The 137,124-nt window shown below is 35.7% G+C and overlaps 18 protein-coding genes across 22 annotated transcripts; 11 read left to right on the top strand and 7 right to left on the bottom strand.

Moving 5' to 3' along the window:
* Nucleotides 1-3,260: 3,260 nt before the first annotated feature.
* Nucleotides 3,261-11,353, bottom strand: LOC132170514 (uncharacterized). The gene is made up of 13 exons (XM_059581518.2): nucleotides 10,688-11,353; nucleotides 10,431-10,568; nucleotides 10,229-10,310; nucleotides 9,424-9,500; nucleotides 8,421-8,527; nucleotides 7,505-7,622; nucleotides 6,043-6,159; nucleotides 5,848-5,939; nucleotides 5,524-5,590; nucleotides 5,295-5,373; nucleotides 5,105-5,196; nucleotides 3,895-4,038; nucleotides 3,261-3,466 (listed from the first exon to the last, which is right to left on the bottom strand). Exons 1-13 carry the CDS (start codon nucleotides 10,877-10,879, stop codon nucleotides 3,326-3,328), a joined length of 1,446 nt encoding a protein of 481 aa, XP_059437501.2. The 5' UTR covers nucleotides 10,880-11,353; the 3' UTR covers nucleotides 3,261-3,325.
* A 968-nt stretch (nucleotides 11,354-12,321) lies between these two features.
* LOC132173051 (uncharacterized) lies at nucleotides 12,322-16,718 on the bottom strand. Of its 3 annotated transcripts, none has more exons than XM_059584611.2 (9): nucleotides 16,511-16,718; nucleotides 16,025-16,155; nucleotides 15,555-15,640; nucleotides 15,316-15,410; nucleotides 14,488-14,584; nucleotides 13,523-13,637; nucleotides 12,947-13,101; nucleotides 12,740-12,865; nucleotides 12,322-12,643 (listed from the first exon to the last, which is right to left on the bottom strand). In XM_059584611.2, exons 1-9 carry the CDS (start codon nucleotides 16,690-16,692, stop codon nucleotides 12,422-12,424), a joined length of 1,209 nt encoding a protein of 402 aa, XP_059440594.2. In that variant the 5' UTR covers nucleotides 16,693-16,718; the 3' UTR covers nucleotides 12,322-12,421. The 3 variants fall into 3 exon arrangements, with proteins under 3 accessions (XP_059440594.2, XP_059440596.2, XP_059440597.2); XM_059584613.2 differs by having other exon boundaries at nucleotides 16,025-16,320; nucleotides 16,511-16,599; XM_059584614.2 differs by having other exon boundaries at nucleotides 16,025-16,145; nucleotides 16,511-16,598.
* Nucleotides 16,719-21,449: 4,731 nt separating this feature from the next.
* Nucleotides 21,450-25,250, top strand: LOC132170352 (importin subunit alpha). Its single transcript, XM_059581304.2, has 10 exons — nucleotides 21,450-21,812; nucleotides 21,909-22,005; nucleotides 22,089-22,180; nucleotides 22,276-22,407; nucleotides 22,508-22,693; nucleotides 22,791-22,954; nucleotides 23,062-23,140; nucleotides 23,994-24,122; nucleotides 24,311-24,438; nucleotides 24,536-25,250. The coding sequence occupies exons 1-10, from the start codon at nucleotides 21,591-21,593 to the stop codon at nucleotides 24,906-24,908; spliced, it is 1,602 nt and encodes a 533-aa protein (XP_059437287.1). The 5' UTR covers nucleotides 21,450-21,590; the 3' UTR covers nucleotides 24,909-25,250.
* Nucleotides 25,251-26,507: 1,257 nt separating this feature from the next.
* On the top strand, nucleotides 26,508-29,413 carry LOC132171300 (uncharacterized). The gene is made up of 3 exons (XM_059582584.2): nucleotides 26,508-27,174; nucleotides 27,245-27,622; nucleotides 28,814-29,413. Exons 1-3 carry the CDS (start codon nucleotides 26,769-26,771, stop codon nucleotides 29,176-29,178), a joined length of 1,149 nt encoding a protein of 382 aa, XP_059438567.1. The 5' UTR covers nucleotides 26,508-26,768; the 3' UTR covers nucleotides 29,179-29,413.
* A 1,157-nt stretch (nucleotides 29,414-30,570) lies between these two features.
* LOC132171665 (uncharacterized) lies at nucleotides 30,571-31,995 on the top strand. The gene is made up of 2 exons (XM_059583038.2): nucleotides 30,571-31,035; nucleotides 31,268-31,995. The coding sequence occupies exons 1-2, from the start codon at nucleotides 30,862-30,864 to the stop codon at nucleotides 31,838-31,840; spliced, it is 747 nt and encodes a 248-aa protein (XP_059439021.2). The 5' UTR covers nucleotides 30,571-30,861; the 3' UTR covers nucleotides 31,841-31,995.
* Nucleotides 31,996-34,049: 2,054 nt separating this feature from the next.
* On the top strand, nucleotides 34,050-34,903 carry LOC132169154 (uncharacterized). The gene has a single exon (XM_059580234.2). It carries the CDS (start codon nucleotides 34,189-34,191, stop codon nucleotides 34,678-34,680), a length of 492 nt encoding a protein of 163 aa, XP_059436217.2. The 5' UTR covers nucleotides 34,050-34,188; the 3' UTR covers nucleotides 34,681-34,903.
* Nucleotides 34,904-37,345: 2,442 nt separating this feature from the next.
* On the top strand, nucleotides 37,346-37,784 carry LOC132169152 (histone H1-like). Its single transcript, XM_088513537.1, has 2 exons — nucleotides 37,346-37,411; nucleotides 37,497-37,784. The coding sequence occupies exons 1-2, from the start codon at nucleotides 37,346-37,348 to the stop codon at nucleotides 37,782-37,784; spliced, it is 354 nt and encodes a 117-aa protein (XP_088369663.1).
* A 4,692-nt stretch (nucleotides 37,785-42,476) lies between these two features.
* Nucleotides 42,477-43,208, top strand: LOC132171520 (uncharacterized). The gene has a single exon (XM_059582854.2). It carries the CDS (start codon nucleotides 42,621-42,623, stop codon nucleotides 43,020-43,022), a length of 402 nt encoding a protein of 133 aa, XP_059438837.1. The 5' UTR covers nucleotides 42,477-42,620; the 3' UTR covers nucleotides 43,023-43,208.
* A 26,607-nt stretch (nucleotides 43,209-69,815) lies between these two features.
* LOC132171719 (putative galacturonosyltransferase-like 7) lies at nucleotides 69,816-73,226 on the top strand. The gene is made up of 2 exons (XM_059583103.2): nucleotides 69,816-71,416; nucleotides 72,935-73,226. Exon 1 carries the CDS (start codon nucleotides 70,302-70,304, stop codon nucleotides 71,394-71,396), a length of 1,095 nt encoding a protein of 364 aa, XP_059439086.2. The 5' UTR covers nucleotides 69,816-70,301; the 3' UTR covers nucleotides 71,397-71,416; nucleotides 72,935-73,226.
* Nucleotides 73,227-76,072: 2,846 nt separating this feature from the next.
* On the bottom strand, nucleotides 76,073-80,552 carry CSLD5 (cellulose synthase-like D5). The gene is made up of 3 exons (XM_059583102.2): nucleotides 79,353-80,552; nucleotides 78,275-79,079; nucleotides 76,073-78,196 (listed from the first exon to the last, which is right to left on the bottom strand). Exons 1-3 carry the CDS (start codon nucleotides 80,309-80,311, stop codon nucleotides 76,418-76,420), a joined length of 3,543 nt encoding a protein of 1,180 aa, XP_059439085.2. The 5' UTR covers nucleotides 80,312-80,552; the 3' UTR covers nucleotides 76,073-76,417.
* A 3,027-nt stretch (nucleotides 80,553-83,579) lies between these two features.
* LOC132171550 (pentatricopeptide (PPR) repeat protein) lies at nucleotides 83,580-85,794 on the top strand. Its single transcript, XM_059582898.2, has one exon. It carries the CDS (start codon nucleotides 83,656-83,658, stop codon nucleotides 85,684-85,686), a length of 2,031 nt encoding a protein of 676 aa, XP_059438881.2. The 5' UTR covers nucleotides 83,580-83,655; the 3' UTR covers nucleotides 85,687-85,794.
* A 605-nt stretch (nucleotides 85,795-86,399) lies between these two features.
* Nucleotides 86,400-90,088, bottom strand: LOC132169151 (two-component response regulator ARR14-like). The gene is made up of 5 exons (XM_059580233.2): nucleotides 89,938-90,088; nucleotides 89,013-89,168; nucleotides 88,474-88,890; nucleotides 87,615-87,700; nucleotides 86,400-87,520 (listed from the first exon to the last, which is right to left on the bottom strand). The coding sequence occupies exons 1-5, from the start codon at nucleotides 90,086-90,088 to the stop codon at nucleotides 86,882-86,884; spliced, it is 1,449 nt and encodes a 482-aa protein (XP_059436216.2). The 3' UTR covers nucleotides 86,400-86,881.
* A 3,110-nt stretch (nucleotides 90,089-93,198) lies between these two features.
* On the bottom strand, nucleotides 93,199-97,376 carry LOC132170842 (tlg2p-like protein a). Its single transcript, XM_059581963.2, has 8 exons — nucleotides 97,026-97,376; nucleotides 95,539-95,815; nucleotides 94,699-94,788; nucleotides 94,306-94,383; nucleotides 94,095-94,172; nucleotides 93,952-94,017; nucleotides 93,793-93,873; nucleotides 93,199-93,624 (listed from the first exon to the last, which is right to left on the bottom strand). Exons 1-8 carry the CDS (start codon nucleotides 97,205-97,207, stop codon nucleotides 93,514-93,516), a joined length of 963 nt encoding a protein of 320 aa, XP_059437946.1. The 5' UTR covers nucleotides 97,208-97,376; the 3' UTR covers nucleotides 93,199-93,513.
* Nucleotides 97,377-97,697: 321 nt separating this feature from the next.
* On the top strand, nucleotides 97,698-102,457 carry LOC132172962 (protein DEHYDRATION-INDUCED 19 homolog 3-like). Its single transcript, XM_059584530.2, has 5 exons — nucleotides 97,698-97,943; nucleotides 98,053-98,195; nucleotides 99,668-99,746; nucleotides 99,963-100,221; nucleotides 102,069-102,457. The coding sequence occupies exons 1-5, from the start codon at nucleotides 97,865-97,867 to the stop codon at nucleotides 102,175-102,177; spliced, it is 669 nt and encodes a 222-aa protein (XP_059440513.1). The 5' UTR covers nucleotides 97,698-97,864; the 3' UTR covers nucleotides 102,178-102,457.
* Nucleotides 102,429-106,201, bottom strand: LOC132172959 (Myb/SANT-like DNA-binding domain protein). Of its 2 annotated transcripts, none has more exons than XM_059584526.2 (5): nucleotides 106,027-106,201; nucleotides 104,262-104,601; nucleotides 104,089-104,182; nucleotides 103,503-103,975; nucleotides 102,429-103,128 (listed from the first exon to the last, which is right to left on the bottom strand). In XM_059584526.2, the coding sequence occupies exons 2-5, from the start codon at nucleotides 104,595-104,597 to the stop codon at nucleotides 102,565-102,567; spliced, it is 1,467 nt and encodes a 488-aa protein (XP_059440509.2). In that variant the 5' UTR covers nucleotides 104,598-104,601; nucleotides 106,027-106,201; the 3' UTR covers nucleotides 102,429-102,564. The 2 variants fall into 2 exon arrangements, with proteins under 2 accessions (XP_059440509.2, XP_059440510.2); XM_059584527.2 differs by having other exon boundaries at nucleotides 104,262-104,598.
* Nucleotides 106,202-107,639: 1,438 nt separating this feature from the next.
* LOC132172960 (uncharacterized) lies at nucleotides 107,640-112,755 on the bottom strand. Of its 2 annotated transcripts, XM_059584529.2 has the most exons (7): nucleotides 112,161-112,755; nucleotides 111,249-111,448; nucleotides 109,206-109,491; nucleotides 109,004-109,089; nucleotides 108,797-108,888; nucleotides 108,509-108,708; nucleotides 107,640-107,912 (listed from the first exon to the last, which is right to left on the bottom strand). In XM_059584529.2, the coding sequence occupies exons 1-7, from the start codon at nucleotides 112,464-112,466 to the stop codon at nucleotides 107,868-107,870; spliced, it is 1,215 nt and encodes a 404-aa protein (XP_059440512.2). In that variant the 5' UTR covers nucleotides 112,467-112,755; the 3' UTR covers nucleotides 107,640-107,867. The 2 variants fall into 2 exon arrangements, with proteins under 2 accessions (XP_059440512.2, XP_059440511.2); XM_059584528.2 differs by lacking the exon at nucleotides 107,640-107,912 and having other exon boundaries at nucleotides 107,933-108,708.
* An 18-nt stretch (nucleotides 112,756-112,773) lies between these two features.
* LOC148587965 (uncharacterized) lies at nucleotides 112,774-114,542 on the top strand. Its single transcript, XM_088513527.1, has 2 exons — nucleotides 112,774-112,860; nucleotides 113,760-114,542. The coding sequence occupies exons 1-2, from the start codon at nucleotides 112,774-112,776 to the stop codon at nucleotides 114,540-114,542; spliced, it is 870 nt and encodes a 289-aa protein (XP_088369653.1).
* Nucleotides 114,543-123,665: 9,123 nt separating this feature from the next.
* On the top strand, nucleotides 123,666-128,390 carry LOC132171997 (nicotinamide adenine dinucleotide transporter 1, chloroplastic). Its single transcript, XM_059583415.2, has 9 exons — nucleotides 123,666-124,125; nucleotides 124,298-124,393; nucleotides 124,643-124,749; nucleotides 125,525-125,573; nucleotides 125,741-125,850; nucleotides 126,697-126,791; nucleotides 126,882-126,970; nucleotides 127,111-127,205; nucleotides 127,884-128,390. The coding sequence occupies exons 1-9, from the start codon at nucleotides 124,056-124,058 to the stop codon at nucleotides 128,118-128,120; spliced, it is 948 nt and encodes a 315-aa protein (XP_059439398.2). The 5' UTR covers nucleotides 123,666-124,055; the 3' UTR covers nucleotides 128,121-128,390.
* Nucleotides 128,391-137,124: the final 8,734 nt, after the last annotated feature.

Here is a 137,124-nt window from a genome sequence, read left to right as displayed (position 1 = left end):
CAGAAGTACAATTTCACAATGTTGCAGAATATAGTACATTCAATTCAGTACTGCAAATAGAAAAGAGCATATTTCTAGTTTTTTGTACTGTCCTGATCAGGCAATGAAACTTTGCTTAGCCTACTTGGTAATGCTTTAACATCATTGGCTCTAACCTTTCTGCTGCCAGTGCTGCGGCTGCTGCTTGAACCATAAAGTGCTCTGAATGCAAGAGCTTTTCCAAAGTGGGGTGTTGATGATCGTTTGCTGTTTGGTGACTGTTCAGAGGAATTCTCCTGGATGCTGCTGCTCTTGCTGTGTGAAACCTCAGCATTTGTGTTCTCAGTAGCCATTCTTTTTTTTCTTTCTTTTTCTTTTTCTTTTTATTTCCACCTAATGATTGGGAAGGTAGGAGGGAGAGAGAAGGCTTTTATATGGTTTTGAAAAGAAAAAAATCAGATGGGTATAAATCTTTTATGAGTTTACCTCTCAGGAAATGGAGGTTAAATCTCAGTAGACCAAGGGAACCTTGAGTTAAAGTTGTTGATGGAGGAAAGAGACTGCTCAAAGCCTCAAAGCTCTTTCACCAACAAAGAAGTTATATACATGTCTTTGATGGGAAGACATCAAAAATATGCCAAAGCAGCAAATCCTATGATTTTTATCTGGACACTGTTATTTGTTTTAGCCGATTTTTACAGTTTTCCTTTTTCCAAAGAGAGGAATAATAACCCTTTTGTATAACAAGGGGTTAAACACGAAGAAATGATATATTCTCTCATCATTGAATGAATTTATCATGTTTTTCAGAAACAGACTGGATTTCGAATCAACTTTTATGCAGAAGTTATCTGTCATTTCATCATGGAAAACTGTAGTCAAAGCTTCATGCTTACGAACAACACAAGATGATTATCATTTTCCATTCATTTTCATTGCTTTGATCATGTTTTTGCAGTTTAAAGGCTCAAGAAAGGATATGATTTTATATCAAGTATGTAACTTAAGTCTATACGGACTATACCCAAAAAAAAAAAAAAAAAAAAAAAAAAAGTATATAATTTAAGTCTGCAGTCCTATGTAGAATAATAGCCATTACTAATTCATAGAATTCTTATGTTTTAACTTTTATATATTTCTTTTCTTTTCTTTTCTTTTCTTTTCTTTTCTTTTCTTTTCTTTTTTCTTTTCTTTCTTCATTGGGCAAAGTTTTCCTCCTAATGCATCCAACTTAGTTTATTAACAGACGATTGTTCATTTTCACATGTATAAGTAATATTAATTAGCAAATTGTTATACAATTGTCGTAACAGTGAAAATTAGCCAATAGTTTTTTGTTTTTTTACTATGGCTAATTTTCATTGTCACATCATCAACTTGTATGAGTCTATGACATTTGTATAACAATCTACTAGGAGTGCAGTTGGCACTGCAATTTTGCGATCAAAAGTTCAATTTTAAACCAAATTACTGAAAATATATCATTTGAAAGTGTGTTTTTAAAAAATGTTCGATTTGAAAACATATAAAAATATGTGTTTTCAAATTGCAAGCAAGGAAATGCGTTTTTAAAAACTCCTGATTTTTAAAGCTAAACTACGATTTTATCAAACGTTTAACTACATTTTTTAAAATCGTGTTTTCAAATCACAAACCCAAACAGACCCTAAATAACATTACTCTTTTCAAAAATGAACATACGTACTACGTAAGAATCACATGTTCTACTAAAAATGTATGTGTGCAATAATTAAAAATACCTAACAACAAAAATCAATTTAATAGACAGCAGAAGACTGTCCTTTTCCATCTGAGGTGATCAAAAGAATTCCTGAACCAAAGTATTTTTTATAAAGTTTGTTAACAGTAAACATGATAGAACTTGTTCATGAGAAATTGAGCTTGAGCCATGTGAACGGTCTCCAGCTTTTGTACTATAATTAAATTTTCTGTTGTCCACAATGAATACCGAAAGCTGCTGCTTAAAGCTCTGTTTGCTCTTTTCCTCTCTTTTCCTCTAGAAGGGAATGACGTAATACTTGCTAGGAACATCTATAGTGGCCTAACATTTAAACAATCTTCAGTGTCATCTCTATCCCCTAAACTCTTTTACCCACAAAGTGGATTCCCGCAAGCAGGGCAAGAATGCACCTTTTTCTCTTTTTAGTGGAAAATACTACCACCAAAGACTTCTTCGTTGCAATCCTCAGCTTTAGTGACAATGTTTGTCTCTGATGCCTGATGGCCTGCACGTGTCGTGATACTATTGGATATGACATAGCGTTCCGTCAAAAAATTTAATGGAATAACAGATTAAATCACCTTTGGGATTGAGCACTAAAACATAAGCATCATTACATTCATCTTAAAATATATACAACTACTAGTGTTTAGAAATATTTAATAAATTCATTACATATCAAATGTGACAGTCTCTGCCATCTACTGCTGGCCTCCCTTGTCAGTAATCTCTGTAAAATAAAAAACTTGCAAACCAGCAACTGATTCAAGGATTTTCCAAAGGAAACAATAAGGATCCAGCTCTTTCTCTTTGTTTTGCAGCCACAAATTTTCTGCAATCGTGTTGGAATCCTGGATTAGGGCATCAATTCCCTCTCCCTACCCCATGAAGATTGGTTGAGAATATACTTTTCAAGTATCACTCCTACAACTTAATCTCTGCTCCTTGGAACATTATCTATGTTTAGGTATCTGGTCCTTTGTGGTGCCGTCAAAATGGAGTGGTTTTTTACACACATCTACAGGGAAACTAATAGAGTTACCGACAGTCCAGCTAGAACGGGTTGCAATTCGTGGATAGACTGTAATAATGCCTTCCTGCGGATGTTATAACTTTGGTTCTTTTGGATAACTCAGTGTACTTCATCTGGAACTGTCAGTTTTCCTTTTGCAGGTCCCTCCTTGCCAATAAAAAGGAAGAATGCTTAATCTTGAAACAATATTCTGTCATGCCTCCATCCCCAACACCTTTAGAGACATGCACCAATGTCTGAACAGCCATAGACCTAGTTACAACAAAATGGGGCTTGGCCATTGTCGTCTAGCAAAACCAATGGATTACGATGGAGAGAATTCATTTCATGGTCTAGATTAAGTTGGTAGGCTGATTCAGACTTGTAATTTAGAAGACTTCTATTGCAGGTCATGATTGTTAGAAACGTTTGGCTTTTGTCTAGTTGGACAACAAAGGAAGAGAAGTAGAGATGTTCTAATCCTATGCGAAAACGCACATAAGACGGTGTTCAGGAAAGTTTAAAGGCTTATGCACAATGGAAAATTTTGTCATTCACAGGGGAGATACAGAGCATATACATGTCATTATGATTTACAGTTTGATATATATGCCTTTCATGTGGAGGAAACCAGCAACGAGACCCCAAAACAAAATTTCAAGCAATACAAACACTAGGGTACCCCACTTTCTCGAATGAAGCATAGCCTGAAATAACATTTCTGTGCCATCAACCTGCATGCCAGGTTTGGTCCAAAAATAGTCAATCACCTAGATAATGTGCCAAATCAACCAATACATTAATTATGTTTTAGCGGTCCCCATAAATCAAAGATATATACTACATAAAAATATTCTGCTGCTTATGAAGAAAACTCACAGTTATATTGTTTGTTGACATTTTACACATCGAGCATTTCAATTAATCCACTTTCACAAGTGAGAAAATGAACAGAAATATTTAATGTAGTGTAACTTTAACTAGTAACTTCTTCACACAACAAGGTGAACTAAAAAGATGATTCTATGATTTTTTTTCTTTTGTGTGTGAGTGTACCTATTTTTTTTTTGGGAGGGGGGGTGGGGGGCAAACATTTTCCCTTTCAATATATACTTCAGCCTTCTCTAAACTTACTTTTAAATGATTATTGTAAAAGAGTTACCAGGTTGTTTTCAGGTGAACGCCAATAGAAACCTTGCAGAGCTGCAGGTAAAAGGTCACAAGCAGCCACAGCGTATATGATGAGAGCATTCATCCCCATCCATTCTAGTAATCTTGTTGGCTTTCTAAAACATTTGACATCAACCTGCAATCAAAGAGGGTGTAATTCTTAAAGGGAAAAAATGGTTTAAATTCACATGCAAATGTTCTGTAATTTTTGTCTCTTTTTCCCATTAAATATTATGTATCACTTTGCAGAGAGATGTCACGCAAGGATAATGCTATGCATATAGGTCCTTGTCATATAACCAATGAGTAAGATTAACTGCTGTGTTATGATTATATCATAGTCACCATCTGTGCTTGTGGTTTCAGGAAGAATGGCCAAGAGCAAGCGCTAAAAGGGTGAAAGAGATATGCCGGACCTCTCTATTTTGAAGGATAGAAATATATGTCAAAGAATGGTCTCCCATCATTAGATGTTCTGCCCTCAAAGAATCAGGCATTGCAATTCATAGTTAAAAAACAATGTCAATTCTAAAACCCATTCCCTGCCCTTTGCATCTACCCATGGAGTCAATATTTTCACTTGTGACATAAAGAGTCTAAAATTTACATTCTGAGCTTAAAGCACAGAAGGACAGACAAAATCTAGGTGCCTTTCAAGATTGCCTTCTTCAATCATATAGTTGTTTCCTTGGTTTCTCGTAAAAAGAAATATCACCAACAGTGGGAGATGACCTTCAGAACGCTTCCTCTGAGACTGATCGGATGAAAACTGAATTTAAAGTCACATTTGCAGTTCTCTCAGACATGTCCATAATCCTCCAATCAATACAAAAAATATATACCATTTATTTCATCACAATTCCATGATAATTGTACGGCTTTGCGTCAAATACCAAATTCTGTAATTCTAGAGTAGAGAAATTGGTAATAACCAGAAATTACAAGCGATATTTGCCTTTGACCTAATCATGAGAGAAAAGCAAGGAGAAGCACCCCACCCCCCCAACAAAATATATATAAAATCACAACTCTTAGAATTTTTCCCTGATTCAACGAATTAAGGATTGATAGGGGTCGGAGGGTTTGATCCCACCCGATGAACCAGATGGAATGAGTCATAGAAAGCTAAATTTGGGTCAATTTCATATCATATGCATATTGGGCAATTAATCAGGAAATACTATCTAGAAGAGTAAACTTACTACGAAATAGATAATGGTTAGGAACAGGCCTGATGCTCCTGCCGTGATGCACATATAGCTCAATGTATATAGAGGTTTACAGACAGGAATGCCTGATATACATTACAGAAATTACTTGGAGGGGGAAAAATGAAATTCCTGAAGGAAGAGCTGAAAGATGATAAACAATTATTATTACAAGACAATATACCTAGCAACTCAAAAACATATCCAGCGATTAGTAGAGGGAACAATAACATGGACCACAAAAATACCCTCTGCATCTGGCCCTGCAGCAAAATGATAAAGTTTATATCATCAAATAAAAAGCTATCAAAGTGCCACATCAAGACAACAAAATGTGAATCAATAATACATACCTAAAACAATAATTATCTTAGATATGCATAAATGTTATGAAGCAAGAAGAAACATTGTACCTTAAAATGCACAAGTATGTGCCCAAAATGCAATCCCACAAAACATGTGATAGCAGCCATCAATGAACTGGAAATTTTGTAAAACAAAACAAATTAGCAACTAACTACCAGTACCCATCATTGAGGATGATAATCAATTACCCTTTTACATCTTCAGTGCATTTGTGTATTCAGAAAATTGGAATATAGAAAGTTGTTGAGTGCATTTAGATAGAAACTATGTTTTGGAGTGCTACCTCTTTTGCATAAAAACTAGAACAATTCACCAGTTAATAATAATACTGAAAAGAGGAAGGAAACAGAAAGAAGGAATGCAGTTCAAACCTTAAGATGCCCTCTGGATCAAATGGTGCAAGGCACCACCCAGGTGCATTTGGTGGCAGAGGTCCATAGTCAGGAGAATTAACACTGCATTCCTAAGAGCACAATAAGGATTAAGATCCCTTTGATGATCAAACAGGAGAACATATTCATAGGAGTTCAAGAAAGCAGTTATGACAAATGGACTAGTCAAATAACCTTTGTTCTTCTGTACACAGGACGTTGATAAAGATGATGCTCACCAAGAATAATTCGATCAATCAAGCCAACTGCATTACAAGGAGGCTCAAGACTTCCCCTCACTTCACAGTGAACCTATTGAACAATATGCTGTTTAAATTACTTTCACTAAGTAGCCAAAACAGAAAAGTTCCACTCAATGAAAAGGGAAAGAAGAAACAAGTAAAAGACTTAAGCATGGAGTTAGTAACTATTACCTTGTCTGCAAGCTTGTTGGGACGCATAAGAGAGAAACTTTTCTCCTTAACATAGTATTTCTTTTTCCTTGAACTATTCTATTAAAAATTGGCTTCTATACATTATGTCATCATCATGTTAGATCCACATTACCAGTTCTCACAGTGTAGATCTGATTTTAATGAGAGAAAATTGTTTATGATCTAACACTTGACGAAATAAGGCCCCTCTTTGAGTTACAACTCTACCACAAGGTTATTGCAATTTGAATAACAAACTTTCCAACAAAAATAAAAATTGGAACATCAGACTTTGTGAGAATATAATGATTTCATCTGATAGCAATAACGGTGAGAGGATGGGGGTCGTCCCGGGTGGAGCTAAAGGCCTTCTTTTTCTATACCTTTTTTCAATGGATAGCTGCTTATGATTATTTTCATATTTCCAGTTTTCATGACTTTTTTTTTTCTCTTCTTTTTCTGGCTAGGTATTTCTCTTATATACTTCTTGTTTACTTGGGTGCGCCCTTTGATTTTTAATGGATTTCATTTACTTGCAAAAAATAAACAAAGAATTAGCTGAGTAGCTCCAATTCAATGGATTCATTGCAATATTTTAGGAATGAGAAGCAAAAGGCAACACATGAATAACAGCTGAACCCCCACCCCCCCCCCCCCCCCACCCCCCCCGCGGTGGCAACAACAATAATTAAAAAAAAAAAAAAAAAAAAAAAAAGAAGAATCCAAATATTATGTCCAATAGGTATACCATTAAAAAAGGTGGGTCAAATGAACAGCTTAAATTCACAGCCTACCAAATAAAATTAGTGAATCATGTTCATCAAAAATAACAAACTCAGTTGTGGAAAAGAGGATCAACATGTAGTCTAAAGTGTAAGGCAGATACACAGAAGGGTAGGAGCTTATATAGAAAGAAAAAAAATACATCCATAGAAAAAGGCATCCAGTAATTAATACTGACAACTAATAATTATCATGGCATGTTGTTCAAAATCTTCAATGAAAAACATGAGATAACAATGAGAACATCTAGGCTATGTCCATCCGCAGATTGACAGAATGAAAGAATTTCTTTTATATAAAATATCATTCAAAGTGTAAGGTGTCTCAAGATACACAGGAAATATATAAGAGAAGCCACCTAGCTAGCAGGGAAAAAAAGAATGATACATTGAAAGAATGTTGCCAATGAAAACATTAAGAAATTATACGGTTCAACTCACAATTTGAGATTCAGATGCACCAGGAAAATTCATGCTTAAAGCTTCATAATCCCAGTTTGGAACATAAAGCCCATAGAGCAAGCACATGTAGGCAGAGCACAGTAAGATAGCAAACATCCTGCACAGTTAAGCAAAAGTTAGAAAATGAAAATATCAAACGCAGGAAGAGAAACTTATTACCCATGAAAAGTACATCTAAGAAGCCTAAAAAATCTAAAACATATATTAGAAGATCTTTCTGACCAAAAAAGTATTCAGGTCATCTCATGTCAGATTTTTTGTCAAGTGATATCATTGAATTTCTGCAACTGAGTTCGGCAATAATCTGACTCCATAACTTTAAGGCTTTAATGATTGAAAAATGAGAACATTTGAGGCTGATGTTCCTAAGGCTTATACCCTGATCACTTAATGATGAAGTATATACAAAATACTTCTTAATTCAGCCACTTCATCCCAAAATCATGGTTAAAGATAATACTAACTTCCAAAAACAGAGTGGTTGAAAGTTTGGCATCCCCAAGGCTGCTAAGGTGGTACAGGACATTAAATCCATTTCCAGATCTTAGAGGAAAACTTTGTGTGTCAAGACAAATCTACTCCTAATAGGCATTTCCTAAATACTAATACATTGAATTTCCTTTTTCCCAAAAAATATTATAAGACCTTTGAAGAATAGTTTATTTCATCCATGTTTAAATTTCTAATTGCTTTTCCAATTCAACACACCTTTCCCCTAGATTTTTGTGTCATATAAAATCATCTCAGCATTTCCATAGCTCTTCCCTAATCACAATTTCAAAACTGGGCATTGCTTAACATATCTGCATTCCAAAAATATCTCTGCATTGCGCTTTCATGTTACAAACACGACAAGTGGAATTATATATTCTAAGTTCTAACTAACAGAACTAACCACTGAATGTAGTATTTCCTCACAAAAGTTGCTGGTGAGTCAACCATGTTGTTGTTAACTAGCCAGATCTCCGACATTGCTGCCAACAGATATCCAATTGATATCCTCTGTAAATTACATAAGCACATTTTCAACATGCATATTTAAAAAAAAAAAAAAAAAAAAAAAATTAATCTAGATATCTACTTATAAGAATAGACCAGCAAAGAGCAGTACTTTAATCAGTTCTGAATTTATCAACGCTAAAAGAACAGTTGATTCATTTTTTTTGGTAAGTAATTCATTTTGGTTTAATCATTCATAGATGGCATACATCAAATGCAGTGCACATGAGGTAATGGACAGGCACATCAAACTTTTGATCTTTGGAATAGACAAAACATCGAAATCCTCAAAATTCCTGGATAACTATGCAAATATATCATCAATTGCATTGATTCCATACCAGTTTAATTACCCGAGTCAGGACATGGTTGTATTATTGACTACTTAATTAATTCCATACCCTAGGAGATGCACAGCTTATAAGGTGTTGATACACCATGTTACCAATTGTTGATTAGACATGCACCAAAGAATTTCCTGGCATGCAGTTGCACCAATTCAATGGTGATCTTTGTCACAACCCAACATTATCAAGCTTACATTCCAAGGAGTCTAGTCCATATTGAATCAGCTAAATCATACTTTCAAGCTTGTTCTCACATATGTCTTGCAAACACACCAGAATAACCACTCCCAGATTTATGTTGGCGCTATGGAGGAATTCAGAAGACAGCAAGTGCCACTAATCTGTCAGGCGCAGAAGAGACTTCACAAAGTTTCACCCTTACTAGTTAGTATTATGTGGCGTATTCTCACTACATCACAACAATAGGACCAAAGCACATCAGCCACTGGGAAACAATCACACTACTACTTCTGGAGATAATTTGAACCCCATTTAATGAATTAACAATGCAGAGAACAGCTAAACTAATATAACTGATAACCGAAATGCTACCTGTAATACACCTAGCCAACGTATCTTGCCCACATCAACTCCATATGTTAAATGGTTACGCCCATGAAAATACCCACCTAGGACAGTATGTCCAGAAAGAAATAAAGAACAGATCTTTATTCATTACAGTGTGGATAAGCATAAGTTCATAATATTTCCTCAGAACTACTGAAATGTCATATCACATGTTAGAGTATACACACGGTCAAAACAGTAAATAATTGTGACACTATTAAGCTTTTAGATTAGGAAAATGCTTGTGCTACTACAGCTTTTACTACAACCCATCACAAAACTCACTTGACAATGGAAATGAGTGCCATGTAGACTGCCACATTATAGTGTACATTTCAGTAGCTAATGTGATGTGCACCACGTGAATTGCCGCAACAATTTAGATGGTAAGCGCCATGTAGATTGTCACATGGTAGTCCACATAAATGTGATAAGTTCCGCATAGACTAGTTTGTAAAGGGCTTGTAATAATAACACCTCACAACACTATTAATCTCTTATTCAACATGTTATATACAATTCCTTACAAACTCACTTGACAATCTACATTTCATCTTCCTAGCACACACATGATAAGTGCCACGTAACCTGCTACATCCTTGACAATCTACATCAGTTTGTAAACGTTGTGTGAACCGACAGTCCACGTGTTAGTGTCTGACTTGGGTAAATCCCACGTGGAGACTTGTAGTAAAATCTGTAGTATTTAGCAGCATTATTAATATTTTATTGAACATATTATATCAATACCTCACTCAGAGTTGCTCCAAAAGGTAGGAAAGCAACATACCTTGCAAAAACAAGCCCAAGAGGAAAAGCTTAAGGGTCCTTAGTATGACTTTCTTTGTAGCCATTCGTTTGCTAGACATTTTCTGCAGGTTATCATAATGTGTTTTCAGCTACATCTTTTGCAGGTGCAGTTAAAAAATTTATTACGGCAACAAAGTAACCACCGCAAAACTTGACGTGAAAGGTTATAAATAGTTACATACCTTGAATGCTAGACTGACGGAGACGCCCACACCAAAGAGGAAAAACGGCATCACGAAATCCGCAAGTGTCACACCGAACCACGGTGAGTGATTTATGGACGGGAATGCCCCTCCCGCATCATCAACTAGAATCATTAACTGTATCAAACAAAATATATATAAGAAGATTCGGGGGAAATTGTGAAAGTTGAGAAAGGGCGCGCAATAGGCGAAGTGGAAGGGAGGTGAGGATACGAGGAGTTGGGGCGCGTGCTTACCGCGACGGTGAGGCCACGGAAGACGTCGAGTGAGGAAAGCCGTTGACTCGGATCGGTGGTGGGACTGGGACTGGGACTGAGAGTGGACGCATCCGGGCCGTTGGATGACAAGCAGGAAACGATGTCGTCGTCGTCGTCGTCGTTGAGAAGAGGCGTGAGTTGCTCTTCCACCAAGTCGATGTGGGTTGACATTTTTGGTCACTGTCTGAGCCACCCATCCAGGGAGCAACAAATAACAAACCAATGCATTGGAAAGGGCTGTTTTGGTCATTTCGCATATCTTTTACTTTCGAAATCTCACCTACCCCCTAAACGCTTATTTTTTTACTGTTTCTGAACTTTTAATAAAAAGGAAAAATTGAAAAATTAGTCCTTGTAGTTTACCTGATTTACGATTAAATCTTTGTGGTATCAAAATGAACTCAAAAGTTTTCGAAGTATGCCAAAATAACAATTTAGTCCTTACAATTAAATTATATCCACTAATTTAACAGATTCTGTTAATGTGATACTGACTTAAATATGATAAGTATCACAATTTTATTGGTTCTAACGTTTCATGTTATCATAATATGTTAAGCCAATGAACGGAATTTGACCATAGGGACTAAATTCTTTTTTTGGCATACCTTAAGGACCTTTGAGTTCATTTTGATACTACAATGAGTTAATTGCAAATTAAGTAAATCACAAGGACTGGTTTTACATTTTTCCCTAATAAAAAATTAAAATTTTTAAAAAATTGCAATGTAAAGTTTTTTTTTTAAAAAAAAACAAACCAACTTCCATTAAAGCAGAAAAATATTACAAAATAGACACATAAAGCTAAAGACTAACTTAGACAGATTAACCCAATCCAAACGGTCCAGAAACTCCTCGAAACAGGTGAAAGTGGAAGAACACATCTGTGAATGCAGCCCAAGAAAACTTCTGTCGCGGCGCAATCTGATGAAAACAACCATCGAGAATACGAATACTCCTTTCAAACATCTAAATACACTTCCTAAGAAACCATATGGATTTAGATGAAATGTAACAGTGAATAAAAAGTTTCCAAAAAGAAAAGGAAAAAAAAAAAAAAAAAAAAAACCCCACTTCACATACGAAGAGTTCGTAGCCTAGCCAGATCGGGTTAAGAACTAGACAACAAAGCCACAGAAAGAACAACAGAACATAAAGAAAATACATGACAGAAAGCATGAAAAAAAATCTAAGACCGAAAAACAACAGCATCCGGAGCGGCAGCAACGAAGAGGATGAGTTCCGAGGCACGCGCCAACGAAGCTGGCCAGGGGGATGTCGGGCAATGTAAAGTTTTGATTTATCATTTTTATTATTATTATTATTATTATTATTTTGACCTTCTTCATTTTAAAAAAAAGTAAGGGCATAGTTATACTTTTATATGGGGGTAAAAAAATGTATACTAGCCATTTAAGTTAACAAAAAAATCAAACATTAAGGAGTAATTGAAAAGGACAGATAAATCAAGACCCCACATTGCAATTTTATTTTATTTTATAGGAGACATTGAAAAAAGCATGATAATTTCTTTACCTTCTCTTTTTTTTATCCCTTAAATCTGTTTTTTGTGTTGTAAAGAGAAAATCATATATACATTCCCCACCAAAAAAATATCTAATGCTTTTTGCTGAATACCAATTGATTAATACAAAAAATTGGAGTCACATTTATATAGCCTCAATTAAAACCCACCAAATATCAGGCATCCTTTCAATCAAAAGAATGAAACTTGAGACACCCTGAAGCCTCCGAAAGCTCACCAAGTTTCTGTGCAGCAGCAGCTAAAGTGGCATCACTCTTACAGAAAGCAAACCTGATGTATCTATTCTGATAGCTACAATCTTCCTGAGAAAAATTCTTCTTATGAAAAAATCCACGGCCTGGAACAGCCACCACCCCTGCCTGCTTTATCAATTCTGTGACGTATTCTACCTGCAAAGTATAAATAAAGCAAAGTAAGGATCACTTAAGAGTTAAGACTACTATCAATGGAAATCTAAACAGTAAACAATGTAGAAAAGCACATACATCAGATAGGGGGCAACTTTCAGGAATCTCTGCAAATAAAAAGAATGAACCCTGTGGCTTAAACTGAATCTTGAAACCAACCCCAGCAAGGAACTTGACAATGTAATCTCTTTTCAATTCATAATCCTGAGCACAACAGAGATGTCAGGGTAAAAGACTAAGGTAAGGCTAGTTAAAAGATAAAAGATCAAAATTGCTTTCTCCTACTCTTCTCAATGATTCAAAGTATTCTGGAGGGCTTCTCAAAGCAGTCAAGGCAGCTTCCTGGAAAGGTGCTGGAGCAGAATCTGTAATTTTAACATGAATGTTTTTGATTGCCGAGGCAATGACAGCCGGAGCAATTGCCCATCCAACCCTCCAACCTGAGAGCAACATACAAACAGTGTGTGAGAGCAACATACAAACAATGTGAAAAAAGCGATTCTGAACAGCAACAAGCAAGTGCAGTAACTCAGCACCAGTTGTTGAAAGCATGAGGAGTGCTACAAATACTTCTAAGTGTTTACTCCCAAGTACTCATTCCCTGACATGGCAGTGAAAGTTACTATTAAATGAAAATACATGTAGCATCCAATGGTGATTTTTACTATCACGTTAAGGAGTGAGCACTTGAAAGTATATGTAGCATTTCTCAAGCAAAAATAGAAGATATTGTAACTATGAGGAAGCAAGAACAAGGAGTAAAAAATGAGATACTAATTCCAAAACATATGAGGAAAGAATGGCAGTTCCAGCATGAGCAAGTCTATATTAAACCCTTTTAGGTAGGATGTTAGCTTTAACCTGTAACACAAAAAGTTTTTGATAAGGACGATGTAATTATAGTCCGCTCTTGCATTCCTGTGAATGAGGCGAGGGATATGTGTTTCTCATTGTCAAATGTTATATGTTCATATACCTACAAAAACATAGAGAAAGTAAAAAACAAATTTCTTTAGACATTAGAGAAATAGGACAGCATCTCTCTTGTTTGTTGGCAGTTTCAGCCAAAAAAGAATGCAAGCACAAATTGAAAGTAAAGAGTGAATGGAGATTTCACTTTGCTGAAAAAAAAAAAAAAAAAAATCTAGCCAAAATATAAAATAAAATAAAATCTCAGTAAAGCTATTACGGTTGTAAGTTTGGTCATGGCATAGACAAACAACAATGACATGCCATCATGAGAACCGAGAATATGAGAGGAGCTCCTAATTTTCTACAATTTATCTAAATATAAGTGATATGTAAGTGATATTCTTAACCCATTTTAAATTCTCATTTAATGACAACTCTCCTTTTGCTTCCTCTCTCTACCATTTTTCCTGGATTTTAAAACAATCTTGCTATTAATTAAAAAAGTACAATCGCATACTCTAGCATCCAGGTATTAATAATAATCCAAAACTATATTCAGCTGAAGTACCTCATTATAGTTTCAGCCACAATCAGATCACATCACACCAATCCAATTGTAATAGTGACTCAAAATCAAAAGTTATGTTGGCATCCAGTTGTACAGAAAAGACTCTGTGCTCTTAGAATATTTTGTGCATTCCATCTTGCTAGTGTGATTAACGACAGTACTACACATGCTTCAAAACCAACCCCCCCCCCCCCCCCCCCCCTCCCTCCCTCTTTTTTTTCCCAACAAAAAATGAAGTATTGTACTTTATACATCATAAGACTATGAGGCTACATATGACATCATGCAATAATCATCTAATTCATCCAATCATTGTTAAGTTTGATAAGCAAAAGGATCATCATACTTCATCTGTAATAGCTAAGCAGTCCCTTCTGCAGCATACTTCAGCAATAGTTTCAAGTTCATCTTTAGTGAAAACTTTTCCTGTTGGATTCTGTGGACTGTGCAACTTGCATTAGTACATATCTAAGTTTGATGCAATAAATACAAGTTCTTTGGATATACTTCGATAAAATTCATATATTATTCTTGATTACGAGGGATAAATCCCCCAAGAGATTAGTAATTAGGGAAGAACTTGCTCAATTCCTTTTTTTTTTTTTTCTTTTAGTTTCCCCATAATTTTTAGACCATTTCCTGTGTATTCGACAATATTTCAGGATCATTGTCCTTTAGAAGAATAAAGTCATGCCTCCACTCTACAGATTTCATTTCTTCGTCAACTGAGAGAATATAGAAATTTGCTTGTGATATAAGACCTTTGTGACCAAGATGATCACAAACTTTAGAGATAGACAAAAAGATTAACAAATAACATTTCTAGATCTTGGGATGGAAGGATATCAGCCTGAGAGAATTTAGTCAAATGGACATCGTATTTTTTCCACTCAAACACTTCATGTAAATGGTCCTACAGCAATCCTCTGTGGAAAGATGTTGTGGGTGTCCAACAGATCACCTATGAAAATATTATGGCCAAGAACCTAAACTAAGTTCAAAAATTGTCATTATAGATTTCTATCAGAATCCCTATTTCAATTGATTATAAATATACTCTGACTTTATTCATCAAAAAATAAACATACTCTGACTTTTGGAAGAACACTTTTCAGAGGGAGTACAAGTTCTAACCAAAACTCCATTTCGTATTCCCTTCATGGAATTTACTAACCTGTTCAGCACAATAGCTTTCGTTCTCCCAGTAATAGATTGCATGAGTTTGTTTGGATCTAAGGTCCAATGAGGAGGGTCAAGTGCCACAAACACCTGTCATTTCCATTTTTTTTTTTTTCCACACTAGTAAATGATTATCAATTTAAAACTCGTAATTCTTGGCATTGGCGTTTAGTAGAAATAACTTAATACACAATCAAATTCTATGCCCTCAGTTATTGACAATAAGAAGCTTACCGGGATTCCCCTGGCCATGGTAATACATCCTTCATATGTCTCATACGATGGGTCAAAAAGTATAACTTCATCACCTTGATCGATTACTGTCAGTACATAACAGTTGTTAAATTACCCGTTATTCCAAAAGCTTAAGCTGATAGGAAGAGGTAAATTTAATTACTTAATCAATACTTTAACACTCCCCTTCACGTGTGGACTCGAACTCCCTTTTAATAGGTGAGACCCAACACGTGGAATATTTAATTTAATGGGAGGTGATTTGACGGAATCAAGGTTCGATCCCAGGACCTTTGACTCTGATACCATGTTAAATTACCAGTTATCCCAAAAGCTATCCCAAAAGCTTAAGCCGATAGAAATACGTCAATTTAATTACTTAATCAATATTTTAACAGCAGTAAACAGCATTACACAGAAAAATTTAACTCAATTAATAATACGAACTGATGAGAGAAGAAAGAGCATACTTGCAAACACTGCTGCTGCAAATGCCTCAGTTTGGCCACAGCAAATAGCTATATCAGTAAGAGGGTCGACGTCTAACCCATGCATTTTCTTCGCCATAATTGCTAAGTGGTCACATATTCCCTGCACATGCCTTACATTGCAATAGTTCAACTAATTTTAAAATAAAATGAAATTCCAACTTGAAATGATGTTAAGTGGCACCTTCCCTCTCTCTCTCTCTCTCTCTCTCTCTCTTGCAATTCAGTAATGTGGGCATAATTCAACTCTATTTTCTTCCTTATGGTCTGGTACAATTCTAGTAAATGAACAAAAAGAAAAATTAAAAAAAAAAAAATTGTGTACAAGTTTTAAATTCAGGAAGAACAAAAACATAGTTCTATGAAAATCGAATCAAACCCATAACAGGAATTCAAGAAAAGTAGCTAAATTTATTGAAGAAACCAATAGTAGTTGAGTTTGAAGAAGTCTCAGTGTTGGATACCAACCTGTACTGGTTAAAGTCGGAATTAATAGCGGAAACGGCTGCGTTTTTTATATGAGGAGGTGCAGGGAAGTCCGGGAAGCCTTCGGCGAGGTTGATGGCGTTGCATCGTTGAGCAAGATGTGAAAGTTCTTGAATGGGTGATGGAGTAAAGGCCTTCGCCACAGATGACAGTTTCTTCTCCATTGCTCTGTTACTTCACTTCTTTAATGCCTTATCTCCTTTGATGCTCCGTTACAATTAAGAGCTTTATCATTTATGCACGTGGTTTAGCACGTGGCTTACCTAAACCATGTGAATAGAATAATGTTTTTTTTTTTTTCTTTTTCTTTTTGGCGAATAATAGAATAATGTTAAGAAGAAAATTCTGTTTATGTCATTCATAAACAGTCTAATTATTATTTGATGAAAATTTAATAATAATTTATTATTAATTCATAATAATTAGTAATAAATCATTAATCCAATAAGAAGAACATAGGAATATCATTTAGCATAACTCTTGTGAAGCAAGAGGGGAATTCTTTTGGTCTACAACTTTTACTCCAATTCCTTTCAAATTATGGATAATAACTTTTCTAGTACATGTGATAACGCAAGCAAATAACTACTTAATTTCAGAAGCTGGATGGTACTCCATGTGAAAAGAGAAGCAAAACAAGCGGCCACGGCCTTGCTAAAGATGGTCTCGCTTAGGCTCACGCAAGAACTTGGATCGATCAAGTGCCAGAATGTATAACTGATGTGGTATCCTCAGAGCTCTTAGCTCTTGTACCTTAGAACCTTGTGGGTTCTTTATGTTCTCTTGTTTGAGGAAAGTAATGAAATCAGTCTGATTGTTCCCAAAAAAAAAAAACTACCTAATTTCGAAAAGTATGGTAGGTAGTACTTGTATGCATTAATAAATAGAGATTATATTTTCGTCCATAAAATTAATGGCGATTCATGTCAATTCCTTTTCAGAATATAACATCTATCCCAAATAGATTATTAACATTATTTAAAAATAAAATAAAATTAAAAAGACATTAAAAATAAATGACATAAATTTTATCTAAACCAATAAGCCAATCTGAATGAAATATTTTTCAACCCATTTAAAATAGTACAAGTGTATATAAACATTTAAAAGACACATTAAATTTAGTCTAAGTTAGTAAACTGTTATTAATGACTTACACTAAATTTAATGGGCATTTTAAATGTTTATATACACTTATACTATTTTAAAGGAAAATGATCCTCTCCATTTCATTTGAAATAGAGAGTATCCATTTAGTGCATTTAGGAGGGCAATGTTGTCCTTTTTTTATGGGCAAAATTTATTTTAAATGGGTTGTAGAATATTTCCTTCAGGCTGGTTTAGAGAAAATTTTTGTTCAAAAATAAATTATTAAAAAAAAATGTGGCTCTATGGCCGACCACAAGTAACCGAGCCAACCCCCAAACGACCAAATAGGAATTGTCGAAACCATCCCCAAGGGCCTTGGGTGTGGGTGGCTAGCTACCCCCATTTGGCTAGGGATTAGTTTTTACTCCCAAATTGGGGCAAATAACGGTGATTTTAGTCACTCTCTATGGCTAGTATTGGGTTATTGGGAATGGTTCGGCCACCACCATTTAACCAACCTAATGTGTGTGTGTATATATATATATATATATATATATATATATATATATATATATATATATATATATATATATGGGAAAAATATAAAAAAATTCTTCAAACTACCAGCCATTTTCAATTTAGCCCCCTAATATTTCAAAAGCGATAAAGTAGCCTCCAAAACTACTAAACTATTGTATTTTTGCTACTCGATTAGTCAAAACCATCAGTTTGGACGGAAACTGCAAAACGACGTCGTTTTATTGGGGGCTACTTTATCACTTTCTGAACATTAGAGAGCTAAAATGAAAACGGTTGGTGGTTTGGGGGGCTTTTTTATATTTTTTTCAAAAAAAAATTTTTCATAAAGGGCATTGTAGTAACTTACCCATAACAAAACAACGTCATTTTGCAGTTTCCGTCCAAACTGACGGTTTTGACTAACGGAGTAGCCAAAATGCAATAGTTTGGTAGTTTTGGGGGCTACTTTATCACTTTTGAAACATTAGGAGTCTAAATCAAAAACGACTGGAAGTTTGGGAAGCTTTTTTATATTTTTCCCTATATATATATATATATAAAGAAGCCTTTTGGAGGTGAAGGAAGTACTCATAAATCATTGGGAATGGTTCGGCCATCACCATTTAACCAACCTAAGGCTTTTATATATATATATAAAAGCCTTTGGAAGGTGAAGAAAGTACTCATAAATCTTAATGGTCATAGCGGTGGCTGAAACCATTTCTTGCTAAATGTGAGCCACCCCCAAATGACCTTGGGGTGGTTTCATCTGTCCCAAATATCAATAGTCAAAAAGTGAAAGGCTTTTATTTATTTATTTTTAAAAAAGACATATTATTTCATTTTGGAAGCCAATTAGTTTCCCTAAAAAGTGAACAACATGTGAAGAGGGTAAAAAATAATAATATATAACTAAAATAGAGAAAGATGTAAATAATTTGATGTTTGGTTCATTTAAAATGTAGGTTTCCATCAAATTTAAAAAAACTATGAAGAGCTTATTAGGAATGCTATTTTTTATTTTATTTTTTAGTGAAAATGTTATGATTTCATTAAACTCTTTGAACTAAAATACTCTGAGATTATAGTATCATAAATAAAATTGGGAGATTCTTCCATTTATATTTGCTCCGACAATTGTTTGAAAGTCGCCTTCACCAAGCAATGAGCTACCGTTTTAGCTTATCTTTTGACATGTTGCACATGCCATGAGTTGAGACTATTTAGTACGGTATTCAAATCGTCAATCACATTACCATACTGAGTCTATTGTTCTTCATTTCAAAGTGCATGCACATTTTTCAAAGCATAACCTTTTAATATAATATTTTGGAATCCTAGATATTTTTCAAATTTTACCGTCTTTCATGCTGCAAAAGACTCCACGAGAATAGGATCCTTTCCAGTTTAAAATAGACTGGAGAATATCCAGTTCATAGCTATGATTTCTTTTCAGAAATCCTAAAGCCACAAATAAGACACCGGTCCACTAATCAAAAATAATAATAAAATATTATTTTAGATTTAAATAAAAATAAAAAACAAAATTATAAAATATTAAGGGTTGGTTGGCCACCCCATTGGGGGTGGCCGGACCACCCCAGCCCCCAACTGGGGTGGTCCGGCCAGCCACCCCCAAGGGTCAAACAGATTTTTTTTTTTTTTTTAGATTTGGCCCTTGGGGGTGGCTTTCATATTATATATATATATATATATATATATATATATTATTTCAATCTACAATAATATTTTTTTATTATTTTTAGTTAGTGGACAAGTGTCCTATTTGTGGCTTTAGAATTTCATCTTATAAATCATAACCATAAACTAATATTTTTCAATCCAAAATGGATTGGAGAGGATCCTATACCCTATAATAGGGTCAATATGTTAGGTTTGGAAGAGCACATAATAGGCCTAACCTATATAACAATTATGACCACACCCATATTATTTGTTACTTTATCAATCACCACATCTTAGATCATTTGATCACACCACAACCTTTTTTTTTAAAAAAAAAAAAAAAAAAAATTTAATTTCTGATGAGCTTTTATTTTTATTTTTTTAATTGCCACTTGTCAGCTTGTCATTGGGTTGACGTGGATTTTTGTTAAGTTTTTGAACAACATATTGATGGAGGTATTATCCCATTTTTAGCCATTATCGATGTACTATCTATAATATAAAATGAAACTGAATGGACAAAAAATAAAGTTGTTAAACCAAATTGAAGAAAAATATATTTAACCATTTTTTTTAAGAGAAATGCTATTTAGTAGACTCTCATACTAGTAACTAGGGGTGTACAAGCGGTTGCAGTTAGCGGTTATTGGCTAAACCGCAACCGCTTAAGTGGTTATTGGATTTTAATAATTGCAATTGCTTCGCTTAGGTGGTTATTCAAATCAATAACCAGCAGTTTTATAATTTTTTTATTATTATTATTTTTTTATATGGGCTTTTGGGTTTTTTTGAGGTGTTTTGGGCTTGCCTATTTTTTGGGTCAAAAGGTTCCAAAAAATAATGAATATGATGAAACCTTATCCCTAACCAATAACCGGCAATTTTATAACCTTTTTTTTTAAAAAAAAAAAAAAAAAAAAAAAAAAATTATGGGCCTTTGGGCTTTTTGAGGTATTTTGGGCTTATTTTAAATAGTTGTGGGTCGAAAGGTTCCAAAAAATAATGAATATGATGAAACCCTATCCCTAACCAAAACGATGTCGTTTTAATGTTATATATATATATATATATATATATATATATATATATATATAAGGGGAGGCGGTTAGCGGTTTTTTGGGCGGAGCGGTTAGCCCTTTTTTTTTATAACCGCCTACCAAAGCGGCTATGCGGTTATAAGTGGTTAGCAGTCGCGGGGCGATTATACCCGTTTGTATATCCCAAGGGGTAGCTCAATCAGCTGTGGACTACCCTTATAAAACGGATATCACTAGTTTGAATCCTCTCTCTCCCTCTTGTGTGAACATGTCAAAAAAAAAAAAAAAAAAAGTAGTATATTGATGTGACAATAAAAAACAACCATTGATTTTTTCTTGTTATAAGTTCTCATTAATCCAATGGTTGATTTTCAACGCCATCTCAGCATAGTTAAAAGTCTATTAAATATCATTTTAAAAAAAAGAAAAAAAAAAAAAAAGAAAATACCTTTTTCTCAATTTGCTCGAGAAAAGAAAGAAAAAGAAAGTCACGCCGAATTCACGAGCGCCAAGCGCCGCATATTTCAAATTCAAAAACAGAGTGGCGGTTCCGTTAATAACGTGCAAATTCAGGTCAAGTTTGGCACAGGCTCACATCCCTCCTCTGGATCCCATTTGAATTAAAACCCTTTCAGTACTCTTCGACTTCGTCAGTTCGTCTCTCATTCTACTTGGGCTTTTTCTCAGCCAACCTTGAACTGATCGATCGGATCATCGTACAGCGAAGAGCAATGTCTCTGAGGCCGAGCGCGAGGACCGAGGTCCGCCGGAACCGGTACAAGGTGGCCGTGGACGCCGAGGAAGGTCGTCGCCGAAGGGAGGACAACATGGTCGAGATCCGAAAGAGCCGCAGAGAAGAGAGCTTGCAGAAGAAGCGTCGTGAAGGCCTCGTACCTCACCAAATCCCCTCCTCTCTCGCCGCCAACCGCACTTCCGAAAGGGCCGAAACGAAGGTATTCATATCACAACCGTACGCCGCCGTTTTCAACGTTATCTAGCATAACCGTAAGCATGTCAATGTGTTGTTGCGTTTGTTAATGTAAATGCAGTTAGAAAGTCTGCCGGAAATGATCGGTGGGGTTTGGTCGGAGGACAAGAGCTTGCAGCTTGAGGCAACAACTCATTTCCGAAAGCTGCTTTCGATCGGTAAAATTTTTATGATTGAATTCGGTTTCTGATTGTGTTTTTAGTGGGTTGTTTTTTTGTTCTTACCATAATCGATTCTCCAGAGCGCAGTCCTCCGATTAATGAAGTTGTGCAATCCGGGGTTGTTCCCCGCTTTGTCGATTTCCTTGGGAGGGATGAGTTCCCACAACTTCAGGTTTGATTTCTAGCGCGTTTATGTTATTCATTTTGTTGCTGAATTCATTTTTATGTTTTTGATTGTGTTGTTCTATGGTATTGGGTGTTCTTTAGTTTGAGGCCGCTTGGGCCCTCACAAACATTGCTTCCGGGACATCAGAAAACACCCGGGTTGTGATTGATCATGGAGCCATCCCAATATTTGTCAAACTTCTAGACTCTACGAGTGATGATGTTCGTGAACAGGTGTATATCTTTAATGGGCATTGAGTTTTTATATGCTTTTATTTCGTGTTTGATTTGTATATGATCATATGTTTGATGATAATCCTTGGTTGAGCTGTAGGCTGTTTGGGCATTAGGAAATGTTGCCGGTGACTCGCCTAAATGTCGTGATCTTGTTCTTAGTCATGGGGCTTTAATGCCATTGCTGGCACAGTTTAATGATCATGCAAAACTTTCTATGTTGAGAAATGCGACATGGACATTGTCCAATTTCTGTAGGGGCAAGCCACCGCCTTTGTTTGAGCAGGTTGGAAATTTAAGCTGAGTGATTAGGGGCCTAATGCATCTTTTTCTCGTTTTCAAAATATTGTCTTCTTGATGTGCTTTTGAATCTTAATGCACAGACAAAACCGGCTCTCCCAGCTCTTGAGCGTCTTATACATTCAAATGATGAGGAAGTCCTCACTGATGCGTGCTGGGCACTATCATATCTTTCAGATGGCGCCAATGAAAAAATCCAGGCTGTAATTGACGCAGGTCCCTGCCCCCGACTTGTTGAATTTCTAATGTGAGTGTTGGATTTTTATTAGATTATTTGAATTAGTTTTTGATTGCTTGATGTTAGAATTCTTCAAAAAAAAAAAACCTTAATGCTTGAAAATTCTGTTTGGCTAGCCATCCCTCTACGACGGTGCTCATTCCTGCCCTTCGCACAGTTGGAAATATTGTCACTGGAGATCATATGCAAACTCAGGTGTGCAATGATAATATATTCACTGTTTTCTTTTTAATCTTGTTTCTTTAAAGTTGCTTTTGATTGTTCTGTTATCATGATTTATAATTGGATGGGACACAATATTAGTTCATGAGGTGACTAGTTATATTAATTAGTATTAAAATCAAACTGCATAGTGTTACTTACAGTCTGATATATCTATAAAACGCTCTGGTGGCAGTGGTTTTCTGTTTTACTGAATTTTATAGTGAAAATGAAAATATTTTTTACTTATCCATATAATTCAACACAATTAAATCTATAGCGGGTATCAGATGCTTTTAGGATGCACTAAGCATGCCGTTTCGCATTTGAATTGGAAGGATACATAAATCATTGGGCTTGGCCTCCTATTCTATGTTTTTTTGGGGCTTATTGTCAGTGATAATGAATATTTTGGTACTATTAGATTCTTTGTGATGAAGGCTAGCGCAAAGTTGTTATTGCCAGTGTGCCCAATACAACCTTCTTCATTTCTATTGGCTTGGGACTGGCGTTCCAAAGTTGGGACTCCAATAATAGGAGTAATTTTTGCAATTAGATTGATAATTGCAACCTTTGCATACAAATAATAGAGTAGTAAAAAATGAGTTACGAAACGTTCTCGTTTGCATTGGGAATACCTTGTATTACTTTTGATTCATCTCTCTCTCTCTCTCTTTAGCTATCTATCTATCTATATTTTTTTAAAGAACCATGTATGTGTGTGTTTCTTAAAATTATTTTTGGAATATTGGTCTCTATATGAAATATGGGACCTTTTTGAGTTTTGAAATGTCATCTGTTTCTTTTCTGAATTGGAATTTAATGCTTCATACTCTTGCTTCTTCAGTGTATAATAAATCATCAAGCTCTTCCTTGCCTTCTGAACCTGTTGACAAATAATTATAAGAAAAGCATCAAGAAGGAAGCTTGCTGGACCATCTCAAATATCACAGCTGGAAATGTAAATCAGATACAGGTGAGCAGATAAATTCATCCGCAAAAAATGCATGCACTAATTAGAATGTTGTCATGATAATCTTTGAGACATGTTTCAGTATGGCAGTAAGGAACCTACGGAAGAAACGTGATTATTATGGGTGTGATCTCATTTCTTGTTAATCTGTTGTGAAGGGTGATATTAAGACATTTTTTGAAAACTGGCAGGCTGTAATTGAGGCTGGCATCATTCCCCCCCTTCTCCAACTACTTCAAAGTGAAGAATTTGAGATCAAGAAAGAGGCTGCTTGGGCAATTTCAAATGCTACATCTGGTGGCACCCACGATCAAATCAAGTATTATTTCTTTCCCTGCAATCATCTCTTGTTCCTGTTAAATACGCTTGCCAAATAATTGTCTTACATTTAAGTGTTTGATCTATTTGTCTGGTAGGTACTTTGTGAGCCAGGGGTGTATTAAGCCGTTGTGCGATCTCCTCATTTGTCCAGACCCAAGAATTGTCACAGTTTGCTTGGAAGGGCTCGAGAACATTCTAAAGGTTGGGGAAGCTGAGAAGAATATTGGTAAAACAGGAGATGTAAACTTGTATGCCCAATTGATTGATGATGCTGATGGTTTAGATAAGATTGAAAACCTTCAGAGTCATGACAACAATGAGATATATGAGAAGGCAGTGAAGATTCTTGAGACATATTGGACTGACGAGGATGATGAGCCGTTGCCCCCAGGTGAAGCTCCCCAATCTAGCTTTGGTTTTGGAGGGAATGAAGTTTCTGTTCCTTCTGGTGGATTTAACTTCAGTTGAAGGTATGCATGCTTACCACCTCAACTATTAGTATGAGTGCATATTCAGTAAAGACAGTTGAGATAGCCTAAATTGCACTTGAGTGCAATTGTAAGAGTCCAAGCAATCGCAGGAGGAAGCCGCCTAATACATGAGCAACACCCCTTCCCCTATCTAGCTTTAGGAAAAAGAAAAGAAATGTTACTTTTAAGTTATTTCTTGTTCTCCTTGATGATAATTAGGGATTTTGTCATCCGAGTAAGAAAGATTTCTTCTTGGATGTTTCTTTTTGTTTTGGGGGATCAGTGAAATTTTGTTGGTTGTATTACTGTCAAAAAGTTATGGATTACCTAGTTTATGTTTGGTTATATTTTTCTTTCCTAAACATGTGTTACCTTCTTATGATTTTCTTGTTTGGTGCCATCCATGTGTTTTCGTTTTCATTCTATTTGCTATTGAGGCATGTGTCCTCCATATGTTAGGCAAAAGAGTAATATATTTGGATGGTGTAATCCCAATCCAAAGTGCGAGTGCTTTCATTAGTCTTTGGGCCTAAAGAAAACATAAACGTGAATATATATTCTTCCTGTTCCTTGTAGCCTTGTAGGTGTAGAAGATTCAATAAGAAGCCCATCTGCCAAAATTAACTTAAAATTGTAACGAATGAATTTGTAAGAGCAATTCAATCAATTCAGGCAACTCCTTTTTGTACAAAATTTGGGCAGCCAAATTATAAGAGATGTTTATGGTGAATTTAACCGAAGTCGAAGGTATGCACTAGTATCACTATGTACGAGACACACCTAAATTAATTTTGGATTGTCTAACCACTTACTCGAGCATGAGAGTTCCATGTAGTGCCTAAATTGCTGAAAATCCTTATTCATCGACGTCTTAACTTAAACTTTTTGGAGGGTTAATGGCATCTGCAGCTTTGCACCAACTTGTGCAAAGAAAAAGAATTTGAGACCATGAACCCCAATGAGTTAATGGTTGTCTTTTTGTCTTTTTAATGCACACAAGTTGTTCATCTCCACTTTTGGAGTTCAATTGGTAAATGATTTCATTTCGGTTTCAGTTTGATATTGTAATAAAAATTGATTGATGTAAAAAAAAATAAGAATATTTTTTTTTAAAAAAAAGTAAGAATATTTGGTATGGAAAAATGAAAATTTTTTGTTTTGTAGTAATTTTTTTATTTAAATAATTAAAAAAAAATTAATGTGATGTAAAAAATAAAAGAATGTTCAAAAAATAAAAATAAATGAAATGAATAGTATCTTGCCAAAATCAGGTCAAAATCATCTATCAAAGGAACCTTACCAGGGGTTTGGGGTTTTCCCAGATCTTTCATCTCCTGCAGAAAGACCACTTCAAGTATCAAAGTAGATACTATAGAATAATCTGAAGTAACCCACTCCAGCTTCCAAATGCACAGTGGAACCAATTAAAGAGCCGTCGTCAGTCCCAGTGGCTTTTTTTTTTTTAAAAAAAAAAACTTTTTTAAAAAGTTCTTGGTGGACGTTTCTGTGATCTGATTTGGCTACAATACCCATCTCTCCATCTCTCCACGTACTTGTTTTGTATTTAGGAACTTCCCCACATGGGTATTTCCCGTAAATTCCATTGGATTCCAGATTCTTGTGCTTCTACACGAAAGCGCAAGGAACCATCTCCTCCAATACCCTGCTGTCCAACCCGTGGGCAAGATTGTACTCTACTGTCGGATCTCGACAAACCCAAGTTGGACTTTTTTGTCTCCATGTTACCTCTAAAAAGTTCCCACGCAACAGTGGAGCCCAACTGTTCACACAGAGTTCTTGAATCAATCAATAATTTATCACCATTTTTGCCTGCAATTCTAGAACTTGGAAGACACAGATGAAAAGCCAACAATCTTCCACTGAGGAAGATGAGTATGAGTTATCAAGATCGGTTCATTGCTGGTGGCGCTCGGCTGCCAAGTTTGATGAATGCGTGAAGCTCAAGTATGACCTCCCAAATGTTTCAAGCCTAACCCCAAGGCTTAAAGTGCTGAAGGAGATGGAAAGGTTGGCTTTGATTGCGCCGGAAGGGCTTAACGAGCTCCGGCACAAGCTGCAGATGTATCGTTCCGGCGATTTTTGGGTGCCTGTAGGAGGAATCAGCAAGGAAGAGATGGACATTCCACCAACCATTACGATTCTCTTGGTGGGTTTCACTGGTTCTGGCAAAAGCTCTCTTGTTAACCTCATGTACAGTGTTCTTGGGCGCTCTGGAATCATACCTTTTGCTCAAACCTCACTAGGTAAGCCAAAGCCAAAGCCAAAGCTATGCTGTGCATTTTTGTGCCAACAATTTATGTTTGATATTTGCAGGGAGTTCTTCAAATTACACTACTATGTTGATGGAAGAGCACAATGTGTCGAGGAATATGAAAAGTGGGTTCTGTGTGTATGATTCAAGGGGCTTTATGTATGATCAAATGGGTGAGAATCTTGCAGAACTGTCCAGTTGGATGACTGATGGGGTTCATCATAATCAGCTGTGCTTAAGGCCGGGAGATAATGCATTGACCAAACTTGAAATGGAAAATCTTACCTTGAAACCAACTTCAAAGTTCGTGAGGAGGAGAGTGAATTTTGTAATGGTGGTAGCCAACATAGCAGAGATCTACAATGCATCAAAAGCAGGCGATTTCAAGCCATTGGAGGCCATTAGGGAGCTCTTCTGCTCTACTGTATTGAGAAAATCAAGTAAGCCTTCTATTGCTTAAAATTCGTTTCTTTTTAGTACTTTTTTTGAGTAGGTAATCAAGCAATATTGTTGAACACCTACATTGGTGCATGCACTTTTGATAAAGCCTCATAATAAATTCAAAGCGATCGAGACTTTTCCTTTGTATTACAGGCACATAGCTATCACCTCACAGCTGCATTTAGTACAATAATTTTTTTTTTTTAATAAGTCCTTTCTCAATCATGGCTAAATCGTAGACATCATAGTGTAGTGTCCTACACGAAGAGGATTGTGACCCTTTACCTAATGAATTTTACCTACCAAAGAAATCTATACACTTGACCTAAACTTTATATGGTTTTTTTTTTTTTTTTTTTTTAAAAAAAACATTTGATCCCTACTCTTGTAATTCTTAAAGAATTGCACGAGGCCCACAATTCATAAAATCGTGATCGCTCATTTTACAATCATGATTTTGTCAAGTCATTTATTTCAAAGAAAGAAAAAAAATTAGGTTCTTCTAGCCTACAACTTCAAAGAGGGTGGTCAAACCACCTGATTTTGTCAAGTCATTTATTTTGAAGAAAAAAAATTTGGTTCTTCTAGCCTACAACTTCAAAGAGGGTGGTTAAAAAGGGTGGTCAAAGTACCGCTCAAAATTCTTGGAAGTGCTCTGACTACCCCTTTAAGGATTAATGAGATAGTCGTCTCCTCTTCCTCAAAATTGGCTACCACCCTTCAAAAGCCTTAAGGGTGGCCGGTCACCGATAAATCTTGAGAAGTGTTTGACCAACCCTAAGCCAATTATGGGGTGGTTGACCCCTCTTTTGAGGTGGTACGGCCACCATACCCTCTTTGACTGAATAGTCAAATAACCTATTTTTTGAATTGGTTTTTTATTTTGGCTCAAAATAGATGATGGGACAAAATCAAGAGGGTTCATTTCAAATGAATAGTCACAATCTTAAGAATTGCAGAAATGATTATGCATGATCTTCATTGGGGTCATAGTTTTTCTCTAGCATATCAATTTCTTGTATAGACCACTTCCTATGAGCCCAGTAGATGGTCAAATTTCAATATAGATGTGCTAATTAAAGGCCTGGTAATATATTGCTTCAGAGCCTCAGCTTAGTATCTGCTAAATGCTTAATTACTCTTAATATTAATAATACAAATGTGGTATATATAACTTGTGGCTGCTGCAGATGAGAACCCTCTCTTGATCTTGACCCACGGCGACATGTTATCAACCGAGGAGAGGATCGACGGCCGCCTGAAAATATGCGAATGGCTAGATGTATCGGAAACCACGGGGGTATATGACATAGTGTGCCTCACAGAATACGGATATCTTGCGGAAGAATCAGACCCAGTGACAGCCTACGCCTTAACTGAAGCAGTTTATAGAGCGTTGGTGATATCAGATAGAGGACATTTTCCGAAGAAGAATATGTGGGACTGGGGAGTTGTGATATTGTCGTGGGTGATGTGCTTCTTTGCTGCATTCTTCGGTTGCCTTGCTGATATATGTTCCAAACTTGGGCAGAAGGAGAAACTACTCAAGTTGTGAAGAAGAAATAATATTAATTAATTTGTTGGTGTTTAATTAACTATGTATTAGTGTAGAGTGACGATGATTATGTGTGTTTTAGGTGAGATTTGACATTGGCTAACTCGACCATCTTGATGTGTAAATACAATATTTGAGACATATTAGGTAGTCTAGTCTCATTTATTTAGCTTCTGTTTGACCAAGATTGTATTCCTATTATTGCTTCTAATAATTAAAACCAACCTTAATCTTCTGTCTCTGTGTTTTAATGGGTGTTTGATTTCGTCTTTTTGTTTTGTTTTTCCATCGTCTCTCTCTCTCTCTCTTCGTGTATTTATGTTCTTGCATCGTCTCATCTCATGTACCATATATTATAAAAAAATAGTTTAAGACATTAAAAAAAGATAGAATGTTGAAAAGTATCTAATTAAATCATTAAAAATAAAACAAAGTACATTTTGACAACTTTGACATTAAAAAGGTTACTAAAAAATATTATATGTCTTTTTTTACTTTTAAAGTACTTTTCTTTTTTCTGATTAATAAAGGGAAAAAAAATTATAAGAAGATATATTTGAGTCTTGATTCGACTGGAGAGAGGAGAGATTATTTGAGAATACTTTCATACGCAAGGTGAAAAGCAACTTAGCTTGTGTAATATTTTCAAAATACTTCAAACATATATGTAGTTATCAAGCATCTAAACATGACAAAAATTAGTTAAAAACTAGTTTTGAAAGTGACATGCATGTAGCTAATTCCTAAAAATGGGTCTTATAAAGTGACGTGCTCTAAAAGCATGTGAGGAGCACATACTTAAACATGTAAAATTCTTAATTCACATGTTTAAATATAGGAAAAACTTTAGTGAAGACCTTCGAACTTTTACCCGCTTTGAAATGCTCCCCTTAAACTTCAACATCTCTCAATTTAGTCCCATGAACTTTCAATTGCTCTCAATTTGGACCCTTCCGTTAATTTTAGCCGTTAAAAATTAAAAGAAAAAAGATCAAAACATCCCTGATTTTTGTTAAATAAAAAAATATTTTGGATGTTGAAATTTTATACAAAAGTCAGGGGTATAAACGTCATGTGACGTTTAAAATCTGACGGTGAGATCTAAATTGAAAGCAATTGAAAGTTTAGGGAATTAAATTGAGAGATTTTGAAATTTATAGGAGGTTTATCAAATCGAATGGAAGTTCAGGAATTTTCAGTGAAGTTTCCCTTTAAATATATGATTATCATATGTTAAGAGACATTTAACAATTTATTAAAGTAGTTTGTAGCTAATTTCCAATTCATTTTATTCTTAATTCATAGATACTTTTAAACACATAATAATTTAATGGGATTGAATCACCAAAAAAAAAAAAAAAAAATCTTCCAATTAATCACCGAGATTGTTCTAGTTAGGTACAAAGAAGGAACTTCTCCATGCTTCTAGTTTTTACTGTTACAAGAATCTCCATGCTTCTGGATGCCTCTTCCCCATGAAGCAGAAGCACAAGGTGACACATACGCAAAGCACACCACACCAATGCACTATAAAGTGCTCACACGTGAACACAGCTAGCTACACACGTGTCTTCTCCTTCCCCCACAAAGTCTTGTTGTTTCTTTTCTGTCTCTGTTCCAAGTAGACGACGATCAAAGACACCCACGAGTTGGTTGAGCAAATATTAGAATAGAAAAGCCAAAATGCAATCGAGGGTAGCAGCCACCGCAAGAAGGTCGCCTTTGGTTCTCTCTCTTGCCCACAACCAAGCTCTCCGCCGAGGACTTGCCTCCTCCTCCGCCGGTCGCACCGCTGACCCTGGCATTCATTCGGGAGAGGTCGAAGCTAGCCCTGATGTGTATAACAGGAAAAACGATGTGAGATTCTCTCTCTTCTAGCTCAAGTTTTATCACTTTTTTTTAAAAAAAAAAAATTACGTAGAGTAAATTTTGTTCGGAGAAACTTCAGAAAGGATTTAAAGAGGTAGAGGTCTAAAGTGGAATTTCCCAATTTTTTTTTTTTTTTTTTAACAATTTGGAGAGATGACAATAAAAATCAGCTGAGGAAAAAAACAATTACCGTTTTAGCACTCATTTGTGGAATTTGCAGGGTCAAGGAACCGCGGTGGGTGCTGATGACACGGTAAAGCAAGAAACAGAACACAAACCAAGTACAGAAACCGGACCGTTGAAGCCTCCAAGAACACCTTATGCTTCCTCTCCGAGGCTGGAGAGCACCGGCGGCCTGAACCCACCACCGGACCCCATCATGCAGCAAAAGCGTAGCCACGGAACAACAACAATTAGCCTGGAAGAAGTCAGTTGTGCAGGGCTTGACGGCGGACCATGGCCAAAGGACAAGGAGGAAGAGCAGAGAGACGAAAGAGAGGGACAAGTTGAGGATTACAGAGATTACTACAAGCATCACAAGGCCTCACCATTGTCGGAGATGAAGATGGTCGATACGAGGAAGCCCATTACTAGGGCCACTGATGGGACGGCAGACGCCGACGAGGATTACGGTCTTGGTAGCGATGTGATTGTGTGGAGACCGGAGCAACTTGACACGGCGGAGGAGGCGCTTATGAGGGCCGTTGAGATATTCAGGCAGAATGCTATGCGTGGTGACCCTGATCTTCCGCACTCGAGGGTTCTTAGAGAGCTTCGAGGTGAATGGTTTTGAGGAGGAGATTTTTTTTTTAAAAAAAAAAATTATTTTCTTTTTACTTGTATGAGTAATGAGTGCGTTAGTGTGCTTTCTTTGTTTCCTTTCCCTTTCCCCCTTTGATTAAAAAAAAATAAAAATGAGCCACTAATCAGAAACCAGTTAATCTAGTTAATCGCTTTTAAAAGTTGTTGGAAATATTGGTAACTGGGTTTGGTTATCGATTTTTAATTTTTTATACATCCAGTTATGTTAAAAGGGTTTTTTTTTTTTTTTTTTTTAACAACCACAACAAAACCCTAATTTATTGAAAAAAAACAAAAATTATAATTGTTTTTTATTTAAAAGAGAAAAAAAAGGCCAAAAAGGTTAAATTAAGTCTAAAATATCAAATTTTTTAAAGACTCGGATAATTGGCTATCAATCGGTATATATAATCGGTAGTCGGTTATTAGTTATAATCGGATATTAATCATGGTTTTGGTTTTTAAAATTGACCAATCTATTATTTAGCAATTTTAGAACTGGTTTACACTACTAGGTTTTGTAGTTATTTCAGAAAAAAAATTGAATAATTAAAGTACTAAAGAAGTAAATATTAAAATGAGTACAAAACACCAAATAATAATAATAACGAGTACAAAATGAGATTTTAATTAATTTTCAGAGAATTTACATCATCCTATGATATGGTAAATGGTGATAGTGATTGGGAAACAATATAAGATCGAACAATCGAACATAAATATTTACTGAACAACTGAGCATGAAGATTACTTTTACGTACCCATTGGATTTAAGGTAAGATTTTGCTAGGGAGAAACCAAAAGATAGGTTGGAATTTCACTTTCGAGATGGTTCAAAAAGATAATGTAACCAAAAAAAAAAAACAATGAAAACAGAATGCATGTTTTGTTGGTACTCTCATGTTGGGCGAAGCACATGAAACATTTGTCATGTTGTTGGTCCACGGTGTTCGATCAATCGTTCTCGTCTTAAGACTTTTTAACATTCAAAATTTATTGAAATGGTATCAAGGCCGGTGATGTAGGACAACTCCGGTGGAGCGGTAGTGGTCAAGCAGAATTGAGTGCTCGATCACCGTTTGAGCGTTGGTCTACAAGATGAGTTATAGAATCAGGCAGAATTGAGTGTTCGATCACCATTTAGGCATTGGTCTACAAGATGAGTTGTAGAATCATTTGCTCGCTCGATCCCTAGCTCGAGCATATCAGCCAGCTGCATAACAATTTTGAGAAGTTTTTTAAATTGAATAAGGTGAAATTCTTTAAATTCAGTTTATTAAAAGTGATATGTATCCTTAGAGTCACACATTTAGTCACAGAGTAATGATACAATGCACGCCTTGCGTGCATCAACAGTGATGCACGCCAGGCACAAAATTTTATTTTATTATTATTTTTTTAAAAAAAAAAAAAAAAAAAATTTTTGCACTGGCGTGCGTGGGCGTGCCACGCACGCCGCGTGCATTGTATCATTACTCTTAGTCACATACACTGAAATGAAAGAATTTTCTTAAATTCAATTTATGTGTAGAAAAAATCTTTTTTGCTTGAGTCTCAAGTTTTATTTCTCGGTAAAGTTTTTCTTTAAATTGAATTGAAGGAAAATTGTTAAATTTAGTCTATTAAACGGGCATGTATCCTTAGAGTCAAAACCTTTTTTTTTTTGAAGAAATTTCTTAGAGTCAAACATTTTTAATACATCATGTTAGTCTCAAACACTATGGAATGAATTTTCTCCTATTCAGTTTTTTTTTTTTTTTAATAAAAAAACTGTCTGTTTTTATTTTACTATTACTGTTTTGTTTTGTTTTTGTTTTTAATTATTTCCTAGATGTCACAATCATATATGCTTGATTAGCATGAAACTGTTGATTTACACGTTAACTTTTTGAGAAAAAGGAGGGTTTGTGGGCACTGCATTCATTTTTCAGGGAGGCAGGCAATTGTATGGTCCAAGAACTTGATCGATCAACCACTATTCAATTCGAACTCTTGTTCTGTAGCAGTGAAAAATCATACAAAAATGTGGATGAAATTAGAGCATATATGCAAGCAATGTTATTATTATTATTCCTTTTATTTCTACGAACTAATAATTATTTTGCTCATTTTGTTTCTTCCTGGGATGGTGGGTACCACAGAACTGACAGAAGATAAAACACCGACAAATGGTGCGGTCACCAATACACATGCATCCATAGATCCCTATCTCCTCCTCCTCCCTTTCCCTCTCTCAACGTACCCCATATCACCATTGTCTTCATTTATATCTCTTCCCTCCTCCTTACTCTTTCTCCCTCGATCTGCTCTCTCAAATTTGACTCCAAACCCCCCTCCAAAATGTTGCTTTCATTAATCTCCACTCTCCTTCTCCTCTTAATCTCCTCAGCAGCCACATCAACTACAAATACAACAACAACAGTCATGTCCAAAGACCAAATATCATGCACAATGTGCAGTGAGTGTGAAAACCCATGTCCTGTGCCGGCATCGCCTCCGCCGGTGGTGGTTCTTCCCCCTCCCCCACCACCACCAGTGGTTTTGCCCCCACCGCCGCCGTCGTTGCCAGAATGCCCACCGCCACCCAAGCCCCCATGTGCTAACGATTGCTACTCCGACTCGCCGCCATCATCAGGGTCGCCTTCGCCGCCCAATTCAGGAACACAACCGTTCCCGCTGGCGCCGCCAAACCAGATTGTTCCTTATTTTCCTTACTATTATTACGCTCCACCGGGCACCGCCACTCATTCTAACTCTGTCCATTTGAAAATGCAGCAGCCATTTGTTTCCTCCATTGTACTCTTCATTATTACTTTTCTCTGCTTCTTCTAGATTAATTTGTATGCATTGCATTAAGTAGTGGCTCTTTCTCTCTGTGTCAGTTGCTTGCTATCTCTAGAATTAGAAAACTGTTGTGGACAGAACTGTACGTGTAGTAATTGGTGGAGAAAAGGAAGAAGAAATAAAGGTTGTTGGTCGAAGAATTATCGATCTCTCACATGTTTTGTGTGTGTAGTAGTGTCTTGTACTCTTATTATGTTGTTAAGGTTGAAAAAAAAATAAAGCAATTTGTAATTCTTATTATTATTATATGCTCGATCGTTAATCATTTCTTATTTTCCATTTTCAAGTTTATTAATTTTCCTTCTTGGAATAAGATTTCTTTTCAAAATCATCCCGCAAGTTGCAAACTTAACAAATAAAAGGTGGCACTATCACTCTAAAGACAGCTGGAAACTAACCTTATTATAACGCAATTAACATATTTGAAAGTTAATTGTTTTCTTCATTTCATAATATAGGGACGAATATGGGGAGATTAATATAATTTCTTTATATAAGAGGAAAAATGGAAGGTTGTCTAACAGAAAAGCAAGGTGGCGCAGAGATTCTACGCACCTGGAGTCCACTAAGGATCATGGCCATCACTTTTTTTGGTTGGTTGAAGATAGGGTTTCAAGGTTTAGAATCTAGATGCTGCTGCACATGTCAGTGGAATATATATATAATGTGTACTGGAAGTTATAATGAAGAAGATAAAATGATGATATAACGTATGGAGATGAATGGAGAAGGAGACAGAAAGAAGAGAATGGGGCTCGTGGTGGTGGGGTTGTAAATTGGAGGTGGCGGGCCACCACCAAAGGTCAAAAGTTAGTGGATTTGGCTCTTCTGTAATTATTATTATTATTATTATTGGTCCTTCAGTTTCAATTTGACTGCCAACTGCAGGAGGACAACATTCACTTTCGTGACTTTTGTCTAATCACTAAACTACTTCACGAGGGACACTCTCTTGATACTTGATACTCAACTCTTTTTTTTTTTTTTTTTTTAGTACTGTTTTATAATCATCTCTCATTTCACTCAATTCTATTCTAACGTTGCAATGTTCATGATTTTTTAATTCGATATTTATTAAAAAAATAAAAAGTTGATGAGCATATATAGTCACATTAGTCCTGTGTTATAAAAATGTGATGAAAGTTGAATATTTAGAATTGAGAAATACTACATATCTCAAATTTTATTTTCAAATGACGTGTTACCATCTCATGAGTTGGTGACACACTTTTTAAAATAATAAATCTCATGAGATGACGATACATCATTTGAAAAATAATTGTTAAGAGAAAAATTTGGGATGTGTAACACTCCTCTTTTAAAATTTAGAATTACTTTTAATATTGGTTGATTCAATGACTAAGAGAAACTGTCACATTAATCCAATAAGGTAAAAGTGAGATATGGTGTTATTTTCATATTTATTATACGTCAAACATTTTCCTTAAAATGTATTCTCCCTCGTAGTTAAAATGCATGAGATTTAAATAGTTAAATATGGAAAAAGAAATTTTAATAAAACAACGGGTGCAAGGTTGTTATATATACTTAAGGGATAAATGCAAAATTGGTTTATGTGGTTGGCCTAAATTACAAATTACTTATTGTGGTATAACAAATAATTTATATGTTTATGTAGTTAATCTAAATTATAAATTACTCCATGTGGTATAAAAAATAATTTATAAGTCCTCACGGTATACCAAAATAACAGTTTACTCCCTAGAATCAATTTTTGTTAAGTAACTTAACAGAATCGATTATTTTGTCACGTCGTACTACTATAATAAATTAACATAGTCTCTTTTATCCCCAAAATTTGTCTATGTGCATGGCATAAGCCTCCCTCATTTTCATCTTCTTCGTCACAATTTGAGAACATTTTGCAAGAATTTGACAGTCGCATTTTGTGAAGCGGCTGATGAAGATAAAGACGAGGGGGGGTTACGCACGTAGTAAAATTTTTGGAATATAAGAGATTGGGTTAGTTTACTGTAGCCGTATGACGTGGAGTGATGGCTGATGTGTAATCTTAGCTAGCGTTGTAAAATGATATGAAGAATCCTAATTGTCAATTTTGGAAGTCAGAAATTAATAATAACACGTGTTATGTTTTTATTGGGTATAACGTGGTAAATTGACAGATTTTATTAAAGTTACTTAACGAAAATTGATTTTAGAGAGTAATTTATACCACAATGAATAATTTATAATTTAGGCCAACTACAAAAACTTATAAATTATTTTTTATACCATATGAAGTAATTTGTAATTTAGGTCAACCACAATAACCAATTTTAAAAAGCCTTACTTTCAAGTTTTATTCACGCTTTTTCTTTTCTTTTTTTTTTTTTTTTAAAAAGAAGCTTCTATGTGAAAACTGTCGAATTTTCATACGTCACAGACTCCCAGGCGTTTCAATAATAAACCGTTGTTTGTCTTATCCATCTCCAAATGTAAGACTCGGGGACTCAAAACGACCCACGTCCACCGCATTAAACGCAGCAATCAATTAACCGCCGAAATTCAATTACCTCATATAATTAAGTAAGGATTAACCATCAAAATCCCTCTCTTAATTAATTAACACATCACAGTACTCATTCTCCCTCTCTCCGACGCAACTCTCCCCTGCCAGAGTCTCTCATCAGAAATGGCAAAAGCATTAACCGTTGCTGTTGCAAACAAGAACAAAACCCGTCATCCTCCTTATTTTGAGGTCCTCCAATTTTCCCATTTTTCCCCTTTCTAAACCATCATTTTTCCATTTTCTGCACAATTATTATTTTTATTGTTTTTGGCAGATGATAAGGGAGGCCATATTGACGCTGAAGGAGCGGAAAGGGTCGAGCCAGCAAGCGATAGCGAAGTCGATAGAGGAGAAGCACAAGAAAGTATTGCCATCAAAATTCAAGAAATCCCTGTCGGTGCAGTTGAACAAGTTTGTCAAGTCCGAGAGGCTTTTCAAAGTCAACAACTCCTTCAAGCTCTCCTCCGCCAACAACCCCAAGTTGGGCCTCAAACTGACCCACAAAACGAAGAAGGCCAAGAAGATTGCAGAGAAGCCCGTGAAGAGTAAGAAGGCCGGCTAGGAAGTAGGAAGTGATTTAATGTTAATTAAGGTTGACAATGTTGTTCTATTTAATATTAATTGTTGCTTTTTTATGTGTATTTAATGTTGTTGTTTATTAGATAAGAAAAAAATATATATGTGTTATTAGAATATATTGATCAGCAACATATATATATATATATAAAAAAAATTTAATCTTGCTTATGAAATGAATTCTCTTTATTTTACTTGAAATTGGATAGGGTTGTGTTGTGGTGTGGTGTCTATTTGGAGTTGTTTTTTTTTTTTTTAATTGGGAAATTAAGAAATAAATGCAAATCTCAAGCCCACCTCAGAGGAATTTATGTTTAGTTAAAGTTCACACCTAAAGTTGTTGATTCCTTTTGTGTGGCGATTGGGAAGGTCTTGGGGAAATTCCTCTTCCTTGGAAGAGATATTCATACTATAACGGATGGTTGGTTTGGTGGATTTGAATATTAATTTATGGTACGTTTTAGGAATTAAATTGCTATTATTGGGAATCCAAGGAGTTTAAACACAATCATCATTCATATTCATTAGTTTTGTGATAATACTTATTCTTTCACTAGAATATAATCAAAATTGCTAAAATATACACTATGTATTTAAAAAAGTAAACATAAAATGAAAAACACTCTTGGGTTGTAGAACCACCACAGCAGTGGTTACGGCCACCTCTAATAGCATTGAGAGGCAGGGAGGGGATCGCACCACTCCCGTGGTTTTGCCAAGGAGTGGTCAGCCACACATAAAAAGTTTTGTGTTTTTTTTTTAAAATAAAAATAAAAAATAGAATAGGGTTGCCAAAAAAAAAAAAATTTTGAAAAGCATTTTCCTCTCATTTTTTTTAGAGGAAAATTTATCCTCTTTGTAAGGGAATAATTATTTTCATGGGAATAGATATTTTGCATATCAAATATGCCCTTACATTTGCTCAAGCATATATAATGCTTAATGGATTAAGATCTTGTGCAATGAAGCTATCCTATTGCAATATAAGAGTCTGCTCGAACTCCGCCTATTCGAGCCATCTAAGCAAGTGATCAAGGACTGAATTGGCCGAACACCCGCCCAAACTGCTTCTCAAATAAGGCTGCCAATTGTAATATAATATGACAACCTGATTACACGGGAGCTAAATCCATGCTTATATATGTATTTATATATTAGTGTTTTGGATAATTTTGTAGCCGCCGTACGTAACCATCTTTTTCCTAGTCCAATATTGAGGTCCATGATATTGTCCAATTGGCTTTCCTTCTATTTCACAGGTCCCATTTCTCCTCTTTGTCGTTTTGATGAAAGAGATTCTTAATTGGTTGTTATCAGCTTGAAGCATGCATGTATTTGCTCCACAGAAAAGACTCAAAGATTACAGAATAATTAGCTAGAGGATTAATTGAAAGTCAAGAGTGTGATGGCCGGTATTTAACTGAAGTGGGAGATTTTAGTTAGAGCCGAAAGAGACTACGCAGAATAAATGAAATTTGAAAACAACCCGTCAATTGGTTTGGAATTGTCAAAGTCTTCTTCATATGATTTTCCATCCCCAAACTTTAAGAAAAATATCTGATATTACGTCAATGGTTTTGCCATGTGCCTTGTCTTTTCATTGGGTGACAATGGAATCCAATAAAGTTTGCATTATATATAAATGTCTCCCACCTATTAACTAAAATTTAAATAAATTTTAGACAAGTAGATTAAATGCTCTTACAATAAGAAATTCAGTCACATTATATAAAGAAAAATACTACGATTTTTCTTAGTGTTTTCTTTTATATATATTATTTTCTAAAAGTATATATATATATATATGAGGGGCCAATGGAGTAATTTTTTTTTTCCTTAAAACAAAATTCATGTAAAATAATAATAATAATAATAATAAAAAACATAAGGAGAAACGTACCGTATCATTAATCTAATGCAAAATCAGATTTATTCCAATATATATCTCCCCTAGCATCTTTGGCCACGCACCATCTTATGTCAGCATCCTTGTGTGTGATGCAGGGAAATAAAAAATAAATTAAAAAAAAAAAAAGCACCGACATAAGGAAAAAAAAATACAAATACATCAATTAGCAGTCACAATTAATCCATTTAATATACAATTAAATATTTTACAAATTGTGATTCAAAGATTGTTAGGATTGATGAGATGCTTTGACTTGCTCCATTGATCAATGACAGCACAATTTTATTATTCCTAGTTTGGTAGTACATCATTTATTATTTTTTTTTTTTCTGTTTTGTTTAATCATCACCCCCAATAATGTTCTTAATTATTTGCACATGGCACGTAGACAGCAACAATTCCTTTACCAAGACACGAAAAGTATAAATTATTGTTAGGCTTCAATTGGGCCACTACACTTATGACTTCTTGTTATAGTGGATAAAGATGCATCAACAAATAATAAAAATCATAAAGATGCTCAAACACAAGCCAAAAACCACTACTTCAAAATCAACCTTTTCAATTATAGAAAACCCATCTCATCAATTCACATCATGCCAAACTAATTATAGGACGTATTGGCGGGTTTATCTTAAACAAGTTTTATCGTTGCTATCAAATATATTAATAGTCTTCGCAGTTAAAACAACAGACGTACATGTATTTGCCTTGTTTGGGAAGCAAGATTTTTCAACTCAAACTCAAATTTTTTCTAAATTCATGTTTGGCAATTTTCTAAACTCAACTCAACTAAAAAAATTTCAACTTTAACTCAAAAGTTTTCAACCCAATTAATAAAGATTGAAAATAAATAAATTTAGGATGATCGAAACATCTCAGGTGGTGGCTGGACCACCCTTAAGAATCTAAGGGTGACCGATCCACCTCCTAGGGGAGGATCGGCCTCCCCCAAAGGCCGAAGTTAATGGGGGGTAGCCGAGCCATCCTCCACCCCGTCTAATTTGAAGGTGACAAGAAATGGCTAGGGGTGGCCAAACTACCTCCATTAGTTTTGGAGGTGGTCAATCCACGTACTACGGGTGGATCAACCATGTCCAAGTAACCATTGGGGTGGCTCAACCACCCCCAAACAGTTTTTGGGATAGCTAAATCGCTGTTGGGGGTGGCTTGACCACCCCCATTAGTTTCAGGGGTGGCTCTGGTGGTGACTCAACCGTCTTTAGACACTTAGGGGTGGATCATCGACACTTAGGGGTGGATCGATGATCCACCCCTTGGTGGTAGTTTGGCCACCCCTAGGGGTGGTTCAAAATTGCCCATTTTTTTAAAAAATAAAAAATAAAAAATAATTTTTTTTAATATTTTAATAATTTTTTTAATTATATGTATTTTTATAATTTTTACTTAATTTTATTGATTACCACTCAAACATAATCTCAATTCTTTTTTTCTTTGATATCCACACTAAAAAAAACTCAAAAATAAATTGAATTCAAAACCAAAAAATGGCATTCGGCAGGTTTTTTGAAGAAAGCAGTGACGATTACATCTAAAAATTAGATTGAACAATCAAATTTTTTTCTTAAATAAAAAAATAACAAAAAAGAAAAAAAAAAAAAACCATTTAATGAGCGAAAACTACTTTTGAAAAGTTTGGCAAAAACAGAGCTTTACAAAAAGTCAAAGAGACATGTTATTGTGTGGTCATCGAGACACCATAGCTTTTGGATACCGCAAAGGGCCTGAAACTTGAGGCTTTGCCGATGGATGAGATCATCATCATCATCATATTGTGATTATCTAGAATGATAGGGTATTAACATTTATTTTATTATATAATTCTAGTTAGTTTTAGAGTAATATAAAATTAATTGATGTGATGTGTTTTAAATAATTTATTTTATATTTTTTTAAGTAACTAACATAAAAAAAAAAAAACTACAGATTACGTCAATCAATAAAAATAAGCGTAAAATATAACATTACTTCAATCAATGATTCATGAATACTGGCCAGCAAGTAGTAGTGATCCAACTACCTATTTTTTCCTCTCATCTCTTCCAATTCACGCTTATAGTTATATGCATCCAAAGTCCTCTCTATTTTAGTTGAAAACGGTTAAAATTTTATTTTGTTGCATCTAATTATAAATATATAAGATTTATAATAATAGTTAGAAAACATTTCACAAAGAATCCCTAAATTATTACTCAATTTAAAAAGACTTTCTCAAATTTTAAAACTTCTTAATTTTACCATTCAAACTTTCAATTTGATGTAATGTACTCCCTTCGTCAATTTTTAAACGTTAAAAGTGATAAAATAGTCTTTATACTCCTTAAACTTTTATAAAATTCTAAATTTACTCTTAATTTCATATTTATTTATTTTTTAAAAAAAAGTTATTAAAAAAAAAGGGTCAATGGGTTTGGTCTTTTTTTTAAAAAAAAAATAAATAAAATTCAAGGATAATTTGATCTTTTTAATCATTTCTGTTTAGGGTTAATGGCAAAACTTGACGAAATGTGATAAATTGCATTAAATTAAAAGTTGAAAGAGTAAAATTAAAAAAAAAAATTAAAATTTGAGGATCTTCTCTAATAGTTCAATATCCTAGTGAAATTAAAATTAAAAAAAAAAAAAAAAAATACCATTGGTTCTTGGTGTCTGGCACGTGTCATGTCCGGCCTCATTAAATAAGAACAACGGCATCCGTGAGAAATGCAGGTACGTAGTACCATCTCTCATTTATGATCACCACCCCCTCCTTTCCTACTAATTATCCGCACATATTACTTATTGGCCGAATTTGATATATATATATATATATATGAATGCATATCTTCATGCCTCACCCACCTCTCTTTCTCTCACTTGAGCGAGCTAGAGAGAAGGCAAGGGAGAACAAGAATGGAAGGTGTATCGGCGAGCATGTACAAGGGGCTGAGAGGGTACTGGAGGAGGAGAGACTACGAGAAGCTCAATGGGTCGGGTCGGAGGCGAAGGGCGAGGGTGGAGCTGGGCTCGACTCGTCGGAGGCGGTTCTGGCGGATCAAGACCGCGCCGAAGCTTCGGCGCCTGAGAGCGTCTTCGCCCAAGAAGCTCTTGCGGTGGCTTCGAGACTGGTACGTCAACATGATGCTGCGATTGGCTAACTCCCGGGCGTTCACTGCCGGAGTCGCCGGAGGATACGGTGGGGCCACGTGCGATGCGATTGGTGGGTTCGCGAGGGCCCCATCTAAGGAGTACGATGAGAAGGTGATCGTTCAGATCTACAAGAGTGTCGTGATGCCGCAGGGCATCGCGATGTAGCAGAACTTGGCTCAGAACGGTACTTTCTCTTTTGTCTTTTGTTTGGATGAATAACCAGACGGTAATTTAAATTAATTACGGGTATTGTTTTGCATCAGCACAGATTTGATTAAGTGCAGCAAATCATGCAAATTGATCTCGGTAATTCAACATAAAAATTAAGAAAATTTATTTTCCACTTTATTTTTTTTTGTTGCTATTTTTATTTTTAATGATGTTCTTGTCATTGTAAGTTGTAACAATAACTGATAAGTGATAATCCGTTGTAAAAATGCTAAATCTGAAATATTATCTGACTTCTTACTAATAATAATTAGTTGGAACTTGAACGCTTTTTAGTAATAATTAGTTATATTTAAAGGGTATTTTTGTCCTTTCACTTTTTGATAAGTAAATAATATTTCTTCTAACCAATATTATCTAGTTCAAATGAACTAAAAAAATGTCCTAATTTTGTTATTTTATGTCAAATATAGTCCATAATTAAATTTAGGAAAATATTTATCGAAATAATTAAGTTAGCGGTTGAGGCGTTAAAAGTCAGCTAGATAATAGACTACCATATAATCTTATATAAAAACTTATAATAAAAGTTTTAGGACTAATAAATTGACTTCTAATCATGTGTAATTGATTTTTTTTGGCACTTGGGACCAATAAATACATTATATAATAGAGGAATATATGATCATGGGTGCAAGTCACTTTGATTTGACTCCATCTTAAAGACATTTGTTATTAATTCATCCAAAAAAAGAAAAGACCCAAAAAAAAAAAAACAAAACACAAAGAGTATAATTTTAGTTAAGGTGGGGGAACAAGCAATGACTGGTAATAATTTTAGTTAAGGTGGGGGAACAAGAAATGACTGGTAATAATCATGGCCATATATTCCCTTTTTCAAAACAATTTAAAAAAACTTCACAAAAACCGCAGTTTAACTATTTTTCTATTTTATTTTAAATTTAACTTTGATTAAAAAGACTATAAATATCAAGATCCAAAAAAGTGAAAACTATTTAATTTTTTAAGTTTATGTATTCATTAATCTTCCAATAATTAAGAAAAAAAAATAAATATAGTAAAAAAAATGTAGAGAGTTTGGTGTTCGATTCATTTTAAAAGCGACTCTTCAAATTAGAAAAAAAAAAAAAAGAAAAAAAAAAAGAAGAGTTTTTCTCTTCAATTTTTCTGTTAATAGTTCAATAGGAATACTGTAAGCCGTCTTTCTCAAAAAAAAAATACTGTAAGCGGTCTAAAACTTGTTCGGACAGATGAATCTTATTAGGAAAACAAAATTATTAAAGTTTTTTTTTTAATTTTTTTTTAAACCTTTTAAGAAGTGGATAAGGTGAATTCACCCAATTGGATTTTGGCTTGTGAGCTGTAACCCAATTGAAATCTGGCTGGAATTTGTGGTAGTCGTGGGAAGTGAGTCATCTTAAGATTGGGAATCCTTATTGAATGTGTTTACCAGATTTCAAGGAGTATTGTCCAATGGAAATGCCAGATTTCATTGGGATATGATTTTGGTGATCTATTGCATTCCCTCTTTTCCGCTGGTCAAACACATGCATACATATTTTTAAAATACTTGAGCATTTTTATATTAATCTTATTAAAAAAAGACATAAATTTTCTTTAAACCGGTCTGGTTCCTCCAACCCATATAAAATAGTGCAAAATGTCTGTAACTGCTATTTCCTCCAGAGTTGAAGGAAATTTCTGTCTTTAAAAAAGCAGGTTAAATTTTTTATCCTTTCAGTATAATTTTCATTTCTCAACTATTGCTTTCCAACATAATATACTTCAGAGTAATGCTATAATCTTCCTAGAGTCATCCAAAATGTGATGTAACTTTTAAAATCACTAATAGATCAAAAGTTAATAAATCACATCTCAAATTCAACGGTAATTTTAAAAGTCACATCACATTTGGGATGACTATAGGAGGATTCTAAGAAAACTTATAGCATTGCTCTATACTTCAAATATCCTTTACACGTACTCAATTAGTAGGACGCTGCCTTTAATTAAAAATTAAAAAAATTTTTAAAAAAAAAAGAAAAAAAAAGAAGGAATTTTGTTGCCAAAGAATTGGATCAATATCATTATGCAATCAAACAATTTTCTTCATCAGCAATGATTATCTTTTCTCCCATTTGGAAGGAAAAGGTAATCCCACTCACTATAAAGTGAGGATGGGAAATGGATGGAGATGATTAAAATTGAGAGGTACAAACCCATGATTGTCATCCCTAACAATATCTTTTACATGTTTTTTTTTTTTTTTTTTTTTTTTTACTCTTTAGCAAAAAATAAAAGTATATAATAAACAATTTTAATCATCAAATACTCAAAACGACTCACTTTTTATAAAAAGTTTTATTAAACAAACCCGCTCCTTTTCTAAATGACAATCTCATATAATGGATTGAAATGAGTTTTGATTTTTTGTAAAAGAAAAGTGAAGAAAGATGTTTGGTAATGTAAAAAAAAGCGCTTTTGACTTTTTTTAGACAAAAAAAAAAAAAATAAATAAATAATAGAGAGAGAGTTTTGCTAAAGCTCTTGACATGAGCTTGTTTAGAATTCGATTGGGTCAGTAGAATCTTTATTTTCCATAATATGAGCTAACTACAATTATATAGTTTTCTTACATAATCTTTCATATGCTTTTTATTTTTTGGTCGTTTGACTACATAAGGATCCAATTATTTTGTTTGTAAAAATGGTTTGGCATTCCCCTTTCTAAATATCTTATCTTCATAATTTTCTTACTTTATTATCATATTTTATGTTGTTTGTTGATTATGTTTTGCATATTAAACATTGTGTGATCAATTTAATTTGCTTTCATATTTAAAATATATGTTCGCTCATCTTAGAATGTTAATGATCAGTTATAATATGGGAATTCTTTTGTACAATTTTTCTATTTTCAAAAGAAATTTGGAAAGTAAAAACAGATAAGAAAATTATATGTTTGCCTTTTTCAAAGAAACATTAGTTTGAGAGAAATTAAGCAAGATGTTTTCTTTATTGTTTTTATTTTTCTTATTTTTGGAAAGGAATCCAAAAAAAAAACTAGGTTTCTGTCTTTATAATGCCCGGAAAAGATAATAAAAGAATAACATAATAAACAAAGAAAAAAAAAACAAGACTCCCTATTTCTCAAGTTTCTGTCTTTTGAATGTCTGAAAAAATTATAAAATAATAATTTTAAGAAAAAAAAAATTGATGGAAATGTTTATTTATTTAAAAACTAGTGATATTAACGTCATGTTGGAGGCGTTGACAGGGCCTGATGACATCCTAATCATTGAAAAACTAGTGATATTAACGAAGTGAGACAATAGACAGAACATGCCATGAGACGTAAGAGGACAGTGGGTGGATGATTAAGTTTTTGTTTATTAAGACATGTTGGAGGTTTAATGTCCTTAATTTTACAGTCATCTTCTTGAAAAGCTCAGGATCATTAAGAAACTCAAGAGATTAGGAAATGTTGTTCATATTTCACTGAGAAACAATCTCCAGTTGTCGTTTTGTCCATGAGATAATTAGGATTAAGTTCGTTTTGTTAAACCTTGGAAAATATTAGTAGTTAATTAATATAATAATCATTTAGTCTGAGTCAAGGCCCATTTGCTATTCTCCAACCCCATCAGTTTGTAGGGCTCGGCTGCGTGTCGTATTCCTTAACCTCAACCGGTGAACTATATTAAAAAATAAATAAATAAATAAATAAAGGTTGGTTTGATAAAATTGTGAGAAACAAATTAATTAAGAATTGATTTGCTGGAGGTTACATTAAAAAACTCAAACATTGACAATATATTTTTTACAAAATAAATAAATAAATAAAAGGGTGTCGCTCCATGGTGGGGCCAGCAGCTGCCATGGTGGTGATCTAGCAGCCCGGCCGGCCTTGTTTGTTAAACAACAAGGTCTTTTTTACTGTACTGTTTACATTAAAATAATAATAATAATAATGATTAGTATAGAAAAGTAAAAAAAATTGTATTGAAAGTGAAAAATTTTATTTTGTAATGATTTTTTTATTTAAATGGTAATAAAAAGTGAATGATGTGATATAAAAAGTAAGAATATTTTGATGCTAATTTTTTTGGAAAAATGAGATGAATAATGTGGTGGTGTTTACTGTTTGGTGTTGTTTAACAAACACCACCCATATGCTGTTGCCAAATCTGTTCGGCAGCCACCACCGTAGGGTAGCCATATCTTTCGGCTCGCTATTGTGGGCCACCACATTATGGCAACAGCACCAACCTAATTTTTTTTTTTTTAAAAAAAAAAAAATTTAATTTTTATAATTTATAATTTTTTTTTTTTTTTTTTAAAGCTGTTTTTTCATACGTAGTATTAACAATTCCCTACACTTAAGGATCTGTTTGGAATTGCGGTTTCAATAAGTGCGATTTTAAAAATTACGTTTTTGAAATCGTTACTTTTTAAAATTGGAAAGGCGTTTAGTAAAACATGTTAAAAAAATACATTTTTTATCAAATATTTGTTATGCAAAATTATGATTTTGGTTTAAATTCGTGTTTGTTCAAATAAGCACCCTTTAGCCTGCTTATAGAAATAACATATTTTTTTCCTATTTTTAATTAAGTGTTTTTTAAATCAGAGTGTCAAACGCCTTATAGTTTGCGATATCTTTTAAAAACATAGATTATTTTTGCAAAATCGCAATCACAAACGCATCCGAAGAAAAAAAAAAAATTGTACATAGTTAATCTGCACCATTTAATAAATACAATATTAAGTTAAGATAGCATTTTAAAAAAATAAATGCTTTATTTTCGTTGGCTTCTTTTTTTATTTATTTTTTGGGTGTTTTGTCTTGTAACTTTTAAGCAAGCTAAGCTGATGAAAGTGGATGTAGATGGTAGAGGGATGGGATTGGTTCAGACCTTTGTTAGGCTAGAAGTGAACAAAAAAAAACAAAAGGGTAGCCATAAAAACAAGTGGGCTTCTGCTATTTTTTGCACAACGATTGGGGAGCAGGAGGGAAGAACTTGAGGCATTGGGTATGAGTTGGGCTGCTATTCAATCAAGGCCTGGCAGCAGAGCATTGTTTGATGTTTGTTTTATTTGTTGTGTTGTGTTGCATCAACACAAAAAAGTCAAACAACATATACATAAATAAAATAGAACCGGAGAGGATCTTAATTCTTTTTGCTTGCTGAGTTCAATTAGAACCGCCAATTAATGTTGGATTGCCTAGCACTACAGTATTAAATGAATTACATATTTTGTGTTGGGTTTTTTCGTTGCATTAAAAATTGTCAACTCTAAATATCATATGTTGAGCTTGAATTGTGCAGAGTCAAGAGTATAATAAATTACCATAAATCACTAATTTCGTGTTAAGTTTGTGTCCAATTCGCAATTTTGCCACCAAGAAGTGTAATCTGTCTTGAATCTATCCTTTTGTTGGAATGAAATGCTCCTTCATGTGGTTTGCTCCAACAAATGTTCTTCCCTCCTTTAGGAGATTCTCAAATTGATACTTGCAGCTTTGGTTTACCATTTTAAAAAAAGGTGTTGCATGTAGGATGACAAATAAAAGTTTGTATGGGAAAATTTTGACAAGTGTACATTTTTTAAAGAAAGAAGTGTTGCTCCACGGTGGCGGCAGCCACCATGGTGGTGATCTTGCAGCCTCTATGCTGCTACCAAATTTGGGGTCCGTTTGGCAAACTTTTTTAAAAAAAAAAACTATTCACCTTTTTTTTTTTTCTAAAAAATTAAAAATCAATATCAAAACATTATTACTGTTTTTCACTTTTTATATCATATCATTCACTTTTTATTACTATTCAAATAAAAAAAAATCATTACAAAACAAAACTTTTTTACTTATCAATACAAAAAATTCAAAATTTTATACCACATCAATCAATGTCAGCTACAGTATCTAAGACAAAAGAGTTTGCCAAACGAATCTTTGTTCGACGGCCACCACAGGGGGTAGCTATTTCTTTTGCTCGCCATTGTGGGGCAACCACATTATGGCTACAACACCACCCTAATCTGTATTTTCATACATAGTATTAATTAACCAATCCCTACAATTGAAGAAAAAAAAATTGGACATAGACAATCTGCACCATTTAAAAAATACAATATTAAGTTAAGTTAGCATTTAAAAAATAATAAAGAAATGCTTTATTTTCGGTTTTTTTTTTTTTTTTTTTTTTTTTTTTGTTTTTTTGTGGGGGTGGGGGTGGGGGGGTTTGGGGGTGTGGGGCGTGGGGGGTGTTTTGTCTTGTAACTTTTTAAGCAAGCAGGCAGATGAAAGTGAACAGAAAAACAAAAAGGTAGCCATAAGAACAAGTGGGCTTCTGCTATTCTTTGCACAACGAGCAGGAGGGAAGAACTTGGGGCATTGGGTATGAGTTGGGCTAGCTGCTATTCATTCAACAAGGCCTGGCACCAGAGCGTTGTTTGTTTCATGTATTGTGCTGTGTTGCCTCAGCACAAAAAAGTCAAACAACATATACATTAATAAAATAGAACCGGAAAGGATCCTAATTCTTCATGCTTGCTGAGTTCAATTAGAACCGTCAATTAATGTTGGATCGCCTAGCACTACAAGATTAAATATCGAGTTCGAATTATGTGGAGTAAAGAGTATAAGACTATATAAGTAAACTCTAACTCGATTTATTTAATTAAACGAATCAAATTCTTCAACTATAAGTCGTTAATTTCGTGTTAAGTTTATGTCGAGGTCACAATTTTGCTGCCAATATTATATATATGGGCATAGCCTCTTTATTAAGTGTAATCTGTCTTGAATCTATCCTTTTTGTTGGAATGAAATGCTCCTTCATGCCGTTTGCTGCTCCTACAAAGTTCTTCTCCCTCCTTTAAGAGATTGTCAAATTGATGCTTGCAGCTTTGGTTTATCATTTATAAAGAGAAAAACTTGAGGCTCTTTGGGGCAGAACTACATGCATGTAGCTTGGAGGGCAGTGTCTTTCCCCCCAACTTTGAGCATATCATTAGCGAGTAATTTTACTCTTGACAAATATTTTACACTGATTAACGTGGCGTGCATGTTAAATGGTTTTCCTTTTTTTTTTTTTTTTTCTTTTCTTTTCTTTTTAAAGTTGCTGAAAAAGGAAGCCACTTAAAACACATAACACTAAATAATGTAAAATAAATGTGATAAATGAGTGTAAAGAATAGCAAACCATTTTTATCTCTCTCTTAACTTCTCACTCTCTAAAAGTCGCCGCTTCATGCAAACACTGACAACATGTAGTTTCTCACTCTCTCTCAACTTCGCCACTTCATGCAAACATCATCGTCATCACCGACACCGACTCTTAATGGTTAGCGTTTAAGAAACCATTTTGTTCGTGGACAGGCAGACGGTTTCTAAAATTACTTTCCGTTGGAGGGCAAATACGAGGTTAGGATAAGGTTCAAATCTACCTATATGGGGCGGTGCTCAGCCCAGGGCAAGCATTGTTGGCTTTCCGTGTGTATTTTGTTGTTAATTGCTATGTTGTGGCCTCTTTTCTTAGCCTTTGTTTTTTTTTTTTTTTCTTTAGTTATCGAATACATTCATCCAAAAAAAAAAAAATCGTCGCCTGTATAACTCAACCGAAACAACAATTAATAATAAGATTGACTCCCCTGAAGGTGGAATGAAAATGTTAAAAGAGGCCAAATGTGCTTCTGTATGTCATGAAATCATTAATCATGCAATATTTCTTAGCACCTAAGGAAACTAAATACCAACTACGCTTTTAATTATTTACATCTCACTTTCGAATGTGGAAATCGTACTTTTTTTCTTTTCTTTTTTGTTTTGTTTTTTGTTTTTGTTTTGTCAAGTGAACGTGTCGATTAAGGTTTTGACGAGAATACAATTGGTGAGTTCCATATACGATGATCAATATTGACAATTGACAATGACCTGAGGCATACTCAGTCGTTTGAACTTTAAACTAAACAAAGCTTTCTTTTTTGTTTATTTTTCTTTCTGACCAACCAAACAAAGCTTAATAACACTCCATCTATGATCGAAGCAAAGGAGCATAAACATGGTTGATTCACTTTGCAACGGTCATCTTTCCTAATCGTGTAGGCTGAAGATTTAAACAAATTAAGATGGCTTGCTTGGGTCTAAATTTCTTGTTATTAATATTCACTAATAATAAGAAAGTTTGCAACGGTCATAAAATATTGCAGGCTAAGATTAAGAAGGAATTGGTCATGATCATCAGCTGCGTCTTTTTCTGATGTGATAAAAATGGGAAGCAGAAAGCAGAGGAATTGGGTCACTTTCTTAACCTTCTTTCCTCTTCGATCGTTTACTTCTGCACTTTCTAAAGCTCAAGTCCACGCAGTTGGTGGGTGGACTTGAGGTCAATATGTATTTATCTGGCCCTCCATTTCTTTGGCTTTTGGTGAGCAATATTATAGCCGTTAAGAAAAGATCAATTCAATAACCAAATCCTTATCATTTTGACCAAAATCAAAGAAAAGAACGATTCTAAATTTTATGCCCTTCTGTTTGTTGGATAACTTTTCATATTACAGTCCTGTCCAATTAATGGAGCTTATATATTACTCGACCATTCTTTTTTCTTTTTCTTTTGTTTTTTATGAAGGCCGGAGATGACGAACAATTGTGACTACTCTACCTGAGCGTTACCATGGTAGCACTTATTTACTGAGAATTACTCAGGAGGGGCTTAGATGGCAAAAACCGTAGGCTGACTCAGCCCTATTAGGACTTTAGTAGATTCACAAGGGGATTAATACTAATTAGGCTTGTGTGAGTGATTCTCATTTGCGGAGATTCAAACACGTGTTGCCAGAGGCAGATACACAAGGTGTGGGCAAGCTCTGGAAAAATTTTTTCTTAATTTTTTTTTTTTTAAAAAAAAATTATGCCCAAATTTTCTACTAGCTCCTATATATAAAATAAACCGAAATTTCATATCTTTGACACTTTTAGCCTCTATAAAACATAGCCCAGCCCAAATGTCAGCCCAAAAATCAAAGTAAACAGAAGGAGATAGTGTTTTACACTACTTTTTACCTACCAGGCTACCTTTTGCTTGTTCATTGTTGTTGGTTGCTACTACGCTGCAATTCTGTTTTGTGAAGCCTGTGATGAAAGTTCTCATGTCTGAATAGTGAGTCGTATTCTGTATGCCGCATCTTTATTATATTTTATTATCTTATTTCTGCCCCTATTAAGATAAATTCCTGAATCCGCCGCTGCGCGTTGCTTGATTTTAATACCAAATAATACAAATCTTAAGTAAAATTCACCATTGAAAATGGGTTAAGATCGTAACACGTCTTAATTGAATTTGAAAGCGAACTTTATCCTTTTACCTCCCTATGGGATGCAGTAATTAATGAGAGTTTGATGATCGTGATGCATTCACGTATAATTAAGAAGTTAAAAACCCCAACCCCATCGTGCATGTACATTAATTAGCCATTAGGCACATGATTTATTCGTGGTAATCAAAGAGATTTGCAACCATTAATTCTTCTAGAAGTAATACGAAATGTTTAATTAGTATTATCCACAATTAATTAATTATCATCCCACCCCCGGGTCACTTGTAACAAAAAAATTAGGAGAAAGAAACAGTCAGTGTATTTTTTTTAATTTTTAATTTATTGCTTTTGCAATTAATGTACTTAACACACAAGATTTATTCAATGAATACAATAATGTCAATGGATTAGTTGGGAGACCATCATGAGTAACATGCAAAGCCGTTGGTCGAACAAGCTCCTAATCCTATTTTTAATGGCTTTTAACTCTTTCATCATTCATTGGTACGTTTTGATCAGTTCAAGATTTGGCAAGCAACTTTTTTTTTAATATAATTTTTGGGTTTTGGACCACTCAATTTGATAAATTCTTAACCCAAATTTATATTAATTCTCCCAAATTTCAGATTTATTAAACTTGACCGATTTAGAGGGCATCCGATAACGTTCATCAAAATCATCAATCTAGATAGAGGGAAGAAAACTTTGTATTGACACAGATCAGGATCTATTGAAATTCCTTAGGAATTTCAGTTTCTGAAATTTCAGATTTAGGTCGTCCATTTTTTATCCAATGGTTATTGTTCTGCCACGTGTCCCATTACTAAAATAATAATATTATAGTAGGACACGTGGCAGAACAATAACCATTGGATAAAAAATGGACAATCTAAATCTGAAATTTCAGAAATTGAAATTCTTTTAAGAATTTCAGTAGATCTCTAATCTTGCAGGCCTTTAAACCCATTGTTTATCTACCAAAACACTAGAGAGTTTTGCATCCACATGACATACACAACTCTATGTCCACAATTTTCATACAATACTTCTCCTGGGGATACCACTTAAGATACTTAGTTTTAAGTCAATAGATTTAGGTTCAATTATACTATATTATATTATAATTATTGTGATTATCACTCAATATTGGAATTAACAACCCAATTCACATTAGGAGTTGTCCTCACTGGGTTTTGCTCTGCGAGACCTGTGTTTTTGAGGGAATAGTCTCCCACCGCTTGGCGGTCTTTGAGGAGTTTGTACGGAAGAAGTGTTCTGTGGAGGATGGCAGAGGAATTGGAGCGGATGTGCAATAAGATCTCTCTCACGGAGGGGGAAAAGGTTGGCATTACAGTTTCTAAAGGTGATGTTGAAGAAATACGAGCAAAAGGCACCAACTGCTTGGTGGGCAAGTTGTGGATCGAAAAATTAGTTAACAAGGAGGCTTTTAAATCAGTTATATCTCGGATATGGCGCACGGTGGGGCAAGTTATCTTCAAAGAGTTGCAGGATAATTGTTGGTTGTTTGAATTTGCTGGAAGAGATGATAAGAGGAGAGTTCTGGAGGGGAGACCTTGGTCTTTCGACCGTCATGCTCTGGTGCTTAATGATTTTGACGGCAAAACTCCACCCTCACAGATGCAATTTCGGCATTCACCAGTTTGGATTCAGGTTCATGATATGCCTCTGTTGTGCATGAATAGAGGGGTGGGGATTAAAATTGGAGCATCTTTGGGTGAAATTGAAGATGTGGATGTTGCAGGGGATGGGGCTGGATGGGGTCGCTGCCTTCGGATGCGAGTTGTTATCGACTTATCAAAACCACTTAAGCGGGGCAGAGCTCTGAATTTTGGGGGACAGTCTCACTGGTTAAATTTTAAATATGAGAAGATGCCACTCTTTTGTTTTCAGTGTGGACGAGTAGTCCATGAGAAGCAAGGTTGTCCGGTTCGAAAATCACAGAGAGTCAATGGTGATGATGGGGAGAAGCACTGGGGTCCTCGTTTGCGGGCGGATATTCCACGAAGAGAAAAGGAGGGACGAGGGGCATGGGAGGTTGGTATAGTCCCACGGCGGAGGTTTTAGCATCTGACGGTGGTCTAAGGAGGGGCAATTCACCTGGGAAGTTTAGATCCGAAAATGAGTGGAATTCAAATCATGAGGAGCAGAGTAGTTCAAAAAATCTGCGAGGAGTTTCTTACGTGGGGGATTCTGGGACCGAAATTTCTGGGATCAACCGTGTGGAAAAGGCTAATACGATGTATGACAGTTATAAGGAACATGCTTGTGAGAGGGGCACTAAAGGAAAGGAGGTGATAGTGGGAGATTTACATGTGCTCAAATGTGTGGAGGAGGAGAACACGTTGCATGGCAATAATGAGGTTTGTGGTTTCAGGAGGATTATTAAAGGAAAGGAAGTGTTAGTGGGAGACTTACCCCATACTGATGCTGACATGGTAAAAATGAGCCCAATGGTTTCAAAGTCTATGGGCTTGTTTCTACTACTTGCATAGTTGATAAAACCAAAGAGAGAGTTAGTGGGTCCAATACGAATGTGGAGACTTCAAGGATGGATTTTGTGTTTAATTCTGTGGCTATTGAAAAGGGAACTCAGCTCAGTGATTGTACAGTGCAGCGAGGGACTGAAAATATAAATAGTGCACTAGCTCATGAAGACAGTGTGGTTATGAGAAGTGGAATTCTGGGGTTAAAGGCTGGAAAAGGCAAGCCCGTAGTAATAAACAGACTGGGACGTTTCACCCTGTGGGGGTTTCCAGTAGGCGTAAAAGGGCGGTGAATGAGAAAGCTAACACGGTGGAGACTGTGGAAGTGGCTAAAAAAGCCAGGAAGATGGTTGTTAGTCTTGATGAAACAACTGAAGAGTTGGCGGCGGCTGTGGTTCAGCCTCGCCAACAGCCATGAATCTTATTAGTTGGAACTGTCGGGGGCTTGGGAACCCTCGGGCAGTTCGTGATCTTTGCCAAATGGTAAAGGAGAAGAGACCCACTCTTTTGTTTTTTATGGAGACAAAAAGTAGAAAACATAAGTTGGAAGGTGTTCGAACAAAGCTGGGATTTGAAGGTTTATTTGCTGTGGATCCTATAGGAAGAAGTGGTGGGGTAGCGTTATCCTGGAAGGAAGCAGGGTGTTTGGAGATTCAAAACTTCACACGACGACATATCAATGCGGTGGTGCATTCTCCTGGCTGTGATAATTATTGGACACTAACTTGTTTTTATGGCCATCCGGAAAGTGCAAAGAGACATGAATCGTGGGCGTTACTTAATCATCTTAAGTCTTTCCTCCCCAAGGCTTGGTTATGCATTGGCGATTTCAATGAGATTGTGGAGCAAGAAGAGAAGGTGGGTGGCGCTGTCCGTAGAGAATCTCAGATGGAACAGTTTCGTATGGTGCTAGAGGACTGTGGTTTAAGTGATATGGGATACAAGGGCTCAAAATTTACATGGACTAATTGCCATAAGGATGGGACCTTTATGAAAGAAAGGCTTGATCGGGCTGTTGCGAATAGAGCTTGGTGTGAAATGTATATCAACCGTGAAGTTCAAGTACTAGCAGCAAGATCGAGTGATCATAAGCCGCTGCTTTTAAAAATATTTGATGCTGAAATAGCCCAGCCCAATTATCATAAAAGCTTCAAATTTGAAGCAAAATGGCTGGCTGATGGAGAGTGTATGGAGGTAATAAAGAAGGCATGGGAGATGGGAGTTGACGGTGGAATTGGGATGCAAACAGCAAGGCTAAAACTTGCCCAGTGTCAGACGCAGCTTGTGCGGTGGAGTGCCAGGAAATATGGTGATGCCGAGAGAGTTTTCAAAAGAAAAACAAAACAACTTGAGGTATTACAACGGCAAGAGAGTGAGGCAAATTTGGCAGCAATTCAAACGCTTAAAAGGGAGATTGATTTTCTTCTTGAGCAAGAGGATATCAAATGGAAGCAGCGTGCAAAGCAAAGTTGGTATCAAATGGGTGATTGTAATACTTCTTTTTTTCATGCTTGGGCTAACCATCGACGTAGAGTTAATCGAATTGTGAAAATAAAAGATGAACAAGGCAAGGAGTGGAAAAAACAATTTGAAATTGGGGAGGCATTCACACAATTTTTCCAAGCTTTGTTTATGGCTGGAAAGAATTCTGGGGTGGAAGAGTGCTTGGCTAACTTGGAGCCTAGAGTGTCGAATGATATGAATGCAAGTATGTTACGGGATTTTACTATGGTGGAGGTGGAGACAGCCCTAAAGCAAATGCACCCACTCAAATCCCCGGGTCCGGATGGCTTCTCGGCTTGCTTCTATCAAAATTCATGGCCAACAGTGAAAATAGAGGTATGTCAGGCAGTGTTGGGTTTCTTAAATTATGATATTTTTTATGCTGATCTTAATTCGACTTATATTGCATTAATTCCTAAGATCAAAACTCCTTCTAGTGTTACCGACTATAGACCCATCAGTTTGTGTAATGTGCTTTATAAGCTGATAGCAAAGGTTCTTGTTAATCGTTTGAAAAGAGTGTTAAACCTTATAATTTCTCCCACTCAAAGCGCTTTCATTCCTGGGAGACTAATCACAGACAATATAATTGTGGCTTTTGAGGCAATGCATACCATGGATAGTCGGATGAAAGGGAGGGAAGGTTTTATGGCTCTGAAATTAGATATGAGCAAAGCATATGATAGAGTCGAGTGGGACTTTCTAGAGGCGATAATGAGAAAGTTGGGGTTTGCAAATAGGTGGGTTAATTTAATGATGACATGTATCAGAACAGTGACATTTTCGGTATTGATTCATGGCAAGCCTTATGGGAAAATTACTCCATCTAGGAGAATCCGACAAGGGGATCCACTGTCGCCGTACTTCTTTATTCTGTGTGCGGAGGGGCTAAGTTCGCTTCTTCACAAAGCAGAAACAGATAGGCAAATCACAGGTCTTCCTATTACACGAGGGGGGATGCGGCTTAATCACATTTTTTTTTGCAGATGATAGCTTGCTTTTCTGCAAGGCAAATATTTTTGAGTGGCTGCGTATCCAACATGTTTTGGAGATTTATGAAAAGGCATCTGGGCAGAAAATTAATAGAAACAAAACTTCGATTTTCTTCAGTCGAAACACAAAGAGGGAAGCTAAGGAACATATTATATCAGTTGCGGGAATTAGCTCTACGAGAAGATATGAGAAGTATCTTGGTCTCCCGGCTCTAGTTGGAAGATCAAGAGTAGGAGCTTTTCAAAGCCTAAAGGGTCGAATTTGGGAGCGCATCAATGAGTGGAAAGAAAAATTTCTGTCACAAGCAGGCAAAAAAGTCTTGTTAAAAGCTGTCATTCAGGCTATACTGACGTATACTATGAGTGTTTTTCAATTACCCAAGACTCTTTGTAGGGATATTAATTCCATGATGTCCAAGTTTTGGTGGGGGCACAAAGAAAATAACTCTCGTATTGCATGGATGAGTTGGGAGAAATTGGGTTTGGCTAAGGAGAAGGGTGGAATGGGGTATAGAGATTTGGAATGTTTTAACATGGCACTTTTGGCGAAACAAGGGTGGCGTCTCCTTCAAAATCCAAATTCTATGGTGGCAAGAGTGCTCAAGGAAAAGTATTATCCGGGAGTTTCTTTTCTTGAATCCAGTTTGGGAAAAAGACCCTATTTTGTTTGGCAGAGTGTATGGAAATATGGAATGCAAGAACATTATTGGAAGAGGGGTTGATGTGGCGGGTAGGTGATGGAACTTCTATTAAAATCTGGAAAGATCGTTGGATTCCTGTGCCTTCAACATATTCCATACAATCTACTGTGAGGGTGTTAGAACATGATGCAAAGGTAAGCACTCTTATTGATGAAGACACAAGGTGGTGGAATATACCACTTGTGAAGGAGGTTTTCAGGAAGGAAGAAGCTGCCCTGGTGTGTAGTATTCCAATCTGCCTGGGGAGACAACATGATAGAAGGGTTTGGGTGGGTACGAAAAATGGTGTTTTTTCAGTGAAGAGTGCGTACCATTTGGCTAAAGAAATGTCTGAGGCAATTAAAGGAAGCTGTTCGGATAATATCATCAGATCAAAGCAATGGAAGGCGGTTTGGCAAATTAAGGGACCCATGGTAGTGAAGACTTTTCTTTGGCAAGCTTGTAATGATATTTTGCCGACAATGGTTAATCTTCATAAAAAAGGTATTATATCTGATCCCATGTGCCCAATTTGTGGTTTGTTTGGTGAAACTATTGGGCATGTATTGTGGACGTGTCCAGCTGCTGTGGATGTTTGGGCGGAATGTACAAAATTGATACAAAAATGCTCTTCAACTGAAGTTTCGTTTGTCCATGTGCTGGAAATGTTACATGGGCGTCTGGAGGAAGATGGGATGCAGTTGGTGGCAGTAATTGCAAGACTCCTCTGGCTACGAAGGAAAAAAGTTATTTTTTGTGGTGATTTTCAATCCCCCTCAACACTGCATAAGTTGGCTCAGGAACAGGTGGACTTGTTTATGAAAACAGAGGAGGGGCGGTGCGTGCAACGTCCTCAGCAATCGAATCCATTAGTGCAAAGGTGGCATACTCCTCCTGTTGGTGTTGTAAAGTTTAATTGGGATGCGGCTGTAGACAAAGACGGGGAAAAAATGGGGATAGGAATCATAGCCCGTGATCATAATGGGTTGATTCTTGCTACACAAGTGGCGTCAAGACAGTATATTACCGATCCTACAACGGCAGAAGCACTGGCAGCTTGGAAAATGGCTGAATTATGTGTGTCTATGGAGTTCTATGATGTCATTCTGGAAGGTGATTCTATGGAAATTGTTCAAGCTTTGGGTATGGAGGAATGTACATGGGGTTGTTATGGTCCTTTGATTAATGATGTGAAGTTGCTTCTACAAAGTACTCATCAATGGAGTGTTTGTCATGTGAAATGTACAGGAAATATGGCAGCCCACCGACTTGCTAAGTTGGCTTTATCTTTGGGTGAGGAGAGATTGTGGAGAGAGGAGTACCCTTGGTATGTCTGTGATTCTGTAATTGATGACATTTCTGTGTAATGAAGTTTATTTTACCCTTTCAAAAAAAAAAAAAAAAAAAACAGCCCAATTCACATATTAACACTTATAACAAATGGAGAAAGTTTTCTCCAACAAAATTTATTAGATTCACATATGTATTTAACTTAGATTTCTTTCTTCTCACAAGCATTTTAAAAAATGTTAATTACTTTTTTAGTACATGTTGTATGGCCTAATATCAAATGAATTCTTCAGTTTCAAAAGTGTCGTCAAGGTACGTACTTATAGTAACCCGAAGAACGGAGATGATGCTCTGTCCATCTTTTGTCCAATGTTTTTAACGGGGAGACACGTTAACGCCTCTCACAATGTTACATATATTCCATACGCCACATAATATTATTTAAAAACAAATAATAAAAACTAAACAAACAAACAAAAACACACTTTTTGTTTGGCAAAATGGGCATGGCCAAAACTACCCAGGGCCATTTGGAGGTGATTTGGCTACCCCAATTTTTTCTTAAGGTCCATTCAATATTAGTACAAACTGCAAACTACATGTATTAATAAAACATTTTATCAGTCATTTTTTAAATTGTATATAAGAATCATAAATTTTTATGACAAATATTAGTTTTATAGATAGAATTATAAGAATTTTTTCTGAACCAAGTTTAAAAAAAAAAAAAAAAAAAAAAAAAAAAATATCCATAACAATTCTCCAGAGAATTAAATGTTCTTGAACTTAACATGGATAAGATACGAATAAAACCAGGAATTAGGAAGACTTGGTCAATAAGTTTTCTTTTTTGTAAGTAGGACCCAGTCAATGTCTCTCAGATGGAGATACGAGATTCGATCATCCAACGGCCAAAAAGCCGAGAAAGGTCGGTTGCTTGTAGTTGTAGTGAAACGACTTTCGTATTTTTAAAATGGGCCTCCTTTAATTTGTAGTGGGAATTTCAAGTCAATACACTGGAGTGCTAACGGCTACTCCAATTAACGTCTATAAAATTAAAATCTGACGCAACCGACTTGTTCAAAAATACACTCATTATATTAATTACAATATATACGTTATTTTTTTAATGAATTATTTACTGCTGTCTGTGCACTGCACTCTTGCATGTCCTGCGCTGCCCTGAACTATTTACAACTACAAATTGAGACGATTTATTAGTTGACCAAAAATATAACATTTGAATAATAATTAAATTAAATTTAACGGGAAGGTTGTTTATGAATTATGATACCCAATACGGCATTACCCACCCCATGCCTCAGCAATCAGCATTTGCCGTTAGAATAACATTAATAATTTTTTAAAATTTTTATATACATTTTTTTAAAGTATATACAAAAATCACATATTTTAAAGATACATGACACTTTAATAGATTAAATTAAAAGAATTTTTTTAAACCTAATTTATTTTCTCATGCACTTCCATTAAAATTCTCTCTTGTTCCATTAATCTTGTTAAAAATACATGTAAGAATCTCATGTGTAAAAACAAATGCAGTTAATGAATGAATAAAAAAAAAAAAAAAAAATTAACCTGACATGAATATAATGCGAAATTAGCAAGTTAGATCAGTTGAGAAGTCTAACTTGTTTAATTAAATGAGTCAGGTTATGATTAATCTATATAATATTATATTCATGCCTCGATACAACCCAAACTCACATGCGAACACTATTTTTTTTTTTTTTTTAAACTTTTTGAAACTTCATTCATCTTCAAAAAAGTAATATAGAGCTGAGGAACTCTAAACAAAACAAGAGCGTTACGCTCTAAGTACTTAGAGTACGAAGCTCTAAAATTACAACATCAAGGATATCCTCCTGGGTTTCTTCAATGCATACCTTATCCATGACCTGTTTTACAGCTACTTTGGTGAGACCATGAGCCACCCTATTGCCTTCTCTCTGAATGTGTTGAATCTACCAGTGCCTTAAGCTTTTGAGCACTTCTTTGATGTCTTCAAGGACTTGCTCGTATTTACTCCAATTTTGAGAATTGGCATTGAGTGCCTTGACAACCTGTAAAGAGTCACCTTCCATAATAACAGATTGCAATCTCAGGTCTCAAATAAATTCAATTGCACTGAATGCCGCTTGGGCTTCGGCTACCACAGGGTCCGATGTTATACAGGTTGTGTGCGCCTTTGCTGCAATCACCTATCACTCAAATTCCTCGTGATAATACCAAGACCCATGCGACAGGTTTTTGAGTCTAGCGCTGCATCCCAATTAATTTTATATAATTCATGTGAACACAAATTGTCACCCCTATTAAAATCGAAAGAGGAGCCCTACATATACTTTCAAGTGCTCACACTCCTTGATGTGTTAGTAACAATCACAATTGGATAAAATAATAAACGAAAGTACTTATTGCATCTAATCATGATTTTCACTACGACATCAAGGAATGAACACTTTAATCGAAAATCTAAACACAATCCCAATTTTCTCTTTTCTAAAAAAAAAAAAAAAAACAAATCTCAGAGAATATCGATGAAACAGTGGTCTTAAGGTGCGTTTGGCATTGTAATTTTATAGATAAAAAATGCTATTTTAAACCAAATCGCACAAAAAAAATGGTTGTTTGGATTTGCAGTTTGAAAACTTGGATACATTTTATCAAATTAAAACACACAATTTTAAAGTCTTAACTACGATTTTACCAAACACTTGTTGAATGCCTCCTAACGATCAAAACTTGTTGTCACTACAATACTTTAACAACAAGTATAACTTTTTTATTAGAATTAGCAAAAATAAATATAACTTTTTAATTTTTAAGAGCAAAATATTTTATTTTCATAATTCATATACATTCACGAGCATGAATATATAGAGTCCTAACAAGAGACCTTAAATAGTCATAAAATGATAATATTTTGGACCGAGTTTCCCTTCAAATTGAATTTGTTGGAGAAAATTTCTCTAATTCATTCTATCAAAACCAATCTCCGCCCTTAAAGCATGTAACTCTAAAGACGTGTGATGACGTGAGAATCACGTGCTCTATATATATATATATATATATATATATATATATATATATATATATATATATATATATGTGTGTGTGTGGAAATTTTGTCTTGAGCAAAAATGGGAGAATTTAATACCTTATAAAACGGTGGTTGGTGTAGTTGAAAAAACAGTTGATGAGATCAGGAAAGACGAGCGAACAGGGGAGATGGTGGACAGCACTCAGTCTCAACATGTTTATGTGTTTCCCTGGCATGAGAGTTTGAAGGTTTCACGTTATGGAACAAATACAGCTGGAGGATGTAGGCTTGGAAGGGAGCGATGGAGCCACAACATTTTCAAGTCATCCTCGGGCTTTTGATAGACAGCGATGTGAGGAGCATGTTTGATATTTCAATAAGGTAACACTACATGTTGAAACATCATGTGTTCCATTATTCTCATCCCATGATAAACTCTTGTTGAGTTGAAAGTGATAATAACATGTTGCCAAACTTACATTAACTAGGATTTATCTTTTTTTTTTTTTTTTTTAATAATTAGATGTATTGAAATCCATTTTGATGGAAATGATATATCAAAAAAAAAATTTTTTAAAAAAAATTATTGCATTTAACGGTGTATCTAATATCATGTCATTAAAAATTTTCAAATGGCGTGAGAACATATATACCATTTGTTGGTTATAAAAAAAATAAAAAATAAATAAAAAAAAAAAGTTAGCAAACCTCGTACTTTTCTTCTTTTTAGTCTTCCTCTCAACCCTACTTGCATTTTCTATTGGCTATTTTTCTCTACTCATACCGACTTAAACATCAGAGTTATCTACCACTTGCTCATTTCGATAAGCTCTTTTGCTAATTACTTCTCTCTTTGCCGGCATTTTCGATCAATACCTTGGCATGGTAGATGTGACATTGCAAAACTTTCAAACGTGATAACTCGACATGCAACTTTTTAAACATTAAGAATATGATTGCAAAAGTACCTAAATGTATTGAGGATCAATGAAGTTTTCTAAAAAACAGTAATGATAATAATTTCAAATGAAAATTATGTTAAGTTACTTGAGTTTCAAGTGTAAATGAGTCAAGGTTTGAATTTAGGATCTTTGGTCTTGATACCATGTTAAAATTTACTAAAAAAAAATGCAAATTAAACTAACTTTAACATCAATTACCTTAAATGTCATATTTAATATGAAGTTACAAAAGAAAAAAAAAAAGAAAAAAAAAAAAGACCATCATCCTATCATTTTAATGAGTTTTAACATCTAAACTCTAATTTTTATCAAATAATACGTTTGTTTGGGAAAACCTTTTCCTTAAACACTGTAATTGATGTAAAAAAAAAAAAGAAGTAAGAATGTTTGGTATAAAAAATTGAATTTTTTTTGTTTTGTAATGATTTTTTTTATTTGAATAATAATAAAAAGTGAATGATGTGATATAAAAAGTGAAAAAAAGTTATAATGTTTTTATGTTGATTTTTTTAGGAAATGGTGATAAACAGTAACAAAGAAAAATGAAAGATTTGCCAAACAAAGCCTAATTACTATGAAGTCGTGTATTTTTCAAAGTAAAAAATGATTGTAATTTTTTTTTTTTTTTTTTGGGTGAAATTGAGTTTGAAAAAAATTATTTTTAATTTAGTCTATTAAACTAACTTAGATCACATATTCTCATTTGCATTTTAATAGAACTAATAGGACACATAATTTTCAGGTATATTTTTTAAAATACATGTTTTCTAAAATAAAAAATAATGTCAATTTAATAAATTAAGAGAAAAACTTTGTCTAAATTATTTATTATAGTTTTATTTGGGACAAAGTTTTCCTCTAAACTGGGTTGGAAGAATTTCATTCAACCTACTTTATAAAAATGACATGTGTCCCTTTAACATGTTAGATGCACATATTTTTTTAATAGTATGGACAAAGTTGAAATAAATTTTATTAAAAACTCATATACATTTTACATGTTATTAAAAAAAAACACATACCACTTTTATAGAGTAAATTAAAGAAATTCTTTTAATCCAGTTTTTTATCCTTTTATTTTTTAAATCTTTGATCACTTAACGGCCTTGCTGGCACAGTTACCGCAGTAGTTAAGGGTTTGATCCCGTGGCACCCCCAATGATTTTTTTAATTTTTTTTTTAAAAAAAACCCACAACACCCTCAAACTTAACACACATCACATGTTTGATGTAATATCTCAATGATGTGTAGTTGGTCAAATTTTCCTTGTTTTTCTTAGAGTCAGAGACCGTAAAGTACAGTTCTAGACATTTTTTTTTTTATATTTCTATCTTTTTGATATAGTATCGACGTTTTACATTTCTAATATATCAATTTCTAAAAAAAAAATTTAGCGACATCCCAATATAAAATAGCTGGCTCCACCGACCCCAAGCTGACTCCACCGACCCTCTATACAAAAAACAAAAACAGTATAACGGGTCGGTTATATATATTTATATTCGAGACTGTCCTCGAGACCCATTACCACAAACCCGACCCACACACTATCGGTAGTGGAGGCCAGGCTGGCGGAGTAAAAATGGGTAAGCTGTACGGACTGTTAAAATTGTACTGATCGAGAAACACGATTCACTAGGTTTAAAATCATACACAAAACAATGCACGCACAGCTGTGATGCGCAGGAGCACCGTACGCCTGCTGACACCACAGCGCACCTCTCTCTCTCTCTCTGTGTAAATAGGGGATTTGACATCACCGGCAAATGATCTATCCACGTGGCAAACATTCAATGGTTTGACCGAAACAGCTGGTCTACACCACCGAAACATTCAATGGTTTTCAGATGGGGGATGGATTCAGGAAGGAAGATAGGCCACTAGATTTTTCGCTCCAGGCTTTTTCCACCGCTTCGATTTTCGTGCAAATTATTTATTTTTAAAGAGTACGTGTTAAATGCGGGGTAAATAAAGAAACAACAAAATAGATGATGGGGTCCACAGATTCTGAGGGACCCGGTGAGATGAGGATAGATTTGTCAATTTGGAAATAGATGGGCCCTCTCCTCTTGTCTTATAATATTTTGAAATATCCTTGATTTAGAAACATGCCGTGCTGTACCATTTGGTTCGGTCATGGCAGTATTAGGCACAAGATCTGATGGATTATGTGTTTGTGAGGATGATGACATTACTAATTCGAGCTATTAACTTTGCATCAGACTGACAAGGCATTGCATGTATTTTGCCTATCATTAAATATTTAAATTTATGATTATTGTGATGAATGTCATATTAATTTATAACAAATCATAGTGAAAGCTTTAATAATTAAAACCTTCTATTAAAAATTAGTTTTTTAAAAAATAACAAGAAGAATTTTCTAGCAATTACTCAAATTATAGTTGTCAATACAATGATTACACACATTAGGCTCACGACATGAGAACTCTACAAAGCAGTAAAAATGTTATGAGCGACGTGCAATTGGGGGCGACAAAACTATCTTTAATGTTAAAGTTAGTAAGATAAGCTTAATAGAAAATGGCAAAAAATTGATGGGTGTATGTCAGTATACTTGTGCCTAACTTCCTATTGGCCTTATATAGGCTAAATATTGTTTTGGTTGTATGCCTGATCAAGGCAATTGTAGTCAATCAACTCTTAATTATGGTCATCGATCGTGCTCGTGATTTTCCTTAATGATCCACCTTCCCCTTTTTTTGTGGTTTTTGTCCTTTTTGGAGACTCAACGGATACTACCTTTTTGGGAGGGGTTGATGTATCATTTTTCCTTTGGTGGACTGTCTTTCCTCGATCTTTTTTCATAGAGAATGGCTAGCTGATATGGAATTTCCTTTCATGTGTGTGCTATTCACGTGAGGTTGGGTCTTGGTAAGCTCATTGACACCTTGGGACGGTGCTTAGAACGAGTCGGTGGGCTAGTGGGGATGCAGTCATGTGGGCTCTAAGGAGAGTAGCCTCCATTCCAATAGTCCCACATTTCCTATTGCTACTTATGTATTTCAATAGAAATTAAGTTGTACTGGTGTCGCATGCCTCCATTCCGGCAGTCTCCTAGACTAGGCCTCCATCCAATAGTGATTAAATTTATTTTTTATTTAATTGAGATTTTTTTTTTCTTGATTAGATGACTATAGTTTGATTGATTTTAGTTTGTTGAACTAATTAATATATTGAGGTCATCCTCTAAAGACCTCACTGGGGCTAAAAATGTGATTTTTCGGACACGATAGACAATGTAATTGATCGATCAAGTCATAATGCAAAAATAAGATCTTTTCAGGACTAGGATTATGATATTAGCCTAGTAGATCATACTAGGGATATGATATCTCGCAGACGAAGGAGCCATTGCATATGAGGATAAATTTCAAGAGGACCTTTTAATGAACATCTTCTAATTGAGAAAATCTCCAATTGAATTTATGAACTCTAAAGATAAAGAAGTCAAGAGACAAAGAACTCAAGAGTTAAAGATTTGTAACGTGTGTGGACGTAGGCCGTAGGTCGAACCACCTTAATTCTATGAGAATCTTTTTTTTTTTTTTTTTTACATGTCCACACAAAAAAGGGAGGAGAAATTCGAATTAATGACCTTCGTTTCATTAGGCGTGGTTCCAGCCGATTGAACTATCTCTTGGTGACCTCTCTTCCTTTTCATCTCTCTTTTTTTAAATTATAAGTTATAATAGGCTGTACTTAATATCTTTTTATAATAAAAGTTTCGCTCAATTTCTTAAATAATAATAATAATGTTAGAGGGACAAACCAATTTTAATGGATTAGTATAATAGAATAAACCAATAAGGCGTTGAGGCATTTTTTTAATTTTTTTTTTAATTTTTTAAGATGCGGCTTTGTCCAATACTTGAAAAGGTAAGCCAGAAATCACTATCGGATTACAATTTAAATTCATAATTTTCAGACCAGAAATGCAATTATGGAAAGAAGATAGCTCCGGAAAGTATAATACTATGTAAGAGATTTCTTTACAACTTTCACATGATTCGATAATGCGAAGTAAAAAGTAAACATTAATTATTAGTATTTGTTTTTTTTTTTTAAAAAAAAAATTATTTTTATAAATATTAATTTAATGACTTATTTTTACTATTATATAATTTAATTTACATAATAATTATATAGCAATATACTAAAATTTTGTTTTGCGATATCTTTTAAAAACACAAATTATTCTTACGAAATCAGAATCCCAAACGTACCCTAAATAACATTACTCAATAATAACACAAATATTTGTTTATTTGTGTATTTTTATTTTTTTCATTTAATATGCAGCTTGAAAAGGTAAGTGAGAAATCACTCTCAGATTACAATTTAAATTCATAATTTTCAAACCAGAAATGCAATTATGGAAATAGATAGCTACGGAAAGTATAACACCATTTAGGAGATTTCTTTACAACTTTCACATCATTTGATAACGTGACAGTAAAAAGTAAATATTAAATTATTAGTATTTGTTTTAATTTTATAAATATTAATTTAATGAATTATTTTTACTATTATCTAATTTAATTTACATAATAATTATATAGCAATATACTAAATAACATTACTAAAAAATAATACAAATATTTGTTTCCAAAATTTTAAGAGATAAGTATTGACCACTGTTAATTACAGTCAGCTCAGCTTCTATAAGCATGTATAGTCGTTTCAGGAAAAAAAAAAATACACTTCCTATAGTTTTCGGTGAAGTAGACATTTTTAACCCGTTAGTTCTCATTAATTGCCAAAGTTGACACAGATATTAATCTATAGATATTTCCAAAAAGAAAAATCCAAAAATACAAACCAGGATTGGTGATATCTTTAAAGGACAAAATTTTTCTATAAATTTTCTATAAATTAGTTTGTCATAATTTTTATTGACAAAGAGCAATGCTATAATTATTCGTTTATCCATGTTAATATTGCTTTTAAAATCATAATTTAATCAAAATTTAATAGTGATTTATCTCAAATGTAATAGTAATTTTAAAATTTACATAAAGAGGATAATAAGAGGATAAAAGAATGTTTCTTACATGCTAATTACACACGTCACTTTTAGATGCTTGGTGTCCATCTTTGAAAATATTTTTTTACGAGAAAATAACACTTTTTTTTTTCTCTTCAAAATTATTAACAAATAACTCAAAACACTTTAATTTTGTTTAAATTTGGCTTGATTGCTCAAAAAAGAAAGAAAGAAAGAAAAAAAGCGAGCTCCCGTAATTTTTTCAACGGTTTGTATTTAATTCAACTATATCTTTTACTCATAGAAAACTTGAAATTAAATTTAGATAGTTAAAAATAAAACTACAGCAAACAACACCTAAACTAAACCAAGTTTGTTAAAAGTTTTCAAGCTATTTTTATGCTTGGTTTGAAAAATTGTTCTGATGTGACATATATATATATATAGAATTGGTTTTTCTTGTTAATACATTTTTAAGATGGTGATTTTGTTTTTGTTTGAACAAGTGTTAGGAGTGTTTTGTGTTGTTAATGATTTTGTTTTGGAAAAATAAAACAAAAGAGAAAAAGGAAAAAAATGTTATCAAAAAAAATTGAAAAAATAATAGAAAAATGTCGTTAAAGAGACATGTCCAAAACATTTTTGAAGAAATCATATATATTTTACAAAACATTTTTTATTTTATTTTATTAGTAACATGTTTTCTTAAAATAAGCAGATATATTTGATAGTCATTTTTTTTTTTTTTTCTTTCTCAAACGTGAATTCCATGAAAAACACTTATCCCTTTGATATCCCAACAAAACACTATTTCAAATTAAAAATCAAAATCAAAATAAATAAAAATTGTCAAAAAATTAATCAAATATATCCCAAAAAATCATAATCACACACCTACCACGAAATGAAAGAAATAATGAAAATAATGAATAAAATAAAGCAATGAGCACCTTCTCCGTTCCAGCTTTTTGCCCCAAAAGCGAAAAAAGTTCACAATAAAAAGTCTGTGAGTGACCCTGCATTTTTTCTTTTTCAGGTGTCATATATAATCATGGACCGACCAAATGCCAGGCTCTCCTTGATAAGGTAGTGTATGACGGCCGAAAGTGGGGCACGAAGCCAATCGGGCGGGTCTCACCCAAACCGGGTGGGTTTGGTTTTCGGTTTGACCCGGTCAGTAAACAGTATGAGAACACTAGAGAAAGAGTGACGTGTACATACCTCCAAGTGTGGGTTCAGTAGATGCCGGGGACGCAATCGTCATTCGCCATTGTGATGCAAGACAAGGACAGCTGGTCCTTTCCTTCCACAAGGCTCTGTCACCAAAACACACGCATTGTATATTACCAACAAAAATAAAAATTAAAAAAACCCAAAAAATGAAAAATGAAAAATCGGATTTATTTTATTTTTTTATATATAAATATTAACCCTTGAAAATCTTTATAATTATGTTTGGCCGTGGATTTCTATGGTGGAAAACGCAAAGCTGGAAAGGAAAGGTCTTTCTCTTTCTCTCTCTCCCTCTCTGTCTGTAAATCTCTCTCTAGAGCTTCACCTTCTGGAGCAAGCAAGAGAGAGTGAGGGGAGAAGAGAGGGAGTAGAGAGAGGCTGAGGCGGCGCATTGTAGCGAAAGGTGCTTATCCTGCGCCCTGGTTGGGGCTCAGAGAGGATGATATTTCTTTCTTCTTCTTCTTCTTCTTCTTCGCTTCGTTCCCACGGCATCCTTTGATTGATTGATAGAAAAAGAACAAAAGCCGAATCGAAGAACAAGAACTTTCTCTGTGTGGATTTTTTTTCTTCTAATACTTTTTCTTTCGGTACAACTCTGGCGGACCTTAAAGGAACCCTAGCGTTCCTCTCCTCGATTCTAGCAGATCGGTTTGATTTCAAGTCAAAGAAGAAGAAGCGGAGGGGGGTTTACACGGTGATGATGCTTTGGATTATGAGGTTCTCCGGCTTCTTCTCCGCGGCAATGGTCATGATCGTCCTCTCGCCTTCTCTCCAGTCATTTCCTCCCGCCGAGGCCATCCGATCGTCTCATCTCGACAACTACCTCCGGTTTCCGGTCCACGAGTCCACCTCTGCTTCCTTCGGTCGCTTTTCCTTCCGAAGAGCCCCCGCATTTCGCAATGCCGATGAATGCGGCTCCGTCGGCTCTGGAACCGAGGTTTGCGATCCGAATTTGGTGCACGTGGCGATCACGCTCGACGTGGAGTACCTCCGTGGCTCGATCGCCGCCGTCCATTCGATCCTGCAGCACTCGCGATGCCCGGAGAGCATATTCTTCCACTTTCTGGTCTCGGAGACGAATCTGAAAACCCTTGTGGAATCCACTTTCCCTCAGTTGAAGTTCAAGGTGTACTACTTCGATCCGCAGATCGTCCGGGGACTAATCTCGACGTCGGTGAGGCAAGCGCTCGAGCAGCCGTTGAACTACGCGAGAAATTACTTGGCGGGTCTGCTCGAGTCCTGCGTGCAGAGAGTGATATACCTGGACTCCGATCTCGTCGTGGTCGACGATATCGCCAAGCTCTGGACCACGAGGCTCGGAAACAGAACGATCGGAGCGCCGGAGTACTGCCATGCCAACTTCACGAAGTACTTCACAGCGGGGTTCTGGTCGAACCGGCGACTCACCCGCGCTTTCAAGGGCCGGAAGCCGTGCTACTTCAACACCGGCGTGATGGTGATAGATCTGGTGCGGTGGAGAGAGGTCGGTTACACGAGTCTGATTGAGCGGTGGATGGAGATCCAGAAGAGCCACCGGATCTACGAGCTCGGGTCTCTCCCGCCGTTCCTGCTGGTCTTCGCGGGACACGTGGCGCCCATCGAGCACCGGTGGAACCAGCACGGCTTAGGTGGCGATAACGTGAGGGGCAGCTGTCGTGACCTTCACCCCGGTCCGGTTAGCCTTTTGCATTGGTCCGGCAGCGGCAAGCCCTGGCTCAGGCTCGATTCCAAGAAGCCCTGCCCGCTGGACGCGCTATGGGTACCCTACGATTTGTACGGACTTTCTCACTGAACAAAATTACCACTCAGCCGGTAAATTCCCCACCAGGACTGTTTTGTCACTTCTTTTGCTCCCTTCTGATTTTCCATTTTTTACTTCTTCATTATTTTGTGTTTTCTTCTCTTTCTTCTTTTGACCATGACCTCTACGAAATTTTTCTTCCCCTTATTGATTTATATTTATATTTTAGTGTTGTTGTTATTATTATTAACTCATTTCCCAGGAAATTTGTACTCTATTCTATTATTCCTGCATCTGAAAATAAAACCAAAAAAAGGGATATTCAATTTGTTATTGTATATCATGTATAGACTCAGTTTAGATGTCGTGTAGCATCGTGGTCATTGTTGATTATAGGGCCAAACAGAGCCTGTGTGTCAAAAAAAAAGTTGAAGAAAAGCTGTTCTGCAACTGCAATGGAGGCTGATATTACACGTGGTAGTGGAGACAACGTAAATGACCAAATTGCACTTTTAATGTCCATAAACATCAAATTATTCAGGCAAACATCCTGTCTTTGGCTGGTGTCTCTGTCTAGACTGTCTTTGTTCTTTGGAGTTTCCTCTCTTTCTAAGTACATGCTATATTCACCGTCTTCCCTTTCGTTAAAATTGTTGGGGTTTAGGATATAGCATTCAAGGAGTGAGTGGAAGGGTACCCTTTGCAGTATAGGGTGGCTCAAGTGCTGAAGGGTTTGCACTTCACCTATTTTATTTAGCGTGGAAGATATTTGTGAAAATGGTGGAGTGTGATGGGCAAAAGGTGCATTATGTTTAATTGCCGTCGAAGTTGTCCATTTACTTGTAGTGGGTGTGTGTGTCTAGAATGCGCCCGTGGGTGCCGGCTGGAGAGCCAAATTAGGCAAAACAAGAGGGATCGAGGGCATTGGAAGAATCTAATGCATGAGAGATAACATGTGCGCCGCGGTGGCATTGGCGGAAGACTTGTGAGCTACCCTCCCGCTGGTTTCCCTTCGCACACATTGCTGGCATTGGCAATCCCTTGTTCTTCTCGCTTTTTGAAATGGATTTATAATAAATTATCCACCAGAAGAAGAGATTAACTAATAATTGTTAATAAAGTTAATGGTGGCATCAGGGAGGGACCCAGATGACATTGTTGCGTAGGATGTGTCCAGAGTAGGGGTACGGGGGACCGATTCCCTTGGCCCTGGCATCACACGTGGCTTGTGGCATGGAGTCTCGTGGAATCAGGGGCTTACATGTGGTCAGTCTGCTCTATGATTAGATTAGATTGTTCTATATTCATCTTCTGGATTAGTCAGTATAGAGTTTTTTTTTTTTTTTTTTTTTTAATTAAGTTTTTAACTTTGTTGGCTGCTAACTTACCGGCTGGGATGCTTAGGTTTAATTTATAATTATAAAAAAAAAAAATGATTAGGACCCTGCAACAGTCGCTGGGGCCAGGGCGTACACAAAGATGGGTGGTGAAAATCATAAAAGATCAGTCTGACATTGACAGCTTTGCTGTCACAATTATTCTAATCATGTGCTAATTCAATTTTGTTTTTAATCATTTGGTATGGCTAGATTGTTCTAGAAGAGAGGTGGTGGGCAAATTGGCAAATGGGAGCGGGGAAGGGCGACCGACAGACCAGTTTCATAGTCGAAATTCGAAAACCAACCGGTATGTAAATCGAACCATGAGGAGAGAGAAAGACAGCAAAACAGTGAGTAGATTCTTTCCCACCGCCCCAGCACCCCACCTCAAATATGTGTAATTTTTGGGTTAGGAGAGAGTAGGTTATTCATGTGGATGGAATTGGCCGGGGCTTGCTTCATATGTGATAATCCTGATTCTTTTTTTTTTTTTTTTGTTGTATCAACTCATTCGGCGTGGTAACAACAACTTGAAGGTTAATAAAAATGATTGCGTAAGATGGGGTTAAAAATGTCATTCAAAGGTACCGAGAGGTACAGCGGCCGTAGACGCGTCAGTTGGTCCACATGTAGCATGCCGATACTGTTCATCTATTATTTTACTCATATTACCTAAATAACATAATAAACCACACCTGGCCTTCAATCTAAACTGAAAGTTTGGACCTCAAGGAATGTCCGAGGTGTCGGTGTCTCAGTCTGCCTATGAAAGGGCGGATCACATGGGGTGTTTGTTAATCTAGTTTTGGGACATTTTTTTTTTTTTTTTTTTTTCTGTTTGTTTGTTTATGGTTTGAAAAAAGAGAAATACTTGGCATTGATAGTATTTATCTTGAAAAAAAAAAAAAAAAAAATTTGTTGTGATGTGACATAGAGCTAAAATTTATTTCGAGGGTTTGGTGTTTTTCGTTGTTTGTTTGTATTTTTGTTTTGAGATTAGAAAACAAAAGACAACAGATATTTTTTTTGAAGGTGTGACACCGTGATATTGAGATCTCCTCAAATTTTATAAAATATGAGATTCTTGAATTTTAAAATCTCAGCTCTCATATTTTGAAAAATTTAAGAGAATCCTAATCGGACACGGTTGTGGTGGGCTCTGGCGCAACTTCTGGAATACATACCCCCGTTTGAGCTTCTGGGTGTAAAACATGTAGAAGTCGTTGTAGCATGTGAGGAAAGGTACAAAAGAAGAAAAGGGGCAAGCACACATGTAAGGGGTGAAAAGGAGGAGGCCACGGGGGACCTTTACAGCTAGAAACAGCCGGCGACTTGATCCGAGGTTGAGGGACCATTAACAACCTGTTGGTCCGCCAACACAACTTGTTGTCCAAGTTACATGTATTTTACAACATATTAGAGACCCCCCCAACCTGAAAGTCCAAGGGCGTAGGACGTATACCTTTTTGTACCTAAAAAACCCACATGGTTTGAGCCATAAATGCCCTAAAAATGTGCTATGGATGGTTGGTAGGCCGAGAAAATTCTAAAACAAAAGGAGAAGGGGTCTTAAATATTTCTAGTTTGTAGGGTATAAAGGCAGCATTTGGCTGCTGATGAGTATGCATTCTCCAACTCTCAAAAGCTCCTAACAATGGATTCGATAAGAGTTAGCTGGCCAAGATACCTAGACAGGATGCTAGGTGCAACTCTTATAGCCTTTTGTTTGTCAACACATTTTAAAGTGAGAGAGATGAGAATTCGGTAAAATAGACTATCTGAATTTCTATAAAATTTGAGTAGACTAAGTTAGGATATGAGGATCACATTTTTTATCGTCTTTTAAGTTCTTAGTGCTAGTCGAAGTTATTTTGTCAAAACTTCTTAGAGTGAAGTACTAGAATCGAATGAGGGTTCTCTGGAATTAGACTGTTCGAATTTCTATAAAATTCGAATAGCTTAAGAGAGAAAGATGGGGAGAGTCACTTGTCCTTGGCAACCTAAGGTGTCGGGTTTATCTTGTTGGGGCAGGTGAGCCCCGCATCTTCTCTTAAGAGCTAAAATTCGGACAAACTTAATTTCAAGAATCCGAATCTTTCGGAGGGCACCAATGTACTCCAGGTAAAACTAGTTTGCTTCAAACGCAATTCAGTTGACAAGCAAAGGTTTGCTAAGTGAGGCCACGAATAAATATAAGAGGGATAATGGGATATGATGGAAACTTTTCCGAAGTAGAAAGCAAAGAAGTAGACTTGAAGCTTGTGGGCCATTTGCAGCTGGTATCACGAAGTAGGACAAACGACATATGCATCTCCTTGCTAATCCTACTCCAATACAACAATGTACCTCCATCATGATTGTGATCAATGGGACCATTTGAAAAATCGTTACATATGCAACTCTGACTTTTGGAGCCACGCACGCACAGCATTTATTAATGCACATACTAGGGATGGCTAAGTTCTTGAGCTTGGTTGTCCACCCTCGGGGACTATAATCTTCTCCATCGAACTATTTTATGGTTTAAATTAAATTTTACTAATTTAATAGTATATATGTTACCACATAGCGAATATAAGTAATAAAATAAAATAAAATTAGACCGTAATATGATTCTTCTCCATTTTACACGAACTTGAGGGGTTTCTTTTTGGTTTCGTACGAATAGTTGCGGTTGTGAATAAGCAAGTAAACAGCATTTTCAGGAGGATGGCTTCTAATAATTATGTGGGACATTAACGACTACTGACATATGCAATGCGCAATATATGCCAAATTAAGATGTATGATGAGATTGTAAGCATGGAGCACCTTATGAGAAGTGCCATGAATGGCCAAATTTGGCATCTAGTTGAGAAGACACTGGCAAGATGGATCAAGAATCTTATCACCTTTCAGTGTCCTTTTTCTGCCATCACAAAAGCTAGTTGCAAGAAAACAGAGGACAGGACAATGCTTTGAGCAAGACTGTTATGTGCAATTATACAAAGACCATTGAATATTGATAATGGGATGATTGGGAAGAAAATGTGGGGGAATTCAGCATAAGAAGATTTTTATAGGATTTTACCATTTTGCCTGCTCTTGATGCAGTGAGAGCGACAGATTCAGGAAAGCAATTTGTAAATATGCTCAATACAATTTATATGAAGCTTGAGATTGCCCAGTGCTGTTAATTGCAGAGGACAGGACAATGCTTTGAGCAAGACTGTTATGTGCAATTATACAAAGACCATTGAATATTGATAATGGGATGATCGTGAAGAAAATGTGGGGGAATTCAGCATAAGAAGATTTTTATAGGATTTTACCCTTTTTGCCTGCTCTTGATGCAGTAAGAGCAACAGATTCAGGAAAACAATTTGTAAATATGCTCAATACAATTTATATGAAGCTTGAGATTGCCCAGTGCTGTTAATTGTCTGTCTAAATCAGTCTCAGAACATAATAAAATCATTTGTTAATGGTTTTAGAAGAGAGATAACAACAGAAGCTCCTTGAAATATGAAATGGGCAACCCACTACCATTCAAAATTACAGAGGAGTATTAGAAAAAAAGAAAGAAAGAATCAGAGTGCAAGCCAATAACATTCAATGTGAAAACAACAAAACTAGTAACTACAACATGAAGCTGAGGAACTTCATTTCTGTTGGCTGCAACTGGATTTACAGCTGCCAAGGAAGGACATTCATTCAAGGGAACTGGAACTTCATGTAATCCTGTGTGGCAGAAGGAGGACTAATATACACCCAAAGCAAAGAAATAATGATGGAGAGCAATCCAGACCAGACAAAGACAATGGTTGGAACCCTTCCCCTCCTTCCCATCAACCCCTTTGCAAATGGATAGAGATGGCACAACACCCAGAAGCTGAAGAACACCCCTCCAATGAGCTTGCTCCACTCAGGGAATTGGCTGTACATTGTTCTGGATGCTCCAACAGCAATTGCAATCATGTTCACCATTATGATTGTGATTGGAGGGATCATTAAGAAGCTCCACTTAACCTCATATAGATCTGCAAATTCCTCATCTCCATCTTCAGGAGTGTTGGCCTTAGAGGTCAATGTGAATGAGATGTCGACTCCTGCTATAACCTTCAATAATCCTTGTAGCACAGCAGCAGGATGGGCACTCGTTCCACCGATCAACCAAAACTGTTCGTTTCGCCACCAATCATGGAGAGTGATGCCAGACCATTTGATTTCAAGAATTGCTAGCATGCACAAGGTGAGGGTGATGGCCAACAAGAACACTAGAAAGGTCACACTGAGGGATTGGACTATGAACTGCCCTGAAAATAGAGAAACTGCAGGCAAGAAGCAATAGACTATGAGAAACAAGGATGTGAAAGGGTACATTCCCACATTGAAATATGCAACCCTCTGCAAGAATTTCATTCGGCGACTCGCGAATAATGCATTGTTTCTTGAGAAGAAAATCTCAACCGACCCTGTCGCCCATCGAAGCACTTGGTGTAGCCTGTCTGTCAGATTAATAGGAGCTGTCCCTCTGAATGCATCCCTTTTGGTAACACAGTACACTGATCTCCACCCTCTATTGTGCATTCTATAACCAGTTACCACATCTTCTGTTACAGAACCATATATCCATCCCACCCTTTTTCCCCACTCAGTTTTGTCCTCATAGAAGCAAGAAATAACACTTATCGCCTCTGCCACAGTTGCAGCATCTAAAGGTTCACGAGGCACTGCAAGAGAACCGGCTGGCCTGCCTTGCTTGCCTTTCCCTTGTAAATCTTGAAGCAACCTTCCCTGGTATTCTGCTACTGGGATAGACGCAGCCAGAGAATTAGAGTTACCAAACCTTTTGGGAAGAAGCAAGGACTCAATATCCGCATCATCATCGACATCATTGTAATCCTCATTGATGGGCAAAGCTATTTCATCCTCTTCCTTCTTTGCCACCTTGGCCTTCCTTAAAAACAACTTGATTTTCCTTCTACCAAACCACCCGTGGTGTTCTGTGGCCCTAGGAGGACTAAACCCATAAAGTGCAGTTCTTCTGAAAATGCAGCCAGTCCCTACATACATTGGACCCTGGAGCCCATCCAGAGCTCTCATGCTTACATCAAAGAACACTGTATTGTGATTTGCATACCGATCATTTGGATCAATACCCTCAAACCTTTGTGGGAATTGAACATAACAGATCCTATCACCTCCCCTATCAAGCATAAAGCACATTCCTTCCCTGAGAGCGAAGGAGTTGTAAATGTAGTGATCGCAGTCAAGATTAAGAATGAATGGGCCATTTGACATGATTGCACTGGTTCTCACAAGTGCATTCATGGCTCCAGCTTTCTTGTTGTGATCATAACCCGGCCTCTTCTCACGGGACACGTAAACCAGCATCGGTAATCTAATATCAACCTCAGTTGTGTCAATCAAATTCTCCCCATCTGCTTCTGCACCATAAACCGGTTCTGCACTTGGGGGAGCTAGCATTGCCTGCAGAGAAAGACAAAAGTTTAGTGCTTGAAAAGAAAATCATGAGCAATTCTATAAATCTAATGTGAAGAGAATTACCTGGATAACACCAGCATGATCCCCTCTTGAGTGTTCTGCCTCTGCTGAAGCCCATGTTCCAGCCCAATGAGAACCATCTGACATCCAAGTAGCCTTAGGAACATTAACGGGTTGAGAAAGATTGCCCCCCATTTCCATCTGTTTCTTCTTCACTCGGAGCTCTTCGTGCGCGTTGTAAGCGTCAGATCTTCGTCTAATAGACTCCGGTAAGGAATTTATTCTCACCTTGAATTCATCATACTCTCTCTTCACCCGCCTCCTCTCCCTTACGAAATCAAGTCGTACTTTGTTCTTAAGAAAATCGCGCTTCTGCCCAAAATACGCCTCAGGATTCCTCGGTTGTATCCCGTGTTTTCGGCAAAAAGGAACCCAAATTCTTGCAAAGCTGGCAGTTTCAGCAAGTGCTTCAAATGTCAACAGAGCTCCACCATCATCCGACAAGTAACACGCGAGCTTTTCCACTGGATAATCAACGGCAAGGATGGAGAGAATGGTGTTTGCTGTGACAAGAGGAGGCTCTTTTTCTGGGTCCGCTGTAGAAACAAATATATCAATCCCTGGAAGGTCAGACCGCCCTTTGGGGTTGCGAAGGTTCGGGGATTCGAATCGTTCTTTAAGAACAGAGAGGTCAGTGACTCTGTTTACAGGGCAGAGCTTAGGGAGTTGATCCAGAAGCCATGAAAACGCAAACCAGAGCTCGCAGACAGTGGACATTCCCCACAACCACATTGCGTCGCGATTAGGGTGTCGAATCCTCCAAGTAAGAAAGAATCCGAGGGCGACAAGACGTAGCAGAATAAGTAATCTGCAGAGAAACAAGTACCAATTTTTGATATTCAGTTTTCCATCACAAACAGAGTGAAAACAAATAACTTAGCAAAAGAATAAATAGCCATAACAGCACACCAAGCCAGACTTAACAATCACCATATGTAATCTATGAAATGAAGAGCCGTTAAACTTATAAAAATTGATCACCCATCTTCTAATACTAATTGAAACGTCCATATTTCATCGAAGTAAAAAATTATACTTGAGAAGAATGGAAGAGAACTGAGTAATCCAGAGTTAAACTTACCTATATGGACTGAGAATTGCAGCAGAAATCCCTACTTTCCTTGTCAAAGGCCTCCTGCTTCTCTCTCCAAAATCCGGCGGGTTTTCAAACCCATTAGCCCCAGATCCGAACCCGTACCCATCTTTAGGCCACACCGCGTTCCCATACCCGTACGTCCCCTTTGTCTCGAACAGCCACCGGGCATGATCGAAATCCGGCGGATGGTTTTGTTGTGCCTTAAACGATTTCACCAGGGAAAGCCGCTTGTCGAGCTTGAACTCTGCCATAGAAGGTAATGGCAACGCCTGGTCCTCTGCTTCAGACCCTGGCTCATCGTCCTCATCATCTTCTTCATCTTCGTCATCGCTGGCATCCTTATAAGGCTCTTTGCACCCAGGACACCTCCCTCCTCCACTTCCCACACAATCCAAGTAACAATCCCTGCAAATCTTGAACCCGCATTCACACAAACCCCGATTTGATTTCTTCCCGTGAATCGCCTTCTCATCACAACCCTTCATCCCACAAATTAGTCCTGATTTCACCACCGGCTCAGCCTGGTCCATCGAGCACTCGATCACGTGCCCGCGGGTGACCGAATTGTACCCGCCAGTAAAAATAGTACCCGAAATGAAGCTTCTCTCGGGCTTTTCAGCACTCCTTCCATCTCCGGCGAGACTAGTCTGAGAGGCTGACATGGGCTGGTGATCCGGGGTGGGAGGTATATGCACTGTGTAACTCACATACTCTGAGCTCACCTCCTCTGCGGTGGTCTCGTCCTTTGACATCGAGCTGTACTTTCCACCGCTCGAAGCCCGCCGGTTGGCTCGGCTACTGAGCGGCGAATTGGGGTTGTTCGAGACCGAAGCACGCGGTACCGGACTGGTTAACCCCATGCTTCTAATCCCTCCCACTTTTCCTCCAGATGACACCGTAATGGTCACCGGAGAGGAAGACGGCGAGGAAGCCGATTTCACCATTTTAAAATCAAGTTTTTCCCTTTCACTTTCCGGGAAAGAAAGAGAAAATGCACTTGGGATGATATGAAAGAAAGCACGCAGATGGACAAAAAGGAAGGAGAGAAAGAGAAAACCTCAAATACCCATAACGCAAAAAAGGGAAAATTTTCGATTTTGAAGTGAAAGGTGGTGAACAGCAGAGGTAGCTGAGAGACTTGAGGATGAGAGAGTATGAGTAAGAAGAAAAAGAAGAAGAAGAAGAAGCACTTTGGGGCAACGGTCGAATTTGAATCCTGAGTGAGAAAGGGATTATTGGGGTTTGTGTCAGATAGGATTAAATTTTTCAACGGTCGAATGATCTCGACCGTGGATTAGGAGAGATCCTGCGGTTGCTTTTTAACTGAAACGGCCGGTCCATGTTTTGAAGAAAAAAGTCAAAAAAGCTTACGGCTTCCCGACTTCAACGGTCGAATAAACTAAAAGTTTTAAGGGGCAAATGGTATTATTTATTGCTTTGTAGGGTCAGAGTGATGTTTAGGGCTTTTAGCAAATAAAGTTCATATTTTTAACACCGTCCTCCTTAAAGTCTACTCTTTTTGGTTTTAAAATTCAAAATTTTAACCTTAAAAAAAAACAATTCAGACAGTTTTTCTTCAAATTGGGTTAGAGAAATTTCTTTCAACCTAATCTATAAAAATGACATGTGTTTTTTTTTTTTTTAATAACATATGAGATGCACATGAGTTTTTAATAAAATGTATTACAACTTTGTCCCTTCTATTAAAAAAAATATGTGCATCTCAAATGTTAAGAGACACATCTCACTTTTATAAACTAGTTTAAAAAAAATTCTTCCAACCCAGTTTAAAAAAAAAAAAAAAACTTTGTCTATGATGCATGACTTCTTGTTTCTAGTAAGTTTTAGATTTTTTTTTTTTTTAGGTGAGAGTTAATTCGAGAATCTACAAATGGATCTTGAACATTATTGAAATAATTTTAGTGTGTGTACTTTCTTTCTCTTTTGCTTTCTCTCATTTTTTAAATATATCTTTTTTGAAAAATGTTTGGGTACTATACTAAGTACTACAATTTCTATTACAACGTCTTACAAATTTTTCTTGTAGTCCACTAGTGTAATGTAGCACAATATGAGTGAAAAGATTAAGCAATAAAATTTGGTAGGTAAATTAAATTATTTAGTAACTACCGCAATAAATGTCATATGGATAGCTGTGTTAATTTGTAGTAAAAGTTGTAGGATCTCTATTAACACTCATAATTTGTTTTCCCCCTCATAAGCATTTACCTTTCATAGATATAGATTTTAGAAAAAACTTCACTTAACTCCCTTTACTTTCATCACTTTTGTAATATCTTTCTTAAAATTTAAAAACTCTTAATTTAATGTTTCAAACTTTCAATTTTTTGCAATCCAACCCCTCTCCGTTAAGATTTGGGGTTAAATCAAACGTTCAAAGGATAATGACCCCTATAGCCCTGTAAACTTTATAAAATTACAAAATTGTCCTTAAATTACCATTAGTATAAAGATTTTAGAGAAAACTTCACTTAACTTCCTTAACTTTATAAAAGTACAAAATTATCCTTATAGCCCTTTCATAGATATAAATTTTAAAGAAAACTTCACTTAACTCTCTGAACTTCCATTACTTTTACAATTTCTTTCTTCAAATTCAAAAACTCTTAATTTAGTGTATCAAACTTTTTATTTTTTGCAATCACACCCCTCCCGTTAGGATTTGCAGTTAAATCAAACATTCAAAAGGATAAAATGACCCTTATAGCCCTACTTTATAAAATTACAACATTATCTTTAAATTACGATTAATTTTTTTTAAAAAAAAGGGTATTTTGGAAATTTCTCACCCATTGTTAGGGTTTAATGGAAAATTCTTACGGAATGATGATATTGCAAATTTTTTAAAGTTCGATACATTAAATTGAGAGTTTTTTAACTTTGAAAAAAATTTGCAAAAGTGATGAAAATTTAGAAAAGTAAACTTTCCCTATATTTAATTTATTTATTTTATAACTTTCGAGACGGCTTCCCTAGTGCATTTTGAGTTTGCCATGGGCCAATATGGATCCATTTTGATTACCTAAGATAAAAAAAGAAGAAAAAAGAAAAAAAGAAAGAAAAGGATTCATATAGTAGGTGTCCTTTGGGTTTGTCTTGATAATTTTGGAATGCTATACGCCTCCATCTTTTCCTTTCTTAAGCAAGCTGAGATGACCTTTGAGTTGGTTTGGTAAAATCTTTGATAAGGATGAAGTTTTTACTAATAAGATTAAAAAAAAAAAAAAAAGTAGCTTCAATTATGGGTAAGACATATTCCCAACTTCAACAGAGAGAAAGAGGTGGTGAGAAAAATAGGATAAATCATACACATCAAGAAAATTTAGGTCACTTTGGATGAAAATATTCTTCATGTCAAATGAAATAGAGATGATTCATTTTACGGTCAAAATTTTATTTTGTTATATCTAATAAAGTTTTTAAAGGTGCTACGTCTTTAAAATCATAGGCCATCCTTTATAATGTTGACAATTGACTTGCTTTTGACTGAATTATTATTATTTTTTTAACATAAAATATATTTATTGATAAGTCAACCCGGGCCGATTGCTCTTAAATTACAATATCGTAGTCCATAGATGCAATTTAGAATCTCTTCGATAGACATTATTCATTACACAAATAATAGCCACTCTAGCTAAAACAAGACTGAATTGCTAAACCATTGAGAGATTTTTTTTTTTTTTTTTTTTTGGTAAAGAAAATTACATTTCATCATCCTAAATTATCAATGCATTTGTAATTAATTCTACAACAAACTATTAATCGTTTCGATCAGTATCTAAAATTATTCTAATTCCATATTGAATTATTAATTTATTCCAATTAGTATCCAAACTATTGTAATGTGTCTTTATTACAAAATTCACTTCTTTTTTTTTTTTTTTTTTTTTTTTAATTCCTTCAACTTTGTTTCCACAAGTGACAGGTCACATGTTAGGGCAAGTGTTGTATTTGTCATCGCCCAATGCCTTATACGAATAGAAAATGATAGAATTTATTTATTTTTTAATTATTTTTATAGTGAATGAATAACTTTATTATTAAATTTGCATGAAATTTATATGAGCCTATAAATTTAACAATTAATCTTTTAAATTTAAAAAAAGAAAAAAAAAAGAAAAAGAAAAAATTCATTCAAATGATTTTTCTCCACAGACATCGCCAAAACTGCCAAAACTTTTACGACTCTGTCTCTAATAGGTGAAGTGTTGTCTCTTCAACATTATTTCCACTGCTCACAGAAGGGCGAAGGCAAACCAAATGTATGGGCAAGTGTTGTCTCTGTTCTCTCGGCTTCTCTTCCTTACTCAGTGCCCTGAACAACCCAAAACACTTTTTCTCTACAAACACCGCCAAAACCCCCTATAAACTTAGCGACTCTGTCTCTAAATATAGAGAAGAGTTCAACAACCTCTGCTCCAGAGGCCGCGTAAAAGAAGCGTTTGAGAGGTTCAAATCTGAGATATTTTCAGACCCACCTCTCTTCTCTAATCTCGTCCAGGCATGCATACCCCCAAAGGCTGTATCAGTAGGAAGACAGCTCCATTCTATGATAATTACATCTGGGTGTTCCTCAGACAAGTTTGTTTCCAATCACCTCCTCAACATGTACTCCAAAATCGGAGATTTACAAACGGCTGTGAAACTGTTTGATAATATGTCTAAAAGAAACATAATGTCTTGTAACATTTTGATTAATGGGTATGTGCAAGGTGGAAATTTGGAGAGTGCCCAGAAGGTGTTTGATGAAATGTCTGAGAGAAATGTGGCGACATGGAATGCGATGGTCATGGGGTTAACCCAATTCGAGTTTAATGAACAGGGGCTGAGTTTGTTTTCAGAAATGCACGAGTTGGGGTTTTTGCCTGATGAGTTCACTCTGGGAAGTGTGCTCAGGGGGTGTGCAGGGTTGAGAGCTTGTCATGCAGGCCGGCAGATTCATGCATATGTGGTGAAATGTGGGTTTGTGTTAAATTTGGTTGTTGGGAGTTCTTTGGCTCATATGTATATGAAGTCTGGAAGCTTAGAAGAAGGAGAGAAAGTGATTAAGTTGATGCCAACTCGCAATGTGGTTGCTTGGAATACGCTTATTGCGGGAAAAGCTCAAAATGGGCATTCTGAGGAAGTGCTGGAGCAGTATAATATGATGAAAATGGCAGGTTTTGGACCCGATAAGATTACATTTGTGAGTGTTATTAGTGCATGTTCGGACCTGGCAACACTTGGACAGGGTCAACAGATTCATGCTGAAGCAATCAAAGCTGGGGCTTGTTCAGTAGTTGCTGTGATTTCCTCATTAATTAGCATGTATTCAAGATGTGGGAGTTTGGAAGACTCCGTGAAAGCTTTCTTGGAATGCGAACAGCTGGATGTTGTTTCGTGGACTGCTATGATTGTTGCTTATGGGTTTCACGGGAAAGGAGAGGAAGCCATCAGACTGTTTGAACGTATGGAGCTAGAAGAGTTGGAGGTGAATGATGTTACATTCCTGAACTTGCTATATGCTTGTAGTCATTCTGGTCTGAAAGATAAAGGGATTGAATTCTTTGACGTGATGGTTAAAAAATATGGACTGAAACCTAGACTAGAACACTATACATGTGTGGTTGACCTGCTTGGTCGGTCTGGCTGTTTGGAGGAAGCAGAGGCTATGATAAGATCAATGGCCATAAAACCAGATGCTATCATATGGAAAACTTTGCTATCTGCCTGCAAAATCCACAAGAATGCAGACATGGCAAAAAGGATTGCTGAGGAAGTTATTAGGCTTTATCCTCTGGAGTCAGCTCCTTATGTGCTACTTTCAAACATTCATGCTTCTGCTAAAAGGTGGCAGGATGTTTCTGAGGTGAGAAAAGCCATGAGAGATAGGAAGGTGAAGAAGGAACCAGGTATAAGCTGGCTGGAAGTGAAAAATGAAGTTCACCAGTTCTACACGGGTGATAAATCCCATCCACAATCGGTGGAGATTGGTTTGTATCTGAAAGAGTTAATATCTGAGATGAAGTTGAGTGGTTATGTGCCTGATACAGGAGCTGTTTTGCATGACATGGATAATGAGGAGAAAGAATACAACTTGGCAAACCATAGTGAAAAGTTGGCAATTGCTTTTGCTTTATTGAACACTCCTACAGGTGTGCCTATAAGGGTGATGAAGAACTTGCGTGTATGCAGTGATTGCCATGTTGCCATAAAGTACATATCGGAGATCAAAAATCGAGATATTATTGTACGTGATGCTAGTAGATTTCACCATTTTAAAGATGGGAAATGTTCTTGTGGAGATTACTGGTAAGAGGATATATCGTTGCCTTACTGCTGATAGGATTACTTTTTATTGATATGATTTTTCTCAAAACTAATTATCTGCTAGGACATATTATATCATCCCTTTTCTTTTTCTTTTTCTTCTTTTTTATTTTAGAAAAATTCTTTTGAGAGTTTGAATTGTAACGTTGTTTTATACATTTTTGTAACTTACTGTTCTTGCTTTTACAATAAAGTTTAGACTTCAACAAATAGGCCAATAGCTAGTACTGTTTCCAAGTATCTTGTCATGACGGCATGACCTTATGAACTTGAAAAAACTATGTATCATGACGGCATGACCTTATGAACTTGAAAAAACTATGTAATGCCCCCAAAACCATTCATATTTGTATGCTATCCAAGAGGCCAGATCCTAAACATGTTATAAAAGTTAGAAAGCAATGTGTGAATAAAGAGCAGAAAATCAAGGCTGATGTATGAGAGTAGAATAAAAAGCATCAGCTCAGCTATGTTAATACATCTAGAACTACAAAAAAAAAAAAAAACTTTAGTGACGCTTGAATAGTGTTGTTTTCATTTAGTGACGTTTGAATAGTGTCCTTTTCTAAACAACAATAAACATGCGGTTGAGAATCAGTAATAGTGTTGTTTACTATTCAAACGACACTATTTGATGTCGTTTGAGCTCAAACGATTTTAATTTGGCCAAATGCCCTGACATTTATCAAAAAATTTGACAGGTACAAAACCTGATAATCCCAGCTTGGCCTAACTTGCAACCTTGATTAGGTTGGACATACTTTTGTACATATAACCTTCCTGTTGTGGCTTTTAGTTTCTTTTACAGTTGCAGTAGGAGTTTCTCCAGGCAGCCATTCACTGAATTGCCTCAAAAACTGCGTCTCCTGTAATCCCTTAAATTGTGTGTCAAAATACTATTGGGCCAGCTCATTCATTTGAAGTTTTGAACCACTACTGGCCGGCCGATGTTATTAATTTTTATTTTAGACTGTTATATTTGATATTTGTTTATATGTTATCTTCTAAACTATGAGAACAAGTTTAAAAATTATATAGATAAAATATTACACATCGATCACTAGTATACTATATATGCATTGTCACTAACCAGATCAAAAGAAGTGATCAAATTAACAATATTGTTTGGGAGTAACAATTAATGAGGGCAAAACCATCTCCTACTTACATGGACGCTAGTACTATCCTTGGGAAGGAGGGCAAATCTCATTCCAGAGGGAACTATAATCTTCAGAATTATCCCGGAAAAGCGTATATTCATTCAAGAGCAACCCACAATCTCCAGAAGATCTCCGAAGAGCATTATTTTTGAAGAAGAAACTAAAATCTCCAGAAGTATCGTGAAGAGGAGGAGGAGGAGGAGCAATATCATGAAGCCCCGGCAATTCAGATTTTGTGGTGCATGTTGAGCCATCGATTTCCTTGGCAGCCACATGATCTGCTCCCTTGATCTCATTCCATATCTGCTCGCTCGTCGGAGTTTGATCATCAGCCATCTGGGTTGTTGTCAAAGGCTTGTTCTGTCCATGGTGGGCTTCAACAGGCACTGGTAAATTCTGAAATTCTTCATGAGTAGTTACAATATTGTTAAGTTGAGAGCTTCTGATGATGCTCCTCACTGTTCGAGCTCGTTGGAATTGTGTTAACAAATCTAGCTGATGATTTGGATATGTGTTCATCATCTGTGCATGATGATTAAATGTATGTGGAGGAGGGGGTCCAAGAGGAGGAATTTCTTGAGGACGCCTGAGTGGCGCCAAATGTTGATCTGTTTTTTGCAGGGCATCGTCTTTCTGTTTTTGAAGATATATACGGTATTTCTGTAACAATGGAGACCAGGGAAACTGTCCATGATCATTGTCCTTCATAGAAGGAATTATCTCATGACCCAATTAAACAGAAAAAAACTATTACCTGAAGATGGCTGGCAACCTTTTCTCTTGTAAGGTTTGGGACCCCCATTGCTTGCATGCGTTCCAAAATTTTCTTGGGGACAGCCCCTTCATCAAGAGAAGACAATAATTATGTATATATATAGGGAGGAAAGGGCCGGCCAGCACCACTTATCTCAAAAGCAAGCTTAAGATAATACGAACAATATTTAATTAAAATAAAAAATAAATAACGGAGATAATGTTTGAACTTAACACGCTTGCTTTGATAGTGAAAAGGATGCCCTAATCTTATCCTTATCAATACCATGCATATTAAATAATTGAGTAATTTTACAAATTCCTCTTGTATCCTTCTTGTATCTCTCCAAAAATGAGTTGGCTTTTAAAATCACCATTTGATTAAAATCCAATAATGATCAATCATAAGCCTAATGATGATTTTAAGAGTTATATTATCCTAATAGGGACATAATAAGGACTTGTAGCATTACTCTAAATAATCACTTATCATTAAAAGTTTAAACAAGAAAGAAATAATAAATTTAACTATTTATTAAATTAATATTCTAACACTAATACTCAAACAATCATAAACTAAGACTCTTTTGAAGTTACAACAACACAAATAGGAAATTAATTATCCATTTTAGGAAACTTTTAACACCAGTATTTCTATTTCCAGCTTCCTGCTAATTAGGAGAAAACCACTATATATATATATATATATATTATATGAACTTTTCCGCAAAACATTTTGTTCTTCCTTGAAAACTATCATCAATTAATTGTTCTTAATTAAGAACATATATATAACCAAGAAGCTAAGAAAAAATTATCATCATCAAGCTTATGGTTAGGAAAGGATTGATCATACGTACTTTTAAGGCCTAGTTCATTCACAATTGCCACAAACTTATGATGAAGATCCGCTGTCCAAATCATCCGTGATTTTTTTGCTCCAACCAGATGATCATGATCACCAGAGGCCTTGCATTCATCTTCATCACCATCCGTTCCCCTTTTCAATCTTTTAATACCTTCATTTAGGGGTAATATATTGTGTTGATGATCTCTATATGGCAGCCTCAAATGCACATCACCGTAGTAGTGTCCCACATTCCATAGCTGCTGCTGCTGCTGCTTCTGCACTTCTTCCAACTTCATTCTTCTCTTGCAAACCACATATTTCCACACCATTTTTAGAGCTTCCATTGGGATAGGCTTCACTAGAAAATCGCAAGCTCCATTGATAAGACCTTTCTGAATAGTGTTATAGTCATCATCCGATGAGATCACTAAGTAACAAAATAAAAATAAAAAATATTGGATTAATGGCATTAATAATTAATCTCCAAGCTAGCTAGTAAAAGGCAAAATAATTAACATGTTATGAGGGAATTAAACAAAAGTTAATTACCTATAACAGGCAAATCGGCCATCTCTAATCCAATGATTTGAAGAAGCTTAAATCCATCCATACCAGGCATGTGTAGGTCACTTATAAGAATATCAAATCTGCTTCTGTAGGAACGAAGCATAACTAAAGCATCCTCCGCTCTCAAGCATTTGGTAACTGTAAATATTTTTACATAAAAGTGTAATTAACATGTGAATTATTTTTCAAAAAGAATGAATTTAATCGCTTAATTAGTATTTTAATACTCTTTTAATTAGGTTTAGGCTAGCTTAAACTCTTATTTTATAAGTGAGGCTAAAGCTCTAATACCTTATAAATTACAACTTTAAATTTAATCATTTAATTAATATTATAACTTTTAACCCCATAAACTAATTAACAGCCCACATCAAGTTTGTCTTTATTTTTATTTTTTTTCAGCTACATGTCCTTAATTAGTTCAAATATTACAAAGACTATATGTCATATATATATAAGACTGCCCAAATTGGATTATAATTATCCGGCCATAAACTATTCTGAATAAGAAGCAAAAAATTAAGGACATTCTAAACAACAAATATCTACTGTATTAACAAATTTAGTCATAATTTGTTACTTATTAAAAGATATTTAACAAAACTTTTTGTTCTTCCTTGATATCTTTACTTGCCTTTTTAATAATAATAAAAAATTATATACAATTAATTTTCCATTCAGAAATTAACCTAAACTCCAGATTCATTTAAACACCCATGTTAAAACCCTAGTACAGAGTAAAAGTTCAATTTTTTTTTTTAAAAAAAATATACATATATCTTTTTGTCTATCAAAAAAAAAAAAAAAAATACATCGATATCCCTTTGGTCTTCCATTAGTCTTTCCTTAGAAAGCAGGGGGGGAAGAAGAAGAAGAAGAAGAAGAAGAAGAGGATGAGAAAACATACCTTGATAGCCACAAGCCTGAAGCATTCTTCCCCATACTTGGAGACTTGTCCGGTCATCGTCGACCAGCAAAACCCTAAGGCCGAACGGAAACTTATTTTTAGTCATCAACATGGCCTTCCCTTCCCCTTCTTTAGTGGTATTTGTATCCATTAATTTCAGACAGAAGAGAATTAAGAGGTGGAGACAAGCAAGAATGTAACAGAGAAGAGGTTAAAAAAAACCCTAGTTTAAGATCACTCTATGTGGACGTATCTTTCTCTATATATGGTAACTGTATATATCTTGCATGCTCTTTAATGAATGATACGGGATTATTATTATTATTATTATTTTTCTGGGTTTTGATTCTACTAAAACCCTAGAACCCAGCTGGAAGACTAGTAAAACCCTATTATTGGATATTGCATGCCAGGGTTTACGTTCGTTAATTTAATTGGTTTGTTAACGGGCCGGGGTTCTTGATAATACATGTCATGGTAAACGGTTTTTTGCTGAAAATTCTATTGGTTTAGAATTAAATAATTACTAGGTGGCGGGAAGGATTGGAATTCACTTTTTATTAGTTATTCAAATTTTATTGAAATTTTTAGAAAGGGGATTGTAAGGCTTATCCTACTTAATTTGTGAGGTGGATTCGGTATCTTAGGTTGTTTGGACCTGGTGGACCCTGCATCCCTCTCTCTTAGGCTTCCTGAATTTTAATAACAAGAATTCTTATATGTGGTAGGAATGAATTATAACTTGTATTATGGTACGTGATAATGTTCTCTGTTGATTGTAGAGAAAGGAATGCTTCTGATTAAGGTTTCAATAAGGCAGAATGGTTTAGACCTTATTTGTCCACTTTTGGTGTTGGAGACATATCTCAGGACAAAATTTTTGTCCAAACTAGGTTAGGAAAACTTCATCAAACCTTGTACGTAATTCACAAAGAATTCAATCAAGAGCAATGCTACAAACTCAACAATTTTTGTACAACTTGGTTAATGTCCAGTGTTCATAAACCTTTGGATCAACCTTTATTATAAAAGGCTCTTAAATTCAATGGTTTATAAGCACTCCATATCATAATTATATAAGAGTACTTGAGTTTTTGGATTTACTCTTCAATAAAATATATAGAAAAAGGGAAGACGAGGAAAAGAAATTAAATCAAGAGATGAGGATCCCTTGAGAAAATTGCGTGTACAAAAATTGAATTTCGACAATGCTTTTAAAGCTGTGTTAAGAAAAGATTTTTTTGCCAATTTAATTAAAGCACACTCTTATGCCATTCTTTCTCATCAAATTTTCCTTATTATCTTCTTAATTTTCAAATAGTTGGTAATTTAAATCATTGATTACTTCTTATAGAAACTCAACATATAATTGGTTTGTAAATTGTCTCTCTCACACTCTCGGTGGAGACCTCTCAATTCCTTTAAAATAAGTATCATAGACTCATAGTTACACGTATATTAAACAACAACTACGGCTATACTTAATTATGGAAGAGAAATGTTTAGTTTCTATCTTTTGCTCGTCTCTTGCCCATCTCTACATAAGAGATACACAAATATTTGGTGTTTGACTTAGGATCTTGATATTGCTCGCTGATTGTTTGTTTTACCATTTGCAGCTAGTGCGCCAAAGTCATTAAATGAGGATGCTATTGACTTGGATTGAGCAAATTAATGGTTGGCCCTTTGTATTTGGTGAACTTATATATTTTGTTCCTGTTTTGTTTATGTAATTATATTTGTGATAGTTTTTTTGATGTAATTAGATATAGTTTTGGTTGTTTCTTGAAACTGGTTTTGTTGATAGTTTTCTTGATGTACATTTGTAATTGACGTTGATAATTGATGCATATATATAATTTGTTATTTTGATGGATCGATGGATAGTTTGATAACAATGGATCGATGGATAGTTCTTTACTTCTTTTGTAGTAAATATGTAAATTATCTATCAGGTCAACTCCGAAATTTGGGCAAAACCTCGAAAATTTTTAAAAATATATACGAGGGAGCCAAAAAAAATAAAATTTTAATAATGACCAATTTTTTTGACATGTCAGAAAGCCCGACACATCACTATTTAGTGACATGTCATAACGTGTGACACGTTAGAAAAAATGTGACATGTCAGAAAGGGACATGTCACCTTTTACTGATGTGGCAATAGTGCCACATCAAAAACTTTATTGACGTGTCACTACTACCATGCCAAAAAAATTGTTGACGTGGTAGTAGTACCACGTCAATTAATTTTTTGACATGGCAGTTTTGACACCTAAACAAAAGGGGACGTGCCAAAACATGACACGTCAAAAAAGAGTATTGACGTGGTACTTTTGCCACGTCACCAATTAGTGACGTGGCAAACAGTGACACGTCAAAAAATCTCAATTAATGACACCCTTATTTTTAAAGTCCGACACATGTTAATACTGACACATTAAAAATGAATAGTTAGAAATTCATGCTTTTTTTTGTAGTGAATCCACCATTGAATCTGTGAGATCCGTACATGTGAGTCATACATATTCAATGATAAATTTACAAAAAAAAAAAATACATAAAAAATGGACAATAGATAAATGTGTAAAATTTTCATTACAAAAACACTTCTTGAAGCTATCCTTTCTTTGTAAGATTTGGAGTTTGATGTTGACTTGGATTCTTTTCACTTTGATTACTTATTGCAAAAGATTTTTTCCTTTCTTTATAAGATTTGGAGTTTGATGTTGACTTAAATTCTTCCCACTTTGATTACTTATTGCAGAAGTTTTTTTGAACGGCTGTTACTGAATGTGTAGTAGAATTTGGACTCTTAGTTCCTTGTGTACATATGTTGAGGTTAAAAATTAATGAGGAGAAACAAGAGTGCATAAGCCACTTGATCTTTGTACGTGCATGAAAAGCCGGATTAGCTGAAAGGTAAGTGGTGCCAATATTATCACAACAATGTGTGTAGAGTAACCAAACAAGTTATGCAGTTGTATTGGTTAAAACACGATATTCAGTATCTGTACTTGACCCAAAAATAGTGGACTGCTTGCGAGTTGACTATGAGATTAAATTGTTACAAAGTATCTCGTCCACGCCCATAGTTGCCACGACCATAGTTGGAGAAGGAACCTCAAGAGGAGGAGGAGCTATTGGAGGATGGAGAGCTAGAGAAGCGTCCGTTGTTTCCCAATGCACTTACAATATGCCTTTGCCTTTCTATTAGTTTAAAGAGTAATACTACTTTTCACTCATTTCACACTAGCTACCATACGAAAATCATCACTAGCATTACTCTAGTTTGAAAAATCATTATGAAGAAGTTGGTACAGGGATGTCCTCACAAGGTGAGACATGTGCCCCGCATTCATATTCGAAGGCCTTATGAAAATTATAATCCTGCCTCTAGAAACAGGTAAGGCCAAATGGTGGGGCAAAATTGTCCTAATTTTAAACAGTCCCCTCTCGTAACAATCTTATCAATGTATTTACAATAATTTTCCAATAAAAATTTCTCAATTTTTTTTTCCCTCTCCGTTATGAACAAACACGACTGCACATTTTAACTAGCGGGCAAGATTGTCATTAGGTTAAGAAAATCTCCTTGAGCATCAAGAGGACTAGCATGATGAAGCACATGATAACAAGCACTGTTGCACACTTCACCATTCCACCTTTCTTCTGTGTTCTCTCTGCCTGCAATTGCAAGACACTAAGCATGACTGTTCCGAATAATAGCTAACTATTTACGCACCAGCAACACCATTGATTTAATTGATATATCAAGTTTAGCAAAAAAATAACCATATTTTAGAATGAATTGATGGCTGGTTTATGTGTTTGAGCCAGAGAGAAAGAAAGAACCTTCTGGAGCTGTTTAAAACCCTCCTCAACTGATACAGCAACAGTCTGAATGTTGTAGTCTATCCGATCAACAATTGTGCCCTGCTAAGATATGAACTTCATTAGTAAATCTGTTTTGTTAAGTCTGTCCATGACATAATAAAAGGTTGTAGCTTTGACCTGGTCTATTACAAGAACTGAGAGGTCCTTCATGATTTGAGCAAGGTCGTTCACTGATTGCACAACCTACGACAAGCTTCTTTTAAATTTTAATGAACAAAGAGGTCAATTTTTCAGACAATAGATCAAGCACCTACACTTACCTGTTGGATCTCTCTGTCCCTTTCCTCTGTGATTTGCTCACTCTTTTTTAGCTTTCTCATTTGATACGCATTCATACTCTGGGTTCATCAAACATCAAACTATATTATCAAAGAGATAAAAATGGTTTAATCTATCAACAACCCATTTCAGAGGTAGATATTTCCCATGTCCATCCTACTGAAAGTAAGCCATAAAGAGGAAACAGCATACTATGTCATTAAATTCATCATCTTCTAATCTCGATTTGTTTCCACTCATGTTCATCTCCAAATCAACCCCATCAGATCCCTACAGCACAAAATATGAATAGCTAAATAAATAAATAATACATGAAGGATAAAAGCAACAACTAATTCTTGAGCTATTAAGTGAATCAAATATCAAGTCACAATAAATCAGAGATCAATTTTAGAAAAGAAAACCAACAATACACAATCACAAGGAAAGAAGAAGAGAATTTGCACGAACTTGAACCAAGCACCCAATGATAGCCAAGTATGGAGAACAGATTTCAATAGGTTTCAGCAGCCAGATTGACCGCATATTCTTGATACAAGTTAAAAATACATTATTCACAGCCCAACAAGTATATAATACACAGACCTCTTTTTGCTGCTGCAGACGTTTCAAATATGTTGACTGTTTTCTCCGAAGGTCCATGGAAAGGTTCTGAAGGTCTGTTGCAAGAGAACGCTGTCAGAAGAATATTCAAAAGTGAGTCGTTCCATTGGAAAAAAAAAAAAAAAAAAAAAAAAAAAAAAAAAAACCAAAACCAAAAATCAAAAAAAATAAAATAAAATGTGATCATAAATCTACATATCATAAATGCATGAATCCTTCTTTCCCCTTTTGCAAGTAAAATTCTAATGAAACATGACAAAGGACAGGCAACTTGACTACATGGGAAGTATACATAATACATGAGACCCAAAGGAGCTATAAAACAAAAACCGGTTCCAAAATTGCATACATGTTTGGGGAATCACTTAAAAAACCCCACCCCCTTCGTCCCTTCCATTAAAAAATCCTAGACGAAAAATGGGGTGGGATGTTTTGGAGACAGAAACACACGTTATTAAAAAAATGTGTACATGTTGGAGTGTATGAAGTAAAAAAAAAAAAAATTACTTAAATCGAACTACAACAGCATAGGCATTGCACTAAGGCAGCAATCCATTATTCCCTCTTATATATATATATATATATATATATATATATATATATATATATATTATGTCAAACATGGGAAAAATTAAATCTATCTGTTCCATTAATATAAAATACTAACTAATATTCAGCAACTTTTACAATATTAACTGCAATATAAAACAAAGTAATGATGAAACCCCAAGAGAGAATAAATCTAAAATTATATGGCATCAATGTTAACAAAAAAAACATGTAAAATTTTCTTTGGAGAGTACACTGGCCCTTAAAACTTACCTGTACATTTTTCCTAATGTTTGAGTCCTCAGCAGACCCACTTGCAGAAAGTTTCTGTAATCTCTTCTCTGACCTCCTCAATATACCTGTAATATCTAGGGTAAGAGCCTCAATCATATGTTGATCTTCTTTGCCATCTCCAAATGAGGGCATTAGAGCCTTGGCATGAGCCTTGACTAACTCAGCCATTTTGACCCGAGCCTGTTGTATATTGGCAGCCACTTCTTCAGAATCATCCACCCAAGCTGGTGGTAGGCCCACAGTAAATGCATCCCCACTGCACCAAGAATATGAGTTCCACAATTAGGAAGATTTATACATTTTCAAAACACAAGTTTGAGTATTGCAAACTTGAATATGGCTTCTACAAGGCAAACTTGAGATTTAAACATGACTTAAATGTGCATGTGCACAAATGTAAAGTATATCACAGCGATAAACTAAAAGGCCAATGGAAGATACTTCAAAAAAACAAATCACAGAATAAAGGAAACAGATTCAGAAGCCAGACATTAAACCTGTGAGTGTATGAATCCTTAAGTAGATACACAGACACTCTATAGTAGCTCCCACTCTCCCTTGACTCGGTTTTTCCACCGAATATCTTTGCCACTTCCAACCCATAAGGAGCCACCCACTCAGCCAAAATGGTTCAATTTGCTTTCTTACAATTGCATTCTGATACATGCTAATATCAAATACATATGAAATCAGTGCAAAAGTCTGAATAAGTTCATACTTTACTCAGATAAGAGCATGAGCTTTCTTCCTAATCCAAAGTTGCCCATAACCTTTATATCCTAACAAAGTGATAACGAGCCCTTCCACAACAACCAATATGTAGAGATAAATGGTCAATCACAACAATTTAATGGACAGATGAGGTGGAGAATGGAGTCCAAGTGTCTGTTGAATCACTACAATATCAAGTAATTCCCAAATATCATCGTCATTTTAAATTTAACCAGGAAGCATTTACTCTCACCTGCCCTTTCCACTCACTTCATTCTAAACTCTCCCGATTTGGAAAATTTCACATGCATAGGCACGGATTATTTAATCATAAAACACCAATTCTCCCTTTATCACATCCTTAAACCATATTTCGCCCTCCAATTTTCCATAATAAGCAACCTTCCAACAAATCAAGTACGACAAGAAATACACATAGGCTTTGTTTGGCAGCTCAGAAAATACAGGAAAAAGAAACTAAATTTCCAAACCTCCAATCAACCAACACTAACATAACCATTCCGCTCGCTGTTCACAATCAATCAAAAAGGAAAAACTATATAACTGAATTGAGTAGGGTTGATCCTCTGTCATCACCAACAGAATCAATCAAAATCTCAATGACTCAACCTTTCGTTCCCTTACAATTATTATCCTCCACTTTCTCACCAACCAAACAACAAATAAAGGAAACAAAACAAAACAAAACAGAGAGAGAGAGAGAGAAAGAAAGGAACAAACAACGAGAGGCCTACCTTGAAGGACCTGGATCTTCGGTGCTAAGAGGAGTATAAGACGACCGATTGGAACTCAGAAGCGAAGCCATTTCGATAACCGGACCACCCGAACCGGACGCCGACGAAGACAACGGAGCTCGCACGCTCTTCACGGCGTCTCTGTGCTTTCTGTACATCGCTGTACGATTCCTCGTCGCCATCGAAGTTCAACAAACCTATGAGTTGAAATTCGAAAGCTGCGGACTTTTTCTGGATTTAGAATTTGACAGTAAGGAAATGAATTTCCAGGGATTGAAACTTCTGGGAATTCACATTCCGAGGGTTCACTCAGACACGAAAAGGCTTCGAAAACCAAACCGCCGCTTTTGCGCGTTTCCGTACAGCTGGGCCCATAATCCATTGGTTCATGGTCCTGGAATCCAATTGGGCTAGTGGTTTTCAACTGGGCCGCCCGGGGGTTCCAACAAATTTCCCGGGAGAAAAACAGAAGCCGACAAAACAAACTAATAAGACGATAATAACTCCAGTACGGACACGCATTTCAGGAGCTAAACTGTGGTAATGCTGTAATATAACTGAAGTTTTGGGGACAATTGAAGTCCAGAAGGTTCCCATCCAGAATCATCGGTCCAAGGTAGTTGAGGGTAGTTTCCGTAAATAAGCGCGAGTCTGAAGGCATTTCTTAGTGTGAATTCGTGTCCGCTAAGAATCCAAGCAACGTTCACAATCCGAAATTCCCTTGTTTCTTCCCGGTGTCTAACTCGGTTGAGCAAGCAAACCCCATATAAATAGCACTAAGAAGAGCTTGGTGTTCACTGTAATTTGCAAAATCCGACATTTTTTGTTAGTGAAATTTAATGGAGGATGATGCTTGGAGCTTTGATGTTTCTATTGCTTCAAGGAACTACCACCAGTCAACTACTGAGTCTCAATCTGGTTAGCCTCAAAGTTTCAATCTTTCTTTTTCTTTTTTCAGTTTTTGTCGTTGGTTTTTATGGAGTGGGATTTTATAATGGTGGGCTGATTGTGTTGGGTGTTGAACCAGATCTTTGTATAGATTTGGATGAGTTTGAAGGGGACGATGAGTTAAAAACGGAGCATCCATGCCCATTTTGTCCAGAGGATTTTGATTTGGTTGGGCTGTTCTGCCATATTGATGAGGAGCATCCTATAGAAGCAAATGCTGGGGTACGTAATTCTTATCTGATTATGTTGTTCTAGTTACTATTAGGCTATGTAAATTGCTAGTATTAGCAAATGCATCACATGTAATTATTTTAATAACCTTTCATTTGCTTTGGGTTTGTTTATTTCCTTTTCATGCTTTTGCTGTTTCAGAGAGTTGATCAGATATATTGTATAATATAATTGTCGATATTACTCTTTTTCGCAATTATTTGTTTGCTGATGGGATTGAAGTAGTGATTAACTGAGAGACCATGTCTAGCTACATGTATTTAACTTAAAGCGTTATATCTCGACCATTTGGGGGATTGGTATATGAATCCGTTTCTGCGGTTTAGGCTTATCCAATTCTTTGTGAAGTTTGTGGCCATGGTGTCTTCCTCTGCTGATTTTTTTTTTTTTTTCGGCCTGCCTCCAATACTTGCCAACGCAAAATCTACATTGAACACATTTAAACCAACTTAGACGAAGTTTCTTCGTGTTGACCTTTACTGCAACCTTAAGTGTCTCACAAATGCTTTCAATCCTTACGTAGTTTATGATCATCCTCGATACTCTCATTTTTGTTTAGCTCATGCTATGAGAATGTTATTTGTTGACTGCTACCCAACTTTGCTTCCTTAAAGCACAGGTTACCTTATAGCTATCTCATAAATTTCCTTTGCATGATTTCGATCATCACTCAATGATCTAGAACCACTTCTAGCCAGCATGTGAGCATTTTAACTTGCATTCGCCTTCTCATTATGCATGAGGTATTAGACTATAGCACTTTTAGATATCTCATGACTACTTGTTCTCACTGTTGGCTCATGCACTCCTGTCACTAAATTATACCTGATATGTAATATTCCATTCCTACTATGGACCCTTTAACCACCTTTCTGTAGTTCTGACTTATAGTTACCCTACTGTAGTTACTCTATTTGAAATTATGTGATTACCTAGACTTTTGTCTAAATATGAATATCAGCCTTTCTATAACAGAAAGAAGACAGTAAGCCTCTATGCTGATTTTCTGTAAGAGGAATTAACCTAGAGATGTTATAGTGCCAGAGAAGAACATCAGTTTTTTTTAAAAAGAAAGCAGAAACAGTGAGGCTCAATACTGATTTTCTTGAGAGGTTAACCTAGAGATGTTATCATGCCAGAGAAGGTCTTTGCTTATAAATCCTGAAAGGAAAAATTTATATAAAGTTATAGTTGAGTTGAGGCAGGGTACACAATGGCCTATAATTTCGGTGGGGTTCTATTTATGTGATGTGGAATGTCAGACACAAAATGAGAAACCTCAAATGGATTAATCTTACCTTGAAATCAACCTGATAGTTCGCTGCTTAGCAGTTCCAGGGCATGGATACGACTTAATATGTAATGGTTTTGAGCGTTAATCAATGGTTTTTAATAGCCTTTCTGAACTTTAATTATGCTTTACAAATTACAGTCGTTATGATTGGCACTACTTTTGTTTGTAGGTATGTCCGATTTGTGCTACAAGAGTGGGGATGAATATGGTTGGGCACATAACAACACAGCATGGAAACATTTCTAAGATATCCTTCATTTTCTTATTTGACTTTGAGATTAGTCTCATGTTATGACCTTTCAAGATTTATTGCTCATGTGTTTCCTTATTTATTACACATCAAGTTTTCTCACCATTTTTCTTCATTAGAATTTGTTTAGTACTTTTCTCCTAGTCCTTATTTTTTTAATAGGATGTGATGATAAGTCGGTATTATGCTCTGGTTTCCTTGACTTTGGATTACAGTTGGCACAAATTAAAACTCTGTAAGGGTGAGTCTTATTCAACCCTTTCTTTTTCAAGAAAGGAGTTTCAGGATGGACATTTCCGATCTTTTCCCACTGGGTCATCTTCTGTGGTTTCTACCTCTAAGATGGCACCTGATCCACTGCTGTCATTTATTTACAATGCGCCTGCTGTTGACGAGTCTGAAAGTATACAGCCTGATTCTTCCACTGAAGTAAGCATAGAGGATGAGAACTCAGATGAGCCAATTTCAGAAAGGTATAACTGACTGCCACTACTCATTGATTGATACATTCATGTTGTTTTGTATGGTGTCTTTAATCAACTAAGAAACTAGAATCTGTGCAGCAAGCAAGATGGTTGAGTATGGGTTGTAACACCGTCTTTTTTGTTTTGATGCCTGTTTTCTAAATTGTGGTGTCTGCCAATAGTTTTTGAATGAAGTGGTTGTCAATGTCATTTGATAGGGTTTACATCTTGGAGAAGATATATAACCTGATTATGAGAGGCAGGGAAACTGTAATGAAGTAAGCATACTAAATTTAGTGGATAGAGATTCAAAAGGTCTGAAAGAGTAGAAACGCAGAAATTATGAAGAGACAGATTTAATTCATCAAGAAGGAAATAAATAGAATGGGAAAAAAGCTTGTGTATGGAGACTAAATGCTATGTGAACCAATGAATATACCTCAAAGGGAGGGGGGAAGTTTGATTCACTGCACACTTTGAGTGAAGGTTTCTCATAATTCATGTTAGCGGTGTCATAGTTGATAGGGAAGCAAATGGTTAAGAGACTGGAATGCTAATGCTCCAATAGCGAGAGAAACCAATATGAACAATAAATATTATGATCACCAGTGAACAGTCAAAAGTAGAAGAAAAGTTGGAGATGTATAGAATGCCAAATATTGAGATAATGCTCTTAAAATGACATATTTGATCATTATCAAGTGAACGATGAAAAAGAAGAAAAGTTGGATATGTCTAGAAGTTTGATGTGGACCATTGGAAGCAGAGCATACTGCCCCTGTCATCAAGACTATCGTATATGCTATGATTGTTTGGCAAGTGGGAAGTAGAAATATTTAAAGAAACAATACGGGGAATGGACCAGTTGATAAATCCAATTTTAGATGGATATTTTGTAAGAACCTGATGCGTTCAGGTTCTGCTTCCGTTCTTTCCAAAGTTGGTGGAAAGGCCAAAGGCAGATCGTGTAGCAAGTTTCACATTGTAAACATATCATAAGAACGGGTGGTTAATAACTTATTATAACACAATTGGGTTCAAACTCATTAGCTTAAACTTTTAGGTTGTGTGGTGTCCTAATATGTTATATTATGATCTCATTCAAAGATCTCCCCAAGGCTTCAAAGACTTAAGCCATAGAGAGAACGTGAGAGAGTTGAGCCACACGTCTTAGGTTTTCACACTTGTGTGTAGTGTTGTGATGCCGCACGGGGGTACTAAGAGAGTTTTTCTCTTTTGTCATAATCTTCTTCCGTGGGAGATTGATTTGGGTGTGACGTGACTTTGAGTTTTGAGTGGTTTTCTCTTTACAATTCTTTGCATTTCATCTTTTGATTGTGGAATTTTCTCCCGATTGTCTCCACTTGTGGATATAGGCTTGTTAAGCCGAACCACATAAATTTTGATGTCGTGTATAATTGGCTTATTTTTATTCTATTCTTTTATGTTTCTTTGTGATTCGAAAAATTGTTTTGTCACAAGACTTGGTCTTGTTTAGTGTGTGTACTAGGTGGAATTTTGTTGGCAGAAAGTCTCAATAGTGACTAGTCTTTTGGAATATAGCACAGAGAGGGCTAGCATTTCAATGGGTTGTAACATGATATGAATTTATACGTAAGTACAGATTGTGGTGTTTCTTTGTAAGATTCCTAGTGGACTCATAAATGACCAATGTGAGTGTTTGCCTTTCTGGATTTACATGTGAGTCTTGATATTTTTTTGGATCCTTCAGTATTTTGCACTGATGCTGTTACAGTATGTGTGGAGAATGATTTTGCTAAGATATTTTAACATTTTCTAGTACTGATAGATCTTCACTTGCTGTATGCAAAACTAATAGTGCATTTCGATCGCAGAAATTCTCAACTAAATGCTTTATCAGACAAGGACCAAATGGAGAAGGCAAGGAGATGCGATTTTGTCCAGGAGCTATTATTCTTCACCATCCTTGATGATGGCTCATGATTGGAAATACTTGTCAGATTCTCAGGTTTTTACAGAGAGGTCTGTGATAAATGTTTTGAGTTGAATATGCTGATGATACCTTTGATAGAAAGAGCCAAGTTAGATGTAGGATCTGAATGGACTGCACATTGCTAGTCAATGTAATCTGCTGATACCTCTGATAGAAGGAGCCGAGTTAGATGTAGGATCTGAATGTACTCAATATCACTATTGCTATAATGCATTGAAATTTACTCTTGGGAAATTTAACGCTATCCAAAAAGTGGTTTATTTGTATTCATCCGTATTCACCATAATAAAGAATACAAGCAGCCTAGTCTGGTAGAAAATCTGTGTATGAACAAGTTCTGGCAAAGTACTAAGCATTAAATAAAACTTGCAAAAATCCTACTCCTGTTGCTGTGGACGAAGTTTTCTCAATAACCATTTTTTTCGTAACTTAACGTAGAGCGCAAGAAATGTTTTTGCTTTCTTTTCGTCCTCTAGGAAATCGCATGCATCCAATACAAGGTCTTCATCCATGTCAGGTAACGCTTGGATTGCTTCAATCACATTCTCTATTGGGATAGAATTTGAGTTATCATCGTCTTTCTTTTTATCTGATAGGGAAGAAACTGCACTTGCCATCTCACGAAGAGCACTAGCCATGCTCTCATCCTTGCGGCGTAATTTTCTAAGATGACCAGAATTTGAGCAGTTCTCCAATTGACGCTTGTTCTTCTGATCTGCATGTGTAGATTCTTGCTCCTCATCAACTTGGTCTTCGCTGGAAACAGACATGGCAGATTGAGAAGTATTTGACGTTTTTAGGAACTTGATTTGTTCAACTTCGTTTTGCTGCTCTAAACCCAGAAAGCAGTATTTTTCATCAGCACTAGGATCACATATCACGCACAAATTTTTATAGTATGGCACAGGTCGAGTCATGAATTGCCGCGCATCAGTATGTGCCTACATCATAACAAAGCAAGGCATCATTAAAATAATGTCCGTAGATGATGAAATTCTTTCATCTCGTTTCCCAACTCATCCTTGGAGCAGTACTTGAACAGATCCATTGTAAAAAGATGACCAAGCAAATTCATTCTTTTCAGGAATGAAAATGAAGCAACTGTCGGATATTGATTTTTGAAGATGAAAGTTATCGAAATGTCACTTGAAATTCATTTCAAACTCAACTTTATAACAAATAAGGTAACTCAAAACACATGAGAAATGGAGTCTAGATAAACAAGCATTGACAAAATAATCATTTCCATGAAATACTGAGATTAATGAGCTTGGTTCAATGTTTCAGAACAAGCTCTACTAGAGCAGACACATACCTTGATATAATCTTGCCAGACACAATCATCAGCAATCACCATCTGGCGTGTATCATCCCATGCAAAACCATCCAAGTCAAGAAGATTTTTAATGACATTATATTGCCTTCTCAGAGTTTTGTATCGATTCTTTAGAATATCCATGCCATAGTTGAATCCAAATTCAGAATTGAATGACGCAATCATCTCCATCCATGCCTGTTTGGTGAATACACCGTCAACCCGGTTTCCTTTCCGCACTTGTTCTAGCATAAGCTCAATAAAGTAATGGTCCATTGGTGGCTGCCAATAAGTCCTGGACCTGCTACCCAAAGTGGTTCCAATTACATTTGGTAAAGCTTCTTCATCAGCTTTTTCTGATATAGAGATATCATAATATTCATCAATCAGGATTTCACCAACATCTGTTGGCTGTGTGGTTGAGTTTGTTCCATTCTCACTTGTAGGTAACGATAATTCTGGCACATTGTCACCTGATTAATCCATCATCAAGAAGATTAGCAACAAATTATAGACCACTTAAGAAATCAGCTGTCCTGGATCTTGATTTTTTTTTTCAAAGTAGCATCATTGCTAGAATAATCACCTTTCTGTTCAGTGGTTACATTTCCATATATCGTGCACAGATGACTATAGCATGGGATGCTTTTGATTCTGTATGAACGTGCATCTGGATGTACCTGTAAGTATATACTGTAAAGACTCCAGAAATACATAATAAGCACAAGAGAAATATGTCAAACAAGTAGAATATTGCACCTTGATATAATCATCCCAGACATTATTATCAGCAGTAACCATTTGACGCTTTTCATCCCAGCTAAAACCCTTCTGGTCAAGGAGATTCTTAACAATCTTGTACAGATTCCTCAGTGTTTTGTGCCGATTTTTCAGAACATCCTTTTCATAATGAAATTTGAATTTTGCATTGAACAGTGAGGTCATATGCTTCCATGCTCGTTTGCTGAATAAATGATCATCAAATCTATTTCCTTTGCCAACCTGCTCTAACATGAGGTAAATGAAATATCCATCCATTTCAGGTGTCCAAATCGTTCTCAAGCGCTCACTACCATTTAGGGCTCGGATACCCATACTTCTACAATTTGAGAAAATGTTTTAGTGAAAAACATTTATAATAATGAGGTCAGATGCATTACTCGCATTTACTCATTAAACTAAGCATCTCTTCCGTCGTGTAATTCATCTACTTATTTGATTAAAGCCAATAGAAATCAAGATCAGAGTAGTCATACTTTCATGCTATTAAGGAGCTGACACCAGAAAGGAAGTTATGATCATTACTAGAACTTGAAGCAAGTCCCTTACTTCCTGCAAAATTACTTGAAATGCTATAGATAGCAGACTGGAAGCATTTTGCGTCCAAATATAGACCTTTTTTATTTTTAAAAAATACAATGCCGAATTAAATCTAAAATGTTCAAACAGAAAGGTTTCAATATCTTTTGCCTTACACCCAGACACCATATCAAGCTTTTAGCAGTCAAGGCACAAACTAACTCCAAAATAACATTTTATGTAGGACCAAAAGTGGATGTTATGTTTAAGATTACAACTAAGCCATCCAATGTGAGGTTTACTTTAGAGCAGAGTTGAAACATATTTCCGGAGGAGTATGATTATCCTTCATAACTTCATATATTCTCAATGTGAGGCTTTCAGTAAATCAAATATCACTTTGGAACATATTTTCATAGTAATACGGTTATCCTTCCTAACTTTTCCTTTACACAGGATCAAACAAAGACCACCGCAGTCCCACCCATGAAGGCTAAGGAGCCATGCTAAAGACCTGGAAAAGAGCACAGTGGATCCCCTTTATAGGATAGGCATGTTCTATTATCCCAAAAACCCCTTAGAGAATAAGATGCAAGTCAGCTTAGCTAACGTCTCTTGAGCAGAGAACTCAAATCATATCCCACCTTCAACAAGATAGGATGACAAACCAAATCATGTCCCAAACACTTGAAAAAGGCTAATAACATTTTGGGAACAAATATGATTCATTAACCGTATGAATCCTCTCTTGTTCTAAACTTGATTAACATATAAAAACGACAGCCAAAAATCCCACTTCATACACTCTCCCAGTAGCATCAAAATTCCAAATTCTCTAAAATACAATACCTTCAGTCTCAATGAATTTTCAGCGATTTTACCACTACAGGGAGTCAGAAAAAAGACACTCCCATCTTATTTCTTTAGCATCGAAAGGAAAAAACAGCGAATATCCATCTTCTTCGCTAATTAAATAAATAAAAGCTAAGGTTTTTGGACCATAAATCGCATTGTAGAACCAAATTAGAGATACCCAGAAGGCCAAAATAACAGATAAAGTAGAAGAACATCACTTTTTATACAAAGGAGAAGACATCCAACAAAACCAAATTAATTCCAAGAATAAAAATTAATTCACACACAGGATAAAGCAAATGCTGTTGGTAGTAAGCATAAGGAGGAGAAACCCACGAGAAGGGTTAGAGAATTAGCTTAAAAAACGCACCTTGGTGTCGATTGGGAAGACGAGGGACAGGCCCGAGTGCGTCTCTGAAAGTTTAGGGATAAGGTTTTCCTTGACAGGGTTGGAGCTGCTTCGTAGCTGGAATACTACGCTAACCCCGATTTTAACCAGACCCCTAACCTTCATAGGGTTATCCGAACTTATCGGCCCTTCACCCTGGCCACCAGCAAATTCTTTTCTTTTGTTTTTTCTAAGAAAAAGAAAAAGAAAAAAAAATCAATTCTAAAAAAATTAATTAATTAATTAATTATCAATCAGCATTAATTTATTCAGTTATTCTCAACTAATTTCAAATTTGGTCTCATGGTAATCAATTATTTTCCTTCTTAAGCAATGATTTACTTGTAGCACCCGGGATAAGATTAATACGAAATGAAATAGAAATTATAATTTTAGAATAGAATAATGAAAATAATAAACATAGCTACATATATTGAGCATATATAGTAAACCTTGTAGGGGTTGGATAAAAAAGGGATTGGAATTCTAAGTTTAAAACTTTAGAATTTCATTCCTAACAATTAGGGAAGTTAATGGAATTTAAGAAAGTTTGTTGCCAGTGCTGTAAAGTGGCATTTAAAGATCTTGCAAAACTGCGAAATTGAGAGCAAAAAATAGCATGGATGTGGGCTACCTAGTATGGGAGGGGGAAATGATTGGCTTTTAGTAGATGCTTTGTTAAAGAATGACGGACTTTTCGCTCTATTTTAGGCACTGTCTTTCCACCGCACAATAGCTAGTTCCTTAGGCGTTAGTGTTTAAGCACTTTGAAGATACACAAGTTATTTGTTTAACAAGTTTAAGCATACCCTCCAAATCTCACTTCTCTTTCATATTGTCATATTCCAAACATTCAATGACCATTGTAATTTGTTAGATAACTAAGGACGTATTTTTCTTTTTGACATGTTCACACAAGGAGAGAAAAAGAGAAAAGAGAAATTTGATCTAGTGATTTATGCTTTTGAGGCATGGTCTCCAATTAGGGACGGAGTTGGAGGGTAGCCGGTATAGGCCAAGGCCCCCCAAATCCATAAGTATTTTTTTTACAAGGTGTAATTTGATTGTAAACTTATTTGGCCCCTACCCATTAGAAAAAATTTTTGAATTAAAGAGATGAGTCCGGACTCACGCTGCAAAGTGCAAACCAATCTGCAACCAAATTCTTTGAGCATCTGAAAAATGGAGGAGATGGACGAACATGTTTGCCTGCAAGCTCACGTTTTCCAATCTTCTCACCAAAAGAAAAGCCAAACCAGTTTCTTGATCTTCTCACCTTTTTTGATGAACCCAAGTTTCTCCAAGAGCTGGAGTTGGAACTCAAGTTTCTTGATGTTGAACCAGATGAACCAGTAAAATTTACAAGGAAACCCACCCCAAACGCTCAAGATTCACGTCCAGCTTTCACATCAGTCACCATATGTCTGAAAACCACAAATTTGTTTTTAATTTTTTAAGCAACATGAATAATGAATATGCCATCTCCCATTATAAAAATCTGGACTTTATTTCAAATATTGCTATGTTTGTATCATTTTTTCGGTTTAAAAATTGATTTTATAAATCAATGTCATATATAATTTTTTTGGGCCCTCCTCATTAGAATCTCTGGCTCCATCTCTATCTTCAACCGATTGAATTACCCATTGGGCAGAGTGCAATTTTACCTAGACTACAAAAACTTTTTGGCGGGCGAGGGGTCGTTTACCCCTCTCACCACCCTCCGGCTCCTATGCCAGGGGCAAAGTTAAAGTTGTCTGCCACACTAAAATTGGAGGTTCTGCTTACATTCTGGCAAGTGGCCAATCCAACACCCTTCGGACTTACATTCTGTGGAGGAATAATAAGTATAGGAGCAGACTGCAAAGCTGCACAAATAATGCAACAATTCAAAAACCCTGATAGATATCTCTTCTGGAAACTGTATACTGGTATGAGTGTACACGTGATGACAAGAACATAGATTTTCCCAAATTTTCATCACTATTTTTACATGCTTGTCAAAAAAAATCAGTGATGGGGTCAGTGAACCCCCAACAGAGGGATATCGTAGATTACGAGATGGTCCCTCCCAAACACAACAAAACAAGTGAGGCCATCCCATCCCAATGTGGTCTGTATCGTTGTCTTTCATGCCCTGCCCAAATACAATACAACAGTGCCCTTCGTGCACCTGCAGACTTCTAGTTGAATAACCAATTTCCTTTCCCTTACTGAAGCCAAAAGTTCCTCCTTTTTTTTTTCTCCCTCTCTTTCAACCTCTTGTCAAAAGTTCTGCTTCTGAGTCGAAACTTAAATAGTTTTATGGATCACAATGCTGAAAATCAAGCATTACTTAGGAGGGTTTTTAGGCTAGGGCATTTATCTTCAATCACATCCCATTCCAAAAAACGACAACTTGGAACTTTTATCATCTCCATTGTGAGTTGTGGGAAACAAAGAACTGAAAATCAGGAAGATTAACCTGCAAACGCCGGAGCCAATTGTCAGCAGCCTGCAATAGAGAGTTTGCTTGCTGACATTCATAGGCTCCACTGGGGGTCAAAATGGAACCTCTTAACTTATAGGATGCGAGGCCGAAAACAGGCAAAGAAATCTTTGAAGATGCATCAACTCCATAGACCATCCTGCCACTTGAAGCATGAAACTGTGGTTGATTTTTGACTGCACCAATTACAAAAGAAATGATAAATAAAAAACATCACTTGTATGATAATAAATGATAATAACAGAGATATGGTGAGATATATACTCCTGGAGTTTGTCGATAAGGAATGGAACGTAAGAAAAGATGCATCCAGACTTTGTAATGTTGGGCCTACAGGTATTCTATATATCGGATACCTGGAACCAGGTTTCAATTCATTAAAGAGGCAAAGGCCAGTAACATTAGGGACTAGACAACTCAGTCACCATACTGACATCCTGTACTCAAATAAGGCAGAACAAGTAAACATACCAAGCCACAGAAAGCCAACTTGCAGGCAAAAGATCACAGCTCTTGTACAACCTCAGCTCTGGAAATTGAGATGCAAGATTTGAAACCTGTGGATGTAGGTGGGAGCAGGGTCAGAGTAAGATCCAACAAGCACCCAAGTCAGGACAAAGCAAATGAATGAAGAGAAAGTTCAATACACAAATCTCAAAGAAAATGGACTCGCCTTGTCATACAAAGGTGGGCGATGATGTGGTTGCTCTTGTTCAAAATATTCAAATACAAGCGGCCCAGGTGAGCTGCAAACCTCAGCTTCATCACTGGATGAATTAAGAGGAGGTTTATCTCTCAATGTAAGTCTGCTCATTCTTTGGGAATTTAAGGTCATAGGGTTGTGTGGACCCCGCATTCCATCAACAACACTTTTGGCTCGCCTTTCTGCTTCACAATCACTGCTGCCAGCACTACTTGTCTCCCTTGAAGACTCGGCATCACTGTCCTCACCAGGCTTCCTGGTAAAACATCAAAACAGACATCCACAAGATATAATGAAGACAAGTCTTACAACTCTAGTTTACTAGACCCGAGAAAAGAGAAGAAAAGAAAAGAAGCTGCCTACAAAATGTCTGCAAAGGCACACGAGTGATTTAAGTAATGACTTCCATGAGCCCATCTTTCTCTAAGTTATTTTATCTACATAAACAAACTATAGAATATGATCAGTCCTTCTCTTCTTTCTTTTGTCTCGATTGACAGCTTTCTGAAGCATTGACTTGCAACATGGTTCCTAGATGTTCTTTCTTTTTATACATTGAGGTGCATCTATCAATTCTAAGGTGCTTTAGTAAAAAGCTATTACTGTTAATAACAATTTTCTCCAAGTTCTATCAAGTAAAAGAAAATCTTCTCATCTAAAGCCCCAGTAAGTATGCAAAGGATTAGGCTCAACCATATAATAACAAATAGTAGTGGCTCATTAACATAAACACTCTACTGGCATCAATCTTACCATACGATAAGTTTCTCAGATGTTAAATGAGCCCCAATAAGGACATCAATAATCAAATTTATTTTATTCTGAACCAACACGTTAAGGAAACTTGAAAACTAAATGATATAGACAAAAAATTAGCAAATCCTTTTAATGTATTCATGCTAATCTAGCATGTCATATCTAACATAAGTGCTCTAATGCGCATCAATTTGGAAAGAGGCCAATATTGATACCTGCAATCCTAAATCCCAAAGGTATGAAGGTCAAAAATAGCAAGTACTGGAGTAGTCCTCCAATTATAATCTGAATATGCAAAAGGCTCGATCTAGCAATACCTAATGCATAAGGAAGTGCTAAAACTACAAACAGCTAGGAATTAGCTTGTACATGATTATAATCACAGAAGTCAAAGAACCTCTTGAACAGAACACTTACTGCAAAGAATGTGGACACGTTTCTCTAGAATTACTAGACCTTGTTTACTGTTCGGCCATGGCATGATACCAGTCCATTGCCCACAATCTCAGGTTCATTTCCAGGTATAGGTTTAAGTAAAAAGCAATACTACACATACTCCCACTTCCCTACACCCATTTCTTCACACTCATAGGTAGCTTTTAAAACCACCATTGGATTAAAATCTAATAAATATCCATCTCATATCCAATGATGGTTTTAAAAGCCACCTATAGGTGTGGGGAAATAGGTGTGGAGAAGTGAAAGTAAGTGTAGCATTACTCTTAAGTAAGACTAGCTAGTCTCCCCGAAGGAGGTTATCAATTACTTCCAATCTTCCATAAAATTTGAGCATATATTTGGTAATGTTATATTTTTCTTCTTGTATAAGTTTGAATACTACTATTATGGTCCTAATCAAAAGACAAATTGAACCTTTTCAAAGGATAAATGAGTATTCACTGGTGTCCACCTAGTAATTATTGAATAAAGAATTAAAGTCACTTAAACCTAGCTCTCTCAGTTTATCTTGAAACCAAGAGGAAGGAAGCATGTTACTCTAAATGGATAGACTTCAACGAGCAGCAAAATCACCAGGAAAAAAGCAACAAAACAAGTAGAAAGAGTATTTGCCACTTTACCTGCCCAGTATCTCACCGGACCAAATCAACTAAAGTAGAAATGAAATATATTACACAAGAACAAGATAATAACCAATCCTTTAACAATTAATCATTATCCATATAGCTGTTCACAGAGAGAACAAGAATATAATAAAAGGCTAATTGATTTAGGCAAAGACAAGGAATAAAAGCTCACCTCAGCCTATGTGGGTCTGTGTACAATTGTATTCCTGACAAATATGGGACATAGTACTGTTTAACGGAGTCGTTGCCATTCAATAACAGAGGCACCCCAACTCCATACACACTCCACTCTCTGAAAGACTCCCAAAGGTCACCAAGACTAAAAGATGGATGTATATCAGCTTCATGAGTTCTCCATCCCTTCCCTCTTGTCTGTAGACTCAAACAGCCACCAATTAAAACATATGCAATGATGCTCGTTGCTGAGAAACCACAGGAAATATTTTTTTCTTATTTTTAAACCAATGTGAATATTAGATTTTCCTTTATTTACAACTTAAGAAACAAAAAGCCCAAGTTCCCAACTAGAAGAGACAAAATCAACTAGTTGGCTTGGCTTTTAACAGAAGACATAACCCTCTCCAAGAATATAATTAAACAAGTAAACCAAAACACAAACATGGCAAATATAATGCTTTTTTCAAATGCTTAAAATAAGTACCGAAATGAAATAAATGAAAATTCACTCCCATAACTTTTCATTAGCTCAAGATATGGCAAAACCTAAGGCTCTGCCTAATCTACGACAAATGTAGGTACATAAATGTAACTAACAAGTTCAATTCTGAATATTGCACTATCTTAAATGTTTGAACACTACACTAACTACTTGACCAAGTATAACTGAACAATTCATACGTTTCTGACCCACCAAGAAAGAAAATCATCGTTTAAGTAGCACATACCACATAATACATATATCACTCAAAAAAATCTATTATTTATCTCTCTTTTCTCAGTTTTCTCCACAACCAAACAAACCCAACAAGAAGAAACTAGTTAATTTGGAATCACATAGCAACATTTTCGTTCATTTTCTTATAATTTCTCGGCATACAAACAGACCCATGAAGCTGTACACTACCTCGGAGAAGAACTGAGCTGGGACAAAGGGAGTGACCGATTCCATAACCCGATCCAAGTTGGTCAAATCGGCTTGTCTCGGGGGAGAGGACGAGCAGGCCGAGTTGGGCCTCGACAATGTCGACTCATCCGAGTCGGTCCGCGTCTCGGACTCACCCGATTCGACCCAGTTCTCCGACTTCACCGCCCTCCGGAGCTGCCTCTGCTGCTGCAGTAACAACTGCTGTTGCCTCCGAACTGGCGGCGGGTTGTAGAACCGGTCCGAGCCGTGTGTCCTGGTCAAGGCGAACCCGCCAGAGTTGGACATTACCGTAAATTCACTCAAACTTGAAGGATCAAAAGGATATAGTGATCAGAGACAGTGGTTTGGGTTGAGAATTCAGTTGCTTTTTTTTTTTTTTTACTCTCTGGGACGATTACGAAGATGGTATTTTGGGGGGTTTAGAAAAGATTTTAGGGGATAATCTCAGATGGGTCAGAGAGAAACAGCCATTTGAGTGAGCTAGGGAGAGAAAGCAACTGAGTCTGTGCGCAAGAGACTGAGAAAGGCAACAAGTTTTTGCGAGCGAGGAGTTTGGTGCAGCTGTCTGACCTCTGTTATGATTTGCAGCAAAATGGCCAAATTGGCCTCCGCCCCCTTGGCAACTCATGTGGCCTTTACGGTCGACGACTCCAATTCTAAGCAACGTGACCGTCACACGGTTTTTCGTACATGCTTGATGTTTGGCCTGACGTCACACGAGTGTAGTGTCAATCTCCCTTGAATTTTGGGGTGAGCAGATTAACAGTTTAACGCTTACGTACTGCTTATCGATCTCACGAAATCGTTACTAATTGACAACTGACTTTCGGCGGTTGGTAGGTTGTATAAATTTTTTATTGTCACTTAACCGACTTAACTTATTTTTCAAGTGAATTTTAAATTTTATTTGGTAACTATATTTATTGTGTTTGTCCAACTAATTTGTGATTGTCATTTTGGTCCGTCATCGATAAATTTACTTCTTCCTTTTTTTTTTCATTTATAAAACATATTTTTTTACTGATTCTGAAGTTATTTTTAATTATTTTTTTATTAATCTTCTTCTTGTTGAAACTAAAGTCAACCACATTTTATTGGTATTTTGTCCACCGTGATTGTTATATGATGTCGCAATTAAAATTAGTCATAATTTTATTTTTAAAATTCTATCCAATTATTAATTTTTATGGTCACATTATCAAGTTGTATAACTATTATATAATAATTTATTAAATAGCATTACTCATTTTTTCATAATTCTCAATTTACATGGAAAAGGACTAATGGTAAGACTATTAAAGAAGAAAATCCATTTTAAAATTTTATTTATTGTATTTAATGTTATTTAAAAAATTTAAATGATGCAACAATATAATTATCATGTCACAACCTATATATTATTAGATGTGTAGAATCTAACTTGGACCATAAAATAAATTCTAAAATAGATTCTTTCCATTCTAATTGAAATTGAGAGGATGTTATTATTCCTAATTACTACTATATGTTTATTATTCTGTGTTTTCCTTTTACCATCAATAATGAAATAATTATTGATGGTACTGCCCTTCTTCTCAGGATGTTTGGAGTGTTAGTGGGAGTAAGCTCCAAAAGTGCAGATCGGGTGGTGACAATTTTTGTGAGTTGGTGGAACATCTGATGGGGACAGTACCGAGAGAAGACCTGGAGCTGTTTGCTATGGTAGCAAAAGGAATATGGAAACGACGAAATGATGTGGTGCACGGGGAAGTTTTTTCACACCCTAGTGTTGTAGCAAGGCTAGCCATTGATCAGCTCCAACTATACCGTAAGGTGAACGAGAAACAGGGGGAAGCTCCTGATTGTCCTATGCCGACTCGACAAAAATGGGAAGCTCCACCGGCAAGGTATTTCAAAATTAATTGGGATGTTGCTATCAACGAAGGTGAGCAAAAAATGGGAGTGGGGGTTATCATTCGAGATGAAAAGGGCAACACCATGGCAGCTTTAAGTGAACCTGTAATGGTAATCCATGAAACTGCCTCAACTGAGGCAATGGCTGCTCTACGGGCTGTGGAATTCAGTAAGGAGGTTGGAATTTTTGATGTGGTACTCGAGGGGGACTCGCTGCAAGTGGTGAAGGCGATCATTGATCCCCAAAAAAGTTGGCTACGATATGGGCAGATTATTGATGATATCAAATGGGTTTTAGGGTCTCTAAACAGATGGAATGTTAGACATGTGAAGAGAGAGGCCAACATAGCAGCCCATGGTTTAGCCAAATTTGCAAAAAGGACTTCAGAAACTCATGCTTGGGTGGAGGAGCATCCTAGTTGTATATCAGATATAGTGATTTTAGAGCAGATGGCTCTATCTTTGTAAGGCTTAGGCCTGATTTTCCCATTTTATTTGAATGAAGAGATTACCATTTCAAAAAAAAAAATAATGAAATAATTAAAAGATAAATATTATTTTGTATTTTTCGAGCATACTCACCTAATGACTAATGTGTCATGCTCAATTAGTCCCCAAGAGGTAGCTCATGCTTAATGAAGTGGGGGTCACTAGTTTCAATCTCCCTCCTCTCTCTTGTGCGAACATGTCAACAAAAAAAAAAAAATGCCATGCCCAATTCACCTTAAGATCAATCTTAATTAAAAAAATAAAAATTAAAAAAATTAAAAATTAAATAAAAAAGAAGAAAAGAGGTGAATTGAACATGCCACTAATTAAAAATGAAGAATAAAATAGTGGGGGTTCTATTAACCTATGTGTATTATTAAAGCCTGATAAATGCGTGTTTAGTCTATCTATATATGTAGTGTTAGTGTGACTATAATTTTTTGTCGTTGCTTGTATTAATATATTTATCTTTTGCGTGAAAAGAAAGAAAAGCACAATTTTTTTTTTCTTTGTATTTTATATTTTGATTGTGGCATCGTAAAAGTTAATCAAATATAAAGTCTAAATATGTAATAAGTTATATTCAATGCTTGATTTATGTGTTTCGCATTACCCATGGGTTTTGACTATAATGGGTGGTATATTTGGCTAACAACTTAGAAAAATGATGTGAAATTTGATACTCTCATGTTTAAATATTGAGAAAAACATTTAGTATGACCATCCTGATCATACCCATTTTACAGTCGTCAATCAATAAGTTTATAAGCAACACATAAGTAAAAATATTAAAAAGTGTACAAAAAGAAGTTTGACCAAAATACACTAGATTTTAAGGTGATAAAATCCCTAAAGGGTTAACCTTTCACTTCTAGGTTTTAGTTTTGAATCAAAAAAAAGAGTTTTGAGACATTAGAAACGGATTTTAAGGCATTATAAACAGGTTTTGAGGCGGGTCACAGCCGGTGGGATTTGAGGCGTTCACCACCAGCCATACCCGCGTGGGTCTAGCCTGGGTCTTGCTGGCTACGGTTTTTTTTTTTTTTTTTTTTTTTTTTTTTCTAATTTGGTGTTATTGTTCTCACTTATTTTTTGTATTTTTCTTAAATTTATAATGTGTCACATAGTAATTGGAAGCTGTAAAATAGGTGTTATCAGGATGGATCTGACAATAGAGGCTCTAGTAAATATTATTAAGATAATATCAAATGAATGGGTTATTAATAAATAAATAAATAAATAACGGGATGAGACTATTTCCACATCACAACCTCTTTAAGGGTATTCACATTTCACAGCTTAATAAACCTTTCAATTTTAATTTAAACGAATAAATAAAAAAAGAAGTAAATAAATAAAAACCTTTCAATTTAAACAAACATTTTACCTTTTTAATATCCGTTGGCGGCTTCATTATGATTGAATTACTTGGTGGTTTTTCCATCAATATACTCGATCGATTGCTTTGATATTATAGAGGCAACAATAAGGACAAAGTTTCCCACTAATTTAGTTTAGAATAATAATTTTTTTTTTGTTAATTTAGTCTATTAGATTGATGTTATTCTTATATTTTTTAACAAAACATTTAATTTTTTTAGTAATACTATATACTATATTCAAAGGTTAATTGAGTTGTCGGTCAGCATTGTGAAATAAAAATGTATTTCTAACATTACTCTTAATTTTACATGTAATTTTAAATTGCACCTCTCGGACTGTGGGGTGGAAGTGGAACTGCATTGAGGCCTCAATGTATTTTTAAAAGTATTTTCATAATCATTTCAAAATCCAAATTTTGCCCCCCCTTTTCTTAAAATTTTTACACCATACCTAATTTCAGTTCCACCCACCACCCTAACCAGACCTTGTGAGCAAGGTTTTACCGTTATACGGTCATAAATACACTTTAAATTAATCAGTAGTGCTAATTGTAGAGCACATTATGTGAAGAAAAGAAAAAAAAAAAAGAATTGAATAACTTCACTTAGGATTCTTAAACTACTACACGTTTTGAGAAGATCTTCTAAATTTTAGAAACTATTAATTTCACTTTCCTGAACTTTCAATTTGATGCAATTGACCTCATTCGTCAATTTTTGCTATTAAACCCTAATAGAAACTAATACAAAGACTAAATTACTCTTCAATTTTTTGTTTTTTGTTTTTAATTTTAAATTTGAAATATAGAAGTTTGAGGGGTATAAATTGACGAATGGGGGTATATTCCATCAAATCGAAAGTTAAATGGGTAAAATTGAGAGGTTTTAAAATTTGTTTTTCAAACCGCGGTAGTTCAGGTTCTTTGTGAAGGGGTGGGTGACTTTAACTAAAACCTAAACCTAAGGCTGTAAAAGTCAAGCCCATAGTCTGAAGCTTCGTCTACTGTTGAACCATTGGTGTCAGACGCCAAGGACTCAATGGCACCTGCAGAGCAGGCTGTAGCTAGCTTCCATGCCTCCACGTGAAGCTTCACCAACATTGAATTCCTTCTCCCATTTTCATGTGCTTCCCAACCATTCTTCATCAACCACTTCATCTGGGTTCTCTCAAATCTTAAATTTTTTTCATGCTTTGGTGTTGGATCACAATCAGCTGCAAGTTCTTGTTTTGTGATTCTGCAGTTATTGTTTCTTTCCACTAAAACAACAAATCTTTTTCAATGCTTTTGCGGTCTAGGTTGTCTAGTTAATATTATTTAACAAATTAATATCTAATAATTGAAATATCATAGATATATAAAACAAGCGTTACTCCTTTCAAAATCATGGTCCACACACCTTCACACTTTGAAGACATGCACCGACAGGTAAGGGTATTATGGGAACTGAGACAACGAAGGCAAGAACAATGGCATGGCCCATGATATTTCCACTAGCAGCCAGTAAAGCTAATTGTAGATGTTAAAATGTTGACACGTTTTTTTTAAATTTGAGTACTAAACTCTTATTAAAAAGAGTTAAACAGTGAGTAATGGACTATATATCACATTACTCCAATCAAAACAACAAAACAAAATTTAAATAAGAAGATATATTCTCCATATTTTTAGAAAGAGAATAACTTTAATTAAGTTGTAATATAAACTATGTATTTTGCACCCTCTAATAGGAAGTAAACATTTCAACTTGAAATTCCAAAAAATAGTATAACTCTTCACATCAAATAATTTTTCTTCTCTCATAATTATCCTACATTAAAACCCTAGAAATAGAGTAGCGTAGAGAGAGCATAATAGAGTGGGGGGAGGGAGTTACGACTCCCTCCTCTCCGCCCCTTTTCTCTTTCCCCCTTCCCCCTCCATTTTCCTGACTCCACCATAGATCGATCAGGACGCATGTGTCAATGGTCCTCATGGTGCTTTTTAGCGGCGCGTGGTTGACCGGCGATGGCGCGGGGAACATGAGATGGAGTTGGGTTTTTGTTATTGTATTTTCGTTGATTTTAAATAAGAATATATTCTCTCTAGATCAACTTTTAGAAATGATCTATGAAATTTCGGTCGGTCTTTTGTTTTCTTATATTTCATTTTCTGGAAGCAAACTATAGACCGGTGATGGAAGAGTTATCAAGCATAAAGAAGAATTGTCACTATGGTAAAGGTAGCGAAGGTGATTGCGATTGATAAAATACTAGTAGCGGAGATAAAAAAAAAAAAAAAAAAAAAAAAAAAAAAAGCCAGGGAATCAAGAACTTGGCTGCGAATAGAGACATAATTTGCCAAAATTTGTTGCAGATCTGAAACTGATTGAGACGGTGACTTTCCATAGATATTGTCTTATAATAGCTCGAGAGGCTATTGTGTATGTTATAGATAATGTTTGAATTGTGAAAATTTCAAATTATATCTAAAAATAATTTTTTTTTTTTTTTTTCTCTTGCCAAAATACCTTATAGACAAAATATTCATCGATAAAACCACATTATTAGTTGGTTTTGGAGACTCAAATGTTGAGGGCTTGAGGTAGGTGGGGATTCGGTGGTGGGTGTTACCGTGTTGGATTAGACCGAATGAAAAAGTCAATGAAATTGATTTGAAATTAAAATACATTGTTTTTATCTCTATAATATTTGATATTAATTTTCAGCTAATGCGTCAAATTTTTACATCATATCCTAATAGAAAGGACTCTAAAAAAGAAATGGGAAACATTATTATGTAATTAATGATCACTGTAGGGCTATAATTGTCCTATGATAACTCGACAAGTTAAAAAACAATCTACTTCGTGAGCTTCTCTACAGGCCATTTAAAAGCTTCTCTAACTGAATTTTTCTTTGTATTTATTAAATTTTGGACCGAATTTTTTTTCAAACTAAGTTGAAAGAATTTTTTTAAAAATGACAAGTGTCCATTTCTTTTAATAGCATGTAAAGATGCACATGATTTTTTGATAAAATTTATTTCAATTTTGTCCCTACTATTAAAAAAGTATGTGATTTTCACATGCTCAAAAGACACATATTATTTTTATAGATTGGGTTAGAATAAATTCTTCAAACACAATTTAGAAAAAAACTCTACGGTAGATTTTTCAATTTATTTTGTTTACCTAAAAGAAAAAAGAATGGTGGTTGAAAATTTTATAAAAATTAGTATCCTTTCATACTTAAAGAAAGAGAGAAAAGTAAGCTTAAGAGCTTTTGCGTAAGGGATTGGGATTTTAATGAGAAGTTGATTAAAATAATCATATATTCAACCTAATTGCTTTATGGATTAAAATTTGTGTCGACATCAAGGCCACATTTGAAGTACAAGAAACCCTAGTTGTTAGCGTCGTAGTCGGGATCGGCTCACCTTCGGTTTGGGTCATAGAAATTTTGATCAGTTTTGATGTTCAGATTTTAGCAATTCAGAGAGTAAATGTGAAAGCGTTTTTATATGACTCACATGTTTGAGCAGGTTTCAAATTTATTATTTAAATTGCTAACTACTACACATCAGTTTAGTAAACCTCTGTTAATAAAAAAGTTAATATTCCTAATATTTCTCTTAAAAGTACTTAAATCCCTTAAATTATAGAGAGAATCCTGTTAGTGCAAAATTTGAGAAACAAATTGTATAAAAAATAAAATGATAATTTTACCACTGAAACGGTGCCGGATATACCAGGTTGTTATTTGTTAGGGTTAAATACCTCAAACCCCCTAGGGTTTACTAACTTTATTTTTTTCCCCCTGTGGTTTCATTTTTATCACAGGACCCCCCTGGGTTTTGATAAAGGATCAAGTTAGTCAATTCGTTAGTTGACCGTTAGGACTGATACGTGAACCAATCAGATGTTGACACGTGGCACCTATTTAATTTTTTTAATTTTTTTTTAAAATTAAAAAAAAATGTATTTTTTTTTTAAAAAAAAAGAAAAGAAAAGAAAAGAAAAGGAAAAAACTGGGGGTGGCTCTTGGCCATTTGGGGGTGGCTCGGCCACCCCCATCTGGCCGGATGGGGGTGGCTTGGGCACCAGGGGGTGGCCGAGCCATCCCCAAATGGCCAAGAGCCACCCCCAGTTTTTTTTTATTTAAAAAAAAATTAAAAAAATTAAATAGGTGCCACGTGTCAACATCTGATTGGTCTATGTGTCAGTCCTAATGGTCAATTAAATGATGAACTAACTTGGTCATTTATCAAAACCCCAGAGGGGTCCTGTGATAAAAATGAAATCCTAGTGAATAAAAATAAAGTTACCAAACTTCAAGAAAGTATTTAGTATTTAACTCTATTTGTTAATTGACACGAGCGTAATTAATGACAAGTGATTAGGTTGACCGCCATTAATTCGAGACACTGACCCATCAATTACAATAAAGGATTCAAGAGTCATGTTGCGTGGTAGTAGTTGGCGTGTTGCGGCGTGTTGCATGCAATCACCAACCCATCCAACCATTTAAAAAAAAAAGAAAAAGTTGAAATGAATTAATTTAATTTATTCTATTAAATAAATGTTTTTTGTGTGTGGTTTTCACATATAATTTTAGTAAAATTGATGAAACATGTGAAAATAACGCGCTTTAGAAATTTAAATACATATGTCAATTTAATATATCAAGTTAAAAGAATTTTTTTCGTCTTAATTTTTAAGAGAACTTTATTTAACAATATATATATCGTTTGACTTTAGATTTATGATTGAATGTCAAACAAATATCAACTTTCATAACTTTAATTAATAGAATTTATTAGTTTATTACCTACACGTTTTTTTTTTTTTTTTTTTTTTTTTTCAGCTTTTCTTAATGAGGATAACTTCTATTTTATAAAAGAGTTGGTGTAAACCAGCTCTTGTGCCCACCAATAAGAATAGACCACCTAGAATTATTGCACCGTTTCAAATAGGCACAAAAATACCAGATTATATGGTTTTTCCATTTTTTTTTTTTTAAAAAAAGAAATTGCAAGAGGGTTGAGAGTAGCTACCCAACCCCTCTAGGATGGCCAACGAGCCACCTTGTATGGGCAGAGTTGGCCCGCGCGGGCCACCCAAGCAGATCTGGGATGGCTCTTCAGCCATCCTAGATGGGTTGGGAGTGGCTGCGCAGCCACCTCCGCCTATATGGGGTGGCTGCAAAGGGGCTGGGTTGGTGGCGAGCCACTCCTAGCCCTCTTGCAATTTCTTAAAAAAATAATAATATTAAAAAATGAAGAAACTTATATAATCTGGTGTTTTAGTGCCTATTTGAAATAATGCACTAATTCTAGGTGACTTATTCTTATTGGTGGGTACAAATGAGCTGGTTTATCCTATTTCTTAATAAGTCAATTGGCATATCTAACAAGAAAAGAATAGCCAAGTTACGTGTGTCTTCGCAAATGTTTAAGTAATGTTCATCATTTTTTTTTTATTCTTTTAAAATTGATATGAATTTTAAAATTATTATTAAATTTTAAATAAATAATTATTAAATTTTGATTTAATGATAATTTTAAAATTTATTTTAACTTTGAGAGGATGAAATTAATATGTACTCAATTTTGGTAAACAATGTTTCCAACAATGGCATTCTTTACAATTTTCGTATAATTTTTTTTTTTAATATATTTATAGTTAACAATTTTTAAAATATTTATATATAATGAATAACACTAATTAGATTCGCATATAAATTGAGTGATGAAACGTGAGAGTTGGACTTATAAATATGTGTTCTTTCTAAGTTCAAATACAGAATTACACGATATTTTTTTGGTGTTTTTTCTTTTAGATAAAACGAGAGATTATAACAAACAATAAAGGGCTGGACAACCAAACAATAAACCCCAAAGTGACCCATCAGTATGAGTAAACAAAAAGAAAAGGCAATGCATCAAATGAATGACGCGAGCATATGCTTTATTGGTACGAAGACCAAGAAAGTTGGCCACCAATTAAGGAGGTTTGTTATGTGTACCAAAAATGGTACACCCAAGACAACCGTTGCATCACACCCGAATGACAGCCATAACAACAATAAAGAAAACACTGAGGAATGATTCAAAGCCTATGGAAAGAATTTCCAACACAGAAACACAAGAAAAAACAACAAAATGCAAAACTTAGAACAAACTAGACACAAATTGCATCGAACAATGGAGGTGCATCGGAGGTGGAGGCGGATATGGATGAGGCGAAGCATTGCAGGTGCAGCATCGAAGAGGACAGCGCGTGGGCTGCACGCGCCTGCGAGTGAGATCTACTCGCAGGCGTGTGTTTATCACGCTTCGGCTCGTGGACATCTTATGGGGGTGGTTCTGGCAGCAAACACCTAGGAACAAGGTGGAGACATGCATGTATGGCGGTGGCTTCTTGAAATGCATAGATCGGATTTTAAAAAAATCAAATCTAAAAATTCCAATAAGGGAGCCGATTCGAAGCTATGAGTCGTCGGTGATGCCAATGAACGATGGATTCACAGAGGAGGATTGGACGATGCAGTTATTGAAAAAAGAAAATATGACAAAGACATGTAAGATAAGGCTTCCAAAGAAGCAGATAGAGCCTCAAAAGAGATGAATTTAACCTCAAAAGTGGCGAGAAGGATAGGGAGAGGTAGAGGGAGAGGGCGGGAGGGGGAGGAGAAGGAGAAGGAGAAGGAGAAGAAGGAAGGAGCCAAGGCTCCCTCCTCCCATAGCAGTCGTTGGAGGAAGACTATGAATTTTTGAGGAGAGAGAACAGAGAGAAAAGAGAAGAACCGAGTTTTATCTCGGAGGCCCGCGTTTATCTGATATTTCTAAGGTTAGTTAAGCAATAGTCGGATAAGATTCAATTACCAATAAATTTTCACAAACATGTTATGTTAACAAAAATATAATTGATAGCACGCTGATAGTCTAATCAAAGAGACCCGCAGAGTAATACAAAACATGCTAAGTTGATTCGTCGGAGGTACTAGCGAGGAGCACTCTGATGTTTAAACAACTAAAATTATTGAAGGGAATAGAAAACAAGAAGGCGACGAATGACTTAAAAACTCATTAGCTACAATGGACTCCTATTTATAGGGGATAGCATAGCAATTTAAGCTACGTGGGATCATCCGGTTGGGGACCAACCTGTTAGTGCAAACTGTCTTGCTTAGGCGTTCGACTTCCTATTAATATTGACTGTCCCTCTTGGGCATCTAACCTCATGGGCGCGAAACATACATAGTTGTTATGACACCGATAACGGGCAACAAATATTTTTCTTCATAAACTGTTGTCACACTGATCTTACTGTTTTTAGTAACAAGTCTTTATGGGTGTTCCTTTTATTTGTTGTAATAGACAATTAAGAGTTACAATTTTTTCACAATGCACTTAATAAGCTGGGAGCTGCCGCTCGACGACTCCCTTAGGGGGGAGAGGGGCCAACCCGACAACATTGGTTGTCGGCTGTTGACGGGCACAACCCAACTTGGAAAATGGTATCACCAATTTGTTAACAAATTAATTTAAAATTCATATGACATACGATATCATCGATGTCTTTAAGGTAGTTACATTCTAGTCCGTCGTCATGTTGTTCCCTGACTCTTTTTCTTTCTTCTTTGTATCATACACCAATCAATTAAATAGACAAATAATTCAAATTTATAAACAAATTAATCGCAAAGAAAATTTACACAAAAAAATTAATATAAATCCAAAAAGTCTACGCGGTTTCCGCTAAAAGAGCATCGTTTCACACGAGGGCCTGGTCATATTTGCGGCGACCCGTCCGGTAAAGACCTTTTGTCGGTGGTGAATTGGCGTTGATAAAGATAGGAAGGAAACTGCGAAGCCCAAACCCCCACGTGCGTGCCCGACCCGCTTTACCACCAAACCAATCTAAATTATTGAATATTTGTAATTTTGTAGAATATACACAATCTCATGGACGAACTGAGTTCTCGATCTTATCGCTGAAGCTGCGAAGCCCTAGCTCGGACCGGTTCGCTTGGCCATGCGACTCTGGTTCTCTACGATCGGCCGCATCCTCTCTAGAGAGGACTTCTTTGCCTCCGCGAATTCTCGGGATTCTCGTGCGAAAACCCGCGATGCCGGCCGATCCGCATGGCCTTAGTCCCAAGTTTCTCCTCTGCAACGCCGGCGCCGGCGCCGCTGCCGGTGCGTCTGATTTCTTCCCTCGTTCAGTTTTTGTTTGGTTCCTGAGAAAGTCGAGGAAAATAACAACGAGAGAATGTGGAAATTCTCGGTTTTACTCGGTCAAAGTGTTGAAAGCTTGAATTTTCCTTTTGTTGTTTATTTTCTGTCTGAAAAATTTTGGGGTTTGGCGCAGGGGCTATTGCTGCAACATTCGTGTGTCCTTTAGATGTGATAAAGACTAGGCTCCAGGTTCATGGGCTACCTCAGCTCGGCAATGGGAGTGTTAAAGGTATGCCCTTTTTCGCTTTGGGTTTGTGTCTGCCAATAAAGATTACTGTAGCATTTGGGGAATCACTTGGTATATTTTTTAGTAGTTACAAGGTGCACGTTGTTGCTGTTGTTGTTTTTTATTTTTTATATTTTATATTTTATATTTTATATTTTATATTTTTTTAAATGAATTTCATTGAGCATTATTGATGGAATTGTATAAGGTGGGGTTTCTATGATGTGACTTTCTTCTTTTTTGGTGGATCAGGTAGTGTTATAGTTGGTAGTTTGGAACAAATATTTCACAGGGAGGGGTTGCGAGGCATGTACCGTGGGCTCGCTCCCACTGTGCTGGCATTACTTCCTAACTGGGCGGTAAGTACTCTTTATGCTTTAGCTTTAGCCTTGTGGAGTTTTTCTTTTAGGTATTGCTTTTTCCTTTTTTAATTGGGTGTTAGTTGAGAAATTTGAGAAAATAATATATCTATAAGTTCTGCAAATTGTGTGATTCAATAATGCATTGAACTTGAGAAGCATAGTACTATCTGCACATGTTTTTCACATAGCTACCATATAGTACACTTGGTACACCATCTACATGAGAGCTATGTTTGCTCACTGGTTCAAAATTCTCACAACTTGGTCAAAGTTGCATTTTTTTCTTTCTTCCCATTTCAAGTTCGTACTAAAGGTAAGGGTATAATTACTAGCCTATGATAATTGAGTAATTCTTGAAGTCCCTCTTGTGTCCCTCTAAAAATGAGATGACTTTTAAAATCATTATTTGATTAAAATCTAATAATGATCAATCACAAGCCTAATGGTGATTTTAAGAGCGACATCATTTTTTGAGGGACATAAGAGGGACACAAGGACTTCTAGCATTACTCATGATAATTGTCTGAATACAACCGAGCAATGGAACTGATGTGTGCAAAGAGAGAATATTATTTGGTCGCTGTATAAAGAAACAGTGATCTGTGCATGAGCATCTTGTTTTGGGTTTTGGTTTTGATAGTTTCTTTTGTGGCTCCTAGATTATTCAGTCTGTCGCTCATATTCTGCCTGGCTTCTCTAGAGTCTGGAGAATCGTCTCAGTTCATTTAATTATATATATTTTTTGCATGACCCAGTATTGTACTTTTTGCAGGTTTATTTTTCAATGTATGAGCAGCTGAAAAGCGTTCTTTCTTCTGATGGTTAGTTTGTGGCCTATTTCTTCTGTGACTTGAAATGTAGGATAATTTATGGTCAAACTTGTCCCTAGGAATATATTTCCTTTTTAGTTTCCGTACTTGAACTTATTATCTTGTTGTACCTTCATGTTTAGTTTTTACTGATATTTTTGGCTGTGTTCCATGTGTAGATGAGAATCATCATCTTTCAATTGGTGCTAATGTGGTAGCTGCTTCCGGTGCTGGAGCTGCAACATCCATTGCTACAAATCCTCTTTGGGTTGTGAAGACAAGGCTTCAAGTGCGTCTCTCAAGTACCATATGCCTTCATTCAGCTGTAATCTAATTAATGTTATCACATATGATGAAAAGATACTAGGATTTGGGATTCTACTTAGCAAGCCATACAAACTAGTATTGATTTTTTTTAAGGATTGCCCATAATTTAGTGCTTGTTGTTTGCTGTATTGAAGAAAATTTTTCCTTCTTAGTGTCTCTCTAATTATTACTGATTTGAGCAGTTGCAGCTTTAGGATTATCTTTCAATGCTATCATACCATGCCACAACTAGAAGAGGAAGGAATAATGAACTTATTCTGTTATTATTGTAGTTTTATTCTTTGTTCTTTCGATGAATAATCCCATTAATTAGCAAATTCTTAGACTTGTGGTACAAATTGTTTAGGAATACTTCAAATATCTACCTGAATGATGTTTGTGCAAGATAACTGATTACTATGAATCAATCATAATAGAAAATGAAGAGTAAAAGTAATGAAGGTGGGAATGTAAGATTAGATGATTTTTGGCTGCACTGAAGGACCTAGACTGTACCACTGAGGAATAATTATATTGACAACAGAGCAGTTATGGGCAGACTTATGACGTTGATTAATTCTTGTCATGGATGGTCATCTGTTGAAGCCATATTTTGCAACTAAATAGAAAAGATTAGTGTTTGTGAAATTTTACATACCCATCCCTCATTTCATCATCATCATCATCATCATCATACGTTTTTCATTTCATTCTTATAGTCCAATATGAGTACAACCATTTGCTCATTTTCTGTGCAATGTTTTTTTGGGTTAGAGTTTGTGCATAAGGTGAAACCTTCAAGCATTACTTTGTCTCTTATTCCCTGCAGACTCAGGGAATGAGGCCAGGCGTAGTACCATATAGAAGTACGTTGTCTGCTTTGAGAAGAATAGCTCATGAGGAAGGCATTCGTGGGTTATACAGGTTTGTAACTTCAATCATTTATATACCATATTAGTCATCACAATTTTATTGCAAAAAGGATCTTAATGGTGCTTGTCTTGTTTTTAACAGTGGTCTTGTACCTGCTTTGGCTGGTATCAGTCATGTTGCTATACAATTCCCAACATATGAGAAAATAAAATTCTATTTGGCCAGTCGAGGTAATAGTCTGCCTGTTTTTAGTTCTCCTTGAACTTTTAAGGAAAATTCTCTTTTAGTCTCATGTACCTAACACGGGGAAAAAATCAATTTTGATTAGATGTACCAAAATATTCATTCTAATTTGATGTGATTGTATCAGATAATACGACGACGGATAAACTATGTGCACGTGATGTTGCTGTTGCTTCATCAGTCTCCAAGATATTTGCTTCCACATTGACATATCCACATGAGGTAGGATATCAAATAATGTTGAGGTGTAATTTAAATTTTTTGTGGTAAATATGTGGAAATTTCATTTACTTTAAGAATGTACTAGTTGCCAACTGATTAAATTCAAATTTTACTTTTACAAGCGATAGGGGCTAAATGTTGTTATTCTTAATTTCTTCATAAGTTGCTTGCCGGATCGGGCACCTTTTCCCCTAGTTATCACCAGAAAAGCAGAACAATGCTGTTTACTGTTAGAACAAATAACACCGTACCCCCTTATATTTATTATCATAATCATCATGGGTTTCTTACTTTCAATAAATCTATATTGGCTCTCTGAGTGGAGTAAAATTTTTATATCTTTCTATTGTAAATGCCCATGTTGTCATCTAAAGCATGAGAAAGGATGGTTTTACTTATACCAAGTATATCCCTTGCATAGTTTATCCTCCTCGGACCTGAACGTGGACTGGTTTTTATTTGTCATGCTTTTCGAATGATGAGGCTTTAACTAATTAGGAAACTCTATCTCATGTCATCAACTCTAGCCTAATCAAACCGACTTGGGGAGGGTACAACAATCCTTTACCACTCTGTTCTCTATTAGGGCTTACTACAGTTCCTTTGGTCGCTGCATATTCTCTGACTAAGTGATCATTGCAGCATATGTCATAATTAAGTCTCACATAAATTTTGCAGGTTGTACGCTCTAGGCTTCAAGAACAAGGCCATCACTCTGAGAAGCGGTATTCTGGTGTAACTGATTGTATTAAGAAAGTATTTCAGCAAGAAGGCATAGCTGGTTTTTACCGTGGGTGCGCTACCAACCTTCTGAGGACTACACCAGCTGCTGTTATCACATTCACTAGCTTTGAGATGATTCACCGGTTTCTTGTTGCTCTTTACCCTCCCGATCCCCAGCCTCACGCATTGTAAAGATTGATTGCACTGAATTGAGGATATAGGGAAGAAACTTGCATTACTACAGGCACTACTAAAGAGCCAACCTTAATGGTCTTGTTGTTGATGCAGTTTCTGATTTGTTTATGTATTTTAATTGATTTGGGTAGTTTTGAGCAACACCCATCATTCCCTCATCAAACTTCTATAGCATCAGAGGAGATTTGTGTTATACACCCTGATAATGATGAAAAGTGTTACAATGTAGTTCAATCAATACATTATTTTTCTCTGGGGACTGCTGAATGCCATTGTTCATTGAAATTGTAATTTACAATTTATTTGTTAATAGGCATCAATACTGGTATATTCAAGTGCTCTTTTTCTTTTATATCAAAGTAATTAGGACGAATTTTGTTTTTTCGCCCTTCCTGATTACATCTTTTTTGCTGGACTTGTTCGTCTAGATGTTTCCCTCATATACGTTTGAAGGCTGCCTAACTTTCTCTGACAACCTTCCTAAATCTCAATGGCAGCTTGCAGCTCTTGGTCTATTTATGCACAATGTTTTTCCCCGTTGGGTAGGCATTCTTTGAAGAGCAATGAATTCATTGAGCATTTGAGCTTTGTGATAGGGCCAATTCATATTATGTGATTACTAATCGCATCAAGTGCGGTTCTTGCGGTTAATCATTATCCACTATCTGTATATCAGGTTAGTGGCGTTTTAGGCATACTTTAGTCTTTTAGGCCTCTTTTAGGTCTCTTATTTTAAGCAATTTTGAAATTAGTTTGGACTTGTCTTGGTGTTTTTTTAAGCCCTAACATCACGGCATGGGTGTGAGTATGTGAGATACGAGATGAGAGAAAAGAAAAAAACTTTAACCATAACCCAATACCAAATCCATAACGACGTCATTTTGCTAACGGCATCAACATATCCGAATAGTAGATAGAGAATAAATGCAGATAGTAGATAATTACAGTTAATATCCGCGAATAATAGATAAGAGAATAAATGCGGATAGTAGATAATTAGAGTTACTATCCACACGCATGTAAACCCCGAAGTTTCTGGTGCTTCATATTGACATGCCACAGAATTCGAATATATGGTCCGGTACAAGAAGTAATTGGGCCATATTATCTATTATGCCTAGCTAGCATTACTGCAGCGATAGGGCCTATTTTATACACGGTTTTTTTTTTTGGGTTCTTTTCCCCTTTGAAAAGCAAGGAATTCATTGAGCTTTGTGATAGGGCTCAAAAACTGCCAAAAACGGGGGCTTTATCTCTATTCCTGAAGACTGAAACAAGAAGTGGGTGCTGAAAAGAATGTGGTGAATTCAGGTAAAAAATAAGGAAAGAATACTCTTTCAGCCCTCCGGCTCTAGTGTTTATCAAAGAGTAATATTACTCTTTACACCTATTCATTACACTCACATCACATGGACTAATGTGACATGTTTTAAGACTGATATGAATTGTGATAAATTAGTGCGAAAAATATAAGTACCATTTATCAAATCATTTTTTAGAGTTCAAAATCGATCAGATTGATTCTTAAGCAGTGACAGAACTATTAATAGACCAATGGGGGCTATGCTATGCCCCCTGTTTTCAAATTTTCTATTATTTTTATATTTTTTTGTCTGTTTATAAAATCGATATATATGTATTTTTAAGCTCAAAAATTAGGCTTGCCCATATAAAAAATAAATTTGACCCCTCCTTTATACTCTGTGCGCCCCATCAAATGAGAAATTTTGGTTCCGTCCCTGATATTTAAGGTTTGATCTATTATCAAATTACTCCTTCCGATTCACTCTCATTAATCCTTATCTTCCAGTGCTACTCAAAAGTAATCGATGCTGGAAAGTAAAATTATTTATTTATTTTTAATTGTGCAATATACATTCACAATCATATAACCCAATCATATGCACAATTTATCGTGCATTATATATATATATATATATATATATATATATATATATATATATATATATATCTTTTATTTTTTCCCCCCTCTTTTATTCTTATTTTAGCTCTCTCGGCTAGCCTTGATCCCTTGGCCTCTAGGGTTTGGGAGGTCGCTCATTGGGAGGTTGCATGTAGAAGCAACGACACTGAAGATTAACGCATAATCCCACTTCTGCGCCCTCCAATTTGCAAAGAGCCTTACACCTGATTAATTCCATCCCATCCTTTGTCCTGTTATTACATTTTCCCTTGAATCGTTTGTTTACTTCATAATATGGATATTTCCCCTTTATTCGAGAAGATTCATCTTTTGTACCTTTTACAATATGAGAAAGTTTTAAAGCCAATTTGACAAAGAAAGAAAGAAACGAAGAGAGATCGTTATTTGCTCAATATTCGGGTGGCTATTGACGTGACTTTGTGAGTTATAAAATCATGTTAATTCTATAAAATATAATTTCCAAAACATCGATACACATAACATTATTTTTTTATATAACCGTTTTCAGAGAAAATTTTCTTGATCTTACTACGGTTTGAGTGAAATTAGCCTAGAAATTGCTATAGGTTTAGAGCTGCAAAAAATTTGAGGTCGATGGTGAAATATATATCAATGAGTGAAAATTCAAAAATGATAAGGGTTGAAATAAGAATCATATGATTTTTAAATCACAGGTGATACTGAATATGTGAAATATTTAATTAAAAGAAGAGGTGGATTGTGAAGACATGATTCGAACTTAAGACTTTTTTTTTATACCATATTAAATTACCAATTGTCTCAAAAGTTTAAGTTGATAGAAAAATTTAATTTAATTTAATAATTTAACTTGTATTTTAACTATGGCCTAACACTTAAAATAATTAATTAAAATTATGTAAACAGTAGAGTCAAAGTTCGAACCTAGGATGACTGCTCTTATTATATCATGTTAAATTACAATTTATTTCAAACGTTTAAACGTATAGAAAATTGTTGATTTAGTCATTTAGTTAATATTATAACAATAATTAGAAGAAAAAAAACTTTATATAACATGTCTAATAATGATACGAACTACTTTTGGCTCAACGGATTCCAAGTTAAAGGTTATATCGAATGCTAATTATAAGCATAACAAATAAAATTAAAACTACTTACCTCCGTTCATAGGAAAGGCGGAGATGAAGAGGATAAAAAATATAAAAACATATATTTTGATTTTAGTCATACTTCTTCTCCTTTATGCCAAATGCAATGGGAAAAAGAGATATTTATAGCAAAAGTCCCTTTGTTTCAAGCTTGAATTATGCAAATACTGCATCAAGCAGTGATGGGCCATCAACCATTGTATATTTCAAAGAGTTATTAGATTTAAGCCAATAATCGTCTTATTAACCTTTTATGCTACTAAATTGACAATTAAAGATTTTAAAATGTCTCTTCCCTTTTCCTTTTGAATTGTCAATCTAATAAGAAAGTCTATTGAACCCTACACTGAACATAACAAAGAACAATACAATGAATAAAGTCAAGTTGTTCAAAACAAAATAAAGTACAATTTTTTTTTTTTTGTTTTTTTGTTTTTTTTAAGGCAAGCAAGGGACTCATAGATCGTTTTCTTCTCTAATACATGCTAAAATCAGAGAGAAAACGATTAAAAGAGAAAATGAAGTAAAGAAAAAAAGAAAATTGCAATTCAGGATCTAACAATTGGCGTTAACCTGTTTGCTCTGATACCATATAGAAACACATATAAGATAAATATAAAGCGGAAAAATACGAAATAAAGGAAAGAGAGAAAGACACTTAAATTAAGGCGGTTTGGCATATAGCCTACATCCACACACTAAAGCCTCAATAGGCTACATATTTCATTGATTATATAATCTGAGTACACAACTCTATTTATAGAGCTTTACATGTGATTTGAAATATTTCAAATACAAACATATCCCTTAAATCAGGGTTAACAAATATTATCTAAATCCCTTGATTTAGGGAATACAAACTCAACATTTATTCAAAAGGATTTATATCCTTAACAGCTTTTACCGTGATGCGCTACCAACCTTCTGAGGACTACACCAGTTGCTGTTATCACATTCACTAGCTTTGAGATGATTCGCCAGTTTCTTGTTGCTCTTTACCTTCCCGATCCCCAGCCTCACGCATTGTAAAGCACCAGAATAATTAATTGAAATAAGGTAAATTGTAAATCGCATGTTGTTTCAAAAGCTTAAGCAGATAGAAAAATTTAATATAATCATTTAACTTGTATTCTAACTATAGCATAACACTTAAAATAATTAATTGAAATAAGGTAAATTGTAGAGTCAAAGTTTGAACTTAGGACATTTGCTCTTAAATTACTATTTATCCTAAAAGTTTAAGCTCGTAGGACATTGATTATTTAATCATCTAGTTAATGTTATGAGAATAATTAGAAAAAAAATTATATAACAGGTCCAGTAATGTAACGAACTACTTTTTGCTTGATAGTTCGAAGTTAAAGGCTATTTCAGATGCTAATTATAGGCATAGCAAAGAAAATTGATACTACTTGCCTTCGTTTACATGAAAGGCAGAGATGAAGAGGATAATTGTAGTGACCCCAATTTTTTTTTTTTTTTTGAAAGAGATCCGAATTATTAATCTATGATTAAAGACGTAATTTTAAGAATATTTTATACATATATATATTGAACAAGGTATGAATATATATTTTTTTTAACGAATTATCTCTCAATTGATATAACAATCAAATGTGGCAAAATGCTCCATACAATGCCAAAGATACAATTTGAAATCTTCACAACTCAAACATTAAGTGTATGATATACACAATAGCCCATCGGGCTATTGTAAGACAATATCTACGAAAAGTCACCGTCCTAATCAATTTCAGATCTACAGCAAATTCCGACGAATCACGTCTCTATCTGTTGCCAGGTCATTGATTCCCTGGCCTTTTTTTATTTATTTATTTATTTATTATTATTATTATTATTATTTTTAATATATATATATATATATATATATATATATATATATATATATATATATATATATATATATATATATTTTTATTTTTTTTTATCTCTGCTATGTACTAGTACTTTATCAATCGCAGTCTCCTTCGCTGCCTCTACCATAGTAACAATTCTTCTTTATACCTAATAACTCCTCCGTCATCGGTGTATGGTTTGCTCCTAGAAAATGAACCATAAGAAAGTAAAAGACTGACCGAAAACCAATTTTGTTATTCTTAAAGATTCGTGAAAACAAAACCTATAAGAAAATAAATAAAACTTCACCCAATAGATCGCTACTAAAAGCAGATTTAAGGAGAATACATTCTTATTTAAAAACAATGAAAATACAATAATAAAAACCCAATACACCCTCACGTGTTTCACGTGCCACTGCCGATCAGTCACGCGCCGCTAGAATGCAACATGAGGACCATTGACACACGCACCCTGGTTGATTTACAATGGAGGTGGGAAAAAGGAGGAGGAAGAGAGAAGGAGAAAGGGGGGCAGGGAGGAGGGAGTGGTAACTCCCTCCCCCCACTTTAACCCCTCATAGAATTGGCAAGGCATGCATATATATTGGCCTAATATTGTAAACAAATTTCCCTCTTTGCCAAGGGAATATAATTTAGAAGACCAAACTGGATATGTATGTATTTATGTATGCAAAGAGAATTCATGATTAATTACATCTATTTTTGGTAGACTTGTTCATCCAGATGCTTCCCCCTTGTACGTTTGAAGATGCCTAACTTTCTCTGCCCACCTTCCTAAATGGTGACTTGCAGCTTTTGACGTAAATTATTTATTCATTTAAAATTCTGCCTAACTTTCTTTTTTCTCTCTTATTTTGGCTCTTCCAAAGTCAAGAAGAAAACAGTTGACGCCCTTTGATCACACACAGCAGCCCACCATTTGCTTTCACCTTTGTGCGGCTCTATTTGTTCGATGCACAGTACACAGCAGCCCACAACTTGTGCGGCTCTGTTGATGCATAAATGAACAAAGGAAGCATGTCCTTATATATATAGGTGAATTCGGCTGGCCAATACAAGTCCTACTAGGACTTCAAAACCTAAAAGTAATCCAAGCCACACACGTAATTGTAAAACCAATAAAGCAACACATTGGGTCCCACCTACTTGATGGGTAAAAGACACCCACGTCAACAATCTCCACCTTGACTTGAAACCCATCAAGTTGCAACAATAAGAATTTCCTTCTGATGCCTCCGCCCAAGCCCCTAAGGGCTATCACATTCCATAAGTGACACTCAAGTCCAAGCACTTCTTGAACTTGAGTATAGGACCTGGTTTAGACAGACTACCATGCTTCTCTGCCAGTCCTCTTGGCCACACAACTTTCTCTGTTGGCTCTTTCTTTCTATAGACCCATATGCACCCTTTAGCCTTCTTTGTCTTGAGCAATTTTGTCAATTCCCAAGCTTTACCTTTCTGTAGTAACTCCACCTCTGTCGGCATGCCATTCTGAATAGATGATGAGTCTTTATTACCAGCTGTCAGAGCAAAGGAAACCATGTCTTCAAATCCATACCTCTCTGGTGCTTTTCGATCACGTTTCTCTCTGCCTCTTGCTAAAGAATAAGGCTCTTCTCGGTGCTCTGAATCTCTTGACGATTCTTCGTCATCACATATGTCCGTGAGTGAACGCTGTTCATCAAACTCCACCACCACGGCCTGTTTCCCTTTTTGGCTCTCAGTCGATGCTTCATACTCACTCTTCCTTAACATATAGGCCTCATCAAACACCACGTCTCTGCTAACAATCTTCTTCTTTGAGACTGGATCCCAGAGCCTATATAGCCTTTAACACCATATTCCAAACCAAGACAAATACATTTTCTTGACTTTGAATCTAATTTCGATCGTTCTTCACTCTGCACATGAACATATGTCGGACAACCAAATACTCTCAACATAGAATAATCAACCGGTTTACCTGACCATACTTCCTCTGGAACCTTAAAGTCAATCCCAGCGGCTGGAGATCGATTGGTGACGAAGCATGCATAATTAATTGCCTCATCCCAGAAACTCTTTGGCAATTCTACACTCAACCTCATACATCTCACCTTTTTCAACAGTGTTCTATTCATCCTTTCGGCAACTCCGTTCTGCTGTGGAGTCCCTTTCATTGTGAAGTGATGAGTAATGCCTTATGTTTTGCAGAATTCCAAGAATGCAGTGTCTTTGTTCTCTAACCCATTGTCAGATCTCAGATACTTCACTCTTCTTCCAGTCTAATTTTCCACCTGCGCTTTCCACTGCTTGAAGATGGTGAAAACCTTTGACTTGTGCTTCATAAAATACACCCAGACCTTTCTTGAGAAATCATCAATAAAACTAACAAAGTAATATGCACCTCCGTTTGATGGCACCGCCACTAGTCCCTAAACATCTGAGTGAACGTAGTCGAGAACACCTTTGCTTGTATGAGATGCCACCTTAAAGCTGACTATTCGTTGCTTCCCATCCAGACAGTACTTGCATAAACCCAATTTACATGACTTCACACCTTTAAACAAATTCCTCTTGTGAAGCTCAAACATACTACGCTCGCCTAAATGACCAAGCCACATATGCCACAAAACTGTATTATCATTATTTGGTTTTGCCGAGGTGGACACTATAGCTCCACCTGTAACTGTGTCATAGAGTAACTTATACAAATTGCCAATTTTCTTGCCTTTCATTATCACCATAGCACCTTTAGTTATTTTCATAACTCCATCTTTGGTTGAATAACCATAGCCCACAAAATCTAATGTGCCTAATGAGATCAAATTTTTCTTAAGGTCAGGAACATATCTGACATTAGTGAGTATCCTGACAATACCATCAAACATCCTGACTTTTATGGTACCTAGTCCAATGGCCTTACACCTAGCATCATTGCCCATTAGCACTGTACCTGCATTACAGGATTTAAATGTGTCGAAATATTTCTTATTCAGACACATATGATATGAACAAGAAAAATCCAAAACTCAAGAGTCTATGAGAGAATTTTTACCTAAGGAAACTGAAAGAACATCCGCGCTAACCTCGTTGTCATCAGACTCACCATCAACCACATTGACTGAATCTCTGGAACCTTGTCTCTTATTATCTTCAAGATCTTGTTTCATCAGCCTGCAAAATTTTCTTTAGTGCCTTTTCTTATGACAATAATAACACTCCACATCTTTTGCATCTGACCGAGATTCTCCACCCTGTGCCTATCGTGACATAGACCGATACTGCTTACCTCTGCCATTCTTCTCCTTAAACTTATCTCTTCCGCGCTTTGGCTCAAACCGTGCCACAAGCCCATCAGCCTGATCATTGACAGGTTTTCTCCGTGCTTCATGTACAAGAGAGATCCCGTCACCTCTTTAAATGCCATAGTCTCTTTCCCATATAACAATGTTGTAACTAGGTGATCATAAGAAGGGGGAAGCGATGCCAACAAGAGTATCTCTTTATCTTCTTCTCCAATCTTCACTGCAAAATTCAACAGCTGTGTATTCAACATGTTGAACTTGTTGAGGTGCTCAAGCAGATCTGTATTTTCCTCCATCTGTAAACCATATAGTTGCTTCTTCACGTACAGCTTATTCGTCAAATTCTTTGCCATATACAGACTCTCCAATTTCTGCCAAATTGATTCTGCTTTTTCTTCATCAATCACATTGTGAATGATTTCATCTGACAAATTAAGATGGATTACACTGGCAGCCTTCGCATCCATCTCTTCCCAAACATCATTCTCCATCTTCTCAGGTTTCTTCACCTTTCCCAATAATGCCTTGTGAACTCCTTGCTAAATCAGCAAATCCTTCATCATTTTCTGCCAAAGAGAGAAATTATTCTTCCCATTAAACTTCTCCACTTCAAACTTGGTACTCGCCATATTTGCCGTCAATTTGATTTATCGAACCTGAGCTATGATACCACTTGTTGTGCAAAAACACACAATCACAATTATGGTTAAATAAGACGAGAACAATCACACACAAAATAACACTAAGATTTAAGTGTTC

Source organism: Corylus avellana, chromosome 1 (assembly GCF_965113065.1).
Source record: "Corylus avellana chromosome 1, dhCorAvel1.hap1.2, whole genome shotgun sequence".
NCBI classification, from domain to species: domain Eukaryota; kingdom Viridiplantae; phylum Streptophyta; class Magnoliopsida; order Fagales; family Betulaceae; genus Corylus; species Corylus avellana.
Note: the sequence above shows the minus strand (reverse complement) of the source record. Positions and strands in the feature narration are given on the sequence as shown.

What these genes read in the sequence shown, in the direction of transcription:
- LOC132170514 (XM_059581518.2), bottom strand. Translation starts at nt 10,879, where the DNA reads ATGTCAACCCACATCGACTTGGTGGAAGAGCAACTCACGCCTCTTCTC. An exon ending in AGGAAATACTACATTCAGTG is followed by an intron (nt 7,623 to 8,420) that starts GTTAGTTCTGTT and finishes TTAACTGTGCAG; the next exon opens with GATGTTTGCTATCTTACTGT. An exon ending in GTTCACCTGAAAACAACCTG is followed by an intron (nt 3,467 to 3,894) that starts GTAACTCTTTTA and finishes CCTGGCATGCAG; the next exon opens with GTTGATGGCACAGAAATGTT.
- LOC132173051 (XM_059584611.2), bottom strand. Translation starts at nt 16,692, where the DNA reads ATGGAGAAGAAACTGTCATCTGTGGCGAAGGCCTTTACTCCATCACCC. An exon ending in CCATGGCCAGGGGAATCCCG is followed by an intron (nt 15,411 to 15,554) that starts GTAAGCTTCTTA and finishes TGGAAATGACAG; the next exon opens with GTGTTTGTGGCACTTGACCC. An exon ending in AAAGCTATTGTGCTGAACAG is followed by an intron (nt 14,585 to 15,315) that starts GTTAGTAAATTC and finishes CAAGTTGCACAG; the next exon opens with TCCACAGAATCCAACAGGAA.
- LOC132170352 (XM_059581304.2), top strand. Translation starts at nt 21,591, where the DNA reads ATGTCTCTGAGGCCGAGCGCGAGGACCGAGGTCCGCCGGAACCGGTAC. An exon ending in CACCGCCTTTGTTTGAGCAG is followed by an intron (nt 22,694 to 22,790) that starts GTTGGAAATTTA and finishes CTTAATGCACAG; the next exon opens with ACAAAACCGGCTCTCCCAGC. An exon ending in GAGATCATATGCAAACTCAG is followed by an intron (nt 23,141 to 23,993) that starts GTGTGCAATGAT and finishes TTGCTTCTTCAG; the next exon opens with TGTATAATAAATCATCAAGC.
- LOC132171300 (XM_059582584.2), top strand. Translation starts at nt 26,769, where the DNA reads ATGAAAAGCCAACAATCTTCCACTGAGGAAGATGAGTATGAGTTATCA. An exon ending in TTTTGCTCAAACCTCACTAG is followed by an intron (nt 27,175 to 27,244) that starts GTAAGCCAAAGC and finishes TGATATTTGCAG; the next exon opens with GGAGTTCTTCAAATTACACT. An exon ending in TACTGTATTGAGAAAATCAA is followed by an intron (nt 27,623 to 28,813) that starts GTAAGCCTTCTA and finishes TGGCTGCTGCAG; the next exon opens with ATGAGAACCCTCTCTTGATC.
- LOC132171665 (XM_059583038.2), top strand. Translation starts at nt 30,862, where the DNA reads ATGCAATCGAGGGTAGCAGCCACCGCAAGAAGGTCGCCTTTGGTTCTC. An exon ending in TGTATAACAGGAAAAACGAT is followed by an intron (nt 31,036 to 31,267) that starts GTGAGATTCTCT and finishes TGGAATTTGCAG; the next exon opens with GGTCAAGGAACCGCGGTGGG.
- LOC132169154 (XM_059580234.2), top strand. Translation starts at nt 34,189, where the DNA reads ATGTTGCTTTCATTAATCTCCACTCTCCTTCTCCTCTTAATCTCCTCA.
- LOC132169152 (XM_088513537.1), top strand. Translation starts at nt 37,346, where the DNA reads ATGGCAAAAGCATTAACCGTTGCTGTTGCAAACAAGAACAAAACCCGT. An exon ending in GTCATCCTCCTTATTTTGAG is followed by an intron (nt 37,412 to 37,496) that starts GTCCTCCAATTT and finishes TGTTTTTGGCAG; the next exon opens with ATGATAAGGGAGGCCATATT.
- LOC132171520 (XM_059582854.2), top strand. Translation starts at nt 42,621, where the DNA reads ATGGAAGGTGTATCGGCGAGCATGTACAAGGGGCTGAGAGGGTACTGG.
- LOC132171719 (XM_059583103.2), top strand. Translation starts at nt 70,302, where the DNA reads ATGATGCTTTGGATTATGAGGTTCTCCGGCTTCTTCTCCGCGGCAATG.
- CSLD5 (XM_059583102.2), bottom strand. Translation starts at nt 80,311, where the DNA reads ATGGTGAAATCGGCTTCCTCGCCGTCTTCCTCTCCGGTGACCATTACG. An exon ending in GCAATTCTCAGTCCATATAG is followed by an intron (nt 79,080 to 79,352) that starts GTAAGTTTAACT and finishes GTTTCTCTGCAG; the next exon opens with ATTACTTATTCTGCTACGTC. An exon ending in ATCATGCTGGTGTTATCCAG is followed by an intron (nt 78,197 to 78,274) that starts GTAATTCTCTTC and finishes CTTTCTCTGCAG; the next exon opens with GCAATGCTAGCTCCCCCAAG.
- LOC132171550 (XM_059582898.2), top strand. Translation starts at nt 83,656, where the DNA reads ATGGGCAAGTGTTGTCTCTGTTCTCTCGGCTTCTCTTCCTTACTCAGT.
- LOC132169151 (XM_059580233.2), bottom strand. Translation starts at nt 90,088, where the DNA reads ATGGATACAAATACCACTAAAGAAGGGGAAGGGAAGGCCATGTTGATG. An exon ending in GGCCGATTTGCCTGTTATAG is followed by an intron (nt 88,891 to 89,012) that starts GTAATTAACTTT and finishes TTTGTTACTTAG; the next exon opens with TGATCTCATCGGATGATGAC. An exon ending in AGGTTGCCAGCCATCTTCAG is followed by an intron (nt 87,521 to 87,614) that starts GTAATAGTTTTT and finishes CCATTGTTACAG; the next exon opens with AAATACCGTATATATCTTCA.
- LOC132170842 (XM_059581963.2), bottom strand. Translation starts at nt 97,207, where the DNA reads ATGGCGACGAGGAATCGTACAGCGATGTACAGAAAGCACAGAGACGCC. An exon ending in GGGACAGAGAGATCCAACAG is followed by an intron (nt 94,018 to 94,094) that starts GTAAGTGTAGGT and finishes AGCTTGTCGTAG; the next exon opens with GTTGTGCAATCAGTGAACGA. An exon ending in CAGTTCTTGTAATAGACCAG is followed by an intron (nt 93,874 to 93,951) that starts GTCAAAGCTACA and finishes ATATCTTAGCAG; the next exon opens with GGCACAATTGTTGATCGGAT.
- LOC132172962 (XM_059584530.2), top strand. Translation starts at nt 97,865, where the DNA reads ATGGAGGATGATGCTTGGAGCTTTGATGTTTCTATTGCTTCAAGGAAC. An exon ending in AACTACTGAGTCTCAATCTG is followed by an intron (nt 97,944 to 98,052) that starts GTTAGCCTCAAA and finishes GTGTTGAACCAG; the next exon opens with ATCTTTGTATAGATTTGGAT. An exon ending in GATGAGCCAATTTCAGAAAG is followed by an intron (nt 100,222 to 102,068) that starts GTATAACTGACT and finishes TTTCGATCGCAG; the next exon opens with AAATTCTCAACTAAATGCTT.
- LOC132172959 (XM_059584526.2), bottom strand. Translation starts at nt 104,597, where the DNA reads ATGGGTATCCGAGCCCTAAATGGTAGTGAGCGCTTGAGAACGATTTGG. An exon ending in TCTGGGATGATTATATCAAG is followed by an intron (nt 104,183 to 104,261) that starts GTGCAATATTCT and finishes ATATACTTACAG; the next exon opens with GTACATCCAGATGCACGTTC. An exon ending in TCTGGCAAGATTATATCAAG is followed by an intron (nt 103,129 to 103,502) that starts GTATGTGTCTGC and finishes GTTATGATGTAG; the next exon opens with GCACATACTGATGCGCGGCA.
- LOC132172960 (XM_059584528.2), bottom strand. Translation starts at nt 112,466, where the DNA reads ATGTCCAACTCTGGCGGGTTCGCCTTGACCAGGACACACGGCTCGGAC. An exon ending in AGTTGGCTTTCTGTGGCTTG is followed by an intron (nt 108,889 to 109,003) that starts GTATGTTTACTT and finishes ACCTGGTTCCAG; the next exon opens with GTATCCGATATATAGAATAC. An exon ending in CTTATCGACAAACTCCAGGA is followed by an intron (nt 108,709 to 108,796) that starts GTATATATCTCA and finishes TAATTGGTGCAG; the next exon opens with TCAAAAATCAACCACAGTTT.
- LOC148587965 (XM_088513527.1), top strand. Translation starts at nt 112,774, where the DNA reads ATGGCCAAATTGGCCTCCGCCCCCTTGGCAACTCATGTGGCCTTTACG. An exon ending in AGCAACGTGACCGTCACACG is followed by an intron (nt 112,861 to 113,759) that starts GTTTTTCGTACA and finishes CCTTCTTCTCAG; the next exon opens with GATGTTTGGAGTGTTAGTGG.
- LOC132171997 (XM_059583415.2), top strand. Translation starts at nt 124,056, where the DNA reads ATGCCGGCCGATCCGCATGGCCTTAGTCCCAAGTTTCTCCTCTGCAAC. An exon ending in CGGCAATGGGAGTGTTAAAG is followed by an intron (nt 124,394 to 124,642) that starts GTATGCCCTTTT and finishes TTGGTGGATCAG; the next exon opens with GTAGTGTTATAGTTGGTAGT. An exon ending in ATTCTATTTGGCCAGTCGAG is followed by an intron (nt 126,971 to 127,110) that starts GTAATAGTCTGC and finishes TGATTGTATCAG; the next exon opens with ATAATACGACGACGGATAAA.